The sequence below is a fragment of the Pan paniscus genome, chromosome 2 (genome assembly GCF_029289425.2).
Source record: "Pan paniscus chromosome 2, NHGRI_mPanPan1-v2.0_pri, whole genome shotgun sequence".
NCBI lineage: Eukaryota > Metazoa > Chordata > Mammalia > Primates > Hominidae > Pan > Pan paniscus.
In genome coordinates, this window is record NC_085926.1 from 3,104,861 (window position 1) to 3,249,039 (window position 144,179).

Genomic DNA, 144,179 nt, shown 5'->3' on the forward strand with positions numbered 1-144,179 from the left:
GGAACTGTAGATGAGAAGTCTTGAGTTTTTCTTCTGTGCATTTTGAAAGGCATATTTCATAAGAACTTAACTTTCAAGGGCAAATAACACGCATGGCTTCCCCCTGTGTTGTCCTCACTTTTACAAAGGAGTTCTTCCTACTCTCTTACCACGTGCTCCCCCCAGAGATTTGGTACCAGACACATGTGGCTGTTATACATGATGGAAATCCCTTCCATGGACATTATTCCTACCCATGAAGGAAAGGAGTCTGAAAGCTGAAATAATCTGCCAAAGATCAAACAGCTGTTAAGTAATGGAGCCTAGACCCAATCTGATCTTCCAATGGCAAAACCTATGCTCTGTCAACTTTATGGTACTAATTACAATGATTTATAATTTCATTTAAAACATTTATTTAAGTGGCTTGGTATTTTCCAAATATAATTCCAGTAGAACCACAGGAGAGACCTGGGCTAAATGAATACCTCCAGGAAATAGCACAGAACACTTAACTTCATTATTACTTCTTAAATTATTACTTAAGTTGCTACAATTACTGCCGAACTTACTAATGAAATTGGTAAACTGCCACAACAGCAGGAAAGGATCGGCATATAAATCACTCAATTCCTTGTCAAATAAACTTAAGTACTGTTAATCAGAAGTATGCCAGTTTTGATTTTAAAATCCTGTTTATTTTTCTCTGAGGATTTCACACCATGTAGAAATTTAAAAAAAAAAAAAAAGAAACGATGACGATGACAACAAAAGCAGGTACTCTATAATTTTTTTAAAATTTTCAACAAGTGAGAATTTTAATGAATTAAGGGAAAACACTAGTAATCTACTAAGCCTGAGAAGCAAAGATAAAAATTCCTTAAGAACAGCAACAAAGATAGCTTCCTCTTTAAGTTATGAAGGTGATTTCTTAAAATGTCAGCATTTCCTGAAATAATATTAAATATGCTCTGATTTTGCACTAATTTTCAATAATAGGAATTCTAGGTCAGAAAAAACTGCAAAATTAATATTTCTTTGTGACTTTCACTGACTGGCAAAGTAAAACTATGTTATAAATGTACTTGTAAAAACAATAAACATGTATTTATCCTTTGCAATTAAATTGTTGAAGTAAATGATAAAACTGTTGAATATCTCAGTGGAGAGATAATTGAATATTTTATATGAGCAAGCACTCTCCCCTAGAATTTGTCATGTATTCTGATTTTATAGCTGCTAAAAATAGAATTGTTTTTCAAATTTAATCATTCAAAAAATGTTTGATTATTAGTTTTTGGCCATAAATAAATAGACAGCTTTTTCATGTCTCATTGTTATATTTAAAAAGAGGCGCTTTTGAACAAAATCAGTTGTTCTATAGGCAGCACAAGGTACTCAGTAGGGGTCTAAATATTAACAAGAATGACTTTTTTTTTGTGTGAGTCAGATAAATTTTACATAAGGTTGAATAGTACTAGAGCTTCAGGATTTGATACCATGTTTTCTACAATTCTGCTCACTCTCTGTGGCCCCTTAATACTTCTTGTCCCTGCTTAAAACAACAACAACAACAAATCTCTTCAGGCCATTTCTTTAATCCAAAGATACACTGTTATGTAGATGTCAACTGGGTCATATTTCACTATAAAAGAATAGAGCGACTTCATTAGCTTAAACATATATATCGACAATATGTTCGACTCATTCTTCTCATGGCTACCAATTAAAATCTAGCAGAAAACCATTAAATTGTTAAAATAAGATGCAAACTAAGCAGAATGAAGCAACTATAGGTTGTTTATCTATCACCAGGAAGACATGCTCAATCTTTAAGAGAAATCATGATCTCATGATCTACTTGCTCATATAACATTTCATTGAGTCAATCTAAAATTCCTCAAGTGCTCTCTAAAAATCTAGTTTCTGATAGGTGTTATATTTTTTGAAATTTTGGGGAAAACAACCACAGTCTCCTTCCCTATAGGTGTTTCTAGGAAGTTTGGTAAAATTTTGACAATTAGCAGTGGATTTCCCCAGCGTTCTTGAGAACTGGTCAAATTCTACTGAAGTTCAGACTTACAAATATTTTCCCCTCTTTTTTTCCCAACTTATTTTTCTGCCTGGGGCGTTCGTTTTATAACCAAAGTTATACTGGCACCCCTGTTTTTAAAACCTTTTTGAGTCAACTGTGGTAACACCTAATTCCAGACTCAACCTTAGTGGCAGAAATTGTAAAGCAACTGAGAGGATTCATGCTCTGGTAGGCTTTTAAATGTGAAGAGTTGACTTTCTCTTTTATCCTGTACAGTATAATCAGCAATAAAAGTTACCTCTTGGGGGATGAAGAATAAACCAAGGTATAAACTGCAAAAGACATGTTTACCTAGGTATATTGCATTACCCCCCAATGAAAAACTGCACATTCCTAAATACATAAATGAATAATAAGGACCACTTATCATGCATGCAATTTTTTTTTACTACTACTGTACTTTTGATTAAATTTCTGAAATAGTCCTAAAATAAAACTCATGAGTTCAGGTTGTGGCTGTAAACATAAAACTCTCTGTCAGTCCAAGTGGAAATGGTGTTGCAACCTTGAGTATTTGGAAAAATAGAAGAAAGAGTTTGCTACAAATATCCCGGTAGCAAAATATTTCCTGCCAATTGCACATGGTGCAATTTGTCATCTCACATCCATGCTCCTGGGCGTACCTGTCTACAGACGATCCTCTTGTTCCGATCAGTACTCAAGAGAAGATGGCGAGGACCGTGTCTGTCGTGTCTACGCTCGTGGCTGCAACCCCAGCATCTAGCATAGCGTCAGGCACAGGACCGACGCTCAATGTGCCTGGCCCTGTGTGGAATAGAAGCAAATTAGTGCACAGCCCTAATGTGCAATGTGTGCTGAAACCTAACAGAGGAATGAGTTAGGTCAGGAGTGCAGCAGGCTGGGGAGTGTGTAACAAGCCTGGCCCACTTTTGGTATTTTGCCTAAAAATTTCCCATGCAGTGTTTCAAATAATATAAACAAATGAGGTGATTTAACTTCTAAAACTTTATTTTGCTTTGAAATGCAAACTTTTAACAAATAGCTACATAAATTCCTTTTTCGATAACCATGAAAGAGCACATATTCACTTAAAATAGAAATCATGCCAGGTAATAAAATGTTCAGTGTGGTAATTCATTAAAGCAAGTACTAAGTACATTATTCACATGGCTATAAAAGCACCATCACTTTTCATGTGTTTATTAATTTTAGGCTCAAGGGTATTAAAATATTCTAATTTTCCTTCTCTCTCTGTCTCTCCTTTCCCCCCCCTTTTTTTTGGTTCCATTTCATCCTTTTTTCTGTCTACATGGAAATATGCTTACCTTGCTTTAGGTAAATACATTAGTGAACACAAAACCAAGTGACATATTTCAGCAAATTTGGGTACATTTTATATACGATGAAACAATCTTGGAAATCCAAGAACCCCTACCAGAAAGAAAAAGCAGAACGCCTCCTTCAGTTAGATAAAGTGCCTCTCTCTACTTTTTGTTGTTGTTTCTTTATTTGTAGATTTCTTGCTTAACTCTGAAACTTCCTGAGATATTTTATTAAACCCTATACCCTATTTTGGAAGCTCATTTATTTTCTAAGAAATCTTGGCAGAATATATGTTCTCATTTTAATTGCATAATTATCTGGAGCGGTGGAAAACAGATGTCTTATATTGATGTAAGCACTAACAAAACCATAGGTGTTGTTTTAATATGACTCACCTCACCTTGCCACGGATTTGCACATCTCACTTACTGAGCCAAAACACAAGAATAGAAGGTTATACCCAGAATCAACATGACCTGCCTAACGATGCAAGTTTAATAGGACCATTATTAGTTCTGTCCCTGCTAATAATAATAGAATTATAAGGAGTTTTGTTTCCCCTTTTTGTTGTTTACAAGTTTGTCATATATTTAGAAGTCATTGTTTCTTGCTTTTCCTAAGCCTATGCCCCACCCTGGGTGTAGTGAAATTATTAGGAGGTGGAGCACAGGGTATTTTTACAGCCCATGTCATAGAAAAAAGATATTTATTTGCTTACTCTGTGGTGAGTGAAGCATTTGATTCCCACTTACTGAGAAATGCGGTGGCCATGCGATGAGAAGCAGCGGCAGGGCACTGAGAACGAACCTTATCTCTGGGTGCACTTTTTAACTTAGAGGCGGTTCTTCACTCTTTCATCATCACGGCTGTAATGGTTAAAAACTCTCAGGCAGCTTCCTTCATGAGGGGATGGCAACACGTTTTCTCTAAGCAAATACGGAGGAGGATTTGTACAGAGCAACTGTGCAGGAGCTGAACTGGAACTCCCAACAACCAAACTGCTGTCAAACGAAAGAATCTCTCGTCCAGATAGCCATTATCTGATAACTGTCTTGTCTGCATTTTCACTCTCTTTCAGAGTTGGTTTGCTCTCTTCAGGAGTGGGAATTAACTTTTACTCATGGTGACAAGGTAATCAAGTTTTCCGTGGGTACTCTAAAGCGTTGCATTTCTGTTTTGTTTATGTGCCTTGTTTGGCTACAGTAGTTACTGTGTCTCTGTCTCCTAGGCAACACTGACACATGATTTGATAGGAAATAAGGCCTGAGGAGTACCCTCTCCCCACTCACTAGGCAATAGCAGCAGTTCTCTGCCCTTAGAGAACCGCCTTAGCTCTTCTCTGCTTTGTGAGCAGGTCTGGTACCCTCAAGTAAATATGTGTGGGGGATGCGTTTCTGGGTGTGATAAATTGCTGCTGTCTGTCACCTGAGATCATCCTACACAAATTGTAACAGTGGCAGTGTTGGTCTGTGGGTGCACCCAAGACCACCTTCCTCACATCACACCCATTTTACCACCCAGCTGTCTTCAGAATGCTTCAATTTCAGCAAACCTCCTTGGCTTTTCCTGTCCTTTGTTCCATTTCTGTTTGATTCCTTCTGGGGAATTTCGAGGTGGCTAGCTAGCAAAGCTGGCTTAAATAAAGTAGCTTAGCGTGTGAATAGATAAGAGCAGTGCTTATTGTATGACCCAAGGCAGAGAGTAGTAAGTAGTTGCCTTTGGAAGGAGACCTTCAGTCTAGCCTAAGCGATGAGTGATGCAGGATTCCCTGTCTCCTTAGGAGCTGACTGGGAGTCTCAGACAGAGCAGATACAGAAAGATGGTGGCCCAGGTTGGATCAGTGGTTCTGTTTGTGAGATGATAGACAGGCTTCCTGGAGGCAATTTCCAAAAGGCTCAGTGTAGAAGCTGTGCAAGTACAGTCAGCGTGTGTGCCTGGGGTTCCCAAGGTGACCATTTTAGCAGTTGCCAAAATGAAACTGGAGCAATTGTTATCAGGTTGAAAATTGTTGTCAGACCTGAAAAATGTGATTTTCCTCGGGGAAAGGGGAAGTAAAACAAGGAACAGAGAGAGATCCATATATTTGCTAAGAGGCACCCAGAAAAGTTTAGATATAGTATCAACTATCTGGCCTACTCTTTTAAGTCCTGCACATCTGTTTATACATGTAACATATTTGTCACTAATGAAGCCTTAAAAATACTTATTAATCATTGTGAAGACAGTAATTTCTGGCTTAAAAGCCTGCTTTAATGGCCTCTCTCTGTATATATATGTATATTTTTTGAGATGAAGTCTCCCTCTGTCGCCCAGGCTGGAGTGCAGTGGCGCAATCTCTGCTCACTGCAACCTCCGCCTCCCAGGTTCAAGCGATTCTCCTGCCTCAGCCTCCCGAGTAGTTGGGATTACAGGCACCCGCCACCACGCCTGGCTAGTTTTTTGTATTTTTGGTAGAGACAGGGTTTCACCATGTTGGCCAGGCTTGTCTCAAATTCCTGACCTCAAGTGATGCACCTGCCTTGGCCTCTTAAAGTGCTGGGATTACAGGTGTGAGCCAACACACTCAGCCAGTGGTCTGTATATTTCTTACATTCATTTACTCAAATATTCATTGAATGCACCTATGCACTATGCTAGGCACGGTGAAGGGTATAAAGAAATTAGATCTGGCTGCTCCTTCCATACCACCTTCCTGGGTATATGATCTTTAATTAACTACGCCAATAAAAACAAGCAAACAAACAAAGCAAACACATGCTCATACAGAAACACTGTCTCTATGTTTCTGTATAAGCACAAACGAAAAAATGAGAGGCAGGGACTTTTTTTTTTTTTTTGGCGGGGGGTGAGGGGGGGTTGTTTGTTTGTTTGTTTTGAGATGGAATTTCAGTCTTGTTGCCCAGGCTGGAGTGCAATGGCGCGATCTCAGCTCACCACAACCTCCACCTCCCGGGTTCAACCGATTCTCCTGCCTCAGCCTCCTGAGTAGCTGGGATTACAGGCCCCTGCCACCACACCCAGCTAATTTTTTTGTATTTTTAGTAGAGATGGGGTTTCACCACGCTGGTCAGTCTGGTCTTGAACTCCTGACCTCAGGTGATCCACCCACCTCGGCCTCCCAAAGTGCTGGGATTACAGACGTGAGCCACTGAGCGAGGCCTGTTTGGTTTTTTATGGCAATAATGTAATTCTTTATAATAAAATGTAAACGTCCAAAGACAGTATGATAGAACATACTGGAAGAATTCACAAAAGTCGTTTTTTAAAAAGTGAAATTAAATGTGTCTGCATCCTTTAAGCAAAACAATGTGAGTTTAGCTAAATAGAAATATGAATAGTAATAAAACGAAAATCATGGTTCAGTGGCTCTACCATGAACTTTGGTTAAAGGAGCTTATTAAATATCAGCTTCTAGAACTTGATTCCATGGAAATAATGGAAAAATGTAGATCAAGATTTATACAAAAGAGAGCAAAATTCATTGTACCTTTACAATAGTAAAATAGTAAAAGTAATATAGGAATGGTGAAGAGAAATATGTAACTGCTCAAGGTTGAAATATGTGATGTGGATGTTAAAAGGAATGTTTATCAATAACTTTTTTTTTTTCTTTTGAGACAGGGTGGTGCCCTGTCACCCAGGCTGGAGTGCAGTGGCAGGATCTCGGCTCACTGCAGTCTCTGCCTCCTGGGTTCAAGTGATTCTCGTGCCTTAGCCTCCGCAGTAGTTGGGATTGCAGGCATGTGCCACCATGCCAGATAATTTTTGTATTTTTAGTAGGGAGAGGGTTTCACCATGTTGGCCAGGGTGGTCTCAAACTCCTGGCCTCATGTGATCCTCCCACCTTGGCCTCCCAAAGTGCTGGGATTACAGGTATGAGCCAATCAAGAGCTTTTAATAACATAGGGTATTATGAAAAAATGTTAAGTAAAAACAACAGGAGGGTATACACACATATAATTTTTTTTACAATCTTATTTTTGGTCAGAAGATCAGACTAACAGGAATAGTTATCTCTAAGTGGTAGGTGTATTAGTCAGCTATTGCTACAGAACAAACAACCACAGATCCCTCAGTGGTAAACTGTGATAGGCATGTATTTCTAGCCCATGTGTCTGAGTTTTGACTGGGGTCTGCTTAATCTTGGGCTGGGATCCAGATCACAAAGTGAGTTCAGATTTGTTCCAAGTATCTGCCATTCATTTGGAACCAGTGGCTACCCAGGGCATAATCTTTTTATGGTGACAGCAAAAGTGCAAGAGAGCAGGACCAACTGCACAAGCACGCATCAAGCATCTGCTCATGTCACATCCCTGACATCTCAAGAGGCTGAGCAAATTGCATGGCCAAGCCCAGAGTCAAATGGACGAAGCCCAAAGTACATTCCACCATGATAAGGCCATGATAAGGATGTGGACATGGACAACTCCTAGTGGGGAGTGAAGAAATGGGACCAACAGTTCATTCTACCACGGCAGGGTTAGTGTTTCTCTTACTTTTATTCTGTGTTTCTATACTTACAAACGTTTTATTCTGTACAAATGCAGGCAGAAAAAGTTATTTTAAAAAATATTAGAGACATACAGATCAATTTAATAGAATTGAGAGTCAAAAATAAACTCTCGCATTTAGGGTCAATTGATTTTTGACAAGAGTGTCAAGACAATTCTGCGGGGAAAAGATCAGCCTTTCAATAAGTGGTGCATATCCACATGCAAAAGAATGCCTCGCAGCATAGACAAAAATGAATTCCAATGGGATCAAAGACCTAAAAGTAAGAGGCAAAACTATAAAATTCTTAGAAGAAAACATAGGCATAAATCTTCATGACCTTCATTTTGTTTCTTTCTTTCTTTTTTTTTTTTTGAGACAGAATCTTACTCTGTCGCCTGGGCTGGAGTGCAGTGGTATGATCTCAGCTCACCGCAAACTCCCCTGCCTCCTGGATTCATGCGATTCTCCTGCCTCAGCCTCCTGAGAAGTTGGGATTACAGGCGTGTGCCACCACACCCGGCTAAGTTTTATATTTTTACTAGAGATGGGGTTTTGCCATGTTGGCCAGGCTGGTCTCGAACTCCTGATCTCAGGTGATCCACCCACCTTGGCCTCCCAAAGAGCTGGGATTACAGGCATGAGCCGCCGCACCTACCCAGTGGTTTCTTCAATAAGATACAAAAGCAGACACAACAAAAGAAAAAAATAGATAAACTGGATTTCACCAAAATTAAAAGCTTTTGTGCTTCAAAGGATACCATGAAGAAAGTGAAAAAAGACCGGATGCAGTGGCTCACGACTCTAATCCCAGCACTTTGGGAAGCCAAGGTAGGCAGATCACCTGAGGTCAGGAGTTTAAGACCAGCCTGACCAGCATGGTGAAACCCTGTCTCTACTAAAAAACACAAAAATTAGCCAGGTGTGGTGGCGGGTGCCTGTAATCCCAGCTACTCAAAGGCTGAGACAGGAGAATGGCTTGAACTCGGGAGGCGAAGGTTGCAGTGAGCTGAGATCGTGCCACTGCACTCCAGCCTGGTCAACAGAGCAAGACTCTGTCTAAAATAAAATAAAATAAAATACAAGGAAGTGAAAAGACAAGCCACAGCATGGGAAAAATATTTGCAAAGATATATCTGACAAGGAACTTTTATTTAGAATATGTCAAAAACTCTTAAAACCAAACAATAAAAAGAAAAATAACCCACTTTAGCCTGTAATACCAGCACTTTGGGAGGTTGAGGTGGGAGGATAGCTTGAGCCCAGGAGTTTGAGGCTCTGGTGAGTCATGTTCGTGCCACTGTACTCCAGTCTGTGTGACGGAGCAAGATCTTTCTCAAAAAGTGAAAGAAAGATAGAAAGAAAAAAGTAAAATAACCCAGTTTAAACATGGGATAAAGAATTTGAACAGACATATCTCCAGAGAAGATGTACCAACAGCGAAGGTGCATGGGAACATCTGCCCAATATCATTAGCTATTGGAAATGCAAATGAAAACCACACTGAGATACCTCTTCACACCCACTCCAATGGCTGAAATGAAAAGGACAATAACAACTGTTGATGAAGATGTGGAAACACTGGAACCCTCACATACTGTTGCTGGGGAGGTAAAGTGAGGTGGCCAATTTGGAAAACAGCCTGGCAGTTCGTCAAAAGGTTAAATGTGGAGTTCCCATACGACTGAGTAATTGCATTCCTAGGCAAATACCCACCCAAGAGAGTTAAAATCATGTGTCTACATAAAAATTTATATGTGAATATTCACAGAAGAATTAGTTATAATGGCCAAAGAGTGAAAACAACCCAAATGTCCAGCAACTGATGAATGGATAAAGAATATGTATGTGGTATATCCATGTGGTGAAATATTATTCAGCCATCAAAAGAAGCACTGATACTACAACATGGATGAACCTTGAACTCATGAAGCTAAGTAAAAGAAGTCAGTCACAAAAGATCACACACTGCATGATTCCACTTATATGAAATGTCCAGGATAAGCAAATCTATAGAGATAGAAAATAGATTCATGGTTGCCTAGGGCTGCCGGGGGATGGAGGGAGTTTGGGAAAAATAAGAAGTTACTGCTAATGGGTATGAGATTTTCTTCTGGGATAATACAAATATTTTAAATTGATTGTATTGATGGTTGCCAACTCTGTGAATATATTACAACCATTGACTTGTACCCTTTAAATAGGTGAATTTTATGATATGTAAGTTATATCTCAATAAAACTGTCATTAAAAAATACCCTAGCAGGATTAGATACCCTCAAAGGATTGAAACAGAATTCTGGGTAGTCGTTAGAAAAATTCTAGTGTAAAATCAATCTGTTGAGTTATCACATGTAGCTAAAATTAAAAGCATATCTTTATTCAGTAAAGAATTTCAGTAGCTTAAGCTTTTTTCAGTTCTTTAGTCCTTTTTTCAGTTCTTTAGTCAGAGACCAGTTCTTTGCTCTGAAAACCAGATACAGGAAATCAACCAGAATGTGTAAAAACAATAGCAAAAACTACACAATTAAACTTCTTCTTCTTCTTCTTCTTCTTCTTCTTATTATTATTTTGAGATGGAGTCTCTTTCTGTCACCCAGGCTGGAGTGCAGTGGTACAATCTAGGCTCACTGCAACTTCTGCCTTCTGAGTTCAAGCTATTCTCCTGCCTCAGCCTCCTGAGTAGCCAGGACTACAGGTGTGCGCCACTACACCCGGCTATTTTTTTTTTTTTTGTATTTTTTAGTACAGATGGGGTTTCGCCATGTCGGCAAGGCTGCTCTCGAACTCCTGACCTCAGGTGGTCTGCCCACCTCGGCCTCCCACAGTGCTGGGATTACAGGCATGAGCCACCACACCTGGGCTAAACTTATGTTGTTAATGTAGATTAATGTCCCATTTCAGTCAAAAGAGAAGCTACCATGTTCCTGGGACTGTCAATTGCCTTATACACATGATCACATCACAGCTCTATAAACCTCTTTTACAGATGAGTATACTGAGGCTTAGACAATTTACATAGCACAGACTCTTTGTGATGCTCTCCAAATTCACATTGCCTAGAATGGCAAAACCTTAATTCCATGATTGTCATAATTATTATTTTCACAAAACAGTACAATTGTTTAACTTGGACTGTCTGATTTGATGGTGGTGAGTGTGGAGTTCCTCTTGAGAAACTCCTGATTATTTCAGAATAAGTCTGAATGTGATGTTATTTGGGAAGATCACTCTCTCTCTTGTCTTTCCCTCAAGTGTGCATTAAACTGCTGCTTGTATTTGTCTATTTAACATTATATATATATATGTTATATATATATGTTATATATATGTTATATATATATGTTTTATATATATGTTATATATATATGTTTTATATATATGTTATATATGTTATATATGTTTTATATATATGTTATATATGTTATATATATGTTATATATGTTATATATGTTATATATGTTATATATATGTTATATATGTTATATATGTTATATATGTTATATGTATGTTATATATGTTATATATGTTATATATGTTATATATATGTTATATTATATATGTTATATATATGTTATATATGTTATATATGTTATATATGTTATATATATGTTATATATATGTTATATATATGTTATATATGTTATATATATGTTATATATGTTATATATATGTTATATATGTTATATATATGTTATATATGTTATATATATGTTATATATGTTATATATATGTTATATATGTGTTATATATGTGTTATATATGTGTTATATGTGTGTTATATATGTGTTATATATGTGTTTTATATATGTGTTATATATGTGTTATATATGTGTTATATATGTGTTATATATGTGTTATATATGTTATATGTTATATATATGTTATATATGTTATATATATGTTATATGTATGTTATATGTATATGTTATATGTATATGTTATATGTATATGTTATATGTATATGTTATATGTATGTTATATGTATGTTATATGTATATGTTATATGTATGTTATATGTATGTTATATGTATGTTATATATGTATGTTATATATGTATGTTATATATGTATGTTATATATGTATGTTATATATGTTATATATGTATGTTATATATGTTATATATGTTATATGTATATGTTATATGTATATGTTATATATGTATGTTATATATGTATGTCATATATATGTTATATATGTATGTTATATATGTATGTCATATATATGTTATATATGTATGTTATATATGTATGTTATATATGTATGTTATATATGTATGTTATATATATGTGTTATATATATGTGTTATATATGTGATATATGTGATATATATGTGTTATATATGTTATATATGTGATATATATGTGTTATATATATGTTATATATATGTGTTATATATGTTATATATGTTATATATGTTATTTATATGTTATATATATGTTATTTATATGTTATATATGTTATTTATATGTTATATATGTTATATGTTATATATATACGTTATATATATACGTTATATATACGTTATATATACGTTATATATATACGTTATATATACGTTATATATACACGTTATATATATACGTTATATATATACGTTATATATACACGTTATATATACGTTATATATATACGTTATATATATACGTTATATATACACGTTATATATATACGTTATATATATACGTTATATATACACGTTATATATATACGTTATATATACACGTTATATATATACGTTATATATATACGTTATATATATACGTTATATATATACGTTATATATATACGTTATATATATATAAAATACGTAATTTTTTTGAGGGTCTCACTCTGTCTCCCAGGCTGGAGTGCAGTGGTGCAATCATGACTCACTGCAGTTCGAACTCCTGTGCTCAAGCGATTCTCCTGCTTCAGCCCTCCCAGTAGTTACGACTACAAGCACACACCACTATGCCAGGATAATTTTTATATTTTTTGTAGAGAGAAGATTTCGTCATATTGCCCAGGCTGGTCTCGAACTCCTAAGCTCAAGCGATAAACCCGCGTTGGCCTCCCAAAGTGCTGAGATTACAGGCATGAGCCACCATGCCTGGCCTCATTTAAATTTTATATCATACCAAATATTATGTTTATATCTCTGTCTCCACCACAGAGATGGCCAGGTGCAAGTCTCATGCCTCCGATCTGAATGTAGATTAGACAATAGGTCTTTATTTTATCGAGCTTGGTTTTGCCAGAATTCATCCTAGTATCCAGCACACAGAGCAGGTCCTCGTGCTATAAGGAAAGAGGGTTTCTGTTTTTGTAAAAGGGAATTCCATTTGAACCTATATTTTGAAGGTAAAAAATGCAATGGAGAACATCACAAGGAAACTGAATTAGGCTCCTCTTGATTCTGATCTGAGGCTGCTGATAATTCAGAATTTTGAAGGTGATTATTCTCAGTCTTTACCCTTGGGCCTTTGTTCTTTTAACTATTATTGAAGTCTCATCTTTTAAAATTAATGACCCGGTATGACATTTCAGAGCAGCTAAAATTGATTTGTCTATTTACTTACCTCTTTTAAAAGTAAAATAAAATTGCATTTGTGTGTAAAATCCCCCAGCACCAATGAAAATTGCGATTCCACATTTGCTGAGAAATATCTTTATTTGTCCTCTGGGAGATCTTAAACTTTAGTTGCCTTCTATTAAACTTTTATGAGAACAAAACTAGCAAATGACTTTTTCTCCAAACAGGTACTTTTGGTTGTTTCAAAGAAAGAATACATTCTTGAAACAGAACTTGTTCTTTTAAACAAATTACTTAGTGTCAGTTACACTGAAAAGTGAGGGTGGGGAGGGGTGTGAATAAATTGCACAATATTAAAATTAGGTCATATTTATGTTTTTTCTGACTTGTCTAAATATTGCCTCAAATATCTTCCCCAGGAGGCCTAAAGTGCTATAATTTAAGTTTTTTGCAGAGACAGAGTTACACTATGTTACCCAGGTTAGCCTCAAACTCCTGGGCTCAAATGATCCTCCTGCTTCAGCCTCCTTAAATGCTAGGATTACAGGTGTGAGCCACTGTGCCCAGCCTAATCCATATTTTTATGGAAAGCATTATTTTCCCTTCACTGTCCTTTTTTATTTATTTTTGAGTTGGAATCTTGCTAGGTTGCTGAGGCTGGAGTGCAGTAGTACAATCATGGCTCACTGCAGCCTCAATCTCCTGGGCTCAAGTGATCCTCCCACCTTAGCCTCCCAAGGAGCTGGGACTACAGGCTTGTGCCACCGCACTTCGCTGCTTTTTTTAAAAAAATCTATTTTTAGTAGAGACAAGGTCTGGCCATGTTCCTGGTGCTGGTCTCTAATTCCTTAGCTCAAGTGATCCTCCAACTTTGGCCTCCCAAAGTGCTGGGATTGCAGGTGTGAGCCACTGCACCCAGCCTAATTCCTATTTTTATGGAAAGCATTATTCTTCCTTCTCTGTCCTATTTTAAAATATAAGTGCACTGGGAACAGTGATATGTTAGGGAAGGCTGATGTGGAGGGGACAGTCCTAGAGTAAGTGCTGGTGGGCAGTGGCGAGCTCCATCAGAAAGGTCTCACCCTGCTATTTGATGGGTCTACCTCTACTCAGCTGTGGGTTTTCATTTGAAATCAAACTACCTGTTGCTCATGCCTGTAATCCCAGCACTTTGGGAGGCTGAGGCAGGCGGATCACCTGAGGTCAGTAGTTGCAGACCAGCCTGGCCAACATGGTGAAACCTCGTCTCTACTAAAAATACAAAAATTAGTGGGGCGTGTTGGTGGGCACCTGTAATTCCAGCTACTCTGGAGGCTGATGCAGGAGAAACGCTTAAACTCGGGAGGCAGAGTTTGCAGTGAGCTGAGATTGCACCACTGCACTCCAGCCTGGGCGACAGAGTGAAACTCCATCTTAAAAAAAAATAAAAGTAAAATAAAAAATTAAATGAAAAAATGAAATTGAACTACCTGCCTAAAACCCAGAAAGGTGGGCGGGCGGGGGTGGGGGGGAATAGAAAAAGTATTCAGCATTGAGGCTGATGCAGTTAATGCTAAGTCGAGCCATCAATTCTTTGTGACATCATTTTCCTTGATAGTCCTGTTATCTTTTCATCCACTAAGTTACTAAAGCACAGGCTCGGAGGTTGTGGTAGGCAGCCCTGTGGACCCATTTTAGACTTCTGACCTCCAGGACTGTGAGATGATACACCAATGTGGTTTTAAGCCTCTAAGTCTGTGGTCATTTGTCACAGCAGCCATAGGAAATGAATGCAGGGGTTTTTCCTCATGTCTCATTCCACTCCACCCTCACCGCCTTCCAGTTTGACTCTAGCATTCACTCAGTTCTCTTCCCCACTGTGGCAACGTGCTGGCCCACCCTCCTGGGCATAACTGCCCCAGCCTCTTGCTTGGGCTCTCCAACCCATTTTCATGCTGCAGTCTGCCTGATGGCAGGAAACCACAGATAGGTTTATGAAAACCCCTGCTTTGAAAAACCTTTAATATCTTGCTATTGCCATTAAAATTAAATCCAAATGTCATCCCAAGAAGCACCCAGCACTGCATGCTCTAGTCCCTGCCGTCTTCTCCAGCCTTATCAGTGTTCAATGGTGGTTTTGAGGCAGAATGTCTGGCTCCAAATTCTGCTTGTGCCACTCACTCTCTGTAGGACCTTAGACAAATAAACCTCTCTATGCCTCAGTTTCCTCTTTTATACAGTACCTAATTGGATGTTTGTGAAGATTAAACAAATGAATCAAAATAAAATGCCTGGCACTATTCTAAACACAATACAATTGGTAGGTAGCCTTATTCTTACTGTATTACCCATGCCACTGGCAAATTGTGAGCACTGAAACCTCTGGTGAATGAATGAATGCATAAGTGAATGGAAGTAATGTTACATTCACAACTTCTCTGTGTACCATTGCTTCTCTCTCTAGTGTGCAGAATGAATCAGTGTCACAGACACATAGTCAAAATTTAGATAAGCCAAGAGACAATTGAACACTGGGGAGCCACATTTTGGCTACTAGATGTACAAAGAACAGGATCTAAGATCTGGTTTACTATGAAGAAAGATGGAAGCTCTTTGAGGCAATTGCTAAACTCTTGAGGGCATCTCTAGTAAGCACTGAAGGACACTCAAACCAGTGTTCAGACCTAACATTGGTGTATCTAAGAAATATTGATATATATTTCTAAGCTGTTCTTATCTTACTTTTCTGATTTTTTTTTTTTTTGAGACAGAGTCTCACTCTATTGCCCAGGCTGGAGTGCAGTGGTGGGATCTTGGCTCACTGCAACCTCCACCTCCCACGTTTGAGCGACTCTCTTGCTTCAGCCTCCCGAGTAGCTGGGATTTCAGTCATGTGCCATCAGGCCCAGATAGTTTTTGTATTATTATTCTTTTTTTTAGTAGAAACAGAGTTTCACCAAGTTGGCCAGGCTGGTCTCAAACTCCTGGCCTCAAGTGATCTGCATGTCTCAGCCTCCCAAATTGAGCCATCACTCCTGGCCTCCTGAATTTATTTAATAATGTGTAGCCTTCTAACTGAAGAGTAATATTCATGACTGTGGTGTTTCCATAGAAAGGCATAAACTTGCCAGATGCTAACAGCACTCCCTGTCTATGGTATTTACTTTTGGGTATGTTCTACAGAGAGAGAATATTTCCAGTAGGATTTCTGTGCAGTAAATGTCAGTTCCTTTGCAGATAAAGTTTTATTTCCTTTAGGATGGGTCTATATTAAGAGATAATAGAAAACGTCTTGTGTGGGAGAGAGGAGTTTGAGACTGCTTTGGTTGTCTTCACCATGTCCTAAGGGGTTGAACTGGGCATTCTGTCCAGAGTTCTTTCACCCTTTAGTTTAATGACCTCAAAGTTCTGTCCTGCTTTCATAGGTACATGCTTCAATAATTGAATTAAGTTTCATGTTCTTAATTTTTTTTGCTAATATATAAAAATGTAATTACTTTTGGGGGGAGGCTTATTGAGGTATAATTTATAAGCAGGAAAGTTTACCTTTTAAATGTACTTGGTATGGTTTGGGTGTGTGTCCCCATTCAAATCTCTCATCAAATTGTAATCTCCAATATTGGAGGTGGGGCCTGGTGGGAAGTGACTGGATCATGGGGGTGGATTTCCCCATTAGTGCTGTTCTCCTCATAGTGAGTTGCAGTGAGATCTGGCAATTAAAAAGTGTGCAGTACCTCCCCACCACTCCTTTTTCCCACTCTGGCCATGTAAGAGGAGCCTACTTCCCCTTCACCTTCCACCATGACTGCAAGTTTCCTGAGGCGTCCCCAACCATGAGCCTACCGAACGAACCATGAGCCAATTAAACCTCTTTTTTTTTTTTGAGATGGAGTCTTGCTCTGTCGCCCAGGCTGGAGGGCAGTGGCGCGATCTCGGCTCACTGCAAACTCCGCCTCCCGGGTTCACGCCATTCTCCTGCCTCAGCCTCCCGAGCAGCTGAGACTACAGGCGCCCGCCACCACGCCCGACTATTTTTTTGTATTTTTAGTAGAGACGGGGTTTCACCGTGTTAGCCAAGATGGTCTCGATCTCCTGACCTCGTGATCCACCCGCCTCGGCCTCCCAAAGTGCTGGGATTACAGGCTTGAGCCACCGCACCTGGCCTTAAACCTCTTTTCTTTATAAATTACCCAGTCTCAAGTATTTCTTTATAGCAGTGTGAGAATGGACTAATACAATACTGTTCTATGCATTATGGCAAATACAGAGTTATTTAATCACCACTATAATCAAAACATAGAACAAATCTATCACCTTTCTCTCCCCTCAAAATTCTCTCATGCACTTTCGTAGTAAATACCTCATCCCATCTTGAGCCCCCTGGCAAGAACTGATCATTTTTTCTCTCTACGGTTTTGCCTTTTTTTTTTTTGAGATGGAGTCTTGCCCTGTTGCCCAGGCTGGAGTGCAATGGTGTCATCTCAGCTCATTGCAACCCCTGCCTCCCTGGTTCAATTGATTCTCCTGCCTCAGCCTCCCGAGTAGCTGGGATTATAGGTGCCCACCACCACGCCCAGCTAATTTTTGTATTTTTCATAGAGATGGGTTTTCACCATGGTGGCCAGGCTGGTCTTGAACTCCTGGCCTCGTGATCTGCCCACCTCGGCCTCCCAAAGTGCTGGGATCACAGGCGTGAGCCACTGCGCCCGACCTATAGTTTTGCCTTTTCTGGATGTCATATGAATGGAGTCTATTATATGCAGCCTCTTGAAAGGGGCTTTCTTCACTTGAGAGTCAGATGTGTTGCTGTGTGTATCAGCAGTTTGTTCTTTCATCTTGCTCAGTAGTATTCCATTGTATGGATATGCTCCAGGTTGCTTATCCATTCATCTGCTGCAAGAAATCTGGGTTATTTCCAGTTTGGAATAATTATAAATAAAGTGACTACACCACTCACATACACGTTTTAGTGTGAACATAAGTTTTTATTTCTCTCAGGTAAATATCTAGGAGTGGGACTGCTGGGCCATAAGGTATATGTATAGCTAGTCTTATCAGACACCAGTAAACTGTTTACCAAAGTGGCTGGGCCAGTTTTTATTCCCACCCACGGTGTATGAGAGTTGCAGTTGCTCTTCATTCTCATCAGCATTTGATATTTCCAGGTGTTTCAATTTTAGACATTCTAATGGGTATGTAAAGGTATCTCATTGTTGGCCAGGCGTGGTGGCTCATGCCTGTAATCCCAGCACTTTGGGAGGCTGAGGCGGCAGATCACAAGGTCAGGAGTTCAAGACCAGCCTGGCCAATATAGTGAAACCCCGTCTCTACTAAAAATACAAAAATTAGCCAGGTGTGGTGGCACGTGCCTGTAATCCCAGCTACTCAGAAGGCTCAGGCAGGAGACTGCTTGAACCTGGCAGGCGTCGGTTGCAGTAGGCCGAGACTATGCCATTGCACTCCAGCCTAGGGGAGAGTAAGACTCTGTCTTAAAAAAACAAAAAGGTATCTCATTGTTGTATAATTTGTATTTCCCTAGTGATTTTATATATATATAATATTTTAGACAATGTCTCACTGTGTTGTCCAGGCTGGAATGCAGTGGTGCAATCACAGCTCAATGCAGCCTGGACCTCCTGGGCCCAAAGTGTTTCTCCCACTTCAGCCTCCTGAGTAACTGGGAATACAGGCACGCAACACCAACCCCGGCTATTACAAAAATATAGAGAGAAAGGGTCTCATTATATTGCCCAGGCTGGGCTCAAACTCCTGGGCTCAAACGATCCTCCCACCTTAACCTCCCAAAGTGCTGGGATTACAGGCAAGGGCCACCGTATCCGGCCTCTTAGCGATTGATGAGTATCTTTATATATGTTTGGTTGCTAACCATATAGCTTCTCTTATTACACTTATTTCTTCATATGTGATATATATTTTTACGTAGTATATTTTTGCTGATAATATATAAAAATAGAATTGATTTATGTATATTAACCTGGTATCCTGAGACCTACCTGAATTTACTTGTGAGTTCTAGTAGTAGTTTTGTCAGTTCCTATGAGTATCCTGAGACCTTCCTGAATTTACTTGTGAGTTCTAGTAGTAGTTTTGTCAGTTTCTATGATTTCTGTGTAAACCACCATCATGTCATCTGAAAATAGGGACAATTTTACTTCCTTCTGAATTGTTGCACTTTCCATATCTTTTTCTTGCTTTGTTAATGGTTATAAACTACAGACAAATGTTAAGAAGTGGTAAGATGGGGCATCCTTGCCTTCTTCCTGATATAAGGGGGAGAGTGTTCAATATATTACCATTAAGTCTGATATTGGCTATGGATTTTTCATGAATGACCTTTACTATATTGAGGAAGTCCCTTCTAATTTTTTTGGCAGTTTTTATGAGTAGGGATTGAATTTTAAGTGGTCTTTCTGCATCTATTGTGATGACAACAGTTTTTCTTTTTCAGTTAATATGGTGAATTACGTTGATTGATTTTAGATCATTAAATCCAACTTGCATTCCTTGCATTGGGGACAAACCCAAATTGATCATGATGTATTATCTTTCTATATACTGTTGGATTCAATTTGCTAACATTTTATTAAAGTTGTTTTTGTTTCTATGGTCATGTGGTATATTAAGCTGTATATTAATTTTTTTGTAGTGTTGATTTTATGTTATGCGGGTTATGCTGGCCTCAAAATGAGAGGAAAACTGTTTCCTCCTCTATTTTCTAAACAAACTTTGCACAAGACTGGAGTTCTTCCTTCCTTATGCGTTTGATAAATTTGACCACTGAAACCATCTGGGCCTGGAATTATCTTTGCGGGAAGTCTGTTGAACAACAATTCAATTTCTTTAAAAATGAAAAGCTATTCAGATTTTTAAATTCTACCCTATTTCAGTTCTGATAAATTGTCTTTTTTATAGAATTGGTGCGTTGCATCTACATTGTCAAATTAATTGGCATAAAATTGTTTATAATACCTCCTCATATATATCTACATGATCTGTAGTAATATCCCTATTTTCATTTCATTGTCTTGGCCAGTACAGTAGGAATTCTCTTACTCTCTCTCTTTCTCCTCTCTCTCTCTCTCTCTCTCTCTCCAGTTGACCTTCCATGGCCATGGGTTCTCCATCAGTGGATTCAACCAGCCACAGGTCAAAATATTAAATAAGGCTGGGGCACCATGGCGCACATCTGTAATCCCAGCACTTCGGGAGGCCTAGGTGGGTGGGTCACCTGAGGTCAGCAGTTCAAGACCAGCCTGGCCAACATGGTGAAACCCCGTCTCTACTACAAATACAAAAATTAGCCGGGCGTGGAGGCGGGCGCCTGTAATCCCAGCTACTTGGGAGGATGAGGCAGGAGAATCGCTTGAACCTGGAAAGCAGAGGTTGCAGTGAGCTGAGATCGTGCCACTGCACTCCAGCCTGGGCGCCAGAGTGAAACTCCATCTCAAAAAAAAAAAAAAAAAAAAAAAAAAATTAAATAGCAATTAAAAAACACAAGCGATATAGCATAACAACTGTTTACACAGCATTTATATCAGGTATTATAAGTAATCTAGAAATGATTTGTACTACAGAATGTGTATAGTCTATATGCAAATATTATGCCATTTTATATAAAGAACTTGAACACTGGTTGGGGTGATGTTCTGGAACCAATACCCCATGGATACGGAAGGACAACTGTATATACACATGCATATATAAACTATGTATTTACAAGGCCAGAAATTGTTGAGGGTGCCCAGCACAGTAACTGGCACGAAGTAAGTCGTCATAATAGTTGTATTAGCGTTGCCTTCATAGGTGGTGATTTGGAGAATCTATTCTAGGTGGGTACAGCAATGGAGGCTTTGGTCCAGTTTGTCTAGGGTCATGGTGGTGAGAAATAGCAGACAAGCCTGAAAGGATGATTTGGGGCTTTCCTTGCCCCAAAGACAGAGAGAGAGAGAAAGAAAATCCTTGCACCGGATTATATCAATGCTGTGCCTCTGAATGTCAATTTGGAAAGCCAGTCCTGTGCTTCCAAAAACAGGATATTCAACACCTTGAAGAGGTGTGGTAATTGGACATCTTGCTTTTTACGTTTTAGGAAGTCTACAGAGAGTGGGGCTGAAAAGTTTGGGAAGAACAGGTAGGCATGTGGGGAGGGCAAAAGAACAGAAATAACATGCACAAGCATTTTTCTAGGAAAATTTTAGGGAAAGCTAGGTGATGTAAAGTTACACTTAAAAGACTACACATTTTCGGCCCGGCGCAGTGGCCGAATCCCGGCAAAAGTAATCCCGGCACTTTTGGGGGCCGAGGCCTGTGGAACACGAGGTCAGGAGTTCGAGACCAGCTTGGCCAACAGGGCAAAACCCTGTCTCTACTAAAAATTAGCTGGGCGTGGTGGCAGACACCTGTAATCCCAGCTACTGGGGAGGCTGAGGCAGCAGAATCGCTTGAAACCGGAAGGCGGAGGTTGCAGTGAGCCCAGATCACGCCGCTGCACTCCAGCCTGGGCAACAAGAGCGAAACTCCGTCTCAAAAAGAAAACAAAACAAAACAAAAACGACACATTTTCGCACTTTAAGGGCTCAACGGCTGTATTCCCACTCCTTTGCCACTCTCTTTGCTCTTTTCCGCTCTAGAAAAAATTAATGAACTGAATGAAATCTAAGTTCTCCACGTTACAGATGGGAAGCCTCCAGGCCAAGGAGGCCAATGGTTACACAGACCAGGTAAGAAAATAAAATATGCCCAGTAATTTCATAGGACCGGCGGGCTTAGATTTCGAATGCGTGTGACTCTGTCAACTGTGGACTTAACCCTATGCAGAGATTGGAGTACAGAATAGTCAAACACGAATAAGTTAACATTTACCGAACAATCCGTCCTACCCTGGGGTAGGTTTTATTAACAGTCTCGTTTTGCAAAGGCAGACAGCTGCCAGTTGTCCCAGATCGCACCGGCATGCCGCGCAGATGGGCTTCTGAGCAGCTCAGGGCCAGCCAGAGGTCTGGTGAGAGGGGCGTAATTAAACGAACCCGCGCCGGTTTCCTCAGGGCCCCCCCCGGGGCTCCGCTTCGCCCAGGCGGGAACCGGCTGAGGTTCGCCTCGCTGTGGGGAGGGGCGAGGGGAGCCGGAAGCCCTTCGGTCCGGGCCCCGCCCCCGCACTCGCCCTCGCCCTGCCGCGACTTCCCATTCGCCGCCAACCCATGTGCGTTGGTGACGTCACCGCGTTCACCATTCCCGGAAGTGCGCGTGGCGGCGGTGGCGGCAGCGGCAGCAGCGGGGCCGGTAAGCGGGCGCGCGCCGCTCAGAGGGGCAGAGTTGGTGGCGTGAGTTGCTGCCCCTTCCTTCCTGCTGTGGGCCAGGGGAGCCACCGCGCCCGGTCCTCGAGGAAGACGGGAGCGGGACGTGGCGAGAGGCCTCCTCAGCAGTGGGCAAAATAGCCCCGACGCGGAGGTCGTGTCCCCGCCACGTTTCTGGCGACCGCAGGCGCGGATTCCTTGGCTTCCCTCAGCGCTTTCCCCTCCGCGCGGACGGCCCCGAGACGCTTTTTCACTGGGCCTTGTCGCCAGCACCCGGCGTGGGGGGTGAGACGCGCCTTTTCAGGGCTGGGGTTCCCCAGAGCGTTTTCCTAAGTTGAGGCGGAGGTGCAGGGAAACTGAGTGGGTCTTTCCGCCCCACGTGGCCGGCTGGAAGCGCGGCTCCTCCTCCCGGCTTCCGTGGAGTGGAATGGTTTTTCTCTGCAGGTTTACACCGGGGTCACTCGAGAGCTGCTGCTGCCTCCTTACGGGCAGGACCCCCGTATGGGGAGAACGAGGATGTGATATGTAGAAGGGAAGGCCGGGGTGTGCTGGAAATCAGAGGAGATTGCAAGATGGCAGGAGAAGAATCAGGAAAATGGGGCAGCAAAACTAAATTCATGGGAAAATACAATGTCTAGGAGCCATCCCAGGGTCATGAATTCTCGAGTGCAGGTGGGGAAGTAGGGTGATACCCACCTGTGACCATGACAAGTTTTGGAGACCAGAAACTCGGATGAGTTCCTAGAACCCCGCATCCCTCACATAGTGACTGAAGCCCTGCTCTGGGGAGAGTGTCATCACAGTACCATGTGGCACGCGAGTGTCGTGGTAATGCTCCCCGACCAAACCACCAAACCGAGGGTTGGGCTGCTTATTCTCGCTGCCCAATAATGAGATGCAGATAAACTAGGAAAGAAGGGAGTTTATTTCTGTAACCAGGTACAGGGAGAAGGCCTGGAAAATATCCCAGGCCAACTCAGAATTACAGAGTTTTCCAGAGCTTATATACCCTCTAAGTTTATGTGTATGTGTAAGTGTGCATTCGTCTAAAGATACAGGTGATTAACTTCTTATCCATAAGGTCTGAGTCCTGAAGACCTTCCTCTGGAGCCTGAGTAAATTTACTTAATCTAAATGGGTCCAGGTGCTGGGGTGATTACCCTTATATTCTCTCCTGCTAAATCATGGAGGTTTGGGGAGTTCCCTCAGACCCCTAATAAACTTGTTCGTGGAGGCCTGGGGAGTTTCCTCACATCCCCAGTAAAACTTGTGTAATTCTAAACGGGTCCTGTTAAGAATTCCTTTGTGGCCGGGCGCAGTGGCTCACGCCTGTAATCCCAGCACTTTGGGAGGCCGAGGCGGGCACATCACTATGAGGTCAGGAGTTCGAGAGCAGTCTGGCCAACGTGGTAAAACCCTGTCTCTACCCAGAAGTATAAAAAATTAGCCGGATGTGGTGGTGTGCGCCTGTAATCCCTGCTACTTGGGATGCTGAGGCAGGAAAATCTCTTGAACCCAGGAGGCAGGGGTTGCATTGAGCCGAGATCGTGCCACTGCACTCCCGCCTGAGCGACAGAGCGAGACTCCATCTCAAAAAAAAAAAAAAAAAAAAAGAATTGCTTTGTTATTTTATCATGCTTCAAGGTCCAGGAAAGGCCTAGGCAAAACTCTTGGGGGACTTTTGTTACATTCTAGCCTTGTTTAAGGGCACTGGCTGGCTCTTTCAGCTTTTAATGTGTAACTCAACCAGTCAGTCAGTACTGAAACAGTTGTTATGGAGGCCTGCGTTAGTGAGACCCCGCCTGCCACAGTAAGTGCTTCTGGAGAACAAAACCAGGTAGATACGTAGATCTAGTCGTAATCCCTCAAACTGACACCGTTTTCAGTTTTTTCATCTGAACAAGAGATGAATTTCTGAGTTGATAAACTTGCAATGTGTCCCTTTATTTTCCTTCACTTTTAATTTCATTGGTATGCCTGTGTATTTGCCTTGTAGATGTGTAGTTGGTGACTGCCTCTCCAGATGCTGAGGTGCCTGTATCATTGGCACAGGCCAGTGCTGAACCGTAGGTGGAGTAGGCTGTGCCTTCTGAAGCAGTATCTATTTACAATGAAGTTGCAGTCTCCCGAATTCCAGTCACTTTTCACAGAAGGATTGAAGAGTCTGACAGGTGAGAGATTAGGATACCTTTTCCTGATTGGAAACCTGTATAAATGGAGAAGTAGAGGGTTAACTTTTTAAGCCAGCATTCAGATATTTTCATTGTTGTTTTAATTATTTTTATTAAAAAAATAAGTAGAGGGTCTCTTTATGTTGCCCGAGTTGGTCTCAAAACTCCTGGGCTCACTCCTTGGCCTCCCAAAATGCTGGGATTACAGGTGTGAGCCACGGTGCCCAATGTGCACGTTTTCGTTGTTGGAAGAAAGGCTTGGCTGGGTGTACCCAGCCTGTAATCTCTTGGGGAGGCCAAGGTAGGAGGATTGTTTGAGCCCAGGAGTTTGAGGCTGCAGTGAGCTATGATTATGCCACTCTAGCCTGGGCAACAGAGTGAGACCCTGTCTCAGAAAAAGAGAAAGGAATATTACAAAAGAGAGGCTTACATATGGCTGATCCGAAAATATAGCTAACTCACTGGAAAAGGCAAGAAGTTGACTGCAGTAAAAAGCATGGCTTTTCTGTTGCTAAGTACTTGCCATTCATTACAGGACTGGTCCTACTAACTGAATGAGCACGTACATTTTGACTTGTTATGTGAAAAAGGAAACAGATTGTTAGGCATGTGAAGTGCTTTGCCTGTGTTCCTGTAACCACTAACTAGAGAGCTGGGTTTCGAACTTAACGCAGTTTGATTTCAGAGCCCAGCTTGTAACCGCTAAGCTCTGTTTCCTTCCTAGGTATAAATGCTTTCCATGAGAACTGAAGGAAGAAGGAAATAGGAGTTGCCTCCATTGTGCACGTTGCAAAACCTGTCTGGAAGGAGCATAGGAAATGGCTTTAGCTAAGTGCCTGACTCCAGTAGCTTATTGCTGTTGCCACAGTTTTATTAGTATTGGTTCTTAATGTCGTCTGCTGATGTTGCTAAAGCAGCCACACAGTAGCATTACAAAGCCTGTGGGAATTTTAATAGCACCTTCATAAATATATTTAGTAGTATATATAGAAATATGACCTATACAGCACTGGCTATCTATTAGATTCACCTGGGGAGCTTTTAAAACACACATGCTCGGGTTCTACCTGCAGCCTACTGAATTAGAATCTCTGGGTGGGATGGCCATCTATATTTTTAATAAAAGCTCCACAAGTTAATTCTGATGCACAGAAGATAGACGAACCATTACTTTAACGTGACTCACCTTGTATTAGCTTATTCTCAAAGCTACTTTCCCATTCTTGAAATTAGATGATGGCTTTTTAGGTATGTGCCAGAGATAAATGGCCCAGAATATGTTGATTCTTTTAGATTGTTTTAGGCAGACTTTAAGTAGAGGGCTTAAATGCATGTTTAGTTTTGCCGATGCTTTACTATCTTTTTTAATTGGAGAGAGTGAAAATTGCTAAAAATTGCTGTCCAATAGAAATTTATGAGCCCATATGTAATATAAACTTTTCTACTAACTGCATTAAAAAGATAGAAATGGTGAAATAAATTTTAATAATTATTTTTGGTTCATCTAGTTTAATCCAATATATCTAAGATACTATCAGTATGAATTTTGTATAAAAATTGTTAATGAGGCCGGGCACAGTGTCTCCCACCTGTAATCCTAGCACTTTGGGAGGCTGGACGCGGTGGCTCATACCTGTAATCCCAGCACTTTTGAGTGGCTGAGGTGGGTGGATCACTTGAGCCCAGGAGTTTGAGACCAGCCTGGGCAACACGGTGAAACCCCATCTCTACTAAAAATATGAAAAATAGGCAAGCATACTGATATGTGTCTGTAGTCCCTGCTACTTGGGAGGCTGAGGTGGGAGGATCACTGAAGCCTGGGAGGTGGGGGTTGCGGTAAGCCGAGATTGTGCCACTACACTCCGGCCTGGGCGACACAGACCGTGTCTTTAAAAAAAAAAAAAATTAATGAGATATTTTATATTCTTACTTGGAAGTCTTTGAAGTCTGGCATGCATTTAATACAGCACATCTGAATTCAGACTTAACCACATTTTAAGTGCTCAGTAAGTACAACTGGCTACTGTTTGAATAGTGCAGATTTTGAAGCTCTGATTTTGGGTTGAGTTGAAGCTTTTTTCTTTCTGTGTATGCCCTTCACAGCCCCCAATTTTTCAACTTCAATTGCAAGAGGCCTCTTGGAAGAAGGAGTAGTAATTAACTCTTGATGGCCTAACTCAGGTCATTCTGCATTTTTTGGAAATAAGGTTCTAAATATTGATTACTATAGCTTCTTGAACATCATTTTAACAATTGTGTTTAATGTTCTAAACCTGACATTAAAAACTGGATTTTCTCCACCCTGAGAAATGAGGTCCTAAGGAAGTTAGAGCCTAAATGGTGTGGTAAGGTAGAGGTGGTGATTGCTTCCAGAGTCCTGTGCTTGAAGGACTGGCAAATGAGAACATGGACATAGTCTAAAGTTGACTTTTTCTAGGCTACTGGAGAAGTGGCAAGAATGGAATCTTTTAGTGCAACGATCAACAAGTTAGAATGTCAAAGACTTGGGTGCCCTGGTAAAATGTAATGTTCTGTATAAAATCAAAATGTACAAAAACACACAGCCTTTGTGATGGCTGCTATATAGTGATACTTGGAGTTTAAATCCTGTACCAATTTTCACATCTTAATAGCTGCTTTGCCATGTGTAAAATTAGTTTTCAGTATGCAAGAATATGAGAGACTAGAATAGTGTATTATTGTCATATCATAAGGGTTTTATAATTTTCAGGTTATTTTATGTATCTTTTTGCTTCAGTACAATCATATGCTAGTGGCATAGAAGATTATTTCCCAGCTAGCTGCGGTAGCTCATGCCTATAATCTCCCAGCACTTTGGGAGGACGAGGTGGGAGAATTGCTTGAGCCCAAGAGTTAGAGACCAGCCTGAGCAACATAGTGAAATCCCATCTGTACAAAAATAATAATAATAAATTTCGCCAGTTACGGTGATGCACACCTGTAGTCCCAGCTACTCAGGAGGCTGAGGCAGGGGATTCCTTGAACTTGGGGTCAAGGCTGCACAGTGAGCTGTGGTGGTGCCACTGCACTCCAGCCTGGATGACAGTGAGACCCTCTCTCAAAAAAACAAAAGAGAGATTATTTTTCTGTCCTAGAGATGAGGCTGAAGTTCCCAATGCAGACGATTTTTGCCTGAGCTAACAGCATTAATGGATGAGCAAGGACTTGTTTAGTCCTTTGGCTGTTGTCCACAGGGGGTGATAGCGCTCAGTGTTATGTGACGTCAGAAGGCCATCATATTAAAATATAGCACAATAGGGACAACTGATCACTCTCTTGAAGTCCGGAGCTCTTAGAACAGATGGTCTGCTTTCCTGTAGTGATGCTCACACCATGTCTTCCCACTCATAGCTGCCACTCACTGCCCCTTACCCCACCCCAGCCTCCAGTCGTCAAAATTTAAAGCTGTAAAGGGAAGACGTTCATGAAAATTTAATTAAAAGTTAACATTAAAAAGAGGTGACAATTATAAAAGTTTTCTGACACATTAATGTATGGTCTTTTGAATTGCTGATAATAATTAACAATTGCTTACTATCAGAGGTGGCATTTGGAGCAAATAAACGTAGTTTGGGGATGATGAGATTCTGCATTCTTTGACTTTTAGGCGTAAGTTTACAGTTAAATTTAGTTACATTAGGTGTTATTTTCACTGAATTATTTCATTGAATGTAGCTTGCAAAGTCTTTTGAAATGTTGACTGCCTCCCTGTTTCTGTAAGATTGAAGATATCAGTAACAGGAATAAATTAAATCTTGAAGCTTGATAGTCCCTGCTGTTTTAGGCCAATGTGAAATTATGCTTTTCTTATAATTTTTATGACTGCTCTTTCATATGGACAAATATGCCTTGATACGTCTTTCTCAGTTGTCTTGAATGTTTTTTTAAAAATCCTGAATGGCAAGTTTTTTGGAATGGTTTAATAACATAGGGCTAATCAAAATGGTGAATATATTACTTTGAGTTCTGGATCTCTTTGTAATGCAGTTAGCTTGCTGAGTAAATTTGAACTTATCGTTTTATTTTAGTAAAGCCAGCATGAGAATCTTAAAACAGTAGTTATCTGTATAAATTAAGCCTTGACCTTCTTCATCCCACTGTTTATAGTAAGTTCAAGTGAACGTGAAACTTGTCCTTTATTTGCTTGAATTTCAGAACAGCTACTTGATACTGTTTTAAGAAAACTTAAAAAAACCCAATATTCTTTTTTTTAATAGCTAGAATATCATAATTCAGTTTAATTATGAGCCAAATTGGTATAAAGATGAGTAAGATAGGTTTTCTACCCTGAGAAGTGGGGAGACAAAGACATAAAACAGGTAATTTTAATATAATTGGTATGTATAAAGATATGCTGTACTAGTCGCTTAGAAGAAATTCACCTAACCTTACCTTCAGGTGAGGCTTCCTAAAATGAATCATAACAGGTAAGTAAGAGTGAGCCAGATCAATGTTTTCCAACTGGGTAGTTACCTCTTAGTGGGCCATGAAGTCAATTTAGTGGTCATGACCAGTATTTAAAAAAAAGAGAGAATAGAATAGATTGCATGGTATGAAGGGCAGGTTTTCTTTTATGACACTTTTGTTTGCCATGTAGACATACACATTTTGGTGACTGCTATGTGAATGTCTTAGTGTGGGTTATGGGCTAAGAAGTGTGACGGCCAGCCACTGAGCTGGAGTAAGTTGGGGAGGTGTTTCAATGAAGTGACTCACAGAAGCAAAATTATGGAGGAAAACTATGGGGAGAGTTTGGTGCAGACAGCTGGTACAGACAAAGTGTGATGCAGAGTTTAGCAAGAGATGAGACAAATAGGTCATGGAAGCCTTTGGATATAGCACTGAGGAATTTGGGTACTGTGTTGTGAGTAGTTAGGAGGAGAATGCATAGCATAATTAACCTAGTGTTTTAAATCCCTACGTCTAGATGGTGGAGGCTGGATTTAAGGGAGGTGATGTGGTCCCGGAAGTGGGCCTTGATGGGAAATGTGGCATTAGGGGAATATGAACACTTCCCCTTGGGGAGAGCTTGTGGAAAAGATATCCTTAATTAAGTCAAGAGGGTAGGGAGCATTTGTTACTTTTAAGTACATCATTTTAAGGAGTCTACAGAGAATGGGGCTGAAAAGATGTGGGAAGAGCAGGTGGAAGAGGAGTGTGGGCAGGACAGAAAACAGATGTTGAGGTAGGGATAGAGGATTATGTTTTGAGTTGTGATTAGAGGTGCTGGAACTTTGATGTATGATGAGTTTAGTTGAATGCTCGTGTCGCTGTCCGCTAGCCAAAGACCAACAGGGACACAAGTTGGGTTGTTACTCCTGGCAGTGAGGAGCAACATGCTGAGTGAGGAGTAGCATGCTGACACTGGAGAACCTGGAGGTATACTCAGTAAGAGGGCTTTAGAAATGACTTCTTACAGGAGTTGGGCTTGTATTGGGTCATTTTGGAGAGCATTTAAGGTAGTAGAGCTTTGCAGCAGGTTAGATGCTCTCAGGAAGCAGAAGTAATTCTGTGACTGGGTGTCTTAATAATGCTTTCCTAGAAGTTGAGTACAGTTGTGAGACTAAACCTAATTGGTAAGGCACAGTCACTGTTACCAACGATTGTAGGGTGTATCATGGACAGTGTTCATGTTCCGTGTATGTTTAGGTGATTACAGAGTTGTCTTGATGGATCCATCGTGGCCACAGAATGGGCTTGTCTGGTATTGATGTTTTGTGAAATTGTTTCTGTTCCACAGACCCCAGGGCCTAATATCGTGGCAGGCTAGCTCCTGGATGCCATTCTCACTAGGTTCCATGCGGGCATATGGATATAGTTATAGTGGATTTTGCCTTATCCTCTACATATAGAGGAGTCAGCTATGTAGTTGCTTATAGTTGTTCAGTGTTCAAATGGTTCTAGCTAGAGCACAGATAGGAGTCGATTTTAGAATTATATACAGATCATTTCTTGAAGATTTTTAGCTATAAACATTAATCATAAGTGGTATAGACTAATGTCTGATAGTTTCATGCGTGAACATCCTGCCTCAACATCTATCTGTAAACACAGAGAAATACAAGAACATGTTACCATTTCTAAAGTATGCACATAAATGGGGAAAAGAAAGCAGAATTGTTTGATTTACTTTCTTTTTCTTTTTTCTTTTTTTTTTTTTGAGATAAGGTCTTGCTCTGTCACCCAGGCTGGAGTACAGTGGCACGATCATAGCTCACCGCAGCCTTGAACTCCTGGGCTCAAGCCATCCTCCCACCTCAGCCTCCCAAGTAGCTGGGACTACAGGTGTGCGCCATTGAACCTGGCTATTTTTATTTTTTGTATAGATAGAGTCTTGCTCTTTGCCCAGGCTGGTCTTGAACTCCTGGGCTCAAGTGATCTTTTCACCTCAGCCTCCCAAAGTATCAGGATTACAGATGTGAGCCACTGCACCTGACCTGCTTTAGTCTTTAGTAATACTTCAAATTTATATTGATCACTTTGAGGCATTGTGGAATTCTGAATTATCTTCTGAATAAGCAAAGAATTCTGCAAGTTCTCTGTTTCCTGTTGGTCCTCAGAGGCACTCTCCTGTAGACAAGTCTTTTTACTTCTTTGGGCCTTGTTCTCATTTTTCATGTGAAAAGCCTCAGTTAAATGAATCTCTGCTGTTCCAACTAGATGGAAAAGCCTTGTACTTTTGTGGTTAAAATAAACACATTGAAATAAAGAACTTGGGAATACAAATCTTATTTTCTCTCATCTCAGAATTATTTGTCAAAGAGAATCACGAATTAAGAATAGCAGGAGGAGCAGTGAGGGATTTATTAAATGGAGTAAAGCCTCAGGATATAGATTTTGCCACCACTGCTACCCCTACTCAAATGAAGGAGATGTTTCAGTCGGCTGGGATTCGGATGATAAACAACAGAGGAGAAAAGCACGGAACAGTTACTGCCAGGGTGAGTCAAAAGTTTGACAGGTAATTACATTGCTTTTTTGGTAATTTTTAAAAACTTAATTTTCTCTAGTTAAAAGCAAATAACGAAAAGTCTAATAAAAAACGTCCGTCTCTTCTGTGCCCGTCTTAAACCCTGCAGCCCTCTGTTCCTGCAGCCATGTTTACTTTTTCTGTTACCTCTCCATTTCTAAAAAGACCTTTGTATGCTACGGTATTTACTTTTCAGTTTTTACTATCCCAGTTTTAAGATGTGTTAGGTATTGACTTTCCATAAGGGAAGATGATTTAGCTTTCTTACCACACCCTTCTCAACAACAAGCACATATAATTCTCCTTCTTCTGTCTTCCTAGTATATTTATATCATAATTTTTGGTTAAGTCAGTATTCAGGGTTCACGTTTATGACTCTATTGTTTACAGCCAGATTGTGGAGTATATTGTGATGACATTTCTTCTATTGGCATGTTTTTAAATTTTCCTGCAGTTAATGGCATTTTTCTTTTACATAAGCTTTCCATATACTACCAATTTATTCCTGCACTCTGTGCCAGAGCTATAGAGTTCCTCTCAAAAGATTTAAACACATTATATCAAGTTTCAGTTGGGTTTTTGGGAAACATCTTACCTGGTGCTGTCTTCCTGCTCCAATATGGACTTTTAAGAATTTCCTTGGCCTCTCTTTTTTGTTAGGCCTCCTGTTTCCTGGGTCCCATGTGCTGTTCTCTCTTGGCTTAAGCCCTCATTTTAATAATCCAAAACCTGAGGAAGCCTTACACGTCTGAAAATGTTTTTATTTCACCTCCACGGTGGTTTGATAGTTACGGTTATAGAATTCTAGGCAGGGAATAATTTTTACTCAGAAATTTAAAGGTATTGTTTTCTAGCTTCCAGTACTGCCAGTAAGTCTAGTTCCATTTAGATTTCTCTTTTGTTTAAAAACCTGATTGCCATTATTTCCTCTTGGAAGTCTTTCCGATCTTTTTATGTCTAATGTTTTTAATTTCAAGATGATATAACTTGTTTTGGATTCTTCACTTACTGTGCAGGGCACTTAATGGGCCCTCATGTTTCTTTCATAATTTCATCCCTTTTGTTAAATGCTTTTTCCTTTGGAAACTCTTATTATTTGGATCCTGGATTGCTGGGACTGACCTTCTAGTTTTATCTTTTGTCTTTATTTTATATTCTCCTGTCTTACTTTCTATGAGAGTGCCTGAACTTCATCTCCCAATCATTGTATAATACTGACAACTTCTGTGGTCTTGTAGAATTTCAAGAGATCTTTCTTAGTATATTTCTTTGGAAAGCTTCCCGTTCATGTTTCAGATGCAAGATCTTTTATTTCTCTTAGGATATCTACTGTAGTTATTTTGACAGTGTCTTTGTTTCCTCCGAGTTTTTTCTTTCAGGTTGGCTTTCCTTGAATTTGGGTGATGCTCTATACCTGAGGGCTTTATTGTAGTTTTGCATGGGAAGTGTCAGCCAACTAGGACTCCCAATCTAAGTCTCAGTAGGAGTTTTCATTAGGAGAAATCAGAGAAGAATACTCCAGTATTATGCCAGGGAATGAACCTGATTGTTAGCATCTTGAAACCAAGTAGGGAAAGGGATGAGGGTCATGTTAATTTTCACTTGAATCTTGTTTTCATTATGATGCTTCATTCCCATGAGCATCTGTGCCTGCTGCAACAAGTTCTGATTATTTTTGGTTGAACCTTTCTAGAGAATCAATCCCTGGTTTTCTGCCTCATTAAGGGAGTCATTCTAGGTGGGTCTGATTATTTCTTAAAATGAGTTTCAAACAGTTTTCCTATTTCAAACCTTACCTTATTCTTTGCCTTCAGAGATACTTGTGCCTCAAATTCTTGAGTTCTGGAATTCTATAGTGAGAGATAGATGTAGCTTGTATTTAGAGAAGAGTATGTATCAAATTGAGAGAAATCCTACAACAGACTTCTGGTGATCGTTAACGGCTTTCACTTCCTAAATAAAGACATTCCTAACTCTTGGCACATAAAACACTTTATTCTCTACTCCTAAATGCTAATATGCTATCTGTCAGATATACTTTCTCTTTTACATATATTCCTCTTCCTCCACCGTGCCTTTGGTCATCTCTTCTCTTCATTTGAAGTTTTCCTACCACACCTGCATGTACAAACCCTGCTGCTTTTTCAAGGCTTGGCACAGACGCCACCCTATCACGAAGTTACTCAGCTTCCCCAGCTGGAGGTAGTCTGTCTTCCTAAGATAGAGGTAACTCTTTATTTTAATTTATTTCTTTCTCTTTTGAGACAGGGTCTCACTCTGTTGCCTAGGCTGGAGTGCACAGTGTGATCTCAGCTCACTGCAGCCTCTGCCTCCCGGGGTCTAGCAATCCTACCACCTCAGCCTCCCAGGTAGCTAGGACCACAGGCATGCACCATCACACCTGGCTGGTTTTTTTGTATTTTGGTAGAGATGGGGTTTTACCATCTTGCCCAGGCTGGTCTTGAACTCCTGAGCTCAAGTCATCCGCTTGTCTTGATCTCCCAAAGTGCTGGGATTACAGGCATGAGCCACCACCCCCAGCCTTTATTTTAATTTCACTGGGGATTATCAGTAAGGGAGTTGCAAGATCTGTTAACTGTACTTATTCTTTATCAGTCTTTTGCTCAATGGCATATGTTCCATAAATTGACATTCACCTCTTTGCAAACTGGAGCTATTAAAAATATTTCTGATAATAGCTTGATTTGAAATTGAAGAACAGTTTTGAGTTTGATGTGGAGTTTCTCCACATCACTTGGCAGAGGTGACATGTTTGTGTGTTAAACTCATCTTTTTTAATCATGATGGATATTTTTTAAAAAAAATCAGTCTTTTGATCTGTTTTTGAATAATGTGGATATCTTTCTGTTTCAATGTTTAGGTATGGTAGTTGACGTTAAAAAGACTATAACTGTCAGGGCTTATAGTACCATCCCTTTATAAAGACAAAAACTTATTTTTTTTCAATTCAGTAGTATGAAAACCTAATTTAAATGACAACAAAAACCCCATGTATTTAATTGCAGCTTCATGAAGAAAATTTTGAGATTACTACACTACGGATTGATGTCACCACTGATGGAAGACATGCTGAGGTAGAATTTACAACTGACTGGCAGAAAGATGCGGAACGCAGAGATCTCACTATAAATTCTATGTTTTTAGGTAATATTTGCAGATAAAACCATATTGTGAGTCTATCAGAATGCCTTCTTTTCAAGTAAAACCTATATTCTGGAAATGTTCTTCAACTTGAGAAGTTGCATTAATTTCTTCTAAGAGATGGTTTAGCAGATTGCTTCAAAGAATAGTCTCTCGGCCGGGCACGGTGGCTCACGCCTGTAATCCCAGCACTTTGGGAGGCCAAGGCAGGCGGATCATGGGGTCAGGAGATCGAGACCATCCTGGCTAACACGGTGAAACCCCATCTCTACTAAAAATACAAAAAATTAGCCAGGCGTGGTGGCGGCTGCCTGTAGTCCCAGCTACTCGGGAGGCTGAGGCAGGAGAATGGTGTGAACCCGGGAGGCGGAGCTTGCAGTGAGCTGAGATTGTGCCATTGCACTCCAGTCTGGGCAACAGAGCGAGACTCCATCTCAAAAAAAAAGAATAGACTCTGGAGCCAAAATCCCTGGGGTCAAATTCTGACTCCGTCACTCACTAGCCACGAAACAAAAACGTTAATTAATATTGGCTTCCTTTGTACAGCTGTTGTGAGGTTTAAGAGTTAATTGTAAATGCTTAGAACAGTGCCTGACACATGTACACACTCAAGTCAGTGCTAACTTCTTAACTGCATATAAACAACATGATTTCAGGGAAGAGAAGTGCACACACACGGTACATGTACATACTCCACACACATCCACACACACACACCCGGGATCATTCTTTTTCCTTTGCACTATCTTTCATGCATGTTTATTCACTCTTTCTTCTGCTTCCCTGGCAAACAATGGTGAATGACTTCAGCACTTTTTACTGCTGAGCCTACACACAACCTCAGATTCTTTTTTAGCATTGTATTCTAGGAATCATCAATCATCAGAGTTGGTATGTAAGATGAAACCTATTTATTTCAGCTTAACTTTTTTGTTTAATGAAAGCACTGGGAATTATATGGGGGGTAGATACGAATTAGGTTAGTGTTTTGATACATTACTGATGCATCATATGTTGTACTTTAAAGTTAAGACAAGCCCTTTATGTTTAAGATTTTGGATTAAAAAAGGATGAAACATCCACTATTCATAACCTAGTTTGTAGCAATAGTAGTGGTAAAAGGATGAAGTAATAGAATTTGCTTCATGCATAGATGGGCAAGAAGTTTATAAGCTAAGGTGGCATCTCTTGCTGATTAAAGTAATGACAGATACAATTTCTAGGGTACCTACTGGGTTCTAGGTACAACATTGGGTACCTGATATACTTTATTTCATTAAACTCTCAGAAAAACTTCATAAAGTGTGTTAGGCCCACTTGATAGAAGAGGAAACTTGAGACTGAGAGATATTAAGTAACTTAGTTTAAGTCCAGAGAACCATGATTTTGGCTTGTTTCCAAAGCCTAGGCAATATATGATCATAGAGCCCAGTTGGTGCATTTTTCTCTCAGTTAATGTAGTCAGAGCTCCAGGTATTTATTTATTCTCATATTTACTCATAGAGGAAACTGCTCCAAATAGTGCAATATAGAGTCTTGTCTAACTGGCTTCTCATAAGCATACTGAAAGAGAGAAACTAATACTCTTTTTCAGTGTCCTAGTTTATAAAATAAAAGCTGTTCCTATTGGTACTATCATTTTCTGACATTTACTGAACCCTTATAACGTGTCAGGCACTGCTGTGAGCACATTATGTAAATTTAATCTCCTGACAACCCTGCGAAGCAGATAGTGCTATTTAACCGACGGTAACTTGCCCAAAGTTGCACAGCTTGTAAAGTGTAGGATCAGAATTCCAACTCGGGCAGCCTGACTCCAAAGGTCACATTCTTAACCACTACATTATTCCCTGCAACTCAACCATATTTCATATTTTTATTTACTGTATTTTAAAAGGATGATATTCAGAGCAAAACAAAATACACACCAGTATGATGCTTACTAAGCTTTGTGTAGTTTTCTCTCCTGGCTTTTTCCAAGCCTTATTGGATCGAGCATTCATAGTTCTGGCATTTATGGTTGGTTACTTTGCTTCCCAAACGCTTATTTTTGCTTTGATCATATTCCTATGATTTTTTTCCTCCAAATTTTGATCTTGCCTTTAGGTTCCCCAGGGACGGTTACAAGTCTCTTCATTAGGAGAAATAACACCAAGATGGATATACCATATTATTTGCTACTTTGTGATCATATTTTTGCCTATTTACATATTTTCTTTTTATCTTCATTTTCTTTTATGTCTTTTTGAATCTGGAGCCTTCGAAATTTGCCATGTATGTCAAGATGGTTCCCTTTTAAAAGTTACTATGCATATAAAACTATTAACAGCTTGGGAAGAGTTAAGCATTAAGTGTGAACTTACCAATTTACTGTTGCTTTTGGGATAATCAAAGAACATTCAAGTTCAAACACAGCCAAGAGGTATTTTTGATAAGTAGTTGTCAGTGCCTCTTTTCTGTAATGCTACAGAGTGAAATATCTCATAGGATCACTGACCTCCCCATTTGGTGAGCTGAATGGTGTCTGTGTTTCGGCTCTAAATTCCTTTTTCTATTTTTTTAAGTCTCCATGGTAACCAACTGTCTTAGTTTGCCTGAGCTTGAAATACTTCCTTGGTTGTATGATTTTCAGCTTTAAAACTAGGAATGTCTCAGGCAAACCAGTATGAAGTGGTCACTCTACTTGAGGTTTTATGTACGTATATATAAAATTAGTTTTATGTCACTTTTTCTTTTTTCGTTCAACATATGAGAACATTTGTTTATTACCATTTTTGTGAATGGCTAATAGATTAACATGGTTCAAAATTCACAAAGTTTTAAAGGCTCTACAGTGAAGTCTCCTGATCTATAATGAACAGGACTGCCCGTTTAACCACACCCTTGCTAACACTGTTATCAAATGTTTGCATCGTTGCCGATCTGAAAAACGCTATCTTGGAAATGGGTATTTACTGGCTGGGCATGGTGGCTTATGCCTGTAACCCTAGCACTTTGGGAGGCTGAGGCGTGCAGATCACTTGATGTCAGGAGTTCGAGACCAGCCTGGCCCACTTGCCGAAACCCTGTCTCTACTGAAAATACAAAAATTAGCTGTGTGTAGTGGCAGGTCTACTTGGGAGGCTGAAGCAGGAGAATCACCTGAACCTGGGAGGCTGCAGTGAGCTGAGATTGTACCACTGCACTCCAACCAGGGTGACAAAGTGAGAATCCGCCTCAAAGAACAAAAAAAGGATTTATGACTAAGGTTGAAAATCTTCATTATTAAAGAGATTTCTATATTCCCTTTATATGTAGCCTATTTTTCTATTTACGTGGCCTTTTTATTAGAACTTTTATATATTATGGAAATTAGCCATTTTTTTTATATGGACTTACATATATTTTTCCAAAAATGTCACTTATGACTTTGTGTGTGATAGTAGTTTCTGCCATACAGGCATATTTCATTTTTTATGTCATTCAATTATTTCTTCGAAAATCCTGTTGTTTTGTGTTGTGTTTTCTGTTTTCTTGCTGAGTTTGGAAGATCTTCAAGATTATAAAGATTCCAAGATTAAAAATACTTTCCTCGTTTCTTCTGTTAATCCTGTTATGTATTTTTTCCATTTTATTTTGGCTATTATTTTCCCATATTGTGAAAATTAGCTTGTATGATGTCTTGTTGGCTCCACTCCACCTCATACAAGTTTTGCATATTTCTTGTTTAGTTTATTCTTGGATTATCTTTTTAGTTGCAATTGTAAATGCAGCTAAACAGACTAAAAGACAGTCTTTTATTGTCTTCCATTTGATAGTTGGTATGTATGAATACGTATGTGTTTTAATAACTCTTCACGCTGCTGAATTTTTACTGTTTGTGATAGTGTTTAGCTGATTTTCTTGTGTTTTCAAATTCTTATTTGCCAATAGTGATTTTTCTCCCTCCTTTTCTAATGAATAGGTTTTGATGGCACTTTATTTGACTACTTTAATGGTTATGAAGATTTAAAAAATAAGAAAGTTAGATTTGTTGGACATGCTAAACAGAGAATACAAGAGGATTATCTTAGAATTTTAAGATACTTCAGGTAAGAATTTTTAAAAATAAAAAATAATAGTTTTAATATCATCACTAGAGCATAACAGTGGTCATACGAAACCCACAGCAGGTCAGTGTACAAAATGGTGACATCCCAAATGTCTGTCTCCAGTGGAGACCTAGCACCCTATGACTTATGAGTGAAAATTACTTAGCTACTTCATATTGTATTTTCATTCCCAGAACGCACATATACTTTATGTGATCTTTCCTACAATTTTAAGTCATCTTTTTAAATGTCCATTTTTCTTTTTGATTGATATTTCCTCCATTGATTCATTAATTACACAGATGTTTGAATGCTTACCACAGGTCAATCACTGTGTTAGGTGCATTAAACGTGGTAATGAATGAGTGAAAGTGTTCGCCTTCATACAGCTTACGGTTTTAGGTAGTCATGGAAATCGGTGATGGTTCACAACAAAATGATTTTGGTGAAAAGAAATACCTGTTATATGATTTAAAGAATCAAAGCATAAAGCATACTCGAAACTTGGATGGGCCGGGTGTGGTGGCTCACGCCTGTAATCCCTGCACTTTGGGAGGCCGAGGCGGGTGGATCACAAGGTCAGGAGATCGAGACCATCCTGGCTAACATGGTGAAACCCCATTTCTACTAAAAATACAAAAAATTAGCCGGGCATGGTGGCGGGCGCCTGTAGTCCCAGCTACTCAGGAGGCTGAGGCAGGAGAATGGCGTGAACCTGGGAGGCGGAGCTTGCAGTGAGCCGAGATCGCGCCACTGCACTCCAGCCTGGGGACAGAGCGAGACTCCATCTCAGAAAAAAAAAAAAGATGATCTTGGATAAACTTGGTAAATATGAAATGCATGACTAGTTTTGTGGGTAGCAATGATGTTTAAATGTCACACAGTAACCTTTTTAAAAAACTATCCGAATTGGCTAGTTTATGTCAAGTAATATTCATTTTTCACTGGTTGGGATTGCTCTCAGAATATTCTATAACAGAACATGGATATTTTGTCAATGTAGTTTCTCTAAACTTGAGTATTTGTAGTCTGTCTTATAAATAATAGAACATAGATTAAGACTTAGCTGTATTTGTATCACTAATCCAAATTTAGCATTAATTTACTTATTTAGCATCACTTTGGGCCGCTGATGAATAGAGGGTATTCATTAGAATTTTAAGGGTATGAGAGGGAAAACACATGCACGTTAGGGCTTCCAGATCTAAGATTCCGTGAAATATACTCCAGGGTATGCAACTAGATTAGTCATATTTGAAGGTTTTCATTGAAAGTACTAATGTGTACAGACAGGCAAGCTTTGAGGAATTCAGACTACTCTGTTAAGGCACTGCAGTCTTGTTTTGGTTTGCTGCCTTTACAAGAATGCTGTTTTTTTTCCATCTAGTATAAGTGCCAATTCAGGAATTGCATTTGATGACCATTCGGAATGTCTTGAGTCAGTAATGTGGAAGTGAGGTGGAGACCTTGAAGTTTTAGTTCTTGCTAACCTCAAAAAGGCTACTTATATTTTATTCGATCCTGGGTTTTCTTATCTGGGAAAAGAAAGAGGAGGTGGAGAAATGACCAGTTGCTTTCTAAGGTCCCTTCTAGACCTAACTAATTATATGTTGTTTTCATTAAGCAGATGTATGGGATAGTACCAATAAAAATGAAAAACAGATTTTGCTTGTGATATGCCAATATAGAGGTAATACCCTGTGAAGATTTTGTCTTGTAGGTTTTATGGGAGAATTGTAGACAAACCTGGTGACCATGATCCTGAGACTTTGGAAGCAATTGCAGAAAATGCAAAAGGCTTGGCTGGAATATCAGGAGAAAGGATTTGGGTGGAACTGAAAAAAATTCTTGTTGGTAACCATGTAAATCATTTGATTCACCTTATCTATGATCTTGATGTGGCTCCTTATATAGGTGAGAGCAAGTTATAAAGTGTTTGAATTTTTGGCAGTGAAATATCTGGTTTCAAATTTCATAAGGAAAAAATGTTTGACTCATTTGGTTGAAGAATTCTTGGAGAAATGGAGTATTTTAAAATAAGACAAAGTTTGGGTTATGGGGTAAGTTTTGTCGTGAGTAGGGAAGAGCTCAAAGACAGCCTGTGGTGCTTGTAGAGTAGTCTCTAGTCAGACCTAGGTTTGAAGGAAGCTCAGCCCCTTATCTAGTCTTTGCAACTTGGGTTAGTTTCTAACCCAAAAAAGCGGTTTAAAAGTAATGTAGCCTCTATCTAATAGAAAAGCTATAAGGATTCAGTGAGTTAATACATGTAAAGCTCTTTTAGAAGAGTGACTTGTACACAGAAATTGTTCAGTAAACGTCGTAATTCATTTTCACAAAGAACAGTGGGATTATATGGCTTATCACACTTCTGTAAGCTTGGGCATATTTCAAATTTCAGTAACATTACTGAATCGGGGGTGGATCTTGTATCAGTGTAAAGTCAGGAATTTGTGATTAGAAAGAGTATGCCTTGTGAGTCTGACACCACCGTCACCACTACCCCTGGACCTCTTGATGTAGCTCTAATGGAAACAAGAACATTTTAGAGGCTTTGAAGGTGACAGGGGAGAGAATAACAATATATTAGTGGTTCGCCTTTAAGTTGGAACATCAGACTGAACCTATATAACGTATCCTAGTGACAAAGCGTTTCTGGATACTAAAACAGTGGCAAGGTTTAGGATATGAGTGGTTTTTTAATCCCCACTAAAAACAGGTGAAAAATGCTTTTGTCCTTACAGGTTTACCTGCTAATGCAAGTTTAGAAGAATTTGACAAAGTCAGTAAAAATGTTGATGGTTTTTCACCAAAGCCAATGACTCTTTTGGCCTCATTATTCAAAGTACAAGATGATGTCACAAAATTGGATTTGAGGTTGAAGATCGCAAAAGAGGAGAAAAACCTTGGCTTATTTATAGTTAAAAATAGGAAAGATTTAATTAAAGCAACAGATAGTTCAGACCCATTGAAACCCTATCAAGACTTCATTATAGATGTAAGTATATACTAGGCTTGGTCAGAAATATGAAGAAGTATCGTCACGAATTTAGAATTAATTTATTAAAACTAAGATCTACAATTCTGTGAATTTTACTTATTTTAAATGAAAAAATTTATGTTGAGTATTTAAATTTTAGGATAAGATTGTAAGTGTATGTTTTCATGTGTGACGAAACTAAATGTTTGATTTTGACACGTAGTCTAGGGAACCTGATGCAACTACTCGTGTATGTGAACTACTGAAGTACCAAGGAGAGCACTGTCTCCTAAAGGAAATGCAGCAGTGGTGCATTCCTCCATTTCCTGTAAGTGGCCATGACATCAGAAAAGTGGGCATTTCTTCAGGAAAAGAAATTGGGGCTCTATTACAACAGTTGCGAGAACAGTGGAAAAAAAGTGGTTACCAAATGGAAAAAGATGAACTTCTGAGTTACATAAAGAAGACCTAAAACTGATGGCTACTAAAAAGCAGAGCATTTCTGGTAAGACTCAATTTTCTCCCCTCCCTCTTAGTGAGGTTTGAGAGACTACACCAGAATAAAAGACAGTTTAGGGGACCTCTGTAGAACAACAAGGGTCTTATTTTGTGAATTATATATTTCAAGAACTAAACTGAGATCCACCTTTCTGGATCTGATTTATATCACTGAAATGTACAGTTCTTTTGGAATAGTTTCACCTGAGAAAACATAGTTGGCTATTATCTATCTTAACCTGTTTAACCTGTTCAGGCTTTTAAAGAAAACTGTTTTTGCATAGGGTAGTACTAAGATCTTAAAAAGTGGTAACTGTCTTGAAGAAAAAACGTTTATTGTTTGCAATTGAAATAACAGGGTTACCTTAACAATGACTGTCTATGATGTGTCAGTTCTTATCTGAATTCCAAAATAAACCTGTGCTTAAAAAAGAAATAATTGACCAAGTTTGCATAAAATATGAATACTAAATGTGTCCCCAGTTGCTGGCATTCATATGTACAGGATTTGTTCTAGCAAGCTATGCTTCAGTATGTGGTTGATATTTTTCTGTCACAATGATTTCTTCATGCATGCAGAGCCTGGGAAAGTCATGGGATTAACTTGAGGGTCCCTCTTGAGCCTATTTATTAATTATTATTTTAATAAAACAAACATTGGTATTGGAAGATAAATATGTTTATGTGGTATCTGACAATGTGTATCAGGTGTCATATACAATGGTAATATGCCTCTCTTTAAAGTGTTATTTATTTTATTAGTTAAAAGGATATGGCTATTATTATATATTCTCTAAAGATTTGAGTCCTAAATGCTTTCATCAGGTAAATAAAATGTATAATACAAACTGTTTATTTCAGCTGCTACAATTTCAGCTGCTATATTGACATTTCATAATTTATTTCCTTTCTGTGGAGCCAGTCATAACATCTTTGTACTCTATGAGCAAATAGTAATTTTGAACCTTGATAAAACAATTTTGTAGAGTGTAATATTTCTAAGAGGAAATGTCACAGGGGCTATGATGCAAGAAAGCCTCAGAAATGACTGCATACAGGTCAGTAATTAGATGCATTATAAAATAATACTTTGAAATATTTAAGTAAAGTACTGCCAAAATACAGATTTAGACCCAGCGTCATGTAATACATACTATTTCTGTATAGAAAGGATGCAGATTTGGCTGTCAGGTCTGGTTTTGTCACGTGTAAAACCATTTTCAGTAGTAGTATATATATGTGTGTTTTTACAGATCAGAAAATTTTATTTGCTAGTAAACAGTATGGGACATACTGAAATTATAACTTTTCAGGGGGAAAAGGTAACTTATTGCAACTGGTTTAGATTTCAGCCTACAGAGATGTACTATGCTACTGACAAGAACTTTCTGGGATCCACTTGGAGTAAGTAAGTTTTAGTGCAGTGTAAGAACTATAGGAACAACCAGACCAGTGAAGTCACACAAACCCAAAATTATTAAAGTAGTAAAAGTAGAGCTTAGAAAAAATAAGGCAGGGGCATATCCTGAATGGAAGTATTCTTGAATTTTCATTTACTCTATTTACATAAATATGCAATGTGATACTCAACTGATTTCACTCCACCTTCAAGGCATGTATTTTGGCCTCATACTATTACTACATTTGAGTAAACATTTAACCTGATTGATTAGTTTTAAAGTAGCAAAGGAATATCAATAAAACGAAAGTTATCATACAACTGTGGAAGGAAGGACCCACTAACACCCTTGAATATAAGCAAAGAGGTAGGTGGCAAAGCAGTCTTTTTAGAACTTTAAAATTATGAGTAGATATTTTACATTATTTGAACAAAGAACATGTTTAGTTTCACACTTAAGGTTTACTTACAGATTTTCTTCAATTTACATTGAACAAAATAATACAGTATCACGTTTAGCCTGGGTGAGGGGACATGTTTTGGCATCTTTTCCCTATAGTAGTAGTTTTGGTTCAAATTAATTTTTGAAAAATAGCTTTTGTATGGAACAGTATAAATGGGCTTATAGTTCAAATACTGAGCAAATACACAATACTACTTTTTACTAACAGGCATATAAAGGAAATGACAACTATTCGTGGGCTCAAAAAACTGCATATTTTAACTAATTTTCAAAATTTACAAATCAGTATCTCAGAGAAGTTAAAGAAAATGAAACAAAGCCCTTTTAGAATAATTAATATACATTGCCTTGCTTCTTTCCAAAAGGAACATGTACTTGTCACCCTAGCTTTTGTTATTTAGAGCACTGGTACAGATATGCTGTCCCATACAGCAGGATCAAATTATTAGTTTCACATTGTAGGAATTTAAGATTTTTTTTTTTTTACGCAGGAAATAATCTCATGATTTCCAAAGAAAGATGTCTTCATGTCCCATCAGTGACACACTACCAGACATATCAGATTCCACAGGATAATGGCACCAAGCTACCCAAGTAGATGTTTCTGGTATTCTAGACTGCCGTTCATGCTCTCCAAAAGTATACTTAAAAGTTTCAAATACAGTTTCACTTAGAAACTGCAACCCTCCAAGTAATGTTATGTTTACTTAGGTATGTATCAGAGGCAATAATTTCCAAAGCAGATCTGATTTTAGAATATAACCAATTTGTTAGATAACTTTATCTCTATCACATCTGTTTACAAGCAAAGTATTACTTTGTCTGGACTTATTTCATCTTCAGTGTCTGGGATCGTGGGCAACAGAGCAGATCGCGTTAAGCCCCAAAATTTTTGAGGTGACATGTCTTTTTTGGTGGCCGTAAACTTCCATCCAATATGGCTTGCACAGATCTTACACTGGGCAACAGTCCAGGCATACCTAAGAAATTAAGAAAGATATCAGCTAAGGAAACATTTCTGTACTCCAAGCCTATCATATAAACCTATCATGAAGACAGACCTTAGAGGCAAATTCTAAGGATTAGAGATTCTAAGTTGAGATTTGATCCATACAGTTCCTTGAAACCTAAAAACATTTTCTAATTTTGTGATATGTATGACTTTTATGCTCTTAAGCCATGTTTACATTTTTCTTCTACTGCATAGAAATAAAGAGTAATCTTATGAATTTGTTTATAGAAATTGCTGGTTGCCAAGACCACATTCTAACTTGTAACTGGCTTTTCCTTTGGTGTATTGCAGTCAAGTTAGAAAACAGCAATTACCTGCAGAAATAATGCACTTCTGAGTTAAACTGGATGGGCCAGGAAGGACACGTCTCAAAAAATATTTAAAAACTACTATTCTAAAATAAGAACGATTGTCAGATAATGCAACCAGAAATACAAACCATGGCATTTTGTTCTTAAGATAAACCATGTAATTGCAACTGTTTCCTTATTTTTTTTCCCTAGGTATACCATGCCACATTTATTTATAGTAACAAATGTATTCTAGTTTTAGTCCTCACATAGGGTGCCAAGTAAGATAGGGCAATCCAAGAGACATAGTCCTAACCCCAGAGTAGCATGTAATCCTTTCTTAGCATCCCTCTTTCTTTGAAAACTGAAGATAGTACAGCTGAGGGAACTGAACAGGTTCCCAGGATCATAGAGAATCATTAAGCTGAAGCAAACAACAACAACAAAAAAGGCAAACTAGAAGAAAAGCAGGACTCGATGGGTTCTGCACCATCTTAGTCTATCAATCATTGCTTTGTAAACATTCTCCGGTTTTTACATTACTACAGAATATGGTCCAGATATAAAGTTCTACTGGGTCATAAGAGAGCTGATTTTCAGAATTACATGACAGAAAAAAACAATTTTGGACTTAACTGGATACAGTAATCTGCGGACAACTGCAGTTGTCAACCTTTTCTTCCTTTCATTCAATGATAAAAGATACAAAGAGTGCAACCGATGTTTCTAGCTATTTGTGGAATGAAGGACATTTAAATAAATTTTTTTTTTTTTTTTTAATAGACAGATTCTCACTCTGTCACCCAGGCTGGAGTGCAGTGGCACAATCTTGGCTCACTGCAACACTCTGCCTTCCAGGTTCAAGAGATTCTTGTGCCTCAGCCTCCCGAGTAGCTGGGAGTACAGACCCCTGCCCCCATACCCGGCTAATTTTTGTATCAAATTACTCATTTGTCTACTTTTTATTATAAAGATTGTGGCAACTCTGCTTAGGACTCTGGATTTTTCTGCCCAATTAAGGTAAAAAGAGAAAAAAAAAGCAACCACCACCACCATAATATTACCCAGGAAACCAGCTGTGTTCTGTAGAAGGCCGGCCTATCAGATTCAAGTTGCAAGCCTTATACACAGTAAGTGTCTCATGCACATATCCATGAGGATTCACATAAGCTGCCATCGGCCCACATAAGGATAAACTAAAACAAAGAATCAAGATGGAGAACAAGTCAAAATGAGAAGTCTAATTCTATTAAATGCTTAGAATTTTATTGAAGTTCACCAAGAAATGAGGTATGAGCTATACAGTTTTTAATCCTTCAGTTTTATATAATACCAGGATCTTAGTATGAAAATAGGGTGGGGGTAGAGCTGGCAGACAGGCCTGTTTTGTCTAAATGTCTAAATATTTTCTGTGATGACCCAAAGGAAATAGTACTTGTTTTTAAAACCCTCCTCAAGACAGACATTGTAAAGAATATAAAACTCAAATGCTTCTAAAGGAGTCTGAGAGTGTAAGTGCAATGACAAGGTCCTGTGTGGTCATTTTGGGGCAGTTGATTATTTTGCAGAAAGCAGTTTCCTTACCTTCTTGGTTTATAACTGATGGATTTGTCATAAAATGATTTTCAAACACTGTTATATCAGAGCATCAAGATGTGTTCAGAAGCATGTCCTCCTTTGGCCCTATATGGCAAAACTGATGACTGAAATGTAATTTCTGAAGCATCTATGTTAGGGCCTAATTGAAGACAGTCTAATATATAGATTGTCAACAAGAATTAGGGGGAAAAGAATTTCTCAGTTGTTTTACTTTACCATGCTCATTACCTGTGAATAATCCCTGACATGCATTGTTGCTCTGAGTACCCAATCTGGAAGATGGTCTTAGCAAAAGTGAGCTAATTCCCTATATTTCATTTGCTAAATGTTTGTAACTTTAAGGTACTGGAGGAAAGTTTATGGAAAACAGAAATACAGTCTTGATTATAATTCTGATAAGGCAAGTATATTAAAAACGTAATAAAGACCTTACCTGAATATTTCATTTTTGGTTGTTATTTCTGTTTCTTGACATTGTTTACAGCAAAGGGAAGTACACTAAAAAATTTGAGAGAAAAATTATTGGTAGGAAAAGCTGGCATTCACTGTATCATGTAATCACATAGATCATCAAGAAACTTATAAAGATATTGCTGTCTCTGAATATCACATTTTCCTTCCAAGCATTCAAAAACACTTTTAAAGATGGAGCACGAAAATCACTGAAACTGAGATCTGCCACATATTTACATAAAACTACATGACCTTCTCTAGAGTAAAGGAATAGTGATATATCACCTTGGATATTTCCATGCAGAAATCAAGTTATTTTTCACTAAGTTGATAAATGTATTCATATTTGACAAACACAAAACAATGAGTTTATCTGTAAGATCCCAATTGAAATCTGAATTGCATGACTACATTACTGGACTCTATACAGCGCTCCATTGGCCCCAACAGAGCATCCTAGTTCTCCAGCCTGAATAAAACATGGGCATCAAAAACATATTCACTTTACTCACTTTATTCATAATGTCTAATTCACAGCGAAGTCGTTGGATAGCACTGCCAATTTTAAGGAGCTGAATTCTCAATACATCATCAATAGGAAGACAAGCAGCTACTCTGTAAGAAAAATCTTCAAGACATGGTTTTTCAAGTTTTAAACTTAGGAGTCAGATAAGCATCAGATAACTTACAAATCGGATAATATCCTTTTGAAATAAACCCTTCTCTTTAAGGTTACACATTTTATACAAGTATAAACAATACAAAAATATACCAGCTGTCAAAGATACACTTTTCAGAAGCTCTAAATTTCATTGCTTTTCCTATACTTTTTTTGGTAAAATCCTTTTATGTTAAACATGAACTCAAATCCATGTTAGAAGTTATTTGCCAAGAGACTAGAAAAATAACTAAACTATACCTTATAAACAGATAAAGAGAGTATCTATAATTAAGGCAAGTCCTGGAACTAGACTCACTTCTTTTAAAGGCACCTTGAAGAACAGGGAAAGGAGTCCTTACACAGGAAGTGTTTTTGGATGACAGCCACTTCCTGCAATTTGAACTTTTTAGGGAAAACTTGTCTAAAATTGGAGTGCTCACAGAATATGAGGATTTTATTGCAATTAATTTTAAAATACTCATTTTTTTCAACTGCTCAAAGGAAATTATGCTTTTCAGAATTAAAATGTTTTAATCAGTCTTAAAATCTAGAAGATATGATTGGATCGCATCCATGAGAAAGCTAGTTTTTATAGCAAGACATCCCAGGCTCCAGGCAGGAAACTAACTTTTCATACCTATTGGATTTGAAGGAAGAGAATCATCTTTTAGATTTTCATCCCATTCACGTAGCTGTTTCTTGATTCTGTCCATTAAGGTCTCCTTGTTTAAAATAAAGGTAGCCATAATCAAGTTCATGGGCTTATTAAAATTTACTATTAAGCTTTTCAACTCTTAAAACTAACATTGGTAGCAATTTAATCACTCAGTCCCATCTCAGTCCCAGTTTAAATGCCTCCATTTTCTTACGCAGCAATGATCAAGCTCCAGCTCCTTTGCCCAGCACTGTCTGCCTTCCAGCCTTTTCTCACTCACTGTCTTATCCCAGCGGTATATGCTCCCAACTCCCTTGCAGATTGTTCTGTTCTATGCCCCTGCTTGGAACTGGCCTCTCTTCTGCCTTCTATTAGGCCATTTCTGACTCAGTCCATAGGGATTATGGCACCTATAAATTGCACTAGCACTTGCTATCTACATACCTTGGCACCTATTTACTACATAATTTTCACAAGCATATGCAAAACATATGCAAAAACTCATATATTGAGTCTTTGTAATTGCTGAAAAGCTGCTAAAGAGCAGAGATCAACTGCAGTTTCCTTTAGTGTCGTGCATGTTGTTGCGTTTTCCCAGGACTCCAGATTTGTGGGCAGCGATTCATTAAGGGAAATGGCTAGCATTTCCTGAATGCCCGCTATGCACACCAGGTACAATAGCTACCATTATATCCATTTCATAGGTCCTTGGAGAAGTAATTTGCTCCAGGCCCACAGAGTAAGTGACTCTGAAGTCAGTCTCTGATCTGAAATCCAGATTCTTTAAACCATTTCAGCGCTGTCCCTTAGTTTTGCAAAATGTGGCAATGCCTAGTGTTAAACTTTAAGGAGCAAAAACCCTCCTGGATGCATTAATAGACTAATGATCAAGAGACGTAAGTTAATATACTTGTTTAGAGAAAAACCAAAACTGTAAAATATGGATGCTTTAATGTTCTAAATGTAACTATCACCCAACCCAACAAAATTTCACATGCTTAATAAAACTCTAAAGAGTCTTGTGATACCTTTTTTTTTTCTTTTGAGACAGTCTTGCTCTGTTGTCCAGGCTGGAGTACAGTGACACAATCTCAGCTCACGGCAGCCTTGACCTCCCAGGCTCAATCAATCCTTCCACCTCAGCCTCCCAAGCAGCTGGGACTACAGCCACATGCCACCAAACCTGGCTAATTTTTGTATTTGTAGAGATGGGGTTTCACCATGTTGCCCAGACTGGTCTTGAATGCCTGGCTTCAAGCAATCCCCCTGCCTTGGCCTCCCAAAGTGCTGGGATTACAGGTGTGAGCTACCACTCTTACGATATCTTAAGTTATAAGGCACTAGAAACTGGAAAAACTAAACCTTTGTTTTTTAATGACCCTTAATTATGACATGGCCTACCATATATAAAGTAAATTTAAGGTAAGTTACTTACAGCATCATATAAGGAATACAGCCAGCGAGGCCATGAAGTTAGATTTGCACAATGAAACTTTCTCTGAAAACAAAACAAAAAGGCACTTAAAAAACCCCACAGAATAAAGATTCTAATGCTGGAATGAGCAACATCTGAAAAATGATTTTGGCCTAGGAAAACATCTAATTTTAAAAAGATAAAAAATTTTGTAGATAATCCCATAACGTGACTATCTATGAAGTGTGAAATCATGCTTCCTATATCCTTCAAATATATACTGTAACTAGAATCTTCATTCCTATTTAAAAAGGTCAAACATTAAAATTTCAATGCTGAAGACAACTTTGGGAAGATAAATGTTGAGAGTAAACACCATACTTCTATTATGACCATGTTAGTTGCCTTTATACTAATTACTCGTCCAGTATCTGAAGTGAAAACCTCAAGATATAATCCAAACTGTTTTTGTGTAAAAACTTTAAATGAGAATCAGCTGAATCACTGTAAGGGCAAACATTAAGAAGTGATAGAATCCCAAGAAAGATAAAATGTTCATTTACTTGAGACTTCATGATGAAGTTCCTCATTTCATAAAACTCAAGGAGAGGGGAAACTGATTATTTATCACCTCTAATTGTAACTGAAATCCAAACAGGAGCATGCCTGTAAGTCCATATAAAAATGTGAATTGTAGAAATTTCAGTAGAATTGTGAATTGTAGAAATTGTAGAATTTCAGTATTTGAGGGGGAGAAATGTGAATTGTAGAAATTGTAGAATTTCAGTATTTGAGGGGGAGACTCAATACTGTTAAGATGTCGGTCCTCAAATTACATATTCAGTGCAATACCAGTGAGAATGGAATTTATAAGTATAATTTAAAGTTCCTTTGGAAAAATAACTGCAAAAGTAACCACAAAATTTTTGAAAGAGAAGCAAATGGTCTATAGGACACAAAAATATTACTGAAGGGATGCACTGCAGCAGTGCTAATAGCAACAAATTGCAAACAACCTAAACATCAATCAAAAATAGAGTGAAATACATTAGAATATGTTTATATCAAGGAATGCTCTGCAAGTGATCAAAGAACAAGGTATAGCAGAATATAAAGAATTATCACATTTTTCTCAAAACAAAACCTACATACGTACAAATCTTTGTAATTTCACTGTAAATAAAATGTTAATTGACATGTGACATGACACATGAAAGTGAGAGAGAAAAGGAATAAGGTAGATCAAAAGGCACTTTTAACAGACCAGAACAAGAAAAACAAGGTAACATTGAACAAAACAAGAGGAAGACCCTACTCCTGCACCTGCAATATCAAATGACTAGGTATGTTTCATACGCTGAATGATACTTACCCTAGGTATGTTTCATACCTAGTCATTTGATCTTGCAAGTGCAGGAGTAAGATCTGCAGGAAACGTGGGAACACAGCACACGTAAAAGGGACTCGGGACTGAGCTGGTAGCTGGAATTGTGCTACGCAACTGTCCAATGTGCTACACCACCCACACCCTCGACTTCCCCACCACTCCAATCCTCTTCCAGCTATGTTAGTTTGGTGCAAAAGTAACTGCGGTTTTAACAGAAGACTAGAATCTAAGAGACAATGTTATTCTATTCCATGCTGTTCAAATATGGGAACTTTTATTATCAAAGGGAATGTCTTGTTACCAGAGATGTTCAGTTTAGAGCTGTCTCTCAAGTGGACACACTGGTTTTCAAATATTTTAGGAGTTGCAACATGGAAGAGGACAGACTTGTTCTAAAACACGACCTACAGCTCAAAACAAAGGATTCCTTAATGAGAAACATTTCTGGCTTAATATAATCCTTATATTTGAGACTATGCAAAGATCAGCCGTCCCCAACCTTTTTGACACCAGGGACCAGTCTCGTGGAAAACAGTTTTTCCATAGATGGGGTGGAGGATGGTTTTGGAATGATTCAAGTGCATTACATTTATCATTAGATTCTCATAAGGAGCACGCAATCTAGATCCCTCACATGCGCAGTTCACAATAGGGTTTGCGCTCCTGTAAGAATCTATGCTGCCACTGATCTGATAAGAGGTGGCGCTCAGCTTCACTTGCTCGTTCACCACTCACCACCTGCTGTGCGTCCCGGTTCCTAACAGGCCACAGACCAGTGCTGGTTCGTGGGCCAGGATTTGGGGACCCCTGCCAAAGGTGATCTGAGATGGCCTCCTACTGTGTGCTCTGGTAGTGGTTAAAGCCTGAGGAGTCAGACCATGAGACCCTTCAGGTACTCTCCAATAAGCTGTCCCTCACTTTTAAGACTAAATACCTAATGGTAAGATTACTGTCACAGTCCAGTTACAGAACTTAAGAAAATACTACCAAGAGCACATCAAGTAGCTCTGAATCTTCAGGAACAGCAATGGCAACCATTAGTATTGTGCCAAGAATTTCATATTTCTTATAAGAATACTCTAAGGTTAGTAGTTTATTATCTCCATTCTAAAGTAAGGAAACAGAGGCACACAAGGATGGTATAACTTGCTCAAGGTCACAGAGTCAGTAAATAGGAAGGAGCTAGGATTTGTATACAGGGAGTCTGACTCTAACCATCATTCATTCAACAAATATTGTGAGTGCCTGATAGGGTTTGGCCGTGTCCCCACCCAAATCTCATCTTGAATTGTAGTTCCCATAATCCCCATGTGTCGTGGGAGGGATCTGGTGGGAGGTAACTGAATCATGGGGACAGTTACTGCCATGGTTTTCTCATGATAGTGAGTTCTCACGAGATCTGATGGTTTTATTAAGACGGTTTTTCCCCTTTTGCTTGGCACTTCTTCCTGCCATCATGTGAAGAAGAACATGTTTGCTTCCCCTTCTGCCATGATGGTAAGTTTCCTAAGGCTTCCCTAGCCATGCTGAACTGTGAGTCAAATAAAACTCTTTTCTTTATAAATTACCCAGTCTTGGGTACGTCTTAGCAGCGTGAGACCAGACTAATACAGTGCCTAACATGTGTCAGGCTATTTTTATACATTTAGGCTATGCCAGTGAATGAAAGAAAAACCAACAAAATTCAATACCCTGTGGAGCTTATGTTTTAGAGAGAAGAAGCTTACTAAGTTATATATTCTTAGAATTACAAAATGACAAAGACCCAACTGAAAGTTTTAGTTTCGCTGACACACTCCTCATTCAGTTATTAAAATATACTTCACATATCAGAATGGTCACTTTTGTAATACAAAAGAAATGTAAAAAAGTGTAGTACAAAAGTGTAATTTCATTTGGCACCCATGTCAAGAAAAAGAATCTGAAATAATATATAAATTTCAAGTATAAAGAGAATAAAATGTGGCACACTAGCATATTAAGAGCAATGCACTGGATCAGGCATTCACTCTGCCACCATGCCCATGAGCAAGCTACAGTTTCAGGTAGCTTCTTTTCAGAGTCAGAAGACCTCTAAAATTCTTTATCTGGAGCATCCTGACAGATTCAAATATGCATAATACATCCTTAATATTTGTGATGTGTGTTAGTCAATTAGACACACTGAAGAGACATATACCAGAAAAGATTAGCTACCTAGCTTTTACAGAGCAACTGCCAAAGTTTAAGACATTTCAACATCCTCAAATTTAAGAGTCCCATTTAGCTTTCTGGCACAATAGGAAAGGCTCCTGTCTTATATCTGGGTAAAATGGATGATAAGTTCTAGCAATTTATAGGCATTCTTTAAATATATCAACACCATGATTGATGTCATAAAATGGTTATACCTCAAGAAAATTTTAATACTAGCCAAAAAGTTTAGGCACTTAAAAGTGACCAATGACGGATTCTCCAGCAGAGTAGTATTCACTCTGGGAACAGGATTTACTACTGAAAGCAGGCATAAATGCCCTTAAAATGAATCTGTTACCTGGAGGTAATCTATCACAGTCCTCCATTCTTAAGCCTCATAACTATGGCTTCGGCTTTGCCTCCCAACAATGTAGAATGTTCAAAACATGTGAAACTCCATTGAAGTGAGTCTTTGAAGTGCAATGAAAATGGAAAGAGTAATGTGAAAAGCTAAACATAAATAGTAAATCACTACCACTGACTTCCTTTATATAGTGACTAAAAGTGGTCACTTATTGTGTTAAATCCTGTTACAATCAGCAATGTAAATGACAGAAATAATTTATATAAATAATTAAAAAGTTACCAGTTTTTGTTTCCTTCTTTCATGAACCAAATTCCTACATGGTAATAAGAACTGGAATGGAATGATAAGCTCTTTCCTACTCCTGAGGCTTATACGCTAATGGCAGATACACAAGTGCACACACAAGATGTATGCCTGGGAAATGACCAGTCTTTCTGAGGAAGCACCTGACTATACATAGCCTAAGATTTCAAGACTTTTCTTCTTTATATAAAAATAGTCAATAAATGTTACTGTTCTTACGATTATTATCCTGGAACAAGGTGAAACGGATTCTCAAGTTCACAAGGAAATGTTAATCATGGTAGTCACTGAAAAGCTTGACAAAAAAGCAGTGAGGGGCTTATCAGCCCTATTTTTATTTACACAAAGTATAAAGTGCCAACATTTACAACAATATGATGATGGCACACAAGCAGACCAAAAGAGAAGAAAAGTAAAATAAACATATGAATTTGGTCTGTGACAATGGTGGGATCTCAAATCAATGGGAGAAAATATGGACTATTCAAAAAGTGGTAGTAGGACAATAGGGAGCCATCTGGAAAAAAGTAAAGTGGAATTTATATCAGGATCAACTGCACAAGGATCAGAGCTTTCCACGGAAAAGTAATGAAACCACAGCAAGTATCCAAAGAAAACATGAGACATTCCTTTGCATGGGAACGTCATTTTTGGCTATGATTTAGAATACAGAAGCATTAAAAATTAAACTATGTAAGAACAACAACAAAAAAACAGTTCTGTTTGACAGAGCACACCAAAAACAAAAGACAAAAGACAAACTAGGAAAAATGTTTGGAACTCATTAATTACAGAGACTATAAAGCTTACAAGGAACTCCCAAGAAATCAACAAGCCGTAGAAAAATGGGCAAACACTTTACAGAAAGGAAACACAAACTGCTCTTACAACAAAATGCTTACCCTTGCTCTCAGAGAAATTCAAATTGAACCTTCAATGTGATATATTTCACTTACCAGATCAGCAAACATCAGGTTTGATACTACATTGCCTGTCAGGCCATGATGAAACAATAATAAAAATAAGTACAAACACCTTAAGTATTTTGAAAATAACTCGCCTCCTGGGTTCCAGTGATTCTCCTGCCTCAGCCTCCCAAGTAGCTGGGATTACAGGCACCCGCCACCATGCCCGGCTAATTTTTGTATATTTAGTAGAGACGGGGTTTCACCATTTTGGCCAGGCTGGTCTTGAACTCCTCACCTTGTGATCCACCCACCTCAGCCTCCCAAAGTGCTGGGATTACAGGCGTGAGCCACTGTGCCTGGCCTCAAAATTATTTTTAAAACTGACAGAATTATAAATGCATTTACCCTGTAAGCCAATAACCTCACTCTTTAAAAGTTATCATAAATATTTACCTATATAAAAGGTCATTTGTACATGTTATTTAGTACAGATCTATCATCAGTATGGGACTGGTTATACAGTGTATCCATACAAAAGAATTCCAAGCAGCTTTAAGAATGAGCAATGCTCTATAAACTAATACAAAAGAATCTCCTATAAGATACACTGTTAAGAAAAAGGTATGTATCCTTCTGTATAAGAAAGAAATAAGAACATTTGTATCTAGATAAAATTAGGAGGAGATTTAAACACTAATCTGGGAGATTATGTATGAGACCCCTGCCCTTCCAAATTCATGCTCAGTTCCTCCCTGCTCTACGCAATAAACAGGAACAACCATGGCTAAGTTCAACAGAGGCCAGAAAGATGAGACTCATTACTTTCTTAGTATCTGTTTCCCATTTGACTTATCTTTACATTTCATACTCAACTCTTTTCTGATTAACATAGTAAGCCTTGATATATGAATAAGCAGATGGTCTGGGCAAGCAGGGAATATACTTAGAAACATTTAAGTCATACTCCAAACAGGTTTAAACAAAATTTCCTCTTTTTTTTTTGAGGAGGATTTTTACTGTAGGGGGATTCTCAAATCCCCCTACAGTAAACCAGTGAATAGAGAAAGGCACTGTGATGGGAAAAGAAGTAAACAGTTTCAGAGCTCAAATTCCAGAACAAGAAATGTCTCTAGATGGAGTGGGTTTTGAAAGTGTTTCCTAATTACACTGGCCTAACTCCTTAATCATGAGAGACACGTGCTGAATCCTCTCTAATGCTTCCTTGTCAGAATGGTAGATAACACAGAACACTTCCAGAAGCTTAAATAATTTTATTTCATGTCATTTGAGATGTTTAGGTTTCCACGGCAAATGCTGTGTGCAGTTTCAAAGTTAATTGAATATATCTCAGGAAGACTACAATCCTGGATACTTTAAGTTCCTTTTCTGCAGGAAAAGTGTGTGGCAACCTTATTAGCTTGAGTTAGCTTAGTTATGTAAGCATCTCCCAACTCTGACCATTTTAACTACTACTCAGACACAGAGACAGAAGACACATATGCAGTACTTCAGATTATGGTGGGATGGACAAATCAGATACAAGCAAGCTCTATGAAGAGAGGAATGAACTGAACCTTGTATCTGTCTAAAGACAAACACTGTTACATAATCCAGCCCCCACGGTAAGCTAGCGTCCCACTAAAGGTGCAGCATGCCAAACCACTCAGATGGTCCCACTGCATATGGAGTTCCTACCAAAGACATCTGCCGTCCCCTTTCCCTGTAAGATTCCTTTTTGATGCACACAGAATGGCTCTAAGTGGTCTCTCTAAAGCACAACAGAGTTTGTAGGTCACTTGGAGTCCAAAATAGATCAGCTAGCGGTTTCTCTTGGCCTAGTGATCTAGATTCCAAATTTCAGAACCTAAGAAACTCTATCAACGTTTAAGCAACGGAACCCTGTAGATAACCTGACGTATATGGGATGGAGTCATTTGTATCACCTAAAACCTTTTAGGCCTTCTCATTCCTTAGCATCTTCTCTTTAGCCCTTGGCAACTCTGAATATGAAAATAACCAAGGGCTAATTAAGACAAGAGGAAAAATTCAGAGGATCTGAACCCAGGCAAATATGTGCTTCTTTGGTCTTCCCAGCTCTACCTTTTCTTGTCTTATTAAGCCAGTGGCAACCCAGTTGCATGGGCCAAATTCGGAATGTAATGTAAACAAGATGCTTTAACCACAGAACAGGAAGAATTTAAGTAGTAACTCACATAAAAAATAAATTTAAAAAGCAGTCTTACTTGCTTAGCCCAAGTTCAGGTTTAAGACTGCAGGATCCTACAGGCAGGTCACAGAACTAGCTGTACAGAGCACTTGAGTCAGGAATTAACTACCACTGCTCTCACTCTATACTTAGAACTTTGCAAAGAAGCGTTAATTTAGGGTTTTTAATGGTTAAGAATTTTTAAGCCATCTTGGTGTGAAAGAACTATTATATATACCCAAATACTTAATACAGGCATACTGTGATTCACAGATACTGCCTTTAAAAACAAACAAACAAACAAAAAAAATTGAAGATTTCTGGCAACCCTGTTTCAAGCAAGTCTATCAAGCCATTTTTCCAACAGCATGTGCTAACTACCTGCCTGTGCCATATTTTGGTAATTCTCACAATATTTCACACTTTTTCATTGTTATATCTGTTATGATGATTTGTGATTAGTGAACTTTGATGTTATTACTGTAACTGTTTTGGGGCACCACGAACTGCACCCATTTAAGACAGTAAACTTAACAAATGTGTTTTGATTGCTCCACTGACGAGCCCCTCCATCTCTCTCCCTCTCCTCAGGCTTCCCTATTTCTTTGAGACACAACAATATTGAAACTAGGCTAATTAATAACTTTACAATGGCTTCTAAGTGCTCAACTGAAAAGAAGAGTAGTCATACATCTCTCACTTTAAATCAAAAGCTAAAAATGATAAAGCTTAGTTAGAAACACATGTCAAAGCTGAAAGAGGCCAAACGCTAGGCCTCCTGGGGCAAACAGCAAAGCTGTGAATATGAAATGCTACTCTGGTGAAAGCCAAGAAGTCTTATTACTGATATGGAGAAAGTTTTAATGGTCTGGACAGAAGATCAAACCAGACACAAATTTCCGCTGAGCCAAAGCCTAATCCAGAGAAAGTCCCTAAGTCTCCTTTCAGGGGCTAATAGCTGCTGACTTTAAGTTAAAGCCAATGCTCACTGGCCATTCCAAAAATCCTAGGGCCCTTAAGAATGCTAAATCTACTCTGCCTGTGCTCTGTAGTAAATGGAACAAAGTCTGGATGACAGAACATCTGTTCAGATAATGGTTTACTGAATATTTTAAGCCTGCTGTTGAGACCTACTGCTCAGAAAAGACTCTTTATAAATATTACTGCTCGTTGACAATGTACATGGTCACCCAGAAGTTTTGATGGAGACATACAAGGAGATTAATGCTGTTTTCATGCTTGGTAACAAAATTTCCATTCTGTGACCCATGGATCAAGGAGTAATTTAAACTTTCAAATCTTATTATTTAAGAAATACATTTTTCATAGGCTATAGCTGCCACAGATAGTGATTCCTCTGATGGATCTGGAAAAAGTAAATTGAAAACCTTCTGAAAAAGAGTCACCATTCTAGGTGCCATTAAGAATAATCATGATTCATGGGAGGTGGTGAAAATATCAACCTTAACAGGAATTTAGAAGAAGTTTACTCCAACCCTTATGGATGACGATTTTGAGGGTTTCAAGCCTTCAGTTAAGTAACTGCAGATGTGACAGAAACAAAAAGAGAACTAAAGTTAGAAGTGGAAGCCACAGATAGGACTGAATTGCTGTAATCTCATGATCAAACATGGATTAGGAGTTGCTTCTTATGGATGAGCAAATAAAGTGGTTTCTTGAGAAGAAATCTACTGCTGAAGATGTTGTGAATGTTGAAATGACACAAAGAATTCAGAATATTACATAAACTTAGTTGATAAAGCAGCGGCAAGTTCTGACAAGACTGACTCCAATTTTGAAAGTTCTGTTGTGGCTTAAATGCTATCAAACAGCGCTGCATGCTAAAGAGGGATCTTTTGTGAAAGGAAGAGTCAATCTGTGGGGCAAACTTCATTGCTGTCTTAAGAAATTGCTGTAGTCACCCCAACCTTCAGCAACCACTACCCTGATTAGTCAGCAGCCATCAACAGCAAAACAAGACTATCCACCAGCAAAAAAGATTATGATTCACTGAAGGCTCAGATGATTGTATTTTTTAGCAATAAAGTATTTTTTTATTTAAGGTATGTACACTGTTTTTTAGATAGAATCTTATTGTACACATGATAGACTACAGTATTGTGTGAATAAAACTTTTATATGCACTGGGAAACCAAAAAACTCATGAGACTAACTTTATTGTGATACTTGTTTTATTGCAGCAGTTTGAAACTGGACCTGCAATATCTCCATGGTATGCCTGTACCCCCTGAAAAAAAATCTCTAGTATGAAATACATAACTACGTGAATATTCAGATGACACATAGGGAACAACTTGATGCAGTTACCTTGCCACGTATTTCAGTAGCAAACCAGTGCTAAACATACTTTTAGGCACTAAATGACTTAATATATTCCAAATCTACTCCTTGGGGGCCACATACTGACAGTGATCACTGACATACTTATTTCAACAGTAACATTTAAAATGACTATGGGAGCAAAATTTCCCACAGTTCAGTTAAAAGAAACAAGGGTAAACATGTATTTAAAGTGTCTGTATCTGGTATGGGGAAGAAAGTATTGCACGGTGATATGATCTGGCTGTGTCCCCACTCAAATCTCATCTTGAATTGTAACTCCCACAATTCCCACATGTCATGGGAGGAACTCAGTGGGAGGTGACTGAATTATGGGGGCAGGTCCTTCCTGTGCTGTTCTTGTGATAGTGAATGAGTCTCATGAGATCTGATGGTTTTAAAAATGGGAGTTTTCCTGTACAAGTTCTTTTTCCCTGCTGCCATCTATGTAAGACGTGACTTGCTCTTCCTTGACTTTCAACCTTCTGCCATGATTGTGAGGCCTCCCCAGCCATGTGGAACTTTAAGTCCAATAAACCTCTTTTTTTGTAAATTGCTCAGTCTTGGTTATGTCTTTATCGGCAGTGTGAAAATGGACTAATACAGCTACACAAAAGCTGCCTGTTAACTAAAGGCAGTATCAATATTACTAAACATTAAAAAATACTAGTTTCAAGGTTGTTTGGGAGTCTTAAAGCAGTCTAATTATATCTTCCTTATTAGAATCTTCCTTAGAAACACTAGTCAAAACACACTGTACCATGAAACAGATCAGTTAACTGAGATAAAGATAAGACCAGGAAGTCTTATAGATACCTGGTTATAACCCTGATGCCCATCAAGTGCCCATTCTGCACAAGTTTTCACTGAAAACTGGAGGAATTCTACTGCAAGAACAATAAAAATTTGGTACAGTAACTACTATATAAGTCCACTTCATTAATTATCCATAATAATTTACATTAAATTAGGATTCTGTATTTACATTAAAATATTAAATCCTCACCACTCAACAAAGCGATGATTAATACAGAATTTTTAAGGTTACAGTGGAAACTGTCTTTCCATATTAAAAAAAAAAAAACTCAAAAAGCCCAATTATTCTAAATTTAGAAACTAGTAATCTTTTTCTTTAGGTAGCAATTATAAATATTAACTATACTTAAAATTGCACATCTCACAAACGGGTAGAAACAGGCTCCCTCAATTTTTTTTCCCTATGACAATTATGATTTAGTCAAAGGATATAACATAGGAATTAGTGCCCAAACAAGCAACATTTTTAAAGAGCACCTAGTCTCAAGTCAATTTCTGCGATGTCAACTGTATTTCATTAAAACACATAGCAAAAGAAACCTTTCTCTCTGGTTTGGAAGAAGGAAAACAGACTCTACTTCTCTACTACTACTCTACCCCAAAAGAATCCTCCCTTCTTTAAGATAATGGATGTTTATAACTCAAGAGCCAAACATCTAATTTGATCATAGTTTAATAAGCATTTCCCATGGAATTAAAAATCATAAGCGATTAATATAGCTGATAAGCATAATAACAAGGATACCTTACAGCTGTGTGACATTTTATTGCTTTTGTAAACTGCTTTTACATAAAGTAGCTGCCTGTGCAATTTTTAGAGGATCAAATGTAGCTGGAATATTGCCATACAAGGTGGCTGGGTAACGAATCATGAAAGTTGTGTTTCTTTCTTAAAACAGGAAAAAAAAAACCTGTCTTCATTTTTTGAAGATGCATTAAAAAATTAGTTTCTCACCTTCTGGTATTTCTGCCACCATTTATATGAACATTGGTCTTCCCTTGAGACAGGTTTTGAAGGAAATATCTGGCACTTATTGAGGGATTCTAATTGAACTGCAGACATGGTTGAAGGCAACACACATTCGGGAAGAATTTGCACTTTAGCTTGCTGGATTCTAAAATAAAGAGAACCAAGCATGGTATTCATTTCTAAGATTGACTAACTCAAACTATAAGTTTCTAAACAGTGATAATTTTAAATACCAAGATTTTCCAAGTTTTATCTTTTAAACATATTCATCAAATACTGATGTTAAGATACAGAAACTTTCAGAAAATAATTTTATTTCATAAATCATACCAAAGTTAAAACCAAAGATAACCTAAGGTACGGATCTTCAATGTCACTGTGGAATGGAAAGGGAGATCTACACATTTCAGATAAATACAGAGTCTATAAATGAAACAAAGTTTTAAAAAAACCAACATACAACCAACTACTGCTTGATACTTCTACTTTCTTAAACATTCTTAAGACACCCAAATTCTTCTATCCCCCCACTTCTTAGGCTGCTTAACTCTTACATCTATCCTTTCTCGTAAGTCATCTAATCTAAGTAGAGAAAGGAAGAGAAAAATCAAGAATGCATTTACATGGATGAATTAAAATAACACTAGAGAATTACATGCAACCTTTCTGTGTGCATTCCTTTTCACGTTCTTAAGAGTTTAACTGTACAAAGGATCAAACTATAAATTAGATTTTTTCTTAAAAGTTATTTAAAATGTCATAATAAAGTCATTTCCAAAATGCTACTTGAGAATATCATAATTGCAAACATCTTATCATGAACTAGTGCAAACAGGAAGGTTGTATCTATGAGCTATCTTCCTGTGAGGCATTCTATCTCTTAGAGTGTAGCTTCTGAAATGTAGAATATGTAACTATATTCAAATGCTAGTATATAACACTGTCAGACTGACAAAGTCAAATATATTAAAAGTCTCTGCTTTATTAGTTATACTTAAGACTTCTAAAGTAGTCTTTCATAATAACCACTGTTTGACCACAAGATATTATGGATGAAATTCTGACATTTTACTTATTTATTAAAAGGAAAAATAACTGAGTGCGTTAGAAAGTATCTAAGTTTAATTTAATGATAATAGTAGACTCACTCTACTAACTTTATTTCCTTCCTGCAAACTCATTAGAAATACTCAGAAAATTTGTCTACATGACTTCGGAAAATGTTAAAAAATTTTACTATAGTCAAATTATGGTCAAGTGTTCTTATATTATTATTAGAGCTCATTAGAAACAAAATCTCAGTTTTCTTCACCGATTCATGAACACAAATAACTTGTTAATTACATTATGAAGGTAAAAGTATATACCATCCTATAGAAATTTTTAGGAATCTGATTCTTCAAGGTTATAGGTAACTGAATTAAGAATTATGCTTTACCCAACTATTGTATAAGATTTGATTATGATAAAAACAGTAACATTATTGATCCCCTGGCTTACAGATCATGTTAATTAGTCTGCAGTACAAGCTGTCTGAATTGCCTTGAAGGATTAAGGAATACTCTCCTTTACCTGGTTAAACATGGCCAGGGTCCACTGCATATGCAGTGGCTAGTTCTTCTCCCAGCAGCTGAGTTTTGTTTTTAACATAAGCTAGTTTTTTTTTTTCTTTCCAACTTGTTTATCACAGTTGTTTTGTGATTACAGCAACATAATTTATATAAATGTTATAAAAACCAGTGAAATATGACTTCAACAATAAAATTGCTTCAAGGAACATTAAGTTGAGACATAAACTGCTTGCAAATTAGGTACAGATTACTCTAATAGTAGGAAAAAAACCGCACAAATCTGGAAAAATTCTGCACTCAAATTGCCTTGTGACTATCTTTAGAATCCCTCTTTAAAGAAAAACTAGCAGTATAAACTGTGGATAATGTACAATGAAAGTGCCAGAAAGTCTACAGTCATCTCCAATCTGCAGACCTGCTTCAATCGAAAGACCTTGGTCTCTCCAAATGAAAAATGAATAAATTTACAAAGTTAAAATAAAATGTTTAAGCTATAGTAACATTTTGTGATTTCCAGCTTCAACTAACTTTTTGACTAACAATTATTGGTCTCAGTCTAGACAGGTAAGAGATCTTCTCTTGCGATGCCAATAGGATATCAATCCCCTCCTCCTCTCTACATGCTAAGAAGTAGGAACTTCTGAAGAGTCCTATGTCAATGAGACCTGTTTTTATTAAAAAAAAATTTCTATGTGTTCAGAAGATGCCCACCCCCCCTCCGCCCTCCCCAACCCACACACACACGACTTTGGGGGTTGTATACTTTTTTTCTTTTTTTGAGATGGAGTCTCACTGTTGGCAAAACTGGAGTGCAGTGGTATAATCTCTGCTCAGTGCAACCTCTGCCTCCCAGGTTCAAGTGATTCTCATGCCTCAGCCTCCCGAGTAGCTGGAATGACAGGCACAGGCCACCATGCCCAGCTAATTTCTTGTATTTTTAGTAGTGATGCGGCTTCACCATGGTGGCCAAGCTGGTCTTGAACTCCTGGCCTTAAATGATTCACACACCTTGGCCTTCCAGAGTGCTGAGATTACAGGTATGAGTCACCACACCTGGCCTCTGTAGTGTACTTTTAATAAATGAAGTGTCGTTTAGGTAAAAGACAGATGGATATTTATATTTTTAAATTTTTATGTTTCTATATGCTTATTTCTCTAAGAAAAACAAATGAATATTAAATATTTTACTGGAGAAAGGGAAGCTGGCTTGAGTTTCAAATGTGTTATAGAGAAATTCTGGTATAATGGAAGGAGTACCAGTTTGGAAGTCACCGGACCTAGAACCAATCAGGTCTGTCGCTTATTTGCTGTTTAAGCAAATTACTTAACCTCTCTAGTACCTGGCATTCTGATATAGAAAAAGACGAGGCTGAACTAAATCAACTCCAGAATTTCTTTCATTTCACCATTTCCAGTGAAGGTGGCTACAGGGCCAGAGAAGTAGTGGAGCCAAGAGAAATCTCATTCCACAGAGGCCTTTTAAATGAAGACAGACATACCCTTATGAGAGGCCTTAATAACGGGTCTACAGAATACTAGAGAGAATGTGCCCTTTCCAACTCTTGTCCACCTGTATCAGTTTGATGTTAATCTTTTTTTTTCCTCTGAGATGGAGTTTTCCTCTTGTTGCCCAGGCTGGAGTGCAGTGGTGCGATCTTGGCTCACCGCAACCTCTGCCTCCCGGGTTCAAGCGATTCTCCTGCTTCAGCCTCCCAAGTAGCTGGGATTACAGTCATGCGCCACCACGCCCGGCTAACTTTGTATTTTTAGTAGAGACGGGGTTTCTCCATGTTGGTCAGGCTGATCTCAAACTCGTGAGCTCAGGTGATCGTCCTGCCTTGGCCTCCCAAAATGCTGGGATTACAGGCATGAGTCACTGTGCATGGCCTGATGTTAATCTTTACTAGAGTCAAAAATCCATTCCTTGTCTTGTTTTCAGAGTTAACGGTATACTGCCATCTTGTGTTCAATAGTTTTTCCACAATCAAAAGTCACTAATGTCAAGACAGTCTGAGAAATATACTTTTCCCCAAGTCAATTTTTCTTAATGATTTCTATAAAAGTATTCACAAATAATCAAAATCGTATGAAGATAAGAAGTACTTTAAAAATGGAACTGTTAGCAAAATCCACAGTAACAAAACAGTTTGCTAATTATCATAATGCAGACCACCCCCCCCGCCCCAGGAGATCATTCTTTCATTCATTTATATAAAATTTATGGTCCTAAATGTAAAACATAAATAAGTCTTGGTCATTGTTCTCAAGCAGCTTATCTATTGAGGGAGACGTACATAAAATCCTGTCAGGACAGTGCAATGTGGTAAGGCTATCAAAGTTTGCACAGTGAATGTTCTAGAGAAGTACCTGGGAAGAACTAAACACCCTAAGAGCTCTGGCAATCCCATCTCACATTCCTCTATGCTCTCTTTAGCTCCAAGGAGCTACCTGACATGTCAATATTTTCATAATTCAAAAATATATAGGAACGCCCACCATGTGAACAAAACAGACAAAACGTTCCTGCCCTCATGCTGCTCACATTGTTTTTTCAGTCTTAATCCCCCACCCCGCCCAAAAAAACCCCAAAATACTCAGAACTTGCATGTGTTCAGAAGATACCACCTGGCAACACAGAGGTCTCATGAGATTTTCCACTGTGGGTATAACTGGAAACCAATTCACTAGTACTTGTATTGTGTACCAGGACTGTGTATGTGTAAGACCTCACGGGTGATGTGCCACAGTTTAGAAGCACTCCCTTAAGAGATAATATCCAATGATCAAGGCAAATGCTTTGTTTTGTTTCCTTTTTAAAAGAGGATAAAATAAACTGGACTTTTTTGTGTCTGTTTTAATGTGTATCCCTCGAATTTGTGCAAAACCCAGCGATGACAGCTATGTCAAAATGAATAACTGCTAAAACAGTATACTCAGGGAATTTCTAAATGTCACAAGGCACATAGACTACAAGTATTTATTGATCACTTATTATGTAAATAGCATTTCTGGGTGATATAAAATTCACACTGGAGAGGGACACGAAATATAAATGGCTTTTATAGCTCAGCTGGAGCAGTTGGCAGATGTAACCAGTGTGGCTTTTAAACATCATAGCAATGCTACAAAAACCACAGCTGTCCTGGTGAGCACACGAACAGCTCACAAGCCTCTGGTCTCCCTATCCTCTTATGCTCCGAGAGGCCTTCAATCCTAAAGAAGCCAAATCCCAAACAACACTTCCCTTTGGATTTACATGACTGTTCTCAAACCTGGAGAGACATTAGAATCACCTGAAAATCATTTTTAAAAGATGCTGCAGCCTCATCACTCTCTGGAGATGGGAGATGAGGTTGGAACTCAAGCTTCTATAGTTTTAAAAGCTTCCCAGGTGATTCTGATGCATAGCAAGGTTGGAAACCACTGGGCTATACCTTAGAAGGGAGAGAGAACAACTAGTTAAAAGTTACAAAATATGAAGGGTCAGTAGAACAGAAAAAGTACAAGAAAACTATTTCATTAGGAAACATTCAAAGAGCATTAAGGTATATGTTATTTCTTACCCATCCGACTGTGTTCTTAGCTCAAGGACTTTGAACCTTTGTCTTCCAATTGCTTTCACTTTCACTATCTCAATTCCAAAATCCTGTTCTTCTCGATAGGCATATATCTCTGCTGTTGTTCCAAACTGTGCTTCCCTTTCCTGTACATTGCTTCCAAGAAAATTTTAAAAGGAAAGAATTTTGAACATTTGAGTTTTAAATATATGCAAAGTAGGCAAAGCAATAAATACCGGTAAACAATTTATAGAATCAACCCTTACTACAAAGCTAGGATAATTTTATTTATTTATTTATTTGTTTGAGATGGAGTCTTGCTGCGTTGCCCAGACTAGAGTGCAGTGGCATGAGCTCGGCTTGCTGCAGCCTCTGCCTCCCAGGTTCAAGTGATTCTCCTGCCCCAGCTGCCTGAGTAGCTGGGATTACAGGCACATACCACCACGCCTGGCTAATTTTTGTATTTTTAGTAGAGATGGGGTTTCACCATGTTGATCAGGCTGGTCTCAAACTCCCGACCTCGAATGATCCACCCGCCTCGGCCTCCCAAAGTGCTGGGAGTATAGGCGTGAGCTACCATGCCCGGCCAGCTTTATTTATTTTTAAATCACATGGGGGATATACAAGAAGGACTCAGGAAGTACAATTAGAGAACTTTAGGAAAATAATAGATTTCTAGTCACTGAAAATAATTTAGAACTTACAAGGGTTTAAACTCATTTCCCAAACCAAACATTCTTTCACTCTGTCAAATGACTTATCACTTCTGCTGCTTACTGGCAGCACTGTACTGGGGTGGGAGCTTCCTGTATGTATTTCCTGCCTCTACCACAGATTTCCTTTATTTGCCACGGGATACTTAAAATTCAGCTTCAATTTAAAGTGGTACAACCTATGAATTTTGAGAGTGAGGGAAAGAAAAGACCACTCTTTTGGAAAAGTAATCCTTTACGTTAAAATAAAAAAGCACTACTTCTCTTTAATAAAGACAGTTATTGAAACTAAGATTCCAGAAATGTTTTTCATCAAATATAAATGATTAAAAATTTTTCAAATACCACAAAGTTAAATTGTGTATGAAGGTGAAGAGCTGAATTAGATGGTAATGAAATGAACAAAAATACTCCAACTTGCACTATCAAACTTCTACTTAACCAAATTCCTAACCTCACATTCTTACCCAACCTCTCCTGTACATGCAAAATAACAGCCTGCTTTGGCTTCAACACTGACCACTGCAATTACCCATGAGAGGAAATGTATTAAGCAAATGGACTCTAATATTTTACCTGTATGCAAGAACAGCAAAGGTTCTATCTTTCTGAATTAAATTCCGCACCATACTGACTTCTTGAGGGTGAAAAAGCTGAAGAGGTAATGTCTGTCCGGGAATCAGGATCATCATCACCTGTGGCAGAACTGGAATCACCTGACAGCTGTCGTCATCGTGCAAAGTCCTGCCATGAAATTCTTCCATATCAGCGCCTAGGTACTATATAAGAACATATATAGGTACAGTGTCATGATCGATATGTAATAAAAATGTAAGCTCAACAGACTAAAGAGCAAATCACATTAAAAGAAATACAGGCCGGGCACAGTGGCTCACACCTGTAATTCCAGCACTTTGGGAGGCAGAGGTAGGCAGATCACCTGAGGTCAGGAGTTCAAGACCAACCTGGCCAACATGGTGAAACCCTGTTGCTACTAAAAATACAAAAATTAGCCAGGTGTGGTGGTGGACACCTGTAATCCCAGCTAATCGGGAGGCTGAGGCAGGGGAATCACTCGAACCTAGAAGGTGGAGGCTGCAGTGAGCTGAGATTGTGCCACTGCACTCACTCGAGCTTGGGTGACAGAGCAACACTCTGTCTCAAAAAAAGAAAAAAAAAAAAAGAAAAAAAATACAAATGGGGTTACAAACACTTAATAAACGTGGTATATAAGCATCCCATGTTAAAATATAATTTTTAATCTAACTTTAACTCTTAGAAGAATTTCTAATCTTTTATGAATATATCACAAACACAGAAATTCAAGAATTTTTTTAGTACAAAGTATTTTATTTTTACCAAGATAAGAAATATCTCTATGCCCACATATCACAAACAGCAAGTATAAAATGTTAGTATGTTCAATAACACTCTAGTACCTAGAAGTACAGAGAAGTATTTAATAGCTCAATTACTAGAAAGACTATAAAGAGCAACAATTCCTCAAACAATTCTACCACAACATAGTATTAAACTTCTTAAAAATTACAGTTAAATGTTTATCTACTGGCAAATAGCCCATGTCCTCATCCACAATTTCTGATATCTAGTAATACAAATTTCAGTCACCTGTTTTTATGAACTTTTATCTACATTTAAATGTATATCTATTATATTAGATCTGTCACTAAATTACATACTGTATGTGATGTCGGCAGACTGGTGTCAAAATTTATGATGTTTGGTTTTTTGGCTTCTTTACTATCCTGGTCTTCAACTTCCATTTCATCTTCTTCCTCACTCTCTGCTGTAAGAGTAGAATATTGTAAGGAAAAAAAAAAAGATGAATGAAAACCTTTCAAACACATAATTCCTTCTTCAAAAAAGGGGTACTTCTAAAACCACATGCATTTGGGAAACTCTACAGTACCGTGAAGAGGTAGCCAGAGGGCTGGGGTCTATGCTGGGCTCTGTCAGCAGCTATTTTTTTTTTTTAAGTCAACTGTGAATTTTAGAATAGTTTAACATTTACAGAGAAGTGCAAAGATAGTACAGAATGCTCCCGTGTGTCACACATCCTTTTCCCCTATAGTTAATTTATATTAGTATGGTACATTTGCCACAACGAAGGAATCAGTCTTGGTACATTAACTAAACTTCATATTTTAAATGGATTCCCTTAGTTTTTATCTAATCTTTTTGTGTTCCAGGATCCCACTTTACATTTAGTTATCAGGTCTCCCTACCCTCCTCTGGGCTAGGGTGGTTTTCAGACTTCGCTTGTTTCTGAGTTTTGAGGAGTACTGGTCAGGTATTTTGTAGAGTATCCCTCAGCTGGGTTTTGTTGGATGTAATTCCCATGATTAGACTGAGGATACGTGTTTCAGGGAGGAAGACCACAGAAGTGAAGTGTTGTTATTCTTTTCCTTTTTAGAAATGGGGTCTGTCGCCAATGTGCTGTTTTTATTACATATCCAGCCTATATATTATGAACTATTCCTGCTGTTAACCTTGATCACCTGGCTAAAGCAGTGTGTCTCAGGTTTTTCCGCTGTAAAGTTCCTTTCCCCCCTCCTTTTCACATTGTACTCTTTGGAAGCAAATCACTAGGTGTAGCCTCCACTTCAGGGGTGATGAGTTATGCTCCACTCCCTTGAAGAGGAAATATAAGTTATTTAAAGTTCTTCTATATGGGAGATTTTTCTCTTCTCCCTCACCAGTAACTAATTTTAACACCTTAGACAACTCATTCTGCCCAATTAAATTTTAGTTTCCTCATCTGCAAAATGATAGGCTTCAACAAGTCAACCTCTAACGTTCTCTCAAACTCTCAACTTCAAAGAGTTCCTACATAAGTAAGAAAAGAAACAAAGCAGGCAAGATCTGTTAATTAAAACGGAGAGAAAGATAACCTAGCAGGAAGAATTTCACAGCATTTTTCTAGTGACAACATTTCCCTGGCAGTCGCTACATTATTTTAAAATGAAGGCCAGGTGTGGTGGCTCACACCTGTAATCCCAGCACTTTGGGAGGACGAGGCAGGCAGATCACTTGAGGTCAGGAGTTCAAGACCAGCCTGGCCAACATATTGCAACCCCATCTCTACTAAAAACACAAAAGTTAGCCGGGTGTGGTTGTAGGTGCCTGTAATCCCAGCTACTGGGGACGCTGAGGCAGGAGAATCGCTTGAACCCAGGAGGTGGAGGTTGCAGTGAGCTGAGACTGTGCTATTGCACTCCAGCCTGGGCGACAGAGCAAGACTCCATCTCAAAAGAAAGAAACAAAGAAAATTTTGCAATCATTTTCATACTATTTTGCTTAATTTTAAATTTAAAAACAAAGTTTGCATGAAGCATAAAACATTTTAAAAGAATGTCTTAGAAAACCAGATGTTACCAATGACAGCAAAGAAAATTAGAAAACGCTACACAATACATATGCTATTCTACTAACTGTGAGTCTGTCCTTTTCATACAAACTATGAGTAAATTTCCTATCCTAGACCAGTGATTCTCAACCACAGGTGATTTTGCCCCTCAGGGGATACTGGTTGCAATAACTAAGGGAGTCCTGCTGGCATCTAGTAGTGGGTAGAGGCCAGGGATGCAGCTAAATATCCTACAATGCACAAGACAATCCCACCCAAAGAATTCTCCAGCCCAAAAGTCAAGTGCTGAGGTTGGGAAACCCTGGCCTAGACTAACAATAAAGAATTACTGAATCTCATTTCTCACCTCCCAGTTCATGTGTTTTTAAATGCCCCAAATAAACTTCTAAATCGATAAAATGTCATTACGAAATAATCATTTGTTTTCCTTTGCATATCATTATTTAAGTCAAACCACCTCTAGCCAGGCCCCTGACAGAAAATAAAAATGTTTTTCAATATGGTAACTGCCTTGGACTTTCTATTTATTATTACAACTTCCGAGATATAAAACTTTGTCAAAAACAGAATTACTTCAACTTATATGTAAATAGCCAATGGTCTAACACTTCATACAAATTTTCCTTGGAACATGTAAGTTTCACTGAGATAAAAAAAGAGCTATCTAAATGGATGACAAAAATATTCTGCATCAAATTCTTTGTATTTCCAACTCTGACAGTATGGCTATCACTTGGCATGCAGCACAACCCACTTTATTGCTCTACTACAGAAAGTTTAAAAGATAAACTATTAGCTCAAAGGCTGGAATTAATATTGTTAAAAATTTACATTTTAACTGTTCTGACTCCTAGTCTCTAAATAATTTCTTTAGTAACCTTTTTTTCATAAGTATGGCTAAAAACCACTTTCCCCTACTCAGTTATGTTTATTAATGTTTCATTTGCCTAGGATAAACTCTTCACATCTCAAATATAAAGCTTTTTGTTGGAACTTAGAGGATTTACTCTTCAGAACAACTCGTACTACATGGAATTATGGAAAGCCCAGTGTTTCCCCACAAATAAAATTTACGTAATTTGGAGAGGCATTATTGCTATATCTACACCATCTCTGGGCCCTCTCCCGATGTTTTTCTGAAAAACAAAAAACAAAACAAAACAAAACAAACAAAAAAAACAAAAAACCACGCTGACTGTTCAGAGCTATCAGTGAAGTCTGATGACTCATCTCATGCAGAGGCACGATGTGAATGTCGACAGAAGATCAGTATCCTCCCTCTTCTATTCACCATTCTCCCTGAAACACCGGATTTGGCACAGAGAGTAGGGCTAATGTCTCTGAAAAAATAGCTCAGCTTTCCATCAAAGGCTGGCACACTTACCCTTGTGTCAACTCAGCTAGAATCGCTTCGAGAACAACCAGTGACTATGGTTTATTTTTACAGAAAAGTTCTCTCCTATATGGTGGGCACGCACTCAGTCTCTTCCTCTTTTATTCCATGCTGCTACCAGTGGACAAATTAATCTTCCAAGCATACATTTCTTTAGGCAATTACCTGAAACCTAAAACTGTTTCTTGGCAATCCACAGGAAAAACCCCAAACCCACTGGCAAGAGATGCCAGTTTCCCAGCAACTTAGACCCAATGTACCTCCTAGGCCTTATGTCCCACAACCATATCCTAAATATGTGCTTTTAGATGTCTCCTGATCTACCTTGAAAGGCTTTTTCCCAAACCCTCTGACCCTTAAACAACCTCTGCCTCTGAAGAGCCACAACAGCATTCATTTATCTGGCCCTAAATCAACCGCCTCTGCAGTTGATTTATGTTTAGTTATATTCTCAGCAGCCCCGCCTAGACAGTAAACCTCAATTATCAGATTGTGTATTACCTCTCGTTTCATCTCCGCAACACCTAACATACTTGTCATATAACGAAGGGACTCAAGTAATACTTTCAAGTTTGGATGATACACCTTTTGGAAAGCATCTCTTGAAAGGCATTCCATGAGAAGTTTATGCAATATTCCATGCCTTTTTTTTTTTTGTTCAGTATTTCAACACAAGGCCAAAGTCTAAATATTTCACACAACATACAGGAAAAAGAAAAACTAAGTATCTCTGATTAAGCATAATCGTACATGCCTGAGAAAGACCAATAGTAAGAAAAACAAAACAGAGAAGTGGTTTAGAGATATAATGACAGACACACCCGGGTTGGAATCCTGACTCTGCTGTGTGACCTTGGGCAAGTCATTGAACTAATCTGCAAATCCAATACTCGCTTATCAAATCGGAAACTGAAAACTGATGTGGGAAGGATTAAAAGGCGACATGCATGCAAAGCGTTAACTGCAAGGCTCGTAACATGGTAAGTGCTTAGTACATGTTAGCGGTCACTCTTATTAAAAGGAAGGAGACCAGCAAAAGTAACAGCTGTGAATCTGACCCGGTCCTCTAGTTTCAGAGCATTTCCTAGGAGCTAAACTCAGAACACAAGGAGGATGGAGAGGATGGGTTTCCTGTTCTTAATAGCAAATGCTCCCCCCGACACCCTGGCTCACGGCTCGCGGCAACAGAGCAGCGAAGAAAGCGCCGCGACTCCATCGCTGGCCGAGGGCCGACGTGAAGCCGCTTTCCGGCGCGGCCCTGCTGGGCTGGCTCGCCAGTCTTGGCGCCCCCACGCCCGCCTCCCAGGCCCAGCTGCACCGCTAGCGGCTCCGAGCCTCGCCCCACTCCCGACTACAGGGAACTACTCCGGGCGGTTACCAGGCAGGAGCGGCAGGTGGTTGCCCATGTTGTGCGCAGCGTCCTGCTGATCTCCTTCGCCGGCCATGTCTGTTTACCCGCAAAGGAGGCTGGGACAGGGCGGTGCCGAAGACTCCGAGGGAGGGTCCGTGTCGCGCCGCTGCCGCGCACCGGGGCCACAGCGCCCCCTGGCGGCCCCAGAGGAGCAGACGGCGGCGCGTACCCAAGCCAGGAAGTGACGGCCTAGGCGGGAGGGACAATTACAGGCCTGCGCTCCGTCCCGGGGACAGAACGCCGCCCCCTGCCATCCACGGCTGAGTGCCCGGCGTACACGCTGCAGAGCCCTCACCTTGTTCCAGCCCTTAGCATGACTTATTTAATCCTGATATTTTGCATATGGAGAAACTGAGGCTGAGAGCCTTTAGTCTCCACCTTGTTTTTAAACGAAGGGGGCAGGGAGCAAATAGAAACCTGTTCATGCAGCATTAGTTTCAATTCTTAAAACAAGAAGCATATATGTGAAGGCTGGGGAAATCCATCAGTTATTCCGAGGGTGGTTGAATTATTGCTGATTTTCTTCAGTAGTTTCAATGTATGTACATACAACTTCAATAACTTCAGTAGTTTCCATATATGTACATTACATTCCAAAATTAACAAGTATTAATCAGAAACATACTTGAAATGATGATTGCACAGAATGGAAAACGCCTTATAATTGGTAAATAAAATTGTCTGAATATAAACTAGCCTACTCATTATGACTTCAGCTATGTAAAAACAAGTCACTGTGGCAAAAAAGAAATAAAGACTATGTAAAAAATGAAGATAATTCTGTTATAATGGTGGAGTTGTGACTGGTAAGATATTTGTTTTGGAGGGTGGACAAAAGTTTTCGTAGTGTATTTCAGTATCATTTTTTCAGCGAGGAAGGAAAACTGAAAAATCCTTAAATGAAATACAACATCTAAACATGGTAGTGGTGGTGGTGGGCGGAGGCTGAGAGGAAGCAGCAGCATTGCTCAACAGAAAAGTCATGGATCTGAGATTTGAAAAAATGATTTCAGAAAATTTGCCTCCCTGATAAGTTACAAGCAGAAAACTCCCTTGTGACAGAGGCTTGTGAATCATTCCTGTGTCATTTTGCCTCCTGTCTCCGAATCAGTCTGTGGTCTTCGTCAAATCACTTATGGCTGCGGGCCTCAATTCGCCCATTTGCAAAATAAGAACGAACCAAATAGTGTCGCCTATTTGTTCCAGTTAATAATGTCTGCAACATTAATCATAGCATCACCTTTTACGATGAGGTTAATAACAATTACATATACTACGTAATGATTTAACGGAGTTAAGGTGATCAGTCTAGTCAATTGAAGGATGATTCTATGCCAGAATGCCAGCACAGAACGATGAGGGAATGGCCGGTGTATTGGTGTGCGTGTGTGTGTGCACACGTGAAAGAGAGAGAGAATGCAAGCAAGCAGGAAGCATGCACTAAGTAATATGTGTGTGTGTTTGATGCTGTAACATTATGTCTCACTACAGTTTGTAGAATTTCAATAACCTGTGCTTACCTGGAGCAGAATTTTCTTTACACAAGCATCTAGCTTCTGAATAAGTAAGCTCTGACTTTCCAGTCATTCTCCCCAGAGGTGATACCAGAATTGTCTGAACCCTGGGTCAATCAAGACTTCTCCGGACAAGAAAGCACAGCTGCAAGGCTGGTGGAGTCTACAAATGTGGCTGGAGAAGCACTGGCTCTTTCTCTGTTCTTTTGTGCATTGCTACAGATCACCGGAGCTCACATCTGTGTATCTTTTACTCCCCCATTCTCCTCCTCTCCTCTCCGCTCTTCACATTCACCACCTGCTCCCTCCTTCATTTTATCCCTCCAGAGTCTACCTAGTCATCCATAGCTACACCTTTCAGTAGGGATAACAGATGATCATTGAACAAAAATATCTAAGCAAGCAGGTTTCTTGGATTAAGCACTGGTTATTAAAACCAAAAGGAAAACATGATCATTTACCATTTGTTTAATTTGGTAACTTTATCCTGAAAGAAGATATCATACTGAGTTGTTCCTAACATTTCCTCTTGCTTGCGTGCAGTATCAATGGATAAGGAGCTCTGCAAACCAGAGGGAAAAGAAATATATATGTTCATAGATCACTGTCTTACAGCTCAAGAATTAACTTTAATAGTACAGAATTAAGGGTGGTAGAAGACGGGAGAAAACGTAAATGAAAAGGACCATCACTCTTTCAACTTCTGGCTTCTACACAATATTAGCAGCAAGGGACACATAGACTGGGAGAAGACATTTCTGTCTCCCTTTATTTTGTGTTTTCTCTCTCTCTGTCTCTCTTCATATATATATATAAAATATATATATATATAAAATATATATAAAATATATATATAAAATATATATAATATATTATATATATAAAATATATATAAAATATAATATATATAAAATATATATTATATATAAAATATATATAAAAATATATATAAAATATATATTATATATATAAAATATATAATATATATATTATATATATAAAATATATAATATATATATTATATATATATAATATATATAATATATATATATAATTTTTTTTTCTCGAGACAGGGTCTTGCTCTGTCCCAGGCTGTAGTGCAGTGGTGCAATCTTGGCTCACTGCAACTGCCACCTCCTGGGCTCAAGTGATCTTCCTACCTCAGCCTCCAGAGTAGCTGGGACCATAGGCACCAGCCACCACGGCCAGCTAATTTTTGTATTTTTTATAGAGATGGGGTTTTGTCATGTTGCCCAGGCTGATCTCGAACTCCTGAGCTTAAATAATCTGCCCACCTCCACCTCCCAAAGTGCTGAGATTAAGGGATTAAGGATGAGCCACCATGCCCAGCCTCTACATATTTTTTAATGTGTTAAAGAATGCTACTACTCTGGTCTAAGCAGTTGATTATCTCTTGCCTGGAGTATGGCAATAGCACCAACACTGGTTTCTCGGCTTCTACCCTTAGCTCTTACAGTGCTTTCTCAACAAAGCAGTCTCAGCGATCCTGTTAAAACACAAGTCAGATTATGCGACTCCCCTGCTCAGTACCCTTCCTTGGCTCCCCATCTCCCTTGCAGTGGCCCTTACAATGCACAGTGGGCCCCCAATATCCTGCCCTGATGTCACTTCACTACTGCTCTGTGGGCTCTCCCTCCCCTCCATCAACACTGATCTTCTTCTTCCACAACCACATGGACCCATGGCCACCTCAGGGCCTTTGCAATTGCCTTTTCCTTTGGCTGGAGTGCTCTCCTCCTGCATAGATGCGTGACTTTTCCCCTTGTACCTTCCAGGTCTTGGGTCAAATACCCCTTCCTTGGGGAGTCCTTCCCACACTACCCAGTGTCAGATTGTGACCCTCTTCCCACACTTCCCACCATTTTCTACCCTTCTCTGCTTCATTTGCCTTCATCAAAGCATTTCTCAACTTTTAAAATACTATGAGGCCTGGATAACATAATGAGACCCTGTCTCCAAAATAATAATAATAGAAAAATAAAATACTGTGAGGCTTACTTTTAAAAACAGTCTCATTTCTCCCCCCTCAAAGGTATAAGGTCTGAGTGGGGAATTTCTGCTCCCAAGAACAGGTTCTGGCGTTTAAAAGCTGCTCAAAAAATGTTCATTAAATGAAAGACGAATTGCACAGTTCTGGCAGACACCAATTTCCTACCTACTCAACAGCAATTCCTCTTTCCTTCCTTGCCAAGAACTCTGATTTTGTTTGGGGCAATAGTGTACTCTGCTATGGGGTCGTGTTTGCTGTAAGCCTGTAATAACGAGCCCACTCTATTCCCCCAAGCTCCTCTATGGCTGATGGTATCACCTGACCTGGTCCTGGCTAATGACACCTAGAGAAAGTCAGCTTGGTAGCCTCTGAGAACGAAGAGGGAAGATAACTTTTGGAAGAGATTTTCCTCCATGATGAAAGGCAAAGATGTCATTCCTCCCCACTTCCATCTGGGATGAAGATTAAGACCCATATTGGTTTGATGGATAAAACCAGCCAACCTAGTCCAAAGATCCAAAATTGTTTTTAAAGGAAATTGTGGATTTTAGAAAAAGCAAAGCTAAATTAACTTGTAGGCATATTTGGTTATCATTTTTTGAATAGATGAATTCATTAATTTTGGAAGTGCATAAATCTTCCAATGCTTTCTCCCTTGGGGCAAAAGCACAGGTGAGATGTAAGCAGCTCCATGGGCATGTTCCTCTCACAGTGCCACAGTCCCCTCTGCCACTCTGTGAGACACGGGTCCCAAACAGGTGACCTCCCAAGCTAGAGGCTTTTTTGCCCTGTGTCGTATTTTGAGTATTTGAATTATATGATTGCCAGCCAGCATTTGGCAAATGAAGAATACATATACCAATATTGATTTCCTGCTTCTCTTTAAAACTGGGAAGATTTGGCAACCATGAGTCAGATTCATGCATGGGAACAATTATCTCCGACTAAATAACAATGCCTGGTTTAGATGGAGCAGCCTCTGTTGGTCACAGAAGCCAACCAGCCAGTGTGTGTGTGTGTGTGTGTGTGTGTGTGTGTGTGTGTGTGTGTGTGTGTGTGTGTGTGTATGTTACCTGCCTTGATCTGGCCTGCATTTGTGTGTGCAACCACTTGTATGAGTGTGTAGCAAGTGATAGAGCAACCCCACATTGGGATTTGCCCAGGACAGCCCTGGTATGTGTTTGGTGTATCAGCATAACTACCAGACCAGCCCCACCCCTTGCCCCATTCCACTCTTCAAAGTGTGCCAGTTTGTACAATAAATTGTCCTACATCTAGAGTGGCAGAGGTGCTTGCAGCACTGTGATGGGGCTATGTGGACATCGTTATCTGCCTGAGGAGTCCCAGTCATATTCAGCCTCCCTTGACAATGAAGGATCATAACTATGGCTCTTTAAATCCTTTGTAGCTCTCTGATTCAGTCATAGAGAATCATGTTCATCAACTTTCTTTGAACTATGTTAGGTGTGCTGTCACTAACTTAAAAAGTCTTTAGAATTAAATCAGGGTAATTCTCAAGTTCCCAGTCTATAGAGGCTACAAACAGTTTCCTAAACTTGTCCCACTGGAAAAATCTTTTAAACTTTTTTGGCAACCTATATATCAGGAAAAATAGTAACGTATTCAGGAATGCATTTTTTAAAAAGTCTACTTCTTACCATCAAGTGCAGGGGCTGGAAGCCATGGCTGTAGAATGTGTATGGCAGCATCTTATCCTGTAAATCCCAAAGTTATGAGGGAATGAAAGATGGATCTTGTCAGCTTTATGCAGACCTAGAAAGAGGAAAAACAGGGAAGCCTGCTCTGTTAGGCAGAAAACCAGAGGTAGTAAGGGTATTTGATAGCCCCTTCAAAATGTTGACAATTTTATTAATGATTCAGTTTCATATTTCAGTAATATGGTGAATAATTTTGGATTTGAAAAAAATACCTTTATATGCCACTTTCCATGCTACAGTAATATTTTCAGGTACACCAGAGCCTATACAAGTCCCAGGCATGTTGGATTATTTGCCAAAAATGATTATTTGTGATGATACTTAATGTTGCAATTTACTGAGACTTCCTGCCACTACATCCATCTCTGACTTGACAGGTAAAGTAGGGAAGATTTTTGCAAGATAGTAAAATGTTGGGCAATTTATGGTTTTTCAACTTGTGTGCAAAACTGTGTTCATGACTCACCCAACAGCTTGTCCTGACACTATGTGCTGTTTCCACTGGAAGCAAAAGCGTACAGAATATTGCAGAGGGATGAACACAAAGCAGGGAGAGAGGAGACCTCAATTCTAGTCATTGCCTTTTTTCTACCTGTAACTTTGGTTGGGGTATTTCAATGTCTTCCTCCCTGGACTTGTATTCTTGGTCTTGCACATAAGGGTTTACAAAGGCCAGGATATGTGAAGTTTTGCTACAGTAACAAAAATTTCAGCAGCTCAACCAACAGAGGTGTATTTTTTGCTCAAATCAAATGTTCTATGGATTTGGTGACTCTCCAGGGCATCATGTTCTCTGTTGACAGATCACCAGCGAAGGCTGCTTTGGTCTTGTGGAAACTTCACATCAGTATGTGCTTCTATAATCGCAGATTGCCCATGGCTGAAGGAAAAAGCTTGGAGAATTGAACACTGTCTCTTAAATGCTTCTGTCTGGAAGTGAAACATATCACCTTCACTCATATTTTACTGGCCAAGGTGAATCCCAGGGCTCAGTCTAACTTCAAGGGAGCAGAGTAGTCTAATACTCTGTGTAGAAGAAGTGGAACTTGGTTACATTTGTAATGTCTGCCACAGGGTGGTACTAACTTTGTGATTTTCGTATCTGTGTACATATGTTGATATATGCATATATACATACAAATGTAAACATGTATACACATATATATTCACATATATAAGCTTCAAAATTATTTGCTCAGAGGAAATCTTACATGGAAACGTAAGTATAACAAATGAAAGTAGAACTACTGAGGATGATGTTCTTGGCTTTCATCACCCTTCTATACTTGAGGAAGACCAATGTTTCACAATCCCTGGACAGTTGTAAAATGCTATGATGCTATTCAGTGGTCAGAAACAGAATAACTTCTTAAGAAACTCGCTTAAAAATAACAGACCAGCACAATTACTAAAATCAGATGTAAGTAGAATCATGTAACTGAGAAGACCTGTACTGTATGAAAAAGTTAACCAACTCACAAAGAAACTGAGAAGAGAGACAAAAAACAGGTCAAATCCCAGTCTGAATAAATATCATTCCCAATAGCATCAAGAGGATTTGGGTCCCCAAATCCTAGTAAATATACCCTTTGCTGCAACTGACATTAGCTTACCATTTGTATATGAGGAAACAGAAAAATTTAGATCCCAGGTGTTAATTGGGGAAGATATTGCATATGAAGTTATTAATGGATGCATGAGCAATGTGACTTTTCATTAATGAAAAATAGAAAAATGGATATAAGAGTCTAATAATGTGTTTCAGTAGAGGAGCTAACTGAAAAGTCGTAAGACAGAAAAAAGCTAAAGTGACTTGCAAGACCAAGATGAGAACAAAACTCCAGTGTGTTCAGAGACAAAAACCATGCTAATACTGTAGACTCTGAATTACTTGTCTATTCTTCAACTCAAATTAATAAACATAGTCACTATATGTCTCCTATGCACTGGGTATTTTTTTATAGGAACGAGGGGTACAGCAGAAAAGAAAACAGAAGAGTCCATTACCCTGGGTGAATGAGGCTAATAAGCTAGCAGAGAAGAAAGATGACTAAAATGTAACCTTTGCCCTGGGCTGGATTACAGCTTGAGGGTAGAGGTTGGGAAGCAGACATATAAACAGCATAACAGGTATCTAGTTAAGTAGGATATATTATATGTTTTTTCTCCAAAGAAACAGTATGAACCATGGTGGTTGCTGGTGAAGGAGTGCAGGGACCATCTTAGAGAAGCAAGATTAAGTAGAGGGTTTATTTCAGCCACACTGCTTCAACTGCTGGATTCAGCATGAACACCAGGCTAGTTAGTGTGGTGGCAGCAGCAGCAGAACATGGAGGCTTCTCTACCAACTAAATTTCAGGGATGTCATCAATTCTCTGAGTGTACCCATAGCAACAGCTACAATCGGAGCAATGAGCAGTTGATAGGCCTTATAGTGTATGCATCTTGGATATACACACACTGAAAGGATTTATCACTCATTTTCCTTCATAAAAATTACTTGTATCTAAGATATTAATAAAAATTAAGTATCCAAAATAGGAAATCTCATGATCTAAAAGGAATAACCTTTATTTTTTACTTCTAGAAATCTATCCCATGGAAATAATGCAAAAAGCAGACAAAATTGATCCATAAAGATGTTTATATCAACATTATTTGAAACATGCAAGACAGAAATAAGATAAATGATAAAATAATTTGTGAGTTATTTGATATCTTTCCAATAAATGATTTCTCTGCTTTGGTAAGCCAGAGTCAGTTTCTGTTGTTCATTACTGAAAACCCTGACATACACACACACACACACACACACACACAAACACACACACACACTCACGCATGTCTTCCCTGTCCACTTGTTACTGGGGCTTAGATCCAATTTAGTCCACAGAGGTGCATGCTTAGACAAAAGCTGTTTTTTCTCAGCAAGTTGTATGCTTCTTGCATGTGTGTATATATAGGTTAAAAAGAAATGCACAGACAGAATAATGCACACCAAAATAAATACTTTGAAACAGTGGGTACTTCTGGATACTAGGAGTTTTTTCTCTACTGGCATCTAAAAGCTTTCTATTTTTCTAAGACATCATAATTATAAGAAATTATAAATAAACATAATTATAAGTAATTACTTTCATTATAAAAAAATTAAAAGGAGGTATGTTTTCTTCCAAAGAGGTCATACTAGTAGCTAAGACACATATACAAATAATAGTATACATCCCAATGTGGCAAGTGCTGTCTATAACAACTTTATGTTATAAGAGTATACCACATAGCAAATGACTTTAACTTTACTGGATGGAGTCACATCCTGGACCTGAGATCCATTCCTGTCTGAACAGGATCCCTGTAAATAGACCATAGCTTAGGCCCAGTATCAGGCTCTAAAGGTTACCATTGTTTTATTATGAATCTCCTACATACTTGGGATTTCTGGTAGCCTGACAGAGTACTTGCTTCTAAATTAGAAGACTTAGTTCAGGTTCTGTCACTCATGAATGAACAAACACTTGTTAAACACTTACTCTAATCCAAAATCAATATCTGTGTTTTGCATATGTTCCTTCATTGAACTTTACAGCCATCTTGAGAGGTTGGTGCTATTATCCCTATTTTTTGCGATCACAAGTCACTTTCTCCCTTTGAAAACACAGGTTCAGTATAAATGATTTTCCAGGTCTCAATCAGCTTTCATTTTTTTCTACAGCTTTGTGAATTTAGTCCTCTTCATATCTTAACTCACTGTGTGTTCCTTAACTTTTGTCCTATTCACTTGGTCCTTCTTCCACCATTGCCTGGGTCAACCTCCAGATTCTTCCTCTTGCTTTAGATTTGTGGTCCTATTCTTGCTTCTTTCAGTCCTATGTGACACTGCTCAGCTTCCCCCAAGACAGACGCCAGGGACGAGACATCAAGGGGTCTGGGAGATAGGGAGTGGATGTTGGTCTCAGTGTTTCTCAGGGTAGGGCTATGAGGCCACTGTACTCTACAAGGGGTCCTCCTGGATAGATACAAATGTATCCCTGAATGTTAAGTCTTTTTTTTCTTTGGGGACTGAAGACAAGCCTGTGGACTTTCATTTTGATGTGCAACTAAAGATTTTTTTATTAACACAAATTTAAAACATGAATAACTAAAACTTGGTTTTCATAAACAAAAATTAGGGCATTATTAGAGTTTGCTATACACTTACATTTTATATTCTTTCAAGAAGTCTGGCAGCCAACCAATGCTTTGTCAATATTGCAAAGCTTCTACTGAGACTGTACAGGCATAGATCAAGGGGTTCCCACAACTTTCTGGAAGGATACTGTATTACTTATACAGCGTCAGCACTGTCTTAAGTTGGTTTGGGTTTGGGTTGTTGCTCTTATTGCATTAATTAATAGAGTTGAGAAAAGTATTGGAACTTGCTTTTGTTGTTATGTTGGTTGACTGATGCATTTTTAGAGATTTTATTGTTACTACTCCAATTCTTGGTCTTCACAGAAGTCTTTTGCTCTGCAAAGCAGGAATGCATAGGATAGGGAGGGTTAGGTCTTCTGCTCTGCTGTAATGAGTCAGCATCTAGAAAGTCAGAGCACTGCTGATTTACAGCCCAGCTGGATGTCTTTTGAGCTTCATCACATGGCCATTTTCCTGTTGGCAGGAGTCTCTGTGCTGGCTGATGACCCTTAGGCAGCCACCATATTCTGATAAAGCAAATTGACTGTGCTGCTTTAAATTTGTATCATGCCTGTTGCTGAAAAAGTAGGGAATCTGGGGATTATCCAGGCCCCTCCAACGAGCTCTCTTCACCAGGTTTGGGCAGGAAATAAGAGAGTGGTGAAGCTCTCATCATTCTGAAACACTTGAGCATGAATCTTTCTGATGACGGAGATTGGCCCAATGCCTCCAGCAGAGATATAATCAATGAATACAACCAGCAATAGTGCTTATAATTTAACCTTTTTTCTGCAAAAGGATTTCCTGGCTCACTCAGCTCAAATGTCTTTTCTTCCAGGCACTTACCACTTTATTTTGAAGTTTTATTTTTCCACATCCAGTTCCACAGCTCTGCAGAATGTTGGTTGAGGTTAGAAACCATGCCTCACTCATCTTTATATGCTCAGTGATAGCACAGAGTGAAATGTTGATAAACAATTGTTGGACTGAATTTAACTCAGAGGAGAAAGCCCAGCTTATGTCTACACAGTCATGATATGTGCTATTCGAATGATGGCTTAGAGTGAGAACCCAGTCATCACTAAAAGTAGTATAGACCTCCAGTCCCCAGGATAGGACAGAAGAAAGAGGGCGATAATGAAGGTAATGAATACAACAACCTACATGTGTGGAATGCTTTCCACCAGCCATGCTCTGGGAGAGAGATTTTCATTCATTATTTGAGTTAATCCTCCAGATAGTCCCAAATATCTGCCTTACAGATAGTTGTTACCTGTAAGGCAACTTAAAGGCAACCAGAGAGTCAAAGCTCTGTGACTACTTAACAGCATCAAAGTAGCAGAGCTGAGAATGCAAACTCAGAGAACTTGATAACTCCATTTGAAGACAATGAGGGGAATTAGTTGCTGAGAGGAGGAGCACACTGTGTGGGAGGAGGTAAAGGACAGAACATGGGAAAGTTATGATGTAAGCCTTGGCAAATGCAAGAGGCATTTCTTCACTAGAAATAGAAGGGAAGAATGAATGATGAGGTGGGGTTTGGGCAACCTGAATAATGGTCCCCTGAAGAAATCTACATTCCTGTGAATACATCACCTTACATGGCAAAAGAGGCTTTGCAGATGTGTTAAGTTGAGGATTTTGAGATGGAGAATTTTTCCTGAAATATCTAGATGGGTTCAATCTAATCTCAGGGGTCCCTATTGGAAGGATGCAGGGCTGGACACAGTGGCTCACATCTGCAATCCCAGCACTTCCAGCACTTCGGGAGACCGAGGCAGGAAAATCGCTTGAGTTTGGGGGTTTGGGACCAGCTTAGGCAACACAGTGAGACTTTGTCTCTATTAAAAATAAATTAGCCAGATATGGTGGCATGCACCCGTAGTACCAGCTACTTGGGAGGCTGAGGCAGGAGGATTGCTTGAGCCCAGGAGGTTGAGGTTGCAGTGAGCCATGATTGCACCACTGCACTCCAGCCTGGGTGACAGAGTGAGACTCCATCTCAGAAAAAAAAAAAAAAGGATGCAGGAGGGTCAGAGACAGAGATGTGACAGCAGAAGCAGAGGTCCAGTGATGTGGGACCGCCATGACCCAAGGAATGCACCCGCCTCCAGAAGCAGAGAAAGGCAAGGCAAGGATTCTCTCAAGAGCCTCCAGAAGGGCTGCAGCCTTGCCAACACCTTGATTTTTGCTGACTGAGACTAAATTTAGACTTCTGATCTCCAGAACTATAAAGACAAATTTGTTTTGTATTAAGCCACCAAGCTTGTGGTTGTTATAGTGGCACAAGAAAACGAATGCAGGGAAGAATGTGACTATACAGAGATCTCGAAGGGCAGAAAATGTTTTTGCAGCCAGAGTTTGTTTTGGGGTGAGGATGGAATAGGGTGAGCACCAGGGCATTGTTCTTCAAAGTGGGCCCAGGACATCTGAATGCCTGTTCACATGCAGATAGACCCCTGGGCCCTACCTTAGAACTTTCCAATCCGACTGCTCCTACAGTGACCCTCATGACTGTGTGTGCACTGCTGTGACGACAGTGATGAAGTTATAGCCTCTCCAGATAGACAAATAAGTCAAAAGCTGACATCAGAACATTGATTTGCACTGGCCCTTGTTGATAGAAAAATTTAGACCAGACCTTGAACAGATGGGCTGCTCACTTCTCCTTACCAGCTGTGATCATGGAGATGTAATGTAAGTTAATTTACCCTTCATCGCATCTTTTTCAAACGGTTGCCATATTGAAGTACAGCGTTAGGTATGGAGGACAGACAATGGTGAACAAAACAGATGTGCCCCACCCTCTCCCAGAACCTACAGTTCTAATGGGGAAAGCAGACATTGATTACATAAACGTGCCAGTATATAACATAAATGATCAATGTTATAAAGAGGAAGTCCATGGTGCTATGAGCCTCTAATTGGAGGACCTGACCTGTCTGGGGAAGAAAGGCACAGGACCTTCCCTTGGGAAGTAATGTCTGAAACATTAGTAAGAGGTAACTAGGGAAGAGGGTGTGGGTCCAGGAGGGAGAGCATAGCAGGAACGGCATATGCAAGAACCCTAAGGCTGGAGACACTCATTGAGGCCAGAGCTCAGGGAGAAAAGGTAAAAGTGGCTGAGGCTCACATCTGCAATCCCACCACTTTGGGAGACCGAGGCAGGAAAATCACTTGAGTTTGGGGGTTTGAGTCCAGCTTAGGCAACACAGTGAGACCTTGTCTCTATTAAAAAAAATTAGTCAGGTATGGTGGCATGCACCCGTAGTACCAGCTACTTGGGAGGCTGAGGCAGGAGGATTGCTTGAGCCCAGGAGGTTGAGGTTGCAGTTTACAAGAAAATTAGCTCCTGTGGACCGTATTAAGAATTTTCACCATCCCCAAAGCAGAATCTTATGATTAGCTTTGCATTTGGAAGTCAGTATTTGGTTGCAAGGTAGAGGAAGAGAAGAATCGGGACAAGTGTGGACTAGGAGACACCAATAAGGAGGCAGTGGCATTACTTGCCACACAGTGCTTGAGACACAGAGGGGACCCAATAAACCTTAGTTCCCCACTCAAATTCTAGAAGACTGCCAACACTGACTTGCCTTTTAAAGAAAGTCAGGTTTTCAGCTTACCCTACACTTCAGAGCAAGCATAAATAAATCAATGAATTCTATTTTCTCCAAATCTCTGACTGATCAGTATGTGTAGGCAGCATCCACAGGTGAGAAAAGTGAAATTACTGGGCCTGTAGGCAGTTCAGTTACATTCATACAATCATGCACAGGCAATGAATAATCTAGAGTTTTCCTATGAGTTACTGCTTTGGGAGCAGTTTGAGCCTAAGTTTTGATTCCAGAGAAGGCAAAGAAGAACTATTCTCACCCAGACAATTATCATCTGCAAGAACAAAGTGCAGAAAGCAGATCAACAGTCAGTAAACATAATTTTAAACAACCCACATCCATAAAATCTATGTTTTTTCACTATAGTGACAAGAATTCTTGAAAGACCAACTAAAAGCAGATAAGAATTTTCTAGAAGGTAAAAGATAAAAGATATTGATGCCATCGGCCACATTTTTATGAGCCATATCTTTATGACTAGAAATTATTGATTACTGTAAAAGTTCCCTTAAGTCAGGAGACCTGCTATTACTTTTCATGTCTCATTTACTATAATTTTTTATAGCTGTTTTAACAGTAAATCCTATTTTTGAATTTGAGTATGAAGACAAAAATGAATTAAATCTATCTGAATTTTATTCTATCTGGCAGTTCCTGGCTGTACGACTTTGGGCAGTTTACTTAAACTCTCTTGCCTCTGTTTCCTCATCTTTCAAGTGCGAATAAAGATAATTTACTCTTAAAGGGCCTTTGTGAGATGAATTATAATAACATGGTGAAGCCTTAGAACAGAGCTGGCACGTGGTAAGCACTATCTCAAAGCCTAGCAATTGTAACCCAGTACCCCCATTTTTCTAAGAGGTGGTTTTTCTCTCTTATTGTTCTCCTGGTTCCCCACATCCTATTTAGCCCTTCAGAAATGGAACTATATAGACTTTTACCTCTCCTTCAGACATCTCTTACTGGGTAAGTTCACGTAACTGTGTGCTCTAAGACAGAACTCTTAACAGTTAATTTACAAACCACAGCATGTTTGCTAGGGAACTCTCACCCTCCAGGAAGTTGCCTTGGGAGATAGCAGCTTGCCCAGGAAAACACCAGCAGTCACCAGCTCTACTGCGTGGTAGATAAGCTAGTATGAGGACCTTTGCCCTTGCTCACTTTCTCCCCTATCTTTTAAAAGTGCTCACTTTCTTCTCCAAGAGGGAAGCGGTATATTTAAAGGTGGGAAGCCTGTGCTTCATCCTCTAAGCTAGCTTTGGAAATAAATCACTTTCTTTATACCAGACCTCACTCTTGTTAATTGAACTCTGCAAGTGATAAGCAACTAACCCACATTTTGGTTACACTATTGTTACCTGCTATGTATCACTCAAATCTAGAGCCAAGTCCATTGTTTGTTGTGCATCTTCTCCCACTCATTGGTTTGCCTTTTTGATCTCTTGCCAGTAATTAACCTACTGTCTCTTAGCTCCAACCTCTCTGGGAGGTATTTGGCTTTGTGCTCCCCTAGGAGGTACTAGAGGGAAACCACAAGGCTGGAGAAAGAAGGGACTCACTCCTTCCTGTCTGCTTCTTGCTCCTGGGAACATCATGCTCGTCCCACTTCTCCAATGTCATTGTGTTCCTGTAGCAGCAATCACATCCAGTATGTAGTTTTTCCAACATTTGCAGAACCAGCCTTTCAACCTGTCAAGAGACCCTGGCTGTAGCTGACCAGCACCTTCTCAGAGCACCGAATTTCAGCTCAATAGGCCCCTGCTTCCAGCTTCTGAGTTTAATAACGCCAACCTTTCCCTTTATATTCTAGACCTGCAATTGTTACCTCCATGTTACCTTAATGTTCTCTTTTTGCCTTTTCAGTTACCTGGTTACAGTTCTGTATCTAGTTAGCAATTCTTTGTATTAAGCTCTCTTTTCATGTAACTGGGGTGGTTTATGAAACCTGACTTATCCCCGACTGATGCACATTCTTGCGGTGTTTGTCGATGAACTGTAGTTCTTACTTTGAATATTGTCCAATTTCTTTAAAAAATCTATAAATTAAAAAAATAGACAATCTGAAAGAAAATTGAGCAAGATGCTTTAACATGTACTTCATAAAAGGGTCTCCAAATGCCCAAACATGAGAATATGTTCAACTTTCTTCGTAATTAGGAAAATGCAAATGTAAACTCTAATGAAATACCTACTAGACCAATTAATATTAATTGAAAATAACCAAAGTTAACAAGGATGTAGAACAATGCAAACTCTCCTATGCTATAAATATGAGTATAAATTGGTTACATCCACTTTGGAAAACTGCTTGGAAGTATTTATGTTAGTCATATCTATACCAATGACCCAGCAATTATAATCCTAAGTATGTCCCTAGTTGAAATGCATGCATTTCCATGCATGTACAAGGATGTTTGTAGAAACATCATTTGTAGGCTGCTCTACCTATGGAGTAGCCATTCTTCATTCCTTTACTTTCCTAATGAACTTGCTTTCACAAAAGAAAAAAAAAGAGAGAAAAACAAACATCATCTGTAGTAATTCCAGTTTGGAAGTAACGTAGATATATATCCTCCAACAACAAAATGGATAAACAAACTAAAATATATTTATACAGTGTGATATTATATAGTAATAAAAATAAATTATAGCTCCTCAGAACATGGATAACTCTGACAAAATACTGTTAAGCAAAAGAAGCCAGATATAAAATAATAAATACAATGTGATTCATCAACATAAAGGTAAAAAAATTGGAGAAATGAATCTGGTGTTAGAAGTCAGGATGGTAATTACGCTTGGGCTAATGTAAGGGGTAAAGACTGGGAGGAGGATGAAAGGAGTTTCTGAGTTGGTGATGTTCTATTTCTTGCTCTGAATGATGGTTTCATGGTTGTGATCACTCTGTTCATTGTGTGATAATTCACTGAGCTATGTATTTTGATTTATTGTACATGTGCTGTATTTTAGCAAAAATATTTAAAATACTTAAAAGCTTGATGTTTCAAATAGTCATGGAGCATTTATTTGAAAAAAATGGTCAGCTTGTCTTGTCAGCTTCTCCCTTACTATTCCTTTTTTTTTTTTTTTTTTTTTTTTTTTTTTGAGATGGAGTCTTGCTCTAGTGCCCAGGCTGGAGTGCAGTGATGTGATCTCAGCTCACTGCAACCTCCGCCTCCTGGGTTCAAGTGACTCTCCTGCTTCAGCCTCCTGAGTAGCTGGGACTATGGGTGCCTGTCACCACGCCTGGCTAATTTTTGTATTTTTAGTAGAGACGGGGTTTCACCATGTTGGTCAGGCTGGTCTTGAACTCCTGACCTCAAGCAATCCTCCCACGTCAGCCTCCCAGAGTGCTGGAATTACAAGTGTGAGCCACAGTGCCGAGCCACACTTACTATTTTTTAACTTTCTTCAGGACATGACTTCTATCTCATTTCTTGGATTTCTCTACAGATTTAAAATACAATAACCATTGGTTATGGTGCCAGATATTGCCAACCAGGCTGACAACTCCTTTAACGTAGGGTTCCATTTGGCATTGAATTTCCAGGACTGAGTACATTGTCTGAATCCAGCAAGTACTCACTAAGCATCTGTTAAACGCTAGGGGATTTTTGCCTAAAATATTTCATTACTATTCTCACAACTCTAATGCAGTAACTTGCATAGAGAAAACAAACATATTTCAGAGTATAAAAATGAATTCTAAAAGCATAATTATAGTTTAAACTACATGGTGCCTCACAAAAAATTTGACTTGAAATTCTTTTAAACTATTCAATGAATTGTCATCATTTCCTAGGTAAACTATATCACCATCCAAATATATTTTCTGCTTAGTTGGTTATTTTTTTATGCCAAAGTTTTTAGACATCCAAGAAATTATTTTATTTTCTATTTTCTAGAAGTTGCCAGTTGAAATTGTAGAGCTAACATCCTGTGGTAGCAATAGTGGTGGTTAGTTCTGCTTGACCACAACTTTGGCAGCTGGTTGACTCTGTCTGGCAAATCCTTTTACTATGTTTGACATTAGGCTACTCATTGTTAAACGAAGAAGTTGGACTCGTTAAGGACACCAAATAAGTGCCAAACCAGCCACTGTTTCTTCCTCTCACCCTACGCAGACATTGCTAATCAATCTCATTATACTTTTCCACTGAATCCAAACATAACCTCAGAATTCTCAGCATAGCACACCAGAACCATAACAATCAATTGTTGTTCATAACTAGGCAAAACCTAGTTGTCAACCCTTAACTGGATGATCCAAAATGTTCCTTTCAATTCCAAAGTTCTATGGTCCTATGATCCATAAAAAGTAATATTCCCTGTGATAAGTCCAAGGCACTGCACAATCTTAAAGTGCATTCAGAATCAAAGAAAGATTACATTTTATTACTCACATTTTCAATGTTAAGAGTACTTTATTGCATTATCAGTCTTTGCAAATGGATAATCCATGTACAGTGCTCATTTAACACGACTTTTCCTATCTATGTATTTCATTTCTATGATGAGATTTAAAATTAGCACAGGGACACACATCAAGTATCCCCACAGAATGCAGATCTCTCAAATCTGAAATCCCTCTGTCCCTTAAGTATTAACAGTAAAATGAATTTTCCTAAAACTGTAGCATTTGACAGGGAGACATTTAGTGGGTCTCTTCATTCGGGGAGTGAATTTAGAAAAACCAGGAGCAAAGATCTAAGAAATTGCCTCAGCAAGGGTCTGAGGTTGGAAGTATTTGAATAATATCTTCATATTAGGTTTAACAGCAAATTTGAGTTTATTCTAATGGCTCTGGATGGACTTTTTAATCTAATGTTAAGATATATTGTGCTGATCACTGACAGCCTTTTAAGGTAGCATTTCTTGACGGATGAAAGAAAAGTCAGAAGTCTGTAGTATTGCAAACACTGTGGGTGATTCAAATATCAGACTGCTGGCAAATAATTAGTGCTTTTCATTCAAATCTCCTTAAAGAAGTTGTGTCCTCAGCCTAGAAGTGGAATGTTTTTTATTTATTCACCAAAGAGTTGGGATGACATTATGAGTCCATTTTCCCTTCTACCAGAGGACATGAACTCTGACTCCAGGGGGCACACTTTTAGACTAAGAGTTAGGCAATGCTAGTACATGGAACTGACACTGAAAACTCATTTCATGATGCTTTGAGGCTCTTCATAAGAAGGGAGAATCCAATTTCTAGTGAGGAGAGGAGAAAGCGCAAGTGTCTGGAAATTAATCAATGGGGCTGAAATCCTGGCTCTGCCACTAGGAGGAACCCTTAACCTGTTAGGCCTGTTTGCATTTGTATAACTGGGATAAACTAGATGCTCCTAAGGTTTCTTCCAACTCTAATATTCTAGATGGTGTTCAATTAATGTTTAATGATATGGAAATTATGCAGATAATTTAGGCCAATGTGGATTGTAGACCACTTTAAAGTAGAGGTTATGCTTGTGACTTTGAGCTGTGCGTGCCTATTGCTAGCCAGGGTGCGTTGATTGCTTAGATGAGGATCAGTTCTTGTATCCTGGCTGCCCCTCTTCCACCCGCTGCCTCCTTAAACCACGCTCATCTTCCCAGTTTCTTTAGCAAGCCATCAAAACATGACACAGCAGTTGGCTTTTGAGATAGGCTCATGCAGTACAGGTTCTAGATACAGTGCTATCAGCTCACTTTCCAATTCTGTTTTCCTTTTGATTATAGGAACTTCCACTGTAGCCAAAAGAATACTTCAGGTGTGATTTTGGAATAGTTTTTGACCCTCTGAGTCTCAGTCTGTGGCATGAAGGAGGCCTGGGAAATTTCCACGGTTCCCTTCTGCATTATAATTTTACGTGTATCCAGGTGCCCCTTTCAGCCTCCGAGTTCATCAAACCCAGACTAATTAGCTTTCTGATCCAGAGCTGCGTGATAAAGACTACTAGCCTCAGAGTGTCCTTTTACTATTTATACTGCGCTTACCCACCGCAACTGGCTTCACTTGAGTGGCATTTGTTACAAGTTATCAATTGTGTTTTCAGATCATTCTATGGTCTTATAGGGATGCTGAAGAAATAATCTCACTGACTATATCTGACTGAATATATGTGTATGTATGCTTATATATGCACACATGCATTTTATACACACACATAGTTTTCAAAGGAATTGTTTGGAGATAAGTGTCAAAATCTAAATCTGAGGACTGTGATAAGTATAAGGTCCAGGTTAAATGACCCTGTGGACCACGGCAGAGGAAGCCCTGGTTTTCACCGTGGGTCGGCTTGTGCAAAGTGCTAGACTCCTGAATATCTCCTGTATCCTTAGAATGTATTTATAAGTTTTCTATTGCTGTTATCATAAGTGACCACAAACTTGGAAGTTTAAACAATACAAATTCTCATGGTTCTGTAAGACAGAAGTCCAGCTCATGTCTCACTGGGCTATAACCAAGGTGTCAGCAGGTCTGCATTCCATTCTGGAAATTCCAGGGAAGAAACTCTTACCTTGCCCTTCCAGTGTCTAGAGGCTGCCCAGATTCTTTGGTTCATGGCCTTCTTCTCAGTCTTCAAAGCAGCAATATCACATCTCTGTGACCCTTCTTCCACCCTCACAGCTCCCTTTCGCTCTCTGATCCCAGGTGGCAAAGGTTCTCTGATTTTAAGGTGCTGTGCTTAGATTGGGCCCATCTGTATAATCCAGGGTTTAAGCATTTGTGAATAGATTGGGCCCACCTGTATGATTCAGGCTACTCTCCCCATTTCAAGGTTCTTAACCTAATCACATCTGCAAACTCCCTCTTGCCATTTAAGGTAACATATGCACAAGTTCCAGAGATTTAAATGTGGGCATCTTTGGGGGAAACATTGTTCTATCTATCATGATATAATTAAGGGAGGCCTTCAGGAAAGCCTAATTTTCACACTCAAAAATGAGACATGTGAGGAAACCCAAAGCCTCAAAACGATGGTAAATAATATGTGGTGCTCCAAGGGCCTTGGGGACTATTTTGTTAAATCTCTTACTTTACACATGGGGAAACTGGTGCTCATCCAGGCACATGGCTTGATCAAGGTCACTCAACTTGTTAGCAAAGCAGCTGCACTTGGCATCTAGGTCTCCCAGCACACAGCTTAGTCCCCTTCCCACCTCTTCTGGGGTACCTCTGATTGGACTTTCACTACAAAGAAGTATTTTGTTTTATAAAACCACTGGTAGAAGTCTCTATTCTACTTGGAAGAGTAGTTTTGGATGAGAACAGAAATTTGTTAAGTGGTTTGTAGATGAAATGTCAAGATGGTTTGCCATTTTACAAACAAAATCACTTTTAATCTCAAGTGACAAAACTACTCTGTTGCCAAGGGGAGATGGTATTTAAATAAAGGTCACACAAAATCAGGGGGCAAATGCAACGTATCTATCAAACACTTAAGAATAAGTTCAAAGAATCTTTGAAACCCTGGAAACTTTACAATTCTCTTTTCTACTCTTGTTCATCCTCTCTTTAAATCCCTGAATGTACATATCCATCCACTCATCCATCTATCCACGTATCCATCGTCTACACCTACAAGTTACTCATTGCATCCAGACCATGTGCTAGGGGCATTTGGGATGCATTCGTGAAAAAAACAGAGCCCCTGCACTTGTTTGGTTGAAAGTAGTAAATCAATGTTTCCCAAAGTGTGTTCTATGGCTCTCCTGTATCAGAATTACCAGATTCCTGGTTTCTGTATGTATGCAGAGCCACAAGGGGGCGGGTCTGGAAGTCCACATCTTAGCAAGCTTCCTAGATGATTTTAACACACGTTAAATTTTGTCCCTCACTGCCAAAAATAAAAACAATTCAGCTGGTAGGTTCTCATTTCCTTGGTTTACTGGGGCCCCCAGCAACCGTGGGGGTGGGGGAGGAAGAAGAGCCAATCAGAGTACCTCCCCTTCTGTAAATATAGCCAGGGCTCCTCTGCACCTCATTTTATTTTGGGAGGTTCTCAGATTTTCGTGAAGTAAATAGTCCCCATTGGAGAACATTTGGGGACCCACCAACTTGCTCTCTGAATTGAATGAAGACAACAAAAAACTCAAAATTGATACAAACTCAAATTCAAACCTGTGTGCAATTCAGTTTTCTACCTTTCACCATCTCTTCTGGTTTTCAAATAGGCTTTTACCACGACAAAAATATGTGTCAGGACACACTTAGCATTTGTCAGAAGTCAAAATACAGATGTGGTGCTATAATTTAAAATGAATGGTTGATGTGACATGATTAAGTTCATATCCAAGAAGGCAGAGCCCCAGCACTTTGCTTCCATGCATTGAAATCCACAAGCTTAGTGAGTTATGGAGCTCCTGATGGTGGGGCTTAAATCAGTTATCTAAATGTCACCTAATAACACAGTGAAATCTGGCAAAACATATGAATTTCCCAGCTGTTCTGAGTTGACTGTTGATTTTGAAAGGCACCAGTTTACTGCTGATAGACCCCCGCCTTCTAAAGAGGGCTTTTCAACACTAATAACATATCACTGAGTAATGGGAGCAGTCTCCTACCAGTTTTACTTTCAGCAGCATGGCCAGAAACACTGCAGCTTTGGAAAGTACCAGAGATACATACCTAAACCAGTGTCACTGAATTCCTTGAAAAAATGTCATTTCACTTTGGTTAGAGGAATTTCTCTATTTTATCTATTTTAATTTTTTCTTTCCATAGTTTTTTGTGGAATAGGTGGTATTTGGCTTCATGAGCAAGTTCTTTAGTGGTGATTTGTGAGATTTTGGTGCACCCATCACCTAAGCACTATACACTGAACCCAATTTGTAGTCTTTTATCCCTCATTCTCTTCCCACCCTCTCCTCCCGAGTCTCCAAAGTCCATTGTGTCATCCTCATGCCCTTTGCATCCTCATAGCTTAGCTACCCCTTTGAGCGAGAACATACAATGTTTGGTTTTCCATTCCTGAGTGACTTCACTTAGAATAATAGTCTCCAATCCCACCTAGCTTGCTGCGAATGCCATTAATTCATTCCTTCTTATGGCTAAGTGGTATTCCATCGTATATATGCCACAGTTTCTTTATCCACCTGATTAGGTTTCTTTAATTTATATGTAGTCCTATAAGTGCTTATTTTTATTTAAGAGCTTATTTTATTTATTATTTTTAATCAATTAAGTCCATTTGACCAATATTTGTCGAGTGTCTACTGTGTGCTAGGGAAAATGCTAAGCATTGGGGATGCAACGCTGAAAAATGCAAAGGCAATCCCTAATCTTGTCGAACTCACTGCATTCTACCTGCAAAACTGGGGGCTGGGGGGAACAAAGTAATAGGAAGTTGTAACAAATAATCTGAAGTAAATGATGAATGGCTGAAGTAGAGAAGGATGAGGGACACCTCCTTTAGTTCGAGTGGAAAACAAAAGCTTTCACAGTTGTAATCCCATAGACCCCTCTAAATTCTCAAGCCTGTGTTCATGCATAAAATTCCAGTGAGTGTTTTTTTGTATTGATTACATTTTAATTGCCCTTCATTTCATAATAAATATTTTACAACAAGCATCCAGCTCATTAACGCATTGCAGTATGGTCAATATACGCAACATCAGAATTCATATATTATTTAATGATTGAAGCTAATGAGAAATCATGATATTGGTGTTTTTTAGACTTGTTCATTTTTCAAAGTGAGCTTTAAGCCAGGTGCACAAATACCCATTAGCCACAAGATGGCACGGTTGGTATTTAACAGAGAGTGGCCGGAGAGGAAACACTGGACTTGGACTTGAGAGAATTGCTCACACGCAGAAACAGACGCACACGTTCTCTATCTCTGCACTTAATGAAGAAGAAAATGAAAGCAGATAAGAAAAGAAAGGCATTTAAATAAATGCCCAAGTAAGATTTCAAAGATAGAAAAACGTTCCCAAACTAACTAATGTTACCTGGGTTTGTGACCTCACTAGAAGGTCTGACTATATGATGCCGGTGCTTGGAATTCACCAATTCCTAAAACATATTTGCCACCCGCACAACCTTTTTTCCCCCCTCTCACCAAGACAACAAAAAAGTGAAGTTAATTTTAAACATTAAAAAATAAGGGAAATACCTTGAGCTTGGGTTATTTTAAGAGCCCCACATTCTTTTGGCACATAATTTTTCATGTGTCTGACCTTGAGGACAAGCTTCTACATCCTCTCCTGCCCCTTCATTGGCTCCCCAGCCTCCTTCTGGCCCTGCCCACAACTACGCTTCTAAACTCTTTCCTGTTCAAATCATATTAATTTTCATCCTCCCAGTTAAAGGAAACAAAATCACTGCTCTTCATTCTTTTAGTTCTCTTCGCTAATGTGAATCCTTTTCTTCTTTCCGTTTCTGTAAATAAATTGCAAGAACTCCTTGCGGCCGGGCATGATGGCTCAGGCCTGTAATCCCAGCTACTTGGGAGGCTGAGGCATGAGAATCACTTGAAGCTGGGAGGCGGAGGTTGCAGTGAGCTGAGTTTGTGCCACTGCACTCCAGCCTGGGGGACAGAGCAAGACTCTGTCTCCTCTCACTTTGCACAGGCAACCCTGCCTCACTCCTCACCCACTCCCATCCCAGCAACTGGCTTCATCACCCCTATCTACCCTTGGTGATCTTACTTTCTAAAATTCTTCTCTTGGCCCTCAGGGGATTTCCTTCCTATGGCACTACAAAGACTTCACAGGGCTGCTCTTGCTCTGGTCACACCTCAGATAAATTTCAATTTCATTCTGCCCTGGCATTAGAACGAATAGCCTCATTCTCACATTTTGCTAACTGATTCTCCTCACAGTGTGGAGCTATAATGAAAATAAGAGCAGGGCAGATTTACTCTGTTTTAGTCAGGATTCTTGGTTTTGGGTGAAAACAGCTCATGCTTTTTTATTTGGCATGTTGGAGTCTAGCTGACTAGCATAAAATCAGGAATCTGTGCAGCTAGTCCTGGCGTCTACACATTAACTGTGCGACCTTGGGCATGACCTCCTCGGGCCTCAGAGTCCTCTGTAAAACGAGGGCCTTCAAAACATGCTCTCAGAGACTCTTTCTCATTCTAACATTTTATAATTCTGTAAATCAGTGGTTACTTACTTTGCCCAACATCCTCCAATGTGGTTTTTGTTGACTCCTAACTAATATATGCAGGGCTGCTTTGTTGGGGGTCGGGGGGAGGGGTAAAGGTTAGAAGGAAGGGTGGGGAAGGACAGGAGGAGAGGGGCTGGGAGAAAGGAGGGACTCAGCCTACAGCCATCCTCGCCGCGTTAAAAGGAATTATGGAAAGAAGTATAGTTACAATTAAGCATTAATCAGGCTGAACTTCAACCTACTGCCTTGTAACCAAAAGTCACATAACACCAGACACTGACCATTTGCATCCCCATTATTTCTATAGATGGGATCTCTCATATTAGAATCATAAAGTTTTTGTTTAAGATTTGCTTGAGCAGGCTGGGTGTGGTGGCTTATGCCTACAATCCTAGCACTTTGGAAAGCTGAGGCAGGAGGATCACTTGAGGCCAGGAGTTCAAAACCAGCCTGGGCAATAGTGAGACCCTGTCGCCACAAAAAATAAATTAGCCAGGTGTAGTGATGTGCACCTATAGTCCCAGCTACTCCCGAGGCTGAGGTGGGAGAATTGCTTGAGTCAGGGAGGTCGAGGCAGCAGTGAGCTGTGATTGCTCCACTGTACTGCAGCCCAGATGACCGCCCCCCACCCTACCCACACCCCCAACCACCACCACCACCAAAAAAAAAAAAAAAAGAACTGCTTAAGCAGATCTGGAATTCTTGAATTCCAGCAAAACAGCTGATGCCAGTTTAAAGACCCCTCCAGAGAAACCAAACCAAATCAGCATGGATGGGAATACTATTTCTTCATTTCCCCATCCTGTGACTTCACCCTACACTCTTTTACCAATCAACAATCTCCGCATTTTGGCCCACTCCAAAACCCTTAAAGACCCTAGCACCAAACTTCTTAGAGAGATGGATTTGAGGTTTCCTCCTGTCTCCTTGTTTGGTGGTCCTATAATTAAACCTCTTTTTCTGCTGTCAGTGTCTAGGCGTATTGACTTGCTGTGCACATAGGACAACAGACCTATTATGGTTACAAGCCCTCCGTCACCCTCTCATCCAAATCCTGTCTTCCCTGCAAAAGTTCCCCAGGGATTACAAAATCAGGAATAACACCTTACCTATTAAGGTGATTGACTTTTGCAAGCTATCTCTTAAATTCTATTTGGAACAATAAAATGAATAAACAAAATAGATGTAGATTATCGCAATTTAACCTTCAAAGAACTTATAGGCCTCTTAGTGACATTTCTCCTTGACAAAACAGGTATGAAAGACAGCTGGTGAGAGCATGAACAGAATATTGTTCCTTGCTTCTCATACCCTCCTCTAGGCCATGGATTCTCAAACTTCAGCCATGCATCAGTATTATTTTGAAGGCTTATTAACATGTTCATTGCTAAGCCTCACCTCCCTAGAGTTTCCCATTCTGCAGGTCTGAGGTGAGGCTTAAAAATTTTCCTTTCTAGCAAATTTCTAGGTGATACTGATGCTGCTGGAAGTGCACCCCAGGAACCACTGCTCTAAGTAAAATGCAGGTGGACCTGACTTTACACTTCTCATTGTTTAGGCTGCTTGTTACTTGCTTATGGCTCTAGTATTAATAGAATAATGTTCCCCCAAATACGTGAGTCCGCAGAACCTGTGACTATGTACATCAGGTGGCAAAAGAGATTTTCCAGATGCAGTTAAGCATCTTGAAAATGGGAGATTATCCATGATGACCTGTGTGGACCAACTATAATCATAAGCGTCTTTATAAGAGGGAGGTAAGAGAGTCAATGTGAGAAAATGGTAAGAGAACATGGAGATGTGAGAACCGAAGCAGAGGTTGGCGTGATGTGAGGAAGGGGCCATGAGCCAAGGAATGAAGGCAGCCTCAAGAAGCTGGAAGAGGCTATAGGGAAGGATGTCTCCTTGCCTCTTTCAGCTTCTTCCCATTGAATATTGGAAGTGAGTAGTCTCTCCATCTGCAGACTCAGTAACTTTGCCCATTTCCTTGACCTCTTCAGGAATATTTATTTTTTCCAGTTGTGTCTTTGTTTATTACTTTTGCTTTAAATGTTCTGTTTCCCTCGTCATGAATACCCTAGATGAGAATTCTCCCTTTGTCCTCCTTAATTGTTGTGCTGATGGCCTCTCTCATCATCACAGCCTTGTGTGCTGTTCTTCTGCACTCTGGAGGGGCTTCTGAAGTTGTTCTACACCATGCCAATCCTGCCACTGTTCTTCTGTGACAGGCCCAGGTCTCTCTCCATGGCCAGCCTGCTAACTTTGCATCTGTCCTGTATGTAGTCTTCTACAGCAGTCTGTTTTTTTCATAAGATATCTCACATCACAGAAACTCTTCTTGCATCCTTTTGAAGATGCCAAGTATTTTCTTCCGTTTCCTAGAATTGATCATTTTCAGAAGTATGCCTGTATTCAATATGATGTTGTTTCCTGGTTCTGTCATATTTGTCTTATTTTTCCTCTGCTCACTCGGCAATGTGGGAGATATAGTCAAATTGCCCTGCTCTTGGCCCTGTTCACTGTCTGTTCACCTGTTGGTGGATTCCCCATTTTAGATCTGCTAGAGAACATGTGAAGATGCACAGCTCCTACACCAATTTCCAAGAGTAGCAGAAACCCAACTTCTAGGATTCTGCCCCTGCCAACAGTTTTTCTGTCATTTTGAACTGATAGAATATACAGAATCTATAATCTCTCACTAAATTGTATTTTTCTTTTATTGTTATTATTTTTGGAGCTCTTAATCACAGTAAATTAGCTAGTATTCCTTGAGTCTTCAATTTTATGCACTGATCTCAGTGCTTTATGTGAATTTACTGTTTAAATCCCTGCAATAACTCTGTGAGTCAGGTACCCTACTTTAGAGAGATCAAGAAACTGAGGCACGGAAAAGTTAAGGAATTCTCCCAAAGTCACGTAGGCACTAAATGTTAGAACCAGGTTTCAAATCTATGCAGACTTCTTAAGCGCTTTTAAGTAGATTTGTCTCTTTGAGCTATCTCATTTTGATAGATTTGGGAAATTGCACCCATTTTGTAGAAATGGTAAAAGGAAAAACAAAAACCCAGACCTGGCATGAGAATGGACTTGGAGTCCATTACCCCTTCAGCCACACCAGGCCTTCCATAGTTATGTTTTCTTTTTTTCTTTCTTTCTTTCTTTTTTTTTTTTTTGAGGTGGAGCCTTGCTCCGTTGCCCAGGCTGGAGTGCAGTGGCACGATCTCGGCTCACTGCAACCTCTGCCTCCTGGATTCAAGCTATTCTCTTGTCTCAGCCTCCCAAGTAGCTGGGACTGCAGGTGCCCACCACCTTGCCCTGCTAATTTTTGTATTTTTAGTAGAGACGGGGTTTCACCATGTTAGCCAGGCTGGTCTCGAACTCCTGACCTCAGGTGATCTGCCCACCTCGGCCTCCCAAAGTGCTGGGATTACAGGCATGAGCCACCGCTCCCAGCCTTAGTTATGTTTTCATAAAGTCATGCCAATGTTCTTCTCAGTGTGTGAATTCCCAACAACATTTAGCAATGTCTGATTTATAGAAATTACAGAATTAGAGGCTCTGAATATATGTTTTCTAAATCATTCACTCTTGTATTTCCATCAATGGAGCACTTAGGAGGAAATGCATTTGTTTGCATTTAATGCCTCTTAACTCATGCCTGTTTTAAAAACCAATGAGTAGAAAATTTCTAATAAATCTTCGATTCTTCATCGTTCATGAAACATAAATTATACCCTGTAAGAACAGAGGTCTTGAGGATTTTCCCCATCCCATTTTAGGTAAGGCAGTGGGCAAGTCTCTTTGCAACTGAAGCTGGAAGTCTCTTCCAGATGAATCGCAATGACCTAAGTTCCAGGGTTCAATAATGAAAAACAGTAACACCAAATATCTACAGTCAAACATATGCTTCTACCAAGTGGCAAACATATCTCTTGAATTAGACTTCATGGTTTGCATTTCCCTTTTCTGCCTGCACCACCCTTTGCTTAAGGTCTTAGAGTTCTGTACTGTCCAATATGGTAGCCACTAGATGAGTGTGCTTAAATATAAAATATTCAAAATAAAATAAAATATCCAGTTCCCCAGTGACACTAGCTACATTTCAAGCACTGGATAGCCATGTGTGCCTGGTGGCTGCTGTTTTAGTTAGCGTGAATTTGGAGTATTTCCATCACCACAGAAAGTTCTATTGCACAGAGCTGCCTTAGCTGTTTCTCTAGCTGGCGGGTGCAAACCATTCATGGACAAGGGGAGGAAGGAGTCCTCCTTTATTATTTGATTCCAATAATTTTAAAACTGGAAGAAATATTAGAGTTTACCCAGTTCCTTAATGGTGATGTTAGCAATGGTTTACAGTTTGATAGTATCTGGGACATGTGATTGGTCAATAAATGCCAAGAAATGTTTGCTGAGCGAATGAATTAATGATTTAGAGTTTATGCTCATTTATCTACTCTCCCACTTGATCACTACTGGAATCCTGTGGGGGCTGGGCTGATCATTCCCTTTTAAAGATGAAGAAACTAAGGTTTAGAGAATTTAAGTGATTTAGCCAATATTAAACCAGCCAAATTAAGAGATGGACTTGAAACCATAAGTTGTAGAACAGAGAGGTTCTGTTACATTTTCAAGAACATGCAGCAGTTGGGGACAGAGTCAGGACTAGAACCCAGGTCTTCTGAAGGTGAACCCAGTGTCTGTTTTACTATGGCATCACATATAACTTTGGAACATATTTCTTATTTTTTATGCCATAATCATTTGTAGTTATTTCCCATCTTTCCCTCCTTATCTGACTCTAAAATTGTGTCTTTGGTAACTTAATCTTCCAGAAACTCCCTTCAAAATATTGATACATGGCCTAATAATAACAAAATATATTATGAGGTCTTATTACATACCAAGCTTTGTTGTAAACAACTTACATTGATCATTTCCTTAAATCCTCAGAGCCCTATGGGTTAGATTCTATTATCATCCTTATTTCCTGGGTGTGGAAACTGAGGTATGGGTAATTTATTCATAATTGACAATACAAACCCCTGAGATCTGACTCCAGAGCCTAAGGGAGGGAACCCTATGCAATTGGTCCAAGAGAGATGTCCCCGAAGTGCAGTTGAAGGTTCGTAGGAGGGAAATCTCTGAGAAACACAGAAAAGCCTCACAACCAGAGGGAAACAAATGCCCCAAAGAGAAACAGGCAGTTTTAAAACATCCTCCAAATCATGGCATCACCAGCTACATAAAATTATGCCCCTTTCACCTGCCTATCACCTTCTGGTTCCAGCTTGGAGGGGTGAACCCAGCTAATGAGGACCAGGAGACCCAGAAGCACCCTACCCTCTCTATAGACTTCAGCAAAGCTAAAAAGAGCTAAAAGCATCACTAAGCTGGAGGCTGAAAATCTCTACAGTCAGATAAGAGTTTGAATTATTGCAAATTCCTTGAATTGAGACTGTTTCAGGAACAGAAAATGATGGGGAGTTTTTGTAATTATCTGAAAGTGACCCCTGAAAGTTCTAAGATCTGACCAAGATTTCATTCATGCCATAAATTTGAACAAGTAACAGAAGAAAATAAAGTTGTCTTCTGCCCTCATATTGAGCTCAGCAGTGTAAGAAAATGGTTATGGAAATTAAAAAGTAAAGTCTGCCACCATCCAGGTTTTAGGGACTTCTAATTTTATCCAGATCTCTATTCGGCTCAATTTATCAGCTCTCAGACTAGAGGTTGGGCTATTTTAAAACTCCAAGGGGACAATATTTAATAATATATGCTGCCCAACTTCCTCCCAGAAGCGTAACAAGAAGATGATTTCTCACAACCAAAATTTGGAGAGATGACTCAGGAGAGCCTAGTCTCATGGCCAGACTTGTGAGAGAAACTGCTTTGTCTTGAGATGTCCAACTTTGAAAATTAACCAAATACACAAAGAACAGAAGAAGAGCTTGCCTTACTCAGGTATTCTGAGACCCAGGCCCCTGAAGCAGAATCTTCACCTACCAGCTTGTTTGGTGAGTAATGCATATCCATCAGTAAGCTGAGTGTAAGTAAGTTATATCAGGCATTAAAAGAGATAAAAGTTGTGGAGCAACAGGAACTCTCATTCATTGTTAGTGGGAATGCAAAATGGTACAGCCAGTTTGGAAGGCAGTTTGTCATTTCCTCACAAAACTAAATATACTCTTAACATACGATCCAGCAATTTGTTCCTTGAAATTTACCCAAATGAGTTGAAAATTTATGTCTACACAAAAACCCGCACACAAATGTTTATGGCAGCTACAGTCATAATTGCTGTAACTTAGAAGAAACCAAGATTTCCTTTAGTAGGTAAATGGATAAATAAACTGTAAGTATATTCAGTTAATGGAATATTATTCATTGCTAAAAAGAAATGAGCTATCAAGCCATGAAAAGACATGGAGAAACTGTAAATATTACTAAGTAAAAGAAGCCAATTTGAAAAAGCTAAATACTATAGGATTCCAACTATATGACATTCTGCAAAAGACAAAACTGGATACAGTAAAAAGATCTGTGGTTGTCAGGGTTTGAGGGGAGGGAGGAATGAATAGGTAGAGCACAGAGAGCTTTTTGGGCAGCAAAAATACCCTGTATAATACTATGATGGTGGATACATGTGATTCTATGTTTGCCAAAACCCAAAGAATGTACGACACCAAGAATGAACCCTAACGCAAACGTACAGACTTTGGATGATAACGATGTATCAAAGTAGGTTTGTTGATTATAACAAATGTACCACACTGGTGGGGATGTTGATAGTTAGGGAGGCTGTGTGTTGGGGGCTTGCAGGTATATGGGAACTTCCTGTACTTTCCACTCAGTTTTGCTGGGAACCTAAAACTGCTCCAAAAAATAAAGTCTATTAAAAAAATAAAATTAACTAGAAAAAGAGATACAAGTTGAGTGGGAGACAGCCAGGATCTTAACTGAGATATCTCCCTCTCTTTATCTCTGACCTATCTCTGGCTTTCCACTTTCTTTTGCATCATTTGGTTTTAATCGAAAATGGAAGCTGGGTGTTGGAAACAGCTGGTCTATTCATTGTCTGACTCTGTCCAGGGGATACCCAGAGTCTTTGACATACCTCTGCGTAAGCACAGAGCCAAGGGAGAGACCTGGACTGATTCCAAAATGTAAAGAAGAAGCTGGAAACTGGCAGCCTACAGGTTGAATTCTGCCTGCAGGTATATTTTGTTGGTCAGCAATTTACTATATTTTTAAATATAAACTACTTGCCAACATGTAAAATTGCAAGTTTCATATAAAAACATACATTTCTGGCTTTCTTCCTTTTTTTTTTTTTTTTTGAGATAGAATCTTGCTCTGTTGCCCAGGCTGAAGTGCAGTGTCACGATGTTGGCTCACCACAACCTCCCTCTGCCTCCTGGGTTCAAGCGATTCTCCTGTCTCAGCCTCCCGAGTAGCTGGGATTACAGGCACATGCCACCATGCCCGGCTAATTTTTGTATTTTTAGTAGAGATGGGATTTCGCCGTGTTGGCCAGGCTGGTCTCGAACTCCTAACCACAGGTGATCTGCCCGCCTTGGCCTTCCAAAAGTGTTTCCAAAGTGCTGGGAATACAGGCATGAGCCACCATGCCCTACCTGGCTTTCTTTCTTTCTGTCTTTTTAAAATCAGAGCTAGCAACAAAGATCCCACATTTCCATTAAGCAATTGCTGGCTAAAGCTGAGCTATTTCAGTTATGTCATCTCTCTGGCCCCTGAGGCAATAAGGTCTGAGACCTCTGTTGTGATGGGTTTCATCTATTTAAACAAGGACTTGGAAGTAATTGTTTGGGTAATAATGATGTGTCAAGATTACTTGGAATTTTCTAAACTGTAAAATCCACTTAGAATAAGAAAAGCATAAGCTAGTATATGACAGATCTGTTGTTCCCTATAGAAAAATGATGGAATTTTCTAAAAAGTGGAAATTTATAGATTATCACATGAGCTTCTACTGAATTACCAGCCAGTGAATATGCAAGAGGTAGCAGAGAGCTGTACCGGGAATCAGAGAGCTGAAATTGTATTTCTAGTCCAAACTTTAGCTATCTGGGTGACTTCAGAATAGTCTCTTTAATTTCTTGGGCTACAGTTTTATTATTATGATAACACTAGGGATTGATGTAGCCAATGTTCCCTAACGAGTTTTTCTTAAAATACCCATATCTTAAAAAAATCACTGTGAAAATAGGGTTCCATTTGGGAATGCTGTGTCCTTTATCTCTCTGGCTTTGGAGGACAATCCTTGAACATTGATATATTTAGGAGAGGTCCTATAGGGACTGAAACTTGGCTAACTTTGTTTAATCTAGTGCATTTTGCAAATTTACTTGACAAAAACAGCATATTTCTGAAAGACAGCATCTATTAACATGGCTCAGAACTTACAGCCTGTGGCACACACTTTGACGAGTCGCAGCTATCCTGAAATCCATTCAGCCTGAGGATCCAATGGTCCTGTGAAGATTTTTAAGTATAGTTTTAGAACTTCAGGATTTTGCATTTTGGGATGTTTACAATTAATTCTTTTGCATTTTATCCATTTTTTTTTTCCTGGAGATAGAAGTCTGTTTTTCTCCCTTAAGGTAACTGTGAAACAAATTAGCAATGGAAAGTATATTCTCTCTGCATTATCTGAATTTGATTTTCCAAGGTTTTCCTTCCTTCTCTCGATATAATGGGTGCTAATCCCTTCCAAAGTGACCATTATGCTGCTAAAATATTGAAGTCTGGCAAAAGCAGAGCTGTTGTGGAAACATTAACAAAACATAATTACCGTACAATGGCACTGCCTAATTTGCATATTGTTGAAATGCATCTTGACCAGAGAAGACACAATTCTCAGAAAATATTTTGTGTCATAATTTCTTTCCCCTTTGTTTTTCTTATACACCTGCGGCTGATCAGAAAGCTTTATTACACAAAGTTGAAATAAATCAAGATTTTTAAAAATCTACTTTCCATGAATGAGGCAAGTTTAATCTTTTATGGTACCTCAGGGGTGAGTTTGGGAGCCCTGAAAAATATAGCTCCTTCTGGAGCACTAAATTCCTTGAAAGAGCTGATGACAATGCTATTTCCTTCCAGATGATGCGACAATGCACACAGGCAGAAAGGAATTAGCCTGTGAGCCTATTTCACCACATATTAAGCTAACCATTCAGCGTTATAAGGATGAATGTAGATTTATATCTTTAAAACAGTCTGAATGGGAACATTCAAATTCTTCATATAGAGCTCTATTTTTTTTTCCAACAAAGGCAGAGGTTGCTGCAGGTATTCTTTTCAGTGTTGAACTCAACTCTCCTTGTTGCCATTTTTAAAGAGCTCGATGGCAAGGGATTTGGGATTGACAGCAAGTGACTTCTTACAGTGCTTTAGTTCACTTTTGGCAGAACAGAGGATTACTCTCTGCTTAGAAAGAGACTTGAGTCTAGCATTTAAAAAGGATTTTGATAGTAATAAACCACAGATCGGGAGTCCAGACCATTAAGATAAAATTTGATGGGGATGCATATATAGTCTTTTACTAAAGCTCGGAGAAATAAATTGCACAAATGCATGATGGGTATCTGGACCAGGGAATTTCAGTTAATCACATGCTCATTGCAAGCCAGCAAGTTGTTAGGTTTTATTAATACAAACACAATATTTAACACAATATGGGAGGTTTCTGTCCCATTACCATCTACACTGGTCAGTCCAGATCTAGACTACTAATTTAATCCCAAGTGCCATATTTTCATGGGAACAGTGAAAAATCAGAGAGTATATAGAAGAGGTTTGTATTAGTCTGTTTTCACACTGCTGATAAAGGCATACCAGAGACTGGGCAATTTACAAAAGAAAGATGTTTATTGGACTTATAGTTCCACAAGGCTGGGGAGGCCTCACAATCACGGCAGAGGGCAAGGAGGAGCAAGTCACATCTTACGTGGATGGCAGCAGGAAAAGAGAGAGCTTGTGCAGGGAAATTCACATTTTTAAAACCATCAGATCTCGTGAGACCCATTCACTATCATGAGAACATCATGGGGAAGACCCACCCCCATAATTCAATCATTTCCCACTGGGTCCCTCCCACAACACACAGGAATTATGGGAGCTACAAGATAAGATTTGGGTGGGGACATAGAGCCAAATCATATCAAGGTTGATGGGGTGAGTGAGAATTTGGGAGTGTGAACCCTCTAAGGCAGAGATTGGGCCTTTATTATCTTTGTCTATCCACTAGCTGGTTGCTTGGAAGAACTGAGAATGTATGGACCCAAAAAGAAAAGGATTAAGAGAGAAGTAATAGCTGGCTGCTATGTGGAAGAAGGTAATTTTCTTGCTTTAGAAAAAATAGAGCTGATAGTTGCAGATTATTACTATGTGATGCTATAGAATATTACTTTTTTTTCTGATATGAGGTTCTCACTCTGTCACCCAGGCTGGAGTGCAGTGGCATGATCTTGACTTACTACAGCCTTGGCCTCCTGGGCTCAAGTGATCTTCCTTGAGAAGCTGGGATTACAGGTATGAACCACCATGCCCAGCTACTTTTTGAATTTTTTTTTTTTTACTGTGAAGCTGAAGTCTTGCTATATTGCCCAGGCTGGTCTCAAACTCCTGGCCTCAAGTGATTCTCCCACGTAAGCCTCTCAAGTAGTTGGGATTATAGGTGTGAACCACCGCACCTGGTCAAATATTATATTTTATTTTTGTTTTTATCTTTTGAGACAAAGTCTCACTCTGTCACCCAGGCTGGGGTGCAGTGGCACAATCATGGCTCACTGCAGCCTTGACCTCCTGGGCTTTGTAATCCTCCCACCTTCGGCTTCCTGAGTAGCTGGGATTACAGGCATGTGCCAGCACGCCCAGTTAATTTTGTATTTTTTTTTAAGAGACGGGGTTTCACTGTGTTGCCAGACAGATCTTGAACTCCTGGGCTCAAGCAATTGGGCTGCCTTGGCCTCACAAAGTGCTGGGATTACAGGCATGAGCCACTGTGCCCAGCCCAAATATTATGCTTTAAATAAGAATATCCAGTGCTAGACGTGAACTCAGACTTGACTAAAATTTTCCACTCTCATTTTTGCCCTATTGTCTGCCAAAGTCTGTGATGTTTCTCAAGGCAAAAAGACTTTAAATGGATTTTCATGAATTGATGTAGATGTATAAAATGACTTTCAGAATTTCTTCCTCTTCCTGTTGCTTCAACTCAATGTTGTGGAATATCTCTTATTATTTTCTACATATCTCTCTTCTTCTATCTGCAAACAACTCCAATGATAAGCAAAATTTGGACGGTCAAATCACCACAAGCCAAATTAATCAGTGATATTGTATACCTAGGAACACCAAAGAATGAGATGAGGCTCCTTATATGACTCTCCCTTCATGCCCTTTTCTACGTGGATTGTTATGGTGAATGGGGGAAAGCTATTGTAATATTGTAAAGTTTCCAATTAAAATTATTTCTTATTTTAAACAAGATTTTTAACAAAGCTTTACCTCCCCAGTGGGAATGGATTTGAGCTAGGGATGATTCTTATTGCATGAGAATGCCATGCGTTAATAAAGTCTTTCAAGATAACTTCCAAATAGTTGTTATCTTATTTTTAAGTAATCTAGGTGTTCAAAGGGCCGCAACCACAAGAAGATGGATGTGGGAAGGCTGGTATGTAAGTGTATGGAGGTGTCCATAGCTGTAACACAAAAAACCCATAGGAGAAAGCTAATGGTTTTAGAACTTCTGAACAATTAGAATAGTCCAATAATGTCAGGGTAGTGTTCTCCTGGCCCTGGAAATCTTCAAAGGGCTTGAAAAACTAGCCATAGCAGTGAGGAGTCTCATAATGTAAGGAATGTCGGACTACTGAACTGTTTCTCAATTTCCTATTAGTCCAAATCACTAACAAGCAATAATCGATTGATCAAAACACAGAAAGTGGCCTGGCATGGTGGCTCACACCTATAATCCCAGCACTTTGAGAAGCCAAGGCGGGCGGATCACTTGAGCTTAGGAGTTTGAGATCAGCCTGGCCAACATGGAGAAACCCCATCTCTACAAAAAATAAAAAAATTAGCTGGGCGTAGATGGTGTGCGCCTGTAGTCCCAGCTACTTGGGGGGCTGAAGCAGGAGGTCAAAGCTTCAGCCTGAGAGGTCGAGGCTGCAGTGATTCATGACTGTGCCACTGCACTGCAGCCTGGGCAACAGAGTGAGGCCATGTCTCAAATGACAACAACAAAAACAACAACAAACACAGAAAGTGTAGGAGTCCCTCTAGTTGCCACCCACATAGTAAACCAATTTTCCAGTCCAATGCCAATGGCCAGTTCCATCTGTCTCTCTAATCCTTAGAGAAACATCTATGATAACATAACCCAGAAAGAAGAAAGACTGGGATTGCTTTATAGTAGGAACAAATTACCTTCTACCCTCTAGAGAGCAGAGTTTCTGGAAACAGACAGAAAAAATGTTGGGGGGCAGGATGAGATTCAGCAAGCATTTATTCAGCTTCACTTTGTATCAAGGACTATACTAGAAACTTCAGGAGATAAACAGAAGAATGTAGAGTCCCTAACCTCTAGGACACAACGGTCTACTTGAGGAGATAGACACACAGGAAGTGAAATCATCTCTAATTCTTCAGCTTTGCCTCCTCCTTGCCCTTTCCTCCATCTTGACTAGTTCGAATTTGTACCTCTGGGCCAACTGTCTCCTATGTGGCCTTCAAATCTCCAAACTTTCCATTTCTAATACTTTTAACACTCTGCTGCCACTACTCTCCTCATGTTTCTCACACTGGAAAACTTATTCTAACTTCCCGTATGCTTCTCAAAATCATCCAAAACCCTAAGCATGGCATTCAAGCCTTGCAATTATCTACTTCAAATTTTTTTCTACCATCACCTATGAATGCAGTCTGTGATATTATTTGGATACATGCAACACGTGGCCATCTCCCAGTCTTTTCTGATTGTTTCCCCTGGCTGAACCCTCTGGCTCACTATCTTTCATGTCCAGTTCAAATTCCATTTTCTCCAAGAGGATGATCTCAGTTCTCTCACCTGGAAGTACCTACTCCCATGTTTTCAATGACCAGCAGTACTTGATCGTCTTTCTCTTACCGCATTTTCACAATGTAGCTTGAAATGTATTTATCTGTAGGGTAAAATCAAAAGAAAAGTTGTTTGAACTTTAAAAGAGTATTTAGCAAACAAGAAAAGAAAAAACACAAGTGATCTTTTTTAAAATTTGGATAGAGCAGACTATTTTACTTGCCATTCCATTCAATGGGTATATGCTCTGGAACAAGCCCAAGGTGGGATATAAAAGTAACCTGCTATACCCTTAATTAGTGCCAGTTCCCAGGGTCTTGCTTTTAGGACATGTGATATGGTTTGGCTGTATCCCCACCCAAATCTCATCTTGAGGTGTAGCTCCCATAATTCCCACGTGTTGTGGGAGGAACACAGTGGGAGATAATTGAATCTTGGGGACAGTTTCCCCCATACTGTTCTCGTGGTAGTGAATAAGTCTCACGAGATCTGATGGTTTTATAAGGGGAAACCCCTCTCACTTGGTTCTCACTGTTTCGTGTACTGCCATGTAAGATGTGCCTTTCACCTTCTGCCATGATTATGAGGCCTCCCTAGCCACATGGAACTGTGAGTCCATTAAACATCTTTTTTTTTTTGAGATGGAGTCCCACTCCATTGCCCAGGCTGGAGTGCAGTGGTACTATCTCAGCTCGCTGCAACCTCCGCCTCCCAGGTTCAAGCAATTCTCCTGCCTCAGCCTCCTGAGTAGCTGGGATTACAGGCACGTACCTCAATGCCCGGCAGCTAATTTTTTAGTACAGATGGGGTTTCAACTTGTTGGCCAGGCTGGTCTTGAACTCCTGACCTCAAATGGTCCACCCGCCTCGGCCTGGGAAAGTTCTGGGATTGCAGTCATGAGCTACCATGCCTGGCCCTCTTTTTCTTTATAAATTACCTAGTCTCAGGTATGCCTTTATCAGCATTGGGAAAACAGACTAATACAACATGTCATAATATAAACATGTATCTGTAAACACTAGTCCCACATGGTTGACTGAGAAGTTCCCATAGAGGAACTATAGAGGCAGGCATATGGCTTAGGCTGGACCAAAGATAGTTCCTACCACAGAGATAGCACTGAAGGTGCTATCAATTCAATTTCATTTTCCTCTTCCTGGGCAAATAGAAAAACAGCAAGCAAGTTAACTCCTTCATATAGTGCTCAAAGAACTGATGGTCCATTCCAACCACTGGAAAAACTGGCTTTGTTGGGCTTTTTGAGCAAGATATCTTGGTTTTAACATGGACAAGACCTTTCCGGGAAACCTCAAGAAGAATGCTGGCTTTGGAATGTAGTCTCTGTGAACTAGGTAACTCCAGGATATGTGTCTTATCTCCTCAAATGGAATACGACTCTTGAGTTTTGGAACCATGCCTTTGTCATCTCAGAATAATGCCCAGTGCACTTTGGACACTTAATAGGTATCTACTAAATGAGGGAGTGAACAAACCCTGAATTGTGAAGATGCTACAGTTAGGTACATACCCTTTGATCTTTTTGAAATTTTAAATTCCAGGAATAACAATATCTTGAAACTGGCCATCCATACTCTGTCACACAAAATCCACCTGAGATATTTGTAAAGTGGTTAGTCCAAGACTAGGATCTCAGCCATGGCCACAGAGTAAGAGTGAGACTAACTCCCCTCCTTTCCCCGCAACTGCCTCCCTGTGAGGGGTAACTAGTTGTCTTTATTTCCTGAGAAGAATGCGTTAATAAAAGGGGCTGACACCCATTTTCCTGACAGATATACAAGTTACAGACAACATAAGTGCCAAAATACCTAAAGGAGTTGGTGGTCTAATCAGGACAGACTGCAAAAGCTGCATTCCAGAGGTGCTGCTTTTTTCTGCTCTAAGAGGTACGATGCATCACGTAAAACTGATTCATGTCAATGATGAAGAACATGGCACAGCTGATGGCTGTTCTCTTATTTACCAACCTGTGGATCAGCCACTTGTCATTCGAATACTCAAAGTAGGCTGTATTGCAAATGGGATGAAATCACCCAAGCCATATCTCAGTTAAGAATAAGAGATCGTCAACTCATTGAAAATGTATGAAAATAAATCCACCTGATACATACATATTTTTGACCTGTTCCAATGGGACATGATAAAAATGTCTCTGAGTAAATTTTATTGCTGATGGAAAGCAGAGGATGATAGCCTATGGGGCAGGTTTGCAGAACACATAGCCCATAGGTTATGTCTCCTCTCCACTGCAAATACCTCTCCTTTCTTTAACCCTCTGATCTATTCAGTTGAATCATAGAGTGTTAGAGTTGAAGGGGTCTATTATATCCTTTTCCAAGATTTTGAGCCTGAAATCCACAAACTTCATAGGTCTTGAGGCCTCTAAAACGTTCTTCAACATTTCTTTGGCTAAAAGCTTCTATTAAGACTTTCAAAGAGGTCGTGAGCCTCTAAATCACAAGCATGCGTGTGCACGCGCATGCGCGCGCACACACACACACACACACACACACACACACACACACACACACATTTTAAATTGTGGCAAATACCCATAACCTAAAATGTACCATCTTAACCATTTTTAAGTGTGTGGTTCAGAGTGTTAAGTACATTCACATTGCTGTTCAGCCGTCACCACTACCCATCTCCAGAACTATTTTCATCTTGCAAAACTGAAACTCTGTACTCATTAAAAAATAACTCCCCATTTCCCCCTTCTGTTAGCCCATGGCACCTACTATTGTACTTTGTGTCTCTGTGATGTTGCCCCTTCTAGGTTACCTCATATATGTGGAATAATATCTTGTCTTTTTTTGAATGGCTTATTTCACTTAGCATAATATCCTCAAAGTTTATCCATGTTGTAGTATGTGTCAGAATTTCCTTCCTTTTTGTGGATGATTAATATTCTATTGTAAGCATATGCCACATTTTGTTTATCCATTTACCTTTTTATGGACACTTGGATTGCTTCCAGCTTTTAAATATTACGAATAATTCTGCTATGAACATGGGTACGAAGATATTTATTTGAGGACCTGCTTTCAATTCTTTCGGGTACACTCATACACAAGTGGAATTACTGGATCATATGGTGATTTTAACTTCTTAAAAGAACTGCCCCATGCTTTTTTTCATAGTGACTGTACAATTTTCACTTCTACCAACAGTGCGCAAGTGTTCCAATTTCTACATATCCTCACCAACACTAGTTTTTTCTGCTGTTTTTCTTTTATTTTAAATGATAGTAGCTATCTTAATAGGCATAGGTGGTTGGTATTGTATTGTGGTTTTGATTTGCATTTCTCTAATGATTAATGGTATGGAGAATCTTTTCATGTGCTTGTTGGCCATTTGTGTATCTTCTTTGGAGAAATATCTATTAAGTCTTTTGTCCATTTTTCAATCATATTATTTATTTTTTGTTGAATTTTAGAAGTTCTTGTATATACTCTGGATATTAACCCCATATTAGATATATGATTTACAAATATTTTTCTCCCATTCTGCTAGGTTGTCTTTTCCCTCTGTTGATTTTGCCTTTTGATCCACAGCTTTTAAATTTTGATGTAGTTTATCTGTTTTTACCTTTGTTGCCTGTACTTTTATATTTCATATTTGTATTTCATATCCAAGAAATAATTTCCAAATTCAAAGTCAAGAAGTTTTTCCCTTATGTTTTTGTCTAAGAGTTGTATAGTTTTAGCTCTTACATTCATGTCTTTGAGCTGTTTTCAGTTATTTTTGTACATTATGTAAGGGTCCAATTTCATTCTTTTGCATGTGGATACCCAGACTTCCCAGTGCCTTTTTTTTTGAAAAGATTGTCCTTTCCTCCATTGAATGGACTTGGCACCCTTGTCAAAATGAGTTGACTATATACGGAGAGTTTATTTCTGGGCCTTCTATTCTACCCAAAATAACAACCTTTAAAGTTGGTTTTGACACTTTACACATAAAGAAATAGATTCCTGAAGCAGGGGGCTCTATTGTAAATCATTTTCTGTAAGAGAAGACATACAGGACCAGAGCTCAAGTCTCCTGGTTCCTAGGCCACTGTGCCTCCCGTAGTGATCCACTGCAATTCCACCTTGCAGAGTAAACAGGGGTTATTTCTTAGGATTATGCATTTTTCTCATTCTCCTTTTGTAATAAAGCCAAAATCTTGACCACAGAGAAGGGTACATGGCTTAGGCTCGGTCAAATTAGTGCTTATTGTGGGGATTGTGTCCTGGAATAAACACATTTATTTTTCCCCCTCTTCCTGGGCATAGAATAACTGCATTATTTTCTAGCTTCTCTTACTGTAAGGTGGGGCCATGTTATTTGGTGGGATATGGATAGAAATGGTATATGCAACTTCCAGGCATGCCCTTTAAGACACCCTTTATATACTTACAACTTTTTTCTCACATCCTGGGACCTTGCAGGTCAGATACTTAGACCAAGTGTCATAGAAGAAGGAACTCTAGATTCTGAGTCACTTAATGGAGGAGAGCCCTTTCTGTTAGGCACTATATGCACTAGTGTTTGTGTGCTTTGAAATAAAGTTTGATCTTCTAAACCATGGAGAGTTGGGGGGCTGTTACCACAGTCTAGCCAGGGCTGTCTTTGTGGTAACATAGTGCCCTACTCTCCTGAGAACACTGTTCATTCCAAGGGTGGGCATATAATATAAAGACAGCCAGGCAGAATCCTTCTTTGTAGTACCACACAGCTTTGTTGCAGTAACAAACAACCTTAATAATTTGGTGGGATCAAAACGATAAACATGTACTTTTCTTTCGTGTAACACATCAGCAGGTTTATGTTGCTGCTGTAGCTGCATTTACCTTTTTATTCTGGGGGCCAGGCCAGTGGAGCATCCCCTATAAGGGGCCTGCCTGGTCTCGTGGCAGAGGAGAAAAGCTAGAGGACTGGTGGAACACTGGTGTATTAGTCTGTTCTCACCCTCCTATAAAGATACTACCCAAGAATGGATAATTTATGAACAAAGGAGGTTTAATTGACTTACAGTTCTGCATGGCTGGCGAGGTCTCAGGAAACTTACAGTCATGGCAGAAGGCGAAGAGGAAGCAAGGACTTTCTTCACGTGGTGGCAGAAGACAGCATGTGTGGAAAGCAAAGGGGGAAGAGCCCCTTAAAACCATCAGATCTTGTGAGAACTCACTCACTATCACAAGAACGGCAGTGGGGATCCATGATCCAATCACCTCCCATCAGGTCTCTCCCTCAACAATACATGATTACATTTCAAGATGGGAGATTACATTTCAAGATGGAGGATTACAATTCAAGATGAGATTTGGGTGGGGAAACAAAGCCTAACCATAACAACTAAGATGCCGTGTACTCCTAATCTCGCCCTTACTACTTCTCCTGTTCACTCCACTCCTGCCACACTAGCCTTCATGGTATTTCTGAGAAATACTTGATGCACTCACACCTCAGAGCCTTTGCACTTCTGGCCCCCATGCTTGTACCTCTGTTTCCCAGGAGCATTTACTTCTTTTTTACCTTGTGATCTTTGCTCAAGACTGCCCTTATCAGAGAGACCTTCTCTGACCCCATTATATAAAATAAGTTCTCCCCATTCCAATCACATCTCCATTCCATGACTGTGTTCTGCTTATTTTTGTCAGAGCATTTGTAACCCCTGACATGTTGTATATTTATTGTTTGTTTCTGTAAAGGAATGACAGTGGGGACTCGGTTTTGTAAACTCCTTTACCCACCTTTTTTGGAACATGGTAGATGCTTAGTATCTATCTGTTGTAAAAATGAATATATGAATGCATACAATTGATATAGGGATTAATTCAAACCTCATAATGTCTGTAAAATGCATAGTGCTAGACTATGGACATAGTAGATGTAACTCTACTTATTATTGCAAGGTGTGTGTAGGCTGTGCCTTACCTCCATTCATGATCATTCACAAAGCAGAGGCCAATCTGGGAGAATTTGGGAGTAAGGCTTGACCTTTCTTATCAGGACCTCTCCAGTGGCTTGTTTAGACAGTAAGTAATGAAAATATCAGGTAGAGACACACCTGAAAGAGGATTACTGAATTCTAACAGGATGACTGAAAATAGACAAAAATCCCCCAAATCTATCCTTTAGAGATAACAGGCAGCAACCACTACAGAGCACAGGTGAGGAAAGAGCCAGAATTGTGAACAAGCTTCACAGTGAGAATGGTTTCCACAGACTGAGGCTGGGGCTGACTGCAGGCCAGGGGTGGTGGTGGTGGTCATCATCATTTAGAATCTGTGAGCTTCAGAAAGGCTTCTCCTTCTCCCCTTCATCCCCATCAACAGTAAAATTCCAGTGATCCTAGTTGTAATATATTCTGAGATTTCATCAGAGCAGCACACAGAAATAGCAAGGGGCAAAGTGGCGATCTCATCAGAGAGTCTATTATATATTCCCTCACACAGACAGCCTATTGCACATTCTTTGATGACCACACAGGGATATTGTTTACACAGAGCTGCTTTATTCTGGCAGAGATCCTCCTGAAGAGCTGCAGGAGCCATTTGCAGGCTGGCAGCAGCAACCACTAAGGGGAAAATCATAGCCACCTCTAATCTTCTTCCTACTCTCTCCCACTCGGTCCTTCCTTCCCTGGCCTTCTCTGGGTGGCTGCTTTTGCATGCATTTGTGTTACCACCTGCATTTGCCTCTCCTTTCTCAGACTCCCTTCTTCTCCCCTCATTTCACTTTTCCTTCTCTCTGCCTCTTTCATCACTTAGTATTTACCCAGTACCTAATGCTTGTTAGATGCTGAGGTTGCCCATGTGGCTATGATGAAGATGGCAGGAGCCTGCTTCCTGTCCTCATGGAGCTGATGGTCAGTTGCTGAGTGTGTGTCTTCCAGGGAACCGAAGAGGAGTCAGGAGAGCTGAACTGTGATTTTCAGGGGAGGTGGGGAGTTAGGGAGCTATCTGGAGAGGCATTTGAAGGATGAATTTGGACTTGAAGACATGAGATGGGCAGAGCCTTTGAACAGGAAAGGCTAAAAACCCACAAAAGCCTGAAGCTGGGTAACTGCCAGAGAATAGAGAGCAGCTAAGTGTAACTTCACAGTAGCTAACATGTCTGGTATACCTACTGTATGTCAGGCATGTACTTAGGCACGTGACATAGACAATCTCATTTAATCCTTGTTTAAGACTATGATGAGTAATTCTCCTTTACAGATGGAGAAATGGAGGCTAAAATAAATTGTGTAACCTTATCCCACAACTAGTTAGTGGAAGAATTAGAATTTAAACTCAGATTCTTAACCACTAGGTTTTACTACCTCTTGAGGGGAATAGCAGGAAATCTGTTTACAGCAAAGAAGTGACAGCCAGATAGTGAAGGGTCTTGGATGCCGGTGGAGTTCCCAGTTTCCTCAGTAAGTGATGGTTATGGGTGGAGTGGGGCTCTTAAGATGTTGAAGCAAGGCGTGAATACATGGTTTCATTTAATCTTTGTCTTACCTGAGTATAAATAGGCAAACACACACAAATTAAACTCCCTCACCAAGGTTAACTTTCTCCTGTCCTTTGCATCATCCTACACATCACTGATGATGAAGATAGTTCTGTCTGAGCTGTTTCGTGTCTTTCTATTTCACATCTCCTTCCTAGTGTCTTGATTACTGTTCGATACTGTGACAAGGGCGTTTTAATACAGCTAATTATAACAAGGTTCTAAAAATCCATATTTAATCCATATTGGCTGTTGCAGATCCTGTGGTGCTGGTTTGTTTTCTTTCTAGTGCATTATTTAGCAATGAAGAAATTTTCTGGCTCAGAAATTGTGGGCTCATTATCATTTTCATAGTTATATGGCAAACATATTCCCAAATTGCGATGTTAAATTTTCTAAGAGTCCCCAGGAATTTCATTTTCTTAAAAAATTTGCTTATTACTCATTCATTAAATAGATTATCCTGAAGTAGATAATACCATCTCTCATGAATGCAAGTTTCATTACCTTTCCTTGAGGTTAATAGATGAAGGTCAGATATAAACATGCCAAAGAGCTTTTAACTCCCTTGGTTACTGGCTGTATTTTAAAATATTCCACTCAAGTTTTGATTTGGGACTTGACCTCTGAGATCTTCAGTGTAGCCCCCAAGGTAGAATGCTAAGTAAATGATCAGTCTGTCTTCAGGGAATTGGGACTTACTGTCAACAGTTTCACACATTCTAAAGATTTCTTTACTTGGGAAGAGGAAGAAGGTACTAGTTTGTTCTTATCATGATCAAAGAGGCAAATGTTTCCATTTAAGCTTAAATCAGGTTAAGATAGCATGAAGCCTCCTCATGATGAGCATATAAAAGGAGGAGGGAAGGAAGTTGAAAATAAGTAAATATATCCAGGATAATTCTTAAGCTCTAAATATAAGAGAGATACTTGTGTTGCCTTTCCTTCTTTTCATTTCTGGCAGGTCCCCAAATTCTCTGGGTTTAAGGTCATGAGACTGCAAACAAACAGTCTGACAATTACATATACAGTAGTCTAGTAGGAAAATCTTCTGGTTTTAAGATTTGTGGTGTGCACTTCCCCAACATTGGTGGAATATCCCTGATGACATACCACCTTGGTATGTGAAGCATATCTATTTTCTGCATTAATTCATGTATTGATTCATATTCTTCATCCCTACTACAAGATAACTGGGATGGTTAATTTTGCATGTTGACTAGACTGGGCGACAAGATGCCCAGATAGCTGGTCAGACATAATTTCTTGATGTGTCTGTGAGGGCGCTTCTAGAAGAGATTGGCATTTGAACAGTGGACTCAGTAGATAGCCCTCCCCTATGTGGGCAGCCTCATCCAATCTGTTGGGGGCCTAAATAGAACAAATACATGGAGGAGTGGAGGACTCATTTATTCTCTTACTGTTAGAGGGATATCGATCTTTTCCTGCTGTCAACACTCCTGGTTCTCAGGTCTTCAGATTGAACTTGAACTTACACCATCAGCTCTCCAATTCTCAAGTCTTCAGACTCAGGACTGGAACTATACCACTGGCTTTCCTCAGCTTACAGCTTGCAGACAGCAGCTCTTGGGATTTCTTAGCCTCCATAATCACATGAGCCAATCACTTATAATAAATCCTCCCCCTCTCCATATAGATAGATAGGGATGGAGATATAGGTACATATATATGTACACATACACACAGATATATACATATATACACTATATATATGTATGTGTGCATATATATATATATACATATATATATATACACATATATATATACACATATATATATGTATATATATATATATATACATATATATATCACCCATTGGTTCTGTTTCTCTGGAGAACCCTGACTAATACAGACACTAAATGGCATTGAAGCAATAGACTGAATCAGATAGTGCCAACTGTAGTACTCACAGTATCCTTGGGTGAAACAAATGAGTGTAAGAGGGCTATCTCCCATTTACTGTGAAACACACAGCCCTCCCTGTCTTTTTGGTTCTCCTACTTTCTCCAGGGACATGAATACAAGAAATATTTCACCTTAATTACACTGTAAGAAGACTAGCACAAATACAAAATAACAATCAACATTTTATCTTTTCAGGGAACAACAGAGCTTGATGGGACTTAGGCAAACTTCAAAGTGGGTGCTGGGCAAAAAGGGTTTGGTTGTTACCAAGCCTTAGCTGACTGGTGCAGATGGCAAATAATTATTGTAAGATCTGCTATTTTTTTTTTCCAAGAGATGTCAGAAATCTGGATTTCTATGTAAACAATCCAATTTTCAAAGCTGGCCACTAATTCAAAATTTTAAAAGTCACATAGGTTTGGGAAGAAAACATGTTATAGGCCATTTCTGAGTCATGGATCACCATTTTGAGAAGCCTGGGACAACTGGAGAGGTAGACATGCTGAGTGGGGTGGAAATGGGGAGAAAAAAGCACAGTTAGAACATGATATTGTCATCATCCTTGGAGCATGACCAAAGCATGTACATTTACACGGTTTCCTATACCAGACAGTAAGTGTCTGCTAAATCAGAACCATATTCACTTTAGTGTAGTTAAAATGATTATTAGAATGATATGTTGGTAATTTAAATTAATTGCATAATGATCCACCACAGATTACAGTAAGTGAAGAAGAAAATAAAAATAAACACTGAGCTGGAACAGATTTGTAGGATGAGCAGAGAATGACAATTCCAGAGAAGTGGTAGATACAGAGTTCACAAATCGTAGTCCCTCACCCTTTTACTGAAAACATGAAGGGGACTGGCAAAAATATGGCAAAAGTAGTAGTGGTTCTTACAAAAAGAAAAGATTTCAAATTTAGAAGCACCGTCTTCAAAAGAATCATCCTTGTTGTCTAGAAATTATTTTATTTATTATAAGCCAAATTGTGATTGTTATACTCCATTAAAATGTTTCATAGAGTTTGTTTATAACCTTCAGGCAGGTAATGATCTCATTCAGTCTTAATTTCTTTATTTGGAAAAGAGTGATAAACACGATGGCTTCTGAAAATTCAACTCTATCATTTTATGAGCTTCTATTCCCGGAAGTGATAGTTGTCCCATCACAGGAAGTGATGCTCCACTGGAAAAAGACCACTTAAAAGAAATGCAATTAAAATAGGGACCAAAAATGTATGCCAAATTGCGAAATGTTTGATTGGAATTTTCTCTCAAAAAATGGGAAGAAAATTACAAAATTTGATTCCAAACTTACCATCATTTAGATTATAAACGCAACTATGCATAAGATGTCAGAATGAACACAGCATGAATCAAGCAGTGATTGATTCTGGACAAGCATTTTTTTTTCTAATTTCAGTGGTAGAAGATACCATATCTTTTATTTCGTGTTTGACTTTCACAGTGTGGAAATCAAGAGGGGCACTTCCATGAAAATGTTTGAAGGCTTGATCAATTTTCCCAAGAGCCTCTCTTTCATCTTTGGTACTTAACTCATTCTCCTCTGAAGCATTTATCTTGCAATCATTCTTGTCTATTTTTCTCTTAATTGTTAACCATCTGACTTTATAGGTCCTTATGTGTCAAATGGTTTTATGTTCAATTAGAGCAGCTTTCTCTCTCTTTCATAGGTGTTACAAAATCCTGCATTTTGGGGGCAAGACTTATTGGATCTACAATTGCTTTGCCTTGTTGAAGCACAGAATTGACAAATAATCAATAAGGTGCTATCTAACATAGACAGTAGTCTCTGAGTTTGTGAATAGGGGCTAATTTTGTAAGCAGTCAACTATTAGTAAATATTTTTGTGCTTCCAAGACTTTTCCCTCTCTTACTTAAATAATTCTATGATAAAAAACAAACAAATATTCTTTAATTACCTGATTCTTCTCTGCTTGAGTGTTTTGTGATTCTTCTCCATTGAGTGTGTTACTTACCACACACAGCATAAGCTTATTATAGAAAAACTCTAATTTTCTCTTTTCAGTGATAGATGTATTCAATAAACTACTGTTTACTTTCTGAAGTTTATATTTGGGAGAAAAAGACAAGAAAATAAACTCATGTATTAGTCTGAACATTCAGTTTTTAGGTATGGACCAAAGTTTGTACAATTTCAGACCAAACTGCTTGTGCGTTCTCCGATAATAAGAATTGAGGCTCAGAATCCAGACATCACACCTGCTTAATTGCATGTGGTAAATTGCATGTCATTATAGAAATACATATATAGGCGTGTGTGTGTGTGTATATATATATATATATATATATATATTTTTTTTTTTTTTTTTTTTTTTTTTTGAGACAGGAGCTGGCTCTGTTGCCCACACTGGAGTACAATGGTGTGATCTTGGTTAACTGGAACCTCTGCCTCCCAGGGGCAAGCTATCCTCCCACCTCAGCCTCCTGAGTAGCTAGAACTACAGGCACACACCACCATGCTTGGCTAATTTTTGCATTTTTTGGAGAAATTGGGTTTACTATGTTCCCAGGCTGGTCTTGAACTCCCGGGCTCAAGCAGTCCTCCCAACTTGGCCTTCCAAAATGCTGGGATTATAGCCATGAGCCACGACGCCTGGCCTATAAATAATTTTTAAAGTAAAATATAGATTAAAAATAAAAGCATAGAATAAACTAAGAGAAAAAAATTGTAGAAAATCTGCAATGAAATATTTTAAAGAGTTACAATTAAAACCCTCAAAATCCTTGGATCAGATCCATCCACATGAGGTTCACTTTTTAAAGATGAAATGATTTTAAAAAGTTAGCAAAAGGCCCTCACAACTGGTAATAATAGGACTGGGGCGGAGCTGCAAATCACTGCTGGGATACTCTCTGAATTATAAATTAAAATAGAAGCTACTTTACAATATAATCATTTGTCTAAAACAAGTAGGAATTGCAACCAAAGGGCAAATTGCCCAACAAGAATTGCCAATTATAATGTGATGTATGAACTTTGTCAGATAGGAACTTGGCCTTCAGAGAAGACGAGTGTCAGCCTGTGGATCACTTCCAGCACTTACAGTCAGGAGACAGCAGGGTTTCTACAGCTTGGCACTATTGGCATCATGGGCTGGAAAATTCTTTCTTGTGGGGGTTGTCCTGTACACTGTGGTATCTTTAGCATCATCCCTGGCCTCTGCCACTAAATGCAGGCAGCACAACTCCTACCTCCATCCTGCCTCCCCACACCAGAAAGTGACAACCAATATGCTCCAGACATCATCAAGAGTCCCCCAGGTATATAAAATTGCCCCTCCTGTTGAGTACTGCTGGGGCTGGGACTTTTACTTAAGGGTAATATTCACTCTTTTTTAGTGGCTTCTAGAAGGACTCTTCTAATGTATTTCAATTGAGAACTTCCCAAATTTTTAGTCATCCCAGTACCCTGTTGATGTGTTTTCTCATCATTGTGTACTAATTTTAAGAACTTTGATAATTTATATACTACCTGCTCTATTATTTACTTAATATTTCTTAAAGCTACTTCCCTTTATAAATGGAAATAAATTTATTTTAAAAGGAAACACCTAATCTACTCTCATAAATGGAAGCTCAGCATTAACTAGAAGGTAATTAAAAAAATATATATGGACAGCAAAAGTATTAAATTCTAGCTAGATAGTATTGGCTGCAGAAGTCTCATCATAGCCTAAGGTCTGCGCTCTATTTATTGAACTGGAGAGACTAAAAAGTATTCAATGTGTTGAAGACACGCTAACATGGAGGATGAGAAGTTCTCCTTGTGGTATTCAAAGGATGGGGGTATAAAAAATGTAAGGGAGTGATTTTCTCATTATGTTGAAACTGCTTTTGCAAAAATTATAACAGTGAGAAAATCATGGCAGTGGGGGAGATCTGATCTAGCCAACCCGTCTCCTGCCTTTAGCTTTCAAGCTGCCTTAATTTTTCTTGGGCTTAGGCAGAGCTAACTTTGGAAGACGTTTAGATTATAGTTTAAGTAATAGCCCTTCTCCAAAACTCACCCACCTTTGTGAAGCTAATGAGATACCACCAGGCCAGGGGGAGGAGAGAAGCCTAAATTCTGCTAAGGTGTAGACTGATCACAAGATATGCAACTTTCCCAATTACTCCTGCAGACAATATCACTATTCTAGATTGGCCTTTTGAGATATCTTTTCAGGTTTTTACATGTCTGACACCTACAATGACTCCACAGGCTCCACCTGGACCCACCCACTGCTCCTGTGGCCCCACCCAGAAGCAATTTAGAGTGCAGGAGGACCATTTTCCACACCCCTATGATTGCACCCCCAACCAATCAGCAGCAATCACCCACTGCCTAGCCACCCCTACCGCTTCCCCTAAACTGCCTTTGAAAAAACCCAAACCTACAAACCTTCAGTGAGATTGATTTGAGTAATAACAATCTCCTGTGTGGTGTGGCTGGCCTGGTGTCAATTAAAGTTTCCTTACTGCAATGCCATGGTCTGTATCTGTGCAGCAGGCAGGAAGAACCCATCAGGAGGTTACATGTTAGTCAATGGTATTTAATATCATGTACCACTTAAAAACATTTTCAAACAACCAGTGGTTCAATCCCCCATTCTGGGAGATACTTTCCTACTTTATCTGAGAATTTATCTGGTTTGGGTGGGAAGAGTTAGGCACCATGCACAAGTTGTTATGTTGAAGTCAGAGCCTAATCAGAATTATCTCATGGTTTTTTGATCAAAAAGAGTGTTTGTTAACATCTTGTGTGTTGAGTAGGTTCTGCTACATAGTCATTTCTGGCACGGCCTCTAGAACAGAACAGTCCTGCTTTGCGACCTAGTCCCTGTGACAGTGGCTGTACCTCTTTGTAAAGCTATCCAGTATGGATGACATGAGATAACTTATGTAAAGTAGTTAGCATGCTTGGAACATAGTTGGCACAACAATGCTTTTGAAAAAAAAATTTTGTTTTTTTTTTTTGAGATGAAGTCTTGCAGTGTCGCCCAGGCTGGAGTGCAGTGGCATGATCTCAGCTTACTGCAACCTCTGCCTCCTGGGGTTGAGTGATTCTCCTGTGTCAGCCTCCCGAGTAGCTGGGACTAAAAGTGTGTACCACTTTCAACACCTGGCTAATTTTTGTATTTTTAGTAGAGACAGGGGTTTTGCCATGTTGGCCAGGCTGATCTTGAACTCCTGGTCTCAAGTGATCTGCCCACCTTGGCCTCCCAAAATGCTGGGATTACAGGCATGAGCCATTATGTCTGGTCAAAAAAAATATATATTTTTTTAAGTACCAATTTTCCAAAACAAGGTCTGGCTTTCTTTGAGGCTGAGTCTCTAGGCTAGTTAGCAATTTTCTTTGAGGCCAAGTCTCTAGGCTAGTTAGCAATTTTTCATAAAAGTGAATTCTTTCTGTGTTTTTATAAAATGATGCATTATTTCAAATTATCACTATGTAGAAAACTCACAGGCCATTTCTTCCCTTGACATTTCTAATTTCATTTCTTAGACTCAAGAAGTTTGTGAAGTTCAGCTACAAAGACTTGTCAGGTAGGTAAACAATCTATTTAATAAGGTTCATCCTCTCCAACAAAAGTTGGCAAAATCCCTGCTGAGTCACTAAAACTTTTGTTTACTTGGAGGTATGTTGTAGTGTCCTGCTTCGGCTAGGCAAAGACTGGATCACATGGTGACCCCTATTTGTGGGTTCAGATTTTTGGTAGTTGCATGCAAAATCTTATATCAAGGGCACACACATTTCTCAATGATAGCCATCATCCCTTGTGTTGAGGCAACGAGTGAATGAAACGAACATATACTGAAGGCACTACCATATGCTGGGTGCTGTGGCAGACCCTTGTTATTGAATCTTCCTGGTAGTTCTGTGAGGTTCCTATTATTCCCAATAAAAGAAGAGGAAATTAAGGCTCAGGGAAGTTACATGACTTGCTCAGGTTTTCACATCCAGTAAGTAGTGGATTTGAATCCACAGCTGATTTCAAAGTCCATGCTATACCTGATCTATAGCTGTGGAAACTAAAGCAACTCCATCTTGGATGCTAATCTGCCATGTTGATTTTTGATTAACTCTAGTTCTGGGAAGGCCTCTAAGGTTTCCTTTATCCATTATTGCTTGTGTAAGAGGAAACATAAATCCTGCCCTTAAGCAATTGTCCTACGCATCCCTTCTGAAACACATATGCCCTTTCCCTATGGTGTATAAGCCCTGGGTCTGCGGGGTAATGGCATGAGGATCCACCATCTTGTCTCACCATAGTCTGAGACACAGATATGGTTTCTGCATCTTAAGTCGCTATCAAATGTTTATGAGAAACTGGATTTGTCAGCCTCTTTATTTGGCCTCTCAGCTTCCTCAGACTTTTAAGGGAAGGTGCTGTGTTAGTCTGTTCCCACACAAACTACCTGAAACTGAGTAATTTATAAAGAAAAGAGGTTTAATTGGCTCACAGTTCTGTAGGCTTTACAGACTTCTGCTTCTGGCAAGGGCTCAGGAAACAATCATGATGGAAGGCGAAGCAGAAGCTGGCAGGTCTTACACGGCCAGAGCAGGAGGAAGAGAGTGACGGGGTAGGTGCCAGACACTTTTAAATAGTGAGGCCTTATAAGAACTCACTGTCTATAATGAGAACAGTAAGGAGGATGTGCATCCCCATGAGCCAATCGCCTCCCACCAGGCCCCTTTTCCAACACTGGGGATTATAATGTGACATGAGATTTGGGCGGGGATCTAAATTCAAACCGTATTACTTGTCCACCACAGAACATGTGGCAAGTTAGCCAGGAGCTGAGAGGCTAAGAAGTGGGCAAAAAGAGTGAAGCATCTGTGGGGGAAATCCCAGGGTGGCAGCCCTTTGTATGTGGAGTGGTACGGCTCACTTTTTAGAAGGCTGTGCACAAGTACAGGGACATGCTGAAAATGCCAGCGTGTTTAGAGTGATTGGTTACTGAGAGCTGTCTATCGCACGGTGGTAAGGAAGAGCGGTGAACCCCTGCTGCAGTAAGATGGCTGCTTCTCTGGGCTGCCCATTTGTTGACGGGAGCCCAGCCAGCAGCAGAAGCAAAGTAAAATGGCTTCAGTAGGAATTACAGTTAGAAAAAATGTTTGTTAAAGAGCTCAGAGTCAAAAGTCAACTTAGTTAAAAATAATATTTGGGCTATATATGTATAGATATGTTTTGTTCTAAGGCCTCTGCTCTCTCTGTAAAACTTCTCAGTCAACTGAATTCTTTTTGTTTCTCTGTTTCCTTGTCTGTCTATCCTTTCTCTTGCCACTCTCAATGTCAGAGGCATTCGAACCAGAGTGACTGCATTATGAACAGGGGCTGGGTGAAATAAGCCTGAGACCCACTAGGCTGCATTGCCATAAGGTTAGGCATTCTAAGTCACAGGGTGAGCTAGGAGGTCAGCGCAAGATATAGGTCACAAAGACCTTGCTGACAAAACAGCATGTGGCAAACAAGGCGGCCAAATCCCACCAAAACCAAAATGGCAATGAAAGTGACCTCTGGTCATACTCACAGGTCTTTACACATTAGTTATAATGCATTAGCATGTTAAAATGATGGCTTTATGATAACAGAGATATTCACCTGCTGAATATGCCCATTACCCAAGTCATGATAAATGCTTACAGAATCAAACAACAGTTCAAGAAGTCTTATCAAATTTGCTGTCTCAGCTTTCCCCTCTGAATCTTAAATAGGGAAAGGCAGAGGGATAATCAAATAACTCATCCTAGGAAGGTAAAACATTTTAAACAGTTATTTAAAAATAAGGTAAATTAGGGCAGGCACAGTGGGTCATGCCTGTAATCTCAGCACTTTGGGAGACTGAGGTGGGAGGATCACTTGAGTCCAGGAGTTCAAGACCAGCCTGGGCAACATAGTTAGTGAGACCCTGTCTGAAAAAAAGAAAATAAAAATAAAATAAAATAAAATAAAACTCATATCAGCATGCTAAAAAAAAGTGGGTAAATTTAAAAACACGGATGGGGTGAAACTAAGACACAAAAAGGAAAGGGAGAGTCATGGGACTAGTCTCAGCAGGGTGGAAATCTTTAGATGGTTATTAAGACGTGAAGTGAATAAAATGTAAGCTGATGGTGTTAAAACAAAGGTCTTAATACAGTACTATTGAAGGCTGAGTGAGCCAAAGGGAGCCCCTGCTGGTCCCCCATTGTTACAGAGCCCCAGATCAGTTTTCTGTATTTACTCCAGATTAGAGAAATTTAAAAAATTCAGAAGGCAAAGTTACAATGAGAAAGCTGAGCCACAAATGCCTGGGGCAATGTTGAGGCAGGTCAATCAAGATAAAGATTGACACAAGGGGCCTGGGATCAACCTTCTGCTGGGAACCCACGGCCTTTTTCACCATAGAGGGTAAAATGGTCTGGAGGTAGAGAGGAAAGGTTTCTGGGACTAGCATGTAAGAATGTGAAGACTGATAGGATTATAAAAGTTAAAATGTTTAGGCTTTATGTAAAGTAGTTGTGTCTTTTTCACCTAAATGTTTTATGGGAATAGGCATTGTGTCTGACTGGGAACTGTTTCCGTTACCTAGTATTGCAGAACTGAAGGCATGTAAATGTGCCCTTCAAGCAGTATTACTTGAACATGCTAAATGGGAATCAGTAAGACTGCCTGAGTCCTCAGAGAGTAGAATAGATGCTGGAGTGCTGGTAGGGACAAGTTCTCTACTTGATAGCCCTTTATGGATCATTCATTGGGGTTTATGGCAAAAGCCTGTGAGCCCCTCTTCATGACAACTAATTGGACTTTGGACTAGAGAATTTCCAGTGGAGGGGCATTTACTACCTTGCTATAGGACATTAACTGAAGCCACGCCTATGAGGAGAGGACATAACATGAGCTTGGCACCTGAAATACCCACGCTGTCTAGGGTGATGTCAGAGAAATACTCTGATGGGGATAGCAGTGCTGTGATAGTTAATACTGAGTGTCAACTTGACTGGATTGAAGGATACAAAGTATTGATCTGGGTGTGTCTGTGAGGGTGCTGCCAAAGGAGATTAACATTTCAGTCAGTGGGCTGGGAAAGGCAGGCCCACCCTTAATTGGATGGGCACCATCTCATCAGCTGCCAGCAAATATAAAGCAGGCAGAAAAACATGAAAAGGAAAGATGGCCTAGCCTCCCAGCCTACATCTTTCTCCCGTGCTGATGCTTCCTGCCCTCAAACATGAAATTCGAAGTTCTTCAGTTCTGGGACTCAGCTATATATATATATATATATATATTCCTATTAGTTCTGTCCCTCTAAGAGAACCGTGACTAATACAAGTGCCCCAAAGAGTTCCATAATAAAATATAAATGGCTTATGTAGGATCATGCCACATGGGCAGTGCAAGAAGGAGATATGAGCAGAGAGCCTCTTTTTCCCTATGACTGACTCTAGACTATGTGAGGAGATGCTGGATTCTACAGTGCCCAATAAATAGCTCTCACCTGACTGACAAAGAGCTCTCGGTTTGCGGATAGCAGTTCCAATGTGAACAGACAACGTCCTGTTTGTAAGGCTGCTACTCTGAAAAAGAGTCAAGAAAAACTTTGTCTTTTGAGCAATTAATAGCTTAACATAAACTGGGTAAAGCATACTTTTGTGAGCAGAATTTGCTTTTCTCTTTACCTGATTTCTCCAAAACTTGGAAACTATTTATGAGTATTCTTATTTTATGGCAATATATTTATATAAATTAAATAAGAATCAGTTTTTTTTTTTTTTTTTTTGTAACAGGACACAATTGGAGACACTGGTTATTTTACCAAGGCTTTGACTGGAATGCCATATTTTCGTATAGGACCAGACTGCTTTGAGGAATTAATGTTGACTTTACAGAGCCAATAAAAAGCCTCTTGGAAAGACTGGCCTAGTACCTTGTCTATATGTTTCCCTTACAAGGTTCCTGACCTGTGGTAAGTAAAGAATGCCATTTTTTGATAGGCCCGAGAACATCAAGATATTTGGGGAACTCAAGAAGTGGGGAACTCACCCAGTTCATGCAGGTATTGCAAGCACAGTCTAATGGTGAATCTTTAGCTTGACTTTCTAGTCTCAAGGCTTTTAAAAAGTTTAATCTGAAATTCCTTATGAAAGTTCCAGCAAAGTCAACTTAAAGGAAGCCTATATGGCTAATCACTATTCTTGTGTGCTTTATGCAAATAACCAGGCTAAGTAAAGTGAGACTAAAATTCATTTTCCAAATAAATTAGTCCTACTACAATTTATCCTTGGGAGAAATGGGGAAACTAAAGAGGAAAAATACATTTTGGAAGAAAACTATAGTAGACCCATTAATTATTAGATTCTAGCCCTAGCCATTGTTTTTGAGTTTTTAAATCCTGAATAATTTCCTGGCTATAAGAAGTCTCTAAAGAACTACTGGGTTTTAATTTTCTTGATGATGCTTTTAGTTGGGTCCCTAATGGACCAGGTTCTTTTTTGTTGCTCTTGTTAAGGCATACAAATTCTCTTTTGATTGTAATCTTTGTGTGCATTATATTTCTACTATTCAAATTATTAATGTTATATATATCTCACTGTTTTACTTCTCCTGAGAAAACCAAAGCCATGGTATTCTGAAGTCTAAGAAATGATTCAACAGAGCTTGTGAACCCTCCTCATTTGGAATCCCACTGGGCCCAATCTGTTTTCCAATGCCAACTCACTGCTGCTAAAGCTATACAATGTAAATCATCCTCCCTAAAGCCTCAGGGACCATCACGGAAGAGGACGGCATGTGAAATTGTCAGAGCTAGATTATGGAGGTGGAGTGTGGAGGCTATAGCAACTTCATCTTGAATGCTAATCTGCCATGTTGATTTCTAATTAACTCCAGTTCTGGAAATCTTTAAGATTTCTAGTTTATCTGTTGTTCCTTGTATAAGTGAGTGTACTTATCATAAATCCTACCCTTAAGCAATTGTTCTATGCATCCCTTCTGAAGCACATATGCCCTTTCCCTATGGCATATATGCCCCAAGTCTGGGGCTAATGGCATGGGGATCTACCATCTTGTCTTGCTGCTGCTTAAGACCCAGACAAGGCTTCTGTTTGTAAGTCCCTATTCAATGATTCTTTCCGAGAAACTGGATTTGTCAGCCTCTTTCTTTGGCCTCTTAGCTTCCTTGGACTTTGAGGATAGGTTTGCACAGGCCTGCCCACCTTGAGACAATAGCAAGGATACCTCTGTGGTGTATGAACAAATCCATTGAAAACATTTACAGTGTGCATTTGTGTAGTATTTTAGGCTACTTTATACTTTCATATCTAATATATCATTTGTACTTCACAATCCATTTTCCAGAAAAGCAATTTTTTGATTCCAAGGAGTGGCTCACCTGGAGTTTTACAAATATTAGTCTCATCTAGTCAACTTACTTTGGCAGTAGGGGCTCATTCTAATTGAAATGTATATCCTGTAATCATTTCAAACTGGAAGCTGCAGTTTTAGGGCTGGAAAACGTTTTTATTTGTATGACCAGGTGTTTCATTGAGGACTGATTTATTCTTGGGTTTTGATGGGTGCAGGCTCTTCTAATCTCAAAGTCCCATGAAAGCCAAATAAAAATGTTTTAAAACACAGAAGCTAGGATATTAGATGCCTCTTAGGTGAACAATATTTTTTAAACCTACTTCAGTCAAGTACCTTAATTTCTTCTAGCACTGGACTTGTGGGCTAGCATATATTGTCATGGTCATTTTAAAAGTATGGAAGATGATGATGATGATGATCTCTAAGTTCTGACATGCTGCAAAGGTTACACAAGGCTTAAAATTCATAACCTTGCCTGATGTTTTTATGTTCCTTAGGAGTGCCCAGTTTGTTCCCTTCTTCTCCAACTGTTTTACTTTACCAAGACACTCCAAGTAAGTTGGAGGCAACTTTGCATTCAAACTTTGTTTCTCGATTCCCCAAACCCAGAGAAAAGTTGACCTGATACTCAAAATGCTATCTAAAACAAATTACAAAAGAGTGGAAGGAAAATTATTGCCTCTAGAAGCAATAGGGAGGTTTTGTGATAAGGAAATATACTAGAAAACTCATCTCGATCATTTCAATCACTGGACTCAGCCTGTGCTTTGAGGCCAATTTTCAGTCCTCTAGTGTCTTTCTGCTTTTAATTAGCTACAGAAAGCAAAAAGGCAAAATATTTTCCTTTATTTGAAAAGTATTGCTGGATATTCCTTTTACTTGTTTGAAAAGATAAATTTGATATCTCTCGGATATTACATTATTTCCAGTGCACTGAAGAATAGTTCTCTTTGCATTGAACATGGGTCTATTCACTGGTCTCCTAATCTAGCCTGGGACATTGTACAGTAGTTCTGAGCTCTTTTAGGAAACAGTAGGCCCAGTGTCCAAGGCTCTGCAAACCAAACCAGACTAAGTCATTGATGCCAGATGCATCGAAGGTCATCTAAAGACCCTTGCTTTCTTCCTCATGGGCCTTTAGCAAACTATAATGTGAAAGCTTGTCTTAGTTGCTTCTGTATCCCCTTTTAGTCACTTCTACCCTCTTAGCCTCTCCTCTGCTTTCCTTTCCAACTGGATTATTACAGCAGACAGAAAATGTGACAGATTGACAGATACTGGTTTGGGGGAGTTTACTATTTTTTTTTCTTGAGCATCAGCTGATATTTTCTATTCTTCCTTGAGTTGGGGAGTGGGCAGGCATGTGACCAAGGAATGGACAATGGGATGTGGGCAGAATTTCCCAGCCTTTCTTAATTTCCTAATTTCCCAGCCTTTCCCAGGCACACAACAATTGACCATTTCTTCTTCTTATTTTTTAAATTTACGTTATCCTGAAACACCAAATAATTGACTATTTCCAATTGGTACTAGGCTACAAAGAAATAAAGAATCAAGTTTATGGGAATAGCCTCAAAATAAGACAGAAAGCTCTGAGTTAGAACTCTCCTATGAACAGACTCCATGAACCTTAATGTGGTTATTATGGCATATATTTGGCATAAACTGTGGTAGTCTCAATAATGTTTCTCCCGCAAAGATGTCCACATTCTAATCCCCAGAACCTGTGAATATGTGGGCTTTGCAAATGTGATTAAGTGAAGAATGTTGAGGTTAGACCTAATTATCTGGGTAAGACCAATGTAATCACAAGAATCCTTACAAGACAGGGATTCCCCACCCCCTGGGCCACAGAGAGCTACTGCTCCGTGGCCTGTTAGGAACTGGGCCACACAGCAGGAGGTGAGTGGCACACAACTGAGTGAAGCTTCATCTGTATTTACAGCCACTCCTCATTGCTCACATTACCATCTAAACTCTGCCTCCTGTCAGATCAGCAGTGGCATTAGAGTCTCACAGGAGCACAAACTCTACTGTAAACTGTGCAAGTAAGGGATCTAGGTTGCATGCTCCTCATAAAAATCTAATGCCTGATCTGTCACTGTCTTCCATCACCCCCAGATGGGATCATCTAGTTGCAGGAAAACAAGCTCAGGGCTCCCACTGATTCTAAATTATAGTGAGTTATATAAAATAGTTCATTATATATTACAATGTAATAATAATATAAATAAAGGGCACAATAAATGTAATGTGCTTCAATCATCCTGAAATCATTGCTTCAATCCCAGTCCATGGAAAAGTTGTTTTCCATGAAACTGGTCCCTTGTTCTCAAAAGGTTGGGGACTGCTGTTATAAGAGAAAGACAGAGGAATAGAAGAGGAATATCAGGGTGATACAGTAGAAAACTTGACCATCCACTTATTGCTGGTTTTGAAGCTCAAAGAAGGGGTCACTCTAGAAGCTTGAAAAGGCAAGGAAATGGATTTTCCCATAGAGCTTCTGTAAAGAATGCAAGCCTGCCAACACCTTGATAGTAGCCTAGTGAAACTAATTTCTGATCTATAGAACAGTAGGGTAGTAAATTCATGTTGTTTTGAGCCATCATATGTGTGGTAATTTGTTATAGCAGAAGCAGGAAAGTAATACAGAGACCATTTTCTTCCCTGACTCTGTTTTATATTCTCCTTTATATTGCTAAGGCACTTTGCATAAATGAGATTGTCCTGTGAATAATAATAACAATAGATAATGTGTACTAAGTGCTAACTGTGGGCAGGCTATTATATCTATCATTTTCCAGTGGTTATATAATTTATTCTTCAAAATAGGTTCATGAGATAGAAGATTATTTATTTCATCTCTAATTCTTAGAAAGATTAAGTAACTTGTCCAAGGTCACAGAGCTTAAGATTGATACACACAAAGCAGCTGGACACCACAGACATTCTTTTAACTGCATATAGCATATGTATGTAGGTATTGAAGCAGGATAGCAAGTCAAAAAAGTGGTGACCATAATCTTGGGATGTGGCAACCCTACAGTCAACTCAATAAGCTTCAGCATTCGCATTGTACTCAAGCTCAGTCAAGCAAAGCTATCTTCAGTGGGAAACTTCCCCTGTAGAGAGCATGCACGTTTTGATTTGTCCGGTCCTCACACTGACCCTTTGCTCATTATAATAGTAAAAAACACACCCTGGGTGGAGATTTAAGATGCTGATGAGACATGCGACATATGAACAAGCATGTACAGCTACTGCGCACGTGCACTCAGAGGATCACCCAGAACATGCTTACGAGTAACACCTCTTCCCAACCACCTATGAATCATCATGTAAGACTCCCACAAAGGGGGTCTCCCTAGTGCCTGTCTTTGCTGTCTCATCCTTAGGAGCAGCGTGCCCCGAATCCTCTCTCAGGTTGTAATGTCTATTCTGCACCGAACTTTCAGAGCATTCTTTCTCCTTTGCAATAAACTGCTCTATGCTGCATCTCCTTAACTGTGTGTCTCTTGCTTAAATTCTTTTAAACTAAGAAGGCAAGAACCTAGGTATCACAACAGCTGTCAACAGTTTCTACATGTGGGGGTAGAGATGGATATACTCACATACATCATGAACTATGCTCCAGAAACCCTGATCAAACTTGATGTAGAAAACTTTTAGCATAAATAAAATAATAGCAAAACACTACTTTGAAACACTGCATTTAGAATATGCATTCACACTTTCTCAGGCCAAAAAGGTACATTTCATACTCATGTGCAGCTAGCTATAACTTAAAAATGGACCAATAAATCAGGTCAGGTTGAAGCAGTTTAATCCAAGGAGCTTAGTTTCCATCATCAGGTCTGCATTACGTAAAGTAAGTGCAGTAAAGAAATACTTTTCATATATGTTTCTCTTGTTGTAGTATAATAGGTTGTAATGGATGGAAATTAGGTACTTAAATTTTTGAATGCAACTTATTATGTCATTTTCAATAACTTTATTCAAGGAACTTAAAACTTACTCAACTTGAAAATCATTGAGACTGTGGAGATATTCTAAAGGACCACAGGAATGTTTACATTTCTATAATGGAGATGCCTGCTGTTACTGTTCAGAAGAAGGTGGAAGGGGGCTCCTGTTTTCTGGTGTTTAATACTGTGCTCACTTCATGCAGGGACATTTAAAGACCAAAGGGGGAAAGCCAAACTTACTGCGTGTGTGCTTTGGGGACTTCCCTCCTCAGAATGTGAGCTTTCTCATTTATCAAAGAAGGCAACGGCTGGGTGTGGTGGCTCACGCCTGTAATCCCAGCACTTTGGGAGGCTGAGGTGGGTGGATCACGAAGTCAAGAGATCGAGACCATCCTGGTCAACGTGGTGAAACCCCATTTCTACTAAAAATACAAAAATTAGCTGGGCGTGCTGGCACGGGCCTGTAGTCCCAGCTACTTGGGAGGCTGAGGCAGGAGAATCACTTGAACCTGGGAAGCAGAGGTTGCAGTACACTGCACTCCAGCCTGGTGACAGAGTGAGACTCTGTCTCAAAAAAAAAAAAAAAAAGAAGGCAACATTCCTGGCCTGTCCAGCAAGGTTGTTGGGAGGCTGAACAAGACCACATATGTGAATGCACTTAGGAAACTGAAGTCCTACTGAAATAAAACAGGATTATTGTTAAACTTTAATCATAATAGAAAACACAAAACTACTTAGCCATTAAAATCTGGATCTTCTGAAACAGCGATGTGAAGTGGTTAGGAAAAGGGAAACAGACATGAAAATGCTTTGGTTTTATAACATTTCTGTTTAAGAAGTTGGAGATTCTTTTTGCTCTGCTGAGAGCCTGGAAGGAAGTGATATAAAGCTACTTAAGCCCTCCCCAGGTCTTATTTACATCTGACTTATCCTTGTGATGTGCTGGATATCTTGGCTATAGCCAGGTTTTGAGATAAGGAAAAGCCTGGATGATTATATCTGCTTTAACAACCTTGTTATCTTCCCCCAAGATTGATATATATTCAAAGTCTCACGTATGCCTACAGGTAACCCCTGGAACTGAGTCAGAGGAAAGGCTTCCTCTTAGCAGCTCTGAGCCAGTTTTCAGCATCTGCTCAAGGGAAGATAATGATAGAACATGCGGATTTGGAGGAAGCTGAAAACACTGAAATAGAGCTTTGAGTTCTTCCCTGCACCCAAAATGCCTGGAGCTGGGTCTAGCATGAGACAGGCACTGAGTGAATGTTTATTAAATGTCAAATAACTGAGGCTATTATCTGACATAGCTGCACAAAGTCAAAATAGGGTGTAAGGTAATCACTGCAGTAGGAGGAAAAGAAAGAAGAAATTACTACAGAAACTACCCCACCCTTAGAGTAGTGATCACTCTCACATAATGAATTAGCAAGCAAAAATATCCAGACAGCTATAGCAAATATTGAATGGAATTGTCCATGAGACAATAAAGACGGAGTTTTACCAAAATGTGACCCTTTTTTCCAAACTTAATTGGATTAAGCTAGATTGCTTGGTCCAATCCTGGCTCTATCATTTACAAACGGTGTGACTTTAGTCCGATTCCTTATCTTCTCTGTTTCAGCTTCCTCATTTGTAAAATGGGGATGATGATAACAACAGCAATTCTACTCTCAAAGTCATTGTACATATTAAATCAGTTAATACATGTAACAGCTTAGAACAGTGCCTATAATGTATTAATTGACTGTGGTAGGCTGATAATGGGTCCCCAAAATACAACCACAACCAGTACCTGTATGATGGTCAAGGTTGTGTGTCAATTTGGCTGGGCCATGGTGCCCAGATATTTGGTCAAACATTAGTCTGGATGTTTCTGTAAAGGTGTTTTTGGGGTGAGATTAACTCTTTTTTTTTTTTTGAGACGGAGTCTTGCTCTGTCACCCATGCTGGAGTGCAGTGGCCCAATCTCAGCTCACTGCAAGCTCCGCCTCCTGGGTTCATGCCATTGTCCTGCCTCAGCCTCCCGCGTAGCTGGGACTTACAGGCGCCCGCCACCACGCCCGGCTAATTTTTTTTTGTATTTTTAGTAGAGGCGGGGTTTCACCCTGTTAGCCAGGATGGTCTGGATCTCCTGACCTCGTGATCTGCCCGCCTCGGCCTCCCAAAGTGCTGGGATTATAGGCGTGAGCTACCGCGCCCGGCTGAGATTAACTCTTAAATTGTTTCCTTAATGTGGGTGGACCTCATCCAATCAGCTGAAGCCCTTAATAGATCAAAGACTGACTTCCCTTAAATAAGAAAGAATGCTGCCAGTGAAGCAGCATTGTTGTCTGCGGTAAATACCCAAGGTTCATTGTTTCACATCAGGGAAATCAAGGACACAGACACTCAAGAAGTGAGTTTCAGAGTGGAGCCTTAATAGCTGAAAGTAAAAAAAGAAAAAAGAATAGCTTTCTCTCCTGCAGAGAGAGGGGCACCCTAGTGGGTTTTCTGGTTTTCTAGTGAAATGCACAGGCTTTTATAAATGAGCTTGAGGAGGTAGTGTCTGATTTACATAGGGCCCGAGAGATTGGTTGGACCAGGCATGAGGTTTGCGTAGTGTACGAGGAAGCTGGTCATCCCACTCTACTCTTTTATTATGCAGATGGGTTCTCTACCTGGCTTGTGCCATGTTGTCTGTTCCTTACTGTGCATGTGGTTGACAAAGAAAAGGGAAGATGGACCTGCCATGTTGAACATGCCTGGCCCACAGATAGCCTTTTCCTATTGGCACAGCTGCTGGCATTCACTGTGCAAGCTTCTAGCTTGCTTTTCTGTGTCTGCAGCTTGATTTTTCAGGCTTTTTGTTATAAAAGAAATGATTTCAGGGCTGCTTTTTGTTAAAAGGGAGGCCTATTGAGGACTCTCTTACCCTTACTAACTGCCTAAATAATTTCTTTTTAGCTCCTGTATCACCAGCAGACTGCCTTTGGACTCAAAGTGCCCCTCGTCCCAGGCATCTGGGGTCTCCAGCTTCCTGGCCTACCCCTTCAGATTTTGCTATAAGCCTTCACTATTGTGTGAACCAATCCTTAAAATCAATATCTATCTCTTCACATCCTGTTGGTTCTGTTTCTTTGCAGAACCCTGACTAATCTTCCCTGAAATCTATGAATGCTATCTTATTTGGAAAATGGGTCTCTGCAGATGTGATTAAGGATTTTGAGGCAGGGAGTTAACTTTGGATTGCCTGGGTGGGCCCTAAATCTAGTCATGTGTCCTTATAAGTGACAGACAGAGGACGTATAGACAGGCAGAAGACTTCCAGACAGACAAACAGAAGGGAAAGTGATGGGAAGATGGATGCAGAGTTTAGAGAGACGTAGCCACAAGCCAAGGAATGCCTAGAAATGCCAAAAGCCACCCAGAGGCTGGAAGAGGCAAAAAATGGCCTCTCCCACATAGCCTCCAGAGGGAGTGTGGTCCCACTGATAGGTTGATGTGGGACTTCTGGTGTCCAGAACTGTGACAGAATGTGTTTCTATTATTATAAGCTGCCAAGTTTGTGGTAATTTGTTACAGCAGCTCAAGGAGACTGATATATGCTAACTATATAGGTATTTGCTGTTATTATTCAGTATCTATTCATTTATTAGTCAAAAAAGCTCAAGCAATTGTAATAGAGACCAGAACCAGAAAGAAAGCAAGTCACATTTCTGAGTATCCATGTCAATGTTTATCCACGAATATATTTTCACATGTTACTCTACAGATCCTCACTCAGAGGAGCACTCTGACTGTTGATCCTTATTATGATAGAGATCAATAGAGAGAATTCTCACCACTTGGACTCCATGGAGTTTGATATCCCCAAACTACATCGATTTCCCCTTGGGGATGGGCGGTGGAACTCACCTTTGAGCTCCTTCTTCTGCCCCCTCAGGTTCTCCAGATGCAATCAGTGGAGCCATCCCTAGAAGGATGGGTCAGCAATGCCATGGCACTGGGAGGGACAGTCATCGACACCTTCATGTTTGGGGTCCCAAGGAGAAGCTACCCAATCAGGTGGGATAAGGCTGGGGTCTGGGTTCTAAGTTGGCAGGCACAACCTGAGCTCATCTATATTTTGCATTCTGACACTGGCTTGTGGATTGCTCAGCCTGGCATTATGACAATCTCTAGGGCAGTGTATGAAATTAAGTACCTAGCCCGGCACAAGGCTCCTGATAAAACCGTCCAGGCCAGCTGCTGCGGTAGTTTCACCTCTGTTCGCAAAATCTTCTAGCAGAGTTACCTTAACCTCCAGGCAGTTGCACAGCCCTTCAGTATTTTCTCTATATCTCTGTACCTCCTGTGCTATTGTTCTTCAAATACACTCACTTCTTTTACCTTAGCCTCTCCCTAAACAACCCAAAAATTCATGAGTTTGATGTAAGAGGATAGTTCTGGTACTCAAATGGTCCCTTGCATGTATTTATGCCATTGAAAACTCCCCTGGGTACCATCAACAGTCAACTTATCATTTTGTATTTCATGTGCATGGTGGGAAACAAACGCTGCCATTGTGAATATGGGATTTGGGGGCTGACTGTGGCATGCTAGGGTCTTCTGAGCTGGGGCTACGGGGTGACGGAAGGGACTGGAAGCTCCTTTTCTACTAAATGCTAACAATATGAGCAAGAGGTCAAGAAAAACACCAATCTCCACCCCTCCGCCCCCCAAACTCTTCTTACTCCAACATTCCAGGGTAGAAGGTGCTCTTTTCCTACCCCTTGGAACAGAGGAAGATTGAATTATTTCCCTGATGAGCAATAGGTGGCAAAAGGACAAGGTAGCCTTGAGACGGTAATGACTACAAGTCCTGCTAACCAAAAGGGATTTGTAGATACTACAGGTCAGGGAACCAAGGCATGGAGCCATGGTGGTTCAGCTGTGGAAGCACCAGGCACGTAAGCCTGGCAGGACCAGGTTGTACAGGAAATCTGCAAACGTCTGGCTAGTCGTGGTGGCTCGCGCCTGTAATCCCAGCATTTTGGGAGGCTGAAGTGGGCAGATCACCTGAGGTCAGGAGTTTGAGACCAGCCTGGCCAACATGGTGAAACCGCGTCTCTACTAAAAATACACAAATTAGCCAGGTGTGGTGCTGCACACCTGTCATCCCGGCTACTCGAGAGGCTGAGGCAGGACAATTTCTTGAACCGAGGAGGTGGAGGGTGCAGAGAGCTGAGATTGCAGCATTGCACTCCAGGCTGGGCGACAGAGTGAGACTCTGATAAAAAAAAGAAGGAAGGGAAGAAAGAAAGAGAAAGAAAGAAAGAAAGAGAAAGAAAGAAAGAAAAAGAAAGAAAGAAAAAAAAAAAAAGAAAGAAAGGGAAATAAATCTACAAAAGCCGATAAGAGCAGCATCACTGGAGCCCTGTCCCATTTGATATCTGCACCTGGGAATGGAGGATGTAGGAATGCTCCAAGGTGTCTCGGTGGACCTGCCCCATTCAGAGGTGAGAATGCAGTGCTTGGAAATTCCTGCAGTTATGAGCTGAGGATGGAGTCCTGGTAGATGGCTCTGGAAAGGAAATTCACACAGCAGTGGGGCCAGTGAAGGCAGCTTATTCCTGGATAGACGTGCCACTTCTTTTTCTCCAGTTTCTTCAGACAGCTGCACGTCATGACCTAGTCACATTTCAGGTTGCTTTTAGCTGCTGTCTTTTCTCCTGTTAGGGGGTAAAATCCCAGCTTCTTCCCTCTGTGTGGTTCTGCCTTATACTGGCTCCATTTGCACTCTGCTACTGGTTGCGTCTGTGCCGGGTCTCCTCAGCAAAGCAGAAGAATGGAGGAGACTGCTTTGTCTCACTTAGGAATCAGACATATCTCCTGGAACAAAGCAACTGAGTTCTATTCATCCTCATATTTGGGAATGACAATTTCTCTCAGAAAACTCTCACATCTATCATTCTGGCTGCTGCATTATTGCCTCCATGCATCTTACCTTTCCTAAAAACCACCTCCTAGGAAATCAACACCCCAGTGCTACTTTCTCTGGACAAATTCTATTGCTTCTAGCATCATCAGTCATGGAAAGATTTTTTTTAATGTTAATAATTTGGGCCATTTATTGAAAAAAGATCAATGTTAAAAAATGTCTTTCCCCCTGTGTCTCATCTACACTGTAACATAATGTTCTCTACTAGTAGTGCAGTCTGTGTGATATCAACGTAGGGAATAAATGGGCACAGATTGAAATAATTGTGAGAAAATGCAAAAATTATTTAGAAATTGGTGCTGACTTTTGCTTCCAGTCTATTTTTTGTTTGTTTAATAAAGCATCTACAGCAAGGAATTAAAAAATAATGGTGTGATAATGTCAGTTTAAATCTAATGGATCAACAGCAGCCATAAATCTAAATTTAATTTGATATTTAATAAAACCCTCCACATTCCCTGCATTAGGGTCCAGGAAACTGATTTGCTTCATCCGATTGCTTTTCCTGCGCATTAAGCTGAATATTGTATCTAATCACCTGTTTTGGTGCCTTCCAAACATACTTGACTACAAACCTGCCTCAAAATCGGTCCAGTTGATATATCTTGTTATCCTTTTTAAATGATTTATGTTGATTCTAGCTTTTCCTACATTATTCTCAATTATCTTTGCTGCCTTGCAATTTATAACTTAGGCCACCTAAAAGGTCCAAGTCATTGTTTGATTTAGCTTTGCTCTCTCATCTTTGACAGAGCATGCTTCAGCTTCAGAGAGCCGTCACAGTCTGATTTTATGTTATGCCTTGTGTTTAACAGTTCTTGGAAGTAAAAACAATAAGCCTATGGTAAGAGCCTCTTGTGGTGAGTGTGAGGGATGAGCACTGCAATATAGATGCAATAAAGTGGAGGAGAGACCCATGGCTAGAACAACTGAGTTTCTACTAAAGGTTTTAAACTAATGTTAGCAAAAGTACACCGTGCCCATTGTGTAACTGCAACTTTTTACATCACTCAAACTTGGGGAGCCAAATACCTGGTCAGGTTAAATACATGCCACTTCTTAACTAATGGGCTGCTGAAGGCACCATCTCATACATCATATGGAATATAAATTTCTGCATCAGTGTGTGTTATAATGAACCATATATAGTTCATTTCTGTAGGTCAAAGTGGTTTGGTGGTAGCCATTTCAAATGGTTCAACCTAAAAAGTGCGGCAAAAATGGTTCAAACTAAAAAGTGTGGCAACCTGAAACTTCTCTGGTAGCCCAGTAAATATCGCCAGCTTTCTAGAAACCCCAAGGATGGAGTCCTGTCAATGAAATGAATTAATGAAAATGTGAAGAGCTGTAGTAGAACCTGGGAATACAGGTCTACTTCTAATGATGGTGGGCTTGGCACAGAAGGAGGAAAAGCCATGGCAATTTAAGCCATTTCTAGGTTAGCTCCAATTTTTTGGACTATATGAAAATGTTACACGTTCCTTCCATATCATGCCATCAATCTGTAGCTATTCTTCATTCCAGGAAGGCTTACCCAAAGTCGAACTGGCCTACTCTTTCCGTAATGTGATGATTCCCAGGGGTACGGATCTGATGCTTCCCTTATATCCTTTCCCCCTGAATTAAACAGCACAGGCTGCTATAACAAAATTTCATAGACTGAGTGACTTATAAATAATAAAAATTTGTTTTTCACAATTCTGGAGGCTAGGAAGTCCAAGAACAAGGTTATGAAAGATTCGCTGTTTGATGAGGACTTGCTTTCTGGTTCATAGGCAGCACCTTCTCATTTTGTCCTCACATGTTTTAGAGATGAAGCAGGCTCTTATGGGACTCTTATAAGGACATCAGTCCCATTCATGAGGGCTCTACTCCCACAATCTCATCTCATCCTAATTACTTCCCCCAAGCCTCACTTCTTAATGCCAGCGCATTAGGGGGCAGGGTTTCAACACGGATTTTGGGGGGACACAAGCATTCCATCCATAATACCTCTCAAAAGAAAATGAATTTAGAATAATGGAAAAATATTGTGAAATATTTAAGCAACTTGAAAAGTAAAATTGCTTTCATTATTCTGGGTCCCCATGAGATAACCAGACTTCCAATTTTGTTTATGCATAGGTGTAAACACATATATCTTAAATAAAATAATACATCCTGCTACACTTGCTATTCTATATTCTATTTTGATCACATGACAGTATATTACAGACATTTTCCTGTATCACTACATAGGATCTGCCATAATCATCATAATAACAACTG

At 39.5% G+C, this 144,179-nt stretch overlaps 2 protein-coding genes across 13 annotated transcripts; one reads left to right on the forward strand and one right to left on the reverse strand.

Annotated features, from left to right (window-relative positions):
• The first annotated feature begins 21,169 nt into the window (after nt 1-21,169).
• TRNT1 (tRNA nucleotidyl transferase 1) lies at nt 21,170-47,734 on the forward strand. 12 transcript variants are annotated; one of them, XM_055109469.2, is made up of 10 exons: nt 21,184-21,495; nt 21,995-22,084; nt 24,654-24,828; nt 31,597-31,790; nt 34,846-34,984; nt 38,925-39,051; nt 40,772-40,965; nt 41,793-42,046; nt 42,252-42,533; nt 46,711-47,734. In XM_055109469.2, exons 3-9 carry the CDS (start codon nt 24,681-24,683, stop codon nt 42,498-42,500), a joined length of 1,305 nt encoding a protein of 434 aa, XP_054965444.1. In that variant the 5' UTR covers nt 21,184-21,495; nt 21,995-22,084; nt 24,654-24,680; the 3' UTR covers nt 42,501-42,533; nt 46,711-47,734. The 12 variants fall into 12 exon arrangements, with proteins under 12 accessions (XP_054965443.1, XP_054965444.1, XP_054965438.1 ...); XM_063602086.1 differs by adding an exon at nt 31,018-31,134 and having other exon boundaries at nt 21,192-22,084; XM_055109468.2 differs by lacking the exon at nt 46,711-47,734 and having other exon boundaries at nt 21,170-21,193; nt 42,252-42,962.
• Nucleotides 44,368-74,134, reverse strand: CRBN (cereblon). The gene is made up of 11 exons (XM_003831227.6): nt 73,945-74,134; nt 69,486-69,592; nt 68,362-68,564; nt 67,079-67,228; nt 61,930-62,089; nt 50,494-50,556; nt 49,041-49,125; nt 48,255-48,370; nt 47,723-47,787; nt 46,755-46,886; nt 44,368-45,368 (listed from the first exon to the last, which is right to left on the reverse strand). Exons 1-11 carry the CDS (start codon nt 74,009-74,011, stop codon nt 45,188-45,190), a joined length of 1,329 nt encoding a protein of 442 aa, XP_003831275.1. The 5' UTR covers nt 74,012-74,134; the 3' UTR covers nt 44,368-45,187.
• Nucleotides 74,135-144,179: the final 70,045 nt, after the last annotated feature.

Excerpts from the sequence above, each read along its gene's own strand:
- TRNT1 (XM_063602086.1), top strand. The coding sequence starts at position 24,681 with ATGCTGAGGTGCCTGTATCATTGGCACAGGCCAGTGCTGAACCGTAGG. Across the intron at positions 31,791-34,845 it reads ACGGAACAGTTACTGCCAGG|CTTCATGAAGAAAATTTTGA; the intron begins GTGAGTCAAAAG and ends ATTTAATTGCAG. Across the intron at positions 40,966-41,792 it reads TGATGTGGCTCCTTATATAG|GTTTACCTGCTAATGCAAGT; the intron begins GTGAGAGCAAGT and ends TTGTCCTTACAG.
- CRBN (XM_003831227.6), bottom strand. The coding sequence starts at position 74,011 with ATGGCCGGCGAAGGAGATCAGCAGGACGCTGCGCACAACATGGGCAAC. Across the intron at positions 62,090-67,078 it reads CTAAGAACACAGTCGGATGG|AATCCAGCAAGCTAAAGTGC; the intron begins GTAAGAAATAAC and ends TCTTTATTTTAG. Across the intron at positions 46,887-47,722 it reads ACCAAAAATGAAATATTCAG|TTTATCCTTATGTGGGCCGA; the intron begins GTAAGGTCTTTA and ends TCTTTGTTTTAG.